This window comes from Calypte anna, chromosome Z, assembly GCF_003957555.1.
Source record: "Calypte anna isolate BGI_N300 chromosome Z, bCalAnn1_v1.p, whole genome shotgun sequence".
NCBI lineage: Eukaryota > Metazoa > Chordata > Aves > Apodiformes > Trochilidae > Calypte > Calypte anna.
The window spans coordinates 17,966,071-18,110,249 of NC_044274.1; the positions used below are offsets into that span (position 1 = coordinate 17,966,071).

Consider the following 144,179-nt stretch of genomic DNA (forward strand, 5'->3'; position numbering starts at 1 on the left):
TGGGTAACACTTGGTATTGAAGCTGACATTTCTTCCTTCAGAAACTGCACCTTGAAGTGTCTGCAGGGCTTCTGTGACATCACAAAGAGGAGATCCAGGGACTGCAGTGGGAGAAACATGAGTAATTTCTGGTAAATGGTTGACTAAGGCTTTCAGAGTTCGGAAGTGACGGTGCCTTTAGAAGTGCTCACAGTGAGCCCACACACGAGTTCATGTGGTAGAATGAGTAACACATCTGTGTGTCCTAAAGAGTAAATTCATGAAAGAAATCAGTAACAGTTATACAGGGAGAGATCCCTGTTAGACTGCATCAATTATCTTAATCTCCTGGGTGAGCTTTCTTGAACTACGTTATGTCAATGAAGAGTCAGTATCCAAATAAATAACCACTGGACAATCCCATCTGTTGACATGTCTCTTAATTTTAGACAGCAATTCAGATTCAGAATGTTAAAAAGGAATAGAAATCTAAGTGCTACTTCTATAGCACTCCTGAAAAGTGCTACTTTTATGGCAAAGAGCTTATAGCAGCCTTTCAGGACCTGGAGGGGGCCTGCAGGAAAGCTGGATATAGGTTTTTTACAAGGGCATATAGTTATAGTAAAAGGTTAGTTAAAGAATACTTATAGTAGAAGACGGGAGATTTAGACTATATATTAGGAAGAAATTCTTCACTGTGAGAGTGGTGAGACACTGGAACAGGTTGTCCAGAGAAGTTCTGGATGTTCAAGGCCAGGCTGGATGACAGGAGTGCTGGACTGAGATGATTTTTTAAGTCCCTTCCAACTCGAGCCATTCAATGATTCTGTGAAATAAAAGCTGTGGTTTGTGCCAAATACAAAGGACCATGACCTAGATGCAGAGAAAGGAGAAGGAAGGAAGCAATTCCAATTCAATTTTCCAGGCAAACTGTCTTTTTCATTATTTTTGGTAATGCCAAGAAGGCAAAAATTATTCAGCAGAAATCAGTGTTACAAAATAGAATGCATCCAATATGAAAAGGTAGCACCACACATTTAGATATTGACCAGAAGTGTGGAATGAAGGCAATTAATGTTTCTCAAATACTCTGAACTTAAAGTAGTCCAACAGTGCTGACAAGGTTAGATAGGCTGAAAGCTGCACAGCTCACAGATACTCTGGACTTTGCACTTCCTTCTTTGCAAGTGGAATTCCTCACCTCCTCATTCTTACAAGGCTTTGATTCACATTGTCCGCCTAGATATCAGCCTGGCCGCTAAGTCAATGTAGGCAGTATTTTGCACAGGTAATAACTTCCTCACCACCACTGCCAACTTCGGATCAGTTCTGTGGCAAGGCTCCTGGATCCTGTTGCAGTCCTGCATAGCTGAGGGCATATTCTGCAGGAATGTAATTTAAAGGAGAAGTTGCAGACTCGATGTCATTAAACGTCCAACTTACAGCTCAAGGAAATCAGCGGCTCTACTGAGTCACATAAACTCACGTTTTCTCACGATACTACATTTTTCTGACTCAGAAAGAGGCATCCCAAGCCCCCCAAAGCATTGTCTCAGGGTACTTGCGACGAAGGTAGTGAAAATGTGGGAGAGCTCAGAGGCAGAAAGAGGCTGCAGGGGGCCTCCGGGACCGGCCCCCCCGAGCCCCGACGGGACGGCTCGGCCGCAGCAGCTCCGAACTCTCGGCGTCCGCGGCGTGCAGGGGCGTGGAGGGGTGAAATGGGTGGGGGCAGAGAGGAGGGAGGAGGAAGAGGAGGGGTATTTTGGTGCGGCGAGGAGCAGGTGGTGCTCAGTGCTACGCTGGGAAGAAGGCGGTTTGGGAGTGGCTCCGGCCTGGCCTCCTCAACGCACCGCGCCATGGGCTCTGCCGGCGCCGTGCTCCCGCTGCTGCTCCTGGCTCTGGGTACGTCGCCCTGCTCCCTCCGGGAGAGTCTCCCCGCTCCCTCCTGGTCGGTTTTCCTGCTCTCTCTGAGTCGGTCTCCCTGCTCCCTCCGGGAAAGTTTCCCCGTGGGCGGCGGCTGCGCCCGGTGCGGAGCGGCGCGGGAGTTTCGGTGAGCAGCTCCCGGGCGCTGCCGCCGGGCAGGGAGCAGAGGCAGGCGGTGAATGCCCGGCCCGGCTTCATTTTCTGAGCTAGAAGCGTGTGTGGCTGTGGCTATGTGTGGAGTGCGAATCGGCGGCGTTTTTAAAACAGGTTAAACTCCTAAACTCCTGGACTGGCGTGGACCTCACCTTTCCATGGAGTGTGTGTGCGCTGGGGGGCTGGAGGGTTGTACGGTATAAATTTATGGTTATACGGTGATTATATATCTTTATGTTCGCTTTTATTGTGAATGCTGTTCTTAATTTGCAAAGACTCCTCTGTATCAGTTCCCACCCTGTTGGGCAGATGTGACTACTTGGAAGAGGACAGGGAAACTTGAACCATCTCCTTCTCTTGGCCGACTAAATTACCATTACATACATTTTCCTGGGAACCGTAAGCCATCATATTCACTTGCCGTCAGCAAGTTCCCAATCCCTTTCAGAGTTTGAATATTACTGTATACTCTCAGAAACCCTAATTAGCAAGTCACTGAAGAAGCAGCTTAAAATGAGTTTTCACTGATGAGCTGTTCCAACTTGTTCTTTCAGTAACTATAGCAAGCGCCTCAGTGGAATGTGCAGCTGCAGGGTATGAAATAAAATACAAAAATATTAGCCTGTGATGAGACACACAGTATGCAGGCAACATGTTAACTTTTTATAAAAAGAATAAATCAAAAGTATCAATGAGCACACTCACGCTGCACTTTAGCTTAATCCATCCATTGTTCTCCTGGTTACAGTCACTGCACTCCACGACCATTAACATCCCTCTAATTCATGGGGTCCTAGGACTTGAAAAGATTTGTAGGGCGGTGCTGGAAGCAGAAGGACTGATTGTGAGCAGAGGTTTCCTTGGTAATGAGACTGACAGAAGTGGGATAGGTCTAATTTGTTCAGGCACTGTCCATGATTTGTCTTCATTTATACAGTTGAACGGTGTCTTAATTTTGATTTCAGATGTGTTTTGACATTTAATGCTAGTGGATGTAATTGCTGAATTAATGCTCACTTAGGGCTTTTTGATCTTGTAGAAAGGAAAAGAAAGTTTCAGAGTGGGAGTATTTCTCCTGAGTGACTTGGAGTGCTGCTGTGGCAGTACACTTTGTAGCTCTCCCATAATAATTTTCAAACTAATTGAATTCTAATTATTTGTTTTACTTTTGAAGGCAGTATCCTTCAACTTAATTGAGCTAGCTTAACTGATTCAGTCAGTACTTAGGGAAAATATTACAAGTTTATTTAACCTTGATTTTAAACTTAAAAATCATCTCTACTAAATGGAACATGTAGGGATATTGCTTTGTTGTGTCTCCAAATTCAAACAAAAGTGGTGCAATGGTTAGTAAAGGTGTAGGTTATTCACTGTTGGTGTGTACTTTTGTGTCTGGAAAGTCACTAAGACTTTATAGATGCTAAAAGAAAGGAATAGGAATGTAACAGAACTACCATTGTGATAATCTGACTTTCCTACCAATCTTGTTCCCTGTTGACTGAAAAGTCCATAGCACACAGAAACAGGTTACATTAAGAGGAATAACTATAAGTGAAGGATTTAATAAGGCAGCCTGTACAAAGTAGCCTAATGCTTTCTCTTGTAATGCACTGTTCTTGAGTACTTGTAGATTTCGCATCTAGTTCTTTAAACTTATATTTGAAGCATGCAGGTTTTTCCATAGCTTGTTCTTATAAATTGGGGCCAGAATAGCCCAGCTCTTCTGAGAGCGAGGCCAGTGGAAAATACAGTAGCTTTCCTGGTCCCAATTCAGGTATCATTTCCTTTGGAAAGCTCTATTCCCCTTGTGATTCAGAGGAGATACTTAAATTTTTCCAGGAAGATACTATTTGCATTGTCTTGAAAATATACGTAAGTTTGGCCAAGTAGCAAAACTTTGGAAAATAATATTCCTCTAGACAGAAATCTGTTTTTATCAACTTGATTTTAACATAAATTCTGTCCATCCCTGGTGTGGCCTGACTTCCTCTGCTATTGCAGTGGTAGTGCAGTGTAGCTATTTCTGAATTCTATGTCTATAGACGCAAACACAGAAACTTTCTCTCTTATGTTTGCATGTTATGTGGTATTTTTACAGTCTCCATTGTAGTTTGAGGCATTCTGCTTTCCAGTTTGGGACTGGATGTTTGTCTCATCAGCTGCTTGTCTGTACTGTGTGCTGTTAGCTGATTCCTGGCCTCCGAGTGAATAAGGTTGTTCCCACTTTTGTAAGAATACTTTACTTCAGAGTCAATTCTCAAGTGATTGTGTGTCCCAAAAGCCATGTCACCCAGTGTGCAAAAAGCTAATCCACACACAGAGTCAAAATACTTGCTTTAATATTCTGTTCTGTACAAAAAAAGGAGCTAGGTGGTATTCCACAAAGCAAGCTCAGTGTCCCAAAATGCAAGTGCTGCTCTTATATGCAGAAATATGTAAAATAACTCTATCTCTGATCACTCATGTATGTGATTGGTTAACTAGTTCTTAACTTCTATTTAAAGTGACAGTGCTTGAAGATTTCACCTTGCATTCTCAAAGAGCAGGGGCTCCATTATGTTAATAGTACATTAATGTACTGATGAGGTGCTCATACTGGGCATCCAGTTAGCGTTTTCTACCTAGTGCTGAAGGCTGTGGCCAAGATAAGTGGCAGCAGCATGTGTGTGTTTACTTGTGTGTGGGTGGGAATATAGTTATCAAAGATGAGGAAAAGGCTGAGGTATTTAACACCTTCTTTACCTCAGTTTTCAACAGAAAGACAGGTTATCCTGTTGACAGCAGGCTTCTGGAGCCTATAGAAGGTGATAAAAATCTAAACAGCCCCCCTGTAATATCAAAGGACACAGTCAGTGACCTCTTGAGCTGCTTGGACCCCCACAAGTCTATGGGACCGGATGGGATCCACCCAAGAGTGATGAGGGAGCTGGCAGAAGAGCTCGCCAAGCCTCTCTCTATCATCTACCAACAGTCCTGGCTCACGGGGGACATCCCAGACGATTGGAAGTTGGCGAATGTCACGCCAATCCACAAAAAGGGCCGGAAGGAGGACCCGGGAAACTACAGGCCCGTCAGCCTGACCTCAGTGCCTGGCAGGGTTATGGAGCAGATCATCCTCAGTGCAATCACACAGCACCTGCAGGATGGGCAAGGGATCAGACCCAGCCAGCACGGGTTTAGGAAGGGCAGGTCCTGCCTGACCAACCTGATCTCCTTTTATGATCAGGTGACCCGTTTGGTGGATGAGGGGAAGGCGGTGGATGTGGTCTACCTGGATTTCAGCAAAGCCTTTGACACCGTCCCCCATAGCATTCTCCTGAAAAAGCTGTCAGCCCACAGCTTGGACAGGAGCACCCTGTGCTGGGTTAGGAACTGGCTGGAGGGCCGGGCCCAGAGAGTGGTGCTGAACGGGGCTGCATCCAGTTGGCGGCCGGTCACTAGTGGTGTCCCCCAGGGATCAGTGTTGGGCCCAGTTCTGTTTAATATCTTTATCGACGACTTAGACGAAGGGATTGAGTCCATCATCAGCAAATTCGCAGATGACACTAAGCTGGGGGGGAGTGTTGATCAACTCGAAGGCAGGAGGGCTCTGCAGAGGGACCTGGACAGACTAGAGAGCTGGGCCGATTCCAACGGGATGAGGTTCAACAAGGCCAAGTGCCGGGTCCTGCACTTTGGCCACAACAACCCCATGCAGTGCTACAGGCTGGGCACAGAGTGGCTGGAGAGCAGCCAGGCAGAAAGGGACCTGGGAGTCTGCATCGACAAGAAACTGAACATGAGCCAGCAGTGTGCCCAGGTGGCCAAGAAGGCCAATGGCATCCTGGCCTGTATCAAAAACAGCGTCACCAGCAGGTCCAGAGAGGTGATTCTGCCCCTGTACTCAGCACTGGTTAGGCCACACCTCGAGTACTGTGTCCAGTTCTGGGCCCCTCAGTTTAAGAAGGATGTAGAGGTCCTGGAACAGGTCCAAAGGAGGGCAACCAGGCTGGTGAAGGGACTCAAGCACAGGCCCTATGAGGAGAGGCTGAGAGAGCTGGGACTGTTCAGCCTGAAGAAGAGGAGGCTCAGGGGAGACCTCATTGCTGTCTACAACTACCTGAAAGGAGGCTGTAGCGAGGTGGGAACTGGACTCTTTTCACAGACGACCTTCAACAAGACAAGAGGACACAGTCTTAAGTTGTGCCAGGGGAGGTTTAGGTTAGATATTAGAAAGAATTTCTTCACGGAGAGGGTGATTAGGCTATGGAATGGACTGCCCGGTGAGGTGGTAGATTCTCCGTCCCTGGAAACATTTAAAAAAAGACTGGATGTGGCACTCAGTGCCATGGTCTAGCAACTGCTCCGGTGGGTCAAGGGTTGGACTAGATGATCTCTGAGGTCCCTTCCAACCCGGCTAATTCTATGATTCTATGATTCTATCATTCTTTCCTTCCTTTTTATCTGTCTTGCAGTCTTATGTCTAAAGGTTGGGTTGTTGACTACTTGAGATGTATTTTCTTTAATTCTTGCTGTTTCCATGACATAAGCTCTGGTTTTATTGTTTGTGTCTCTTTGTTCTCTTCAATGCAATTTTCCTCAAAAATTTTACTTACAAAATTTAATGTGACCTCACCTATACTTTCTTCGCAAGCCTTCATCTTCAAGCCCACCCTGGACATTCCAGCGGCAACCCAGGATGTAAATGATGTAACTGTATTATGATCTTAAAATCTCCACTCTGTGAAGTACACATCCCTCACACTATTTATCTCTGAAGTGAAAAATCACAGCTGGGTAAGGATTATGCCTTTTGGGCCACAGGTGTACCACATGAAGGCCTTAAGTCTCTGTGAGACCCAGGCAGCCTGGAGGACAAAGCAGCCCTATTTGAAATTAGGACTAGGGGCAGGTAGTATGTCAAATGTTGGGTAGAATCCAGAATTTCCAAGTGCCCCTTACTGATGAAAAATATATTGTAGTCCTGGAGACCTTGTTGGCAATGGGCTGTATAGCCATATAGAGAGATTTAAGAGGACCCCACTAACAGTCACTTTCTTCAGACAACTTCTGTTTAAACTGGGATGAAGGTTATGGTAAAAGAACAGAGTTTAACATGCAGAAGTTAGGAAGTGGACAGAATAAGTTAGAAATGTGGATTTGTCCTCTTCTGCACACCAACACATCACATGGTCCCTTTGGTCCACATGCACAGCCTTTCTGCTGTTGCCACCTGTGGACAAGGAAAAGTAGTGTGGTCAGAGGAGAGGCAGGGAGACCTTGCTTAGTTTTGGAATTATAAGGGGCTTTATGAATGTGGAAAAAAGGTAGAATGAAGAGAAAGGAATTCCTTCCCCTGCACCCCTTTCAAAACTCAATTCTTTCTCTCCTTTTTTGTCACAAAAGCAGAGTGCAATTTCAAGCGAGTCATTTAAATCAAATCTTTGACATGTGATTGGAGCTTTTGTGTTCCTCTCTTTCTCTTTGCTCAGCCAGGGGTTCTCAAAACTGAAGCTGCATTTTCACTTTCTGGTTAAGCTGACCTGAATGTGGGGCTAACTCTGCAAGGACACTTATTCCAGCTGAAATCTGGTCCCCCTGGCCCAGAATGCAGAGTTAGGTGCCTTGGACTCAGTAGAGACATTTAGGCATTTTTAAGTGCATGAAAAATATTTGCATGTTCCCACCATGCCACCACTGGGGCTTGTTCTGAAGAACAGGTCAGGGACCCATTTGTCTAAATAATTTTTTCCTCCTTTTGGGTCAGGTCGGTTTTGAAGATGATCTAAACTGGTGTGGGTCACTTGAGCAATTTATTTGTTAGCGAGTGCATAGGGGAGACTCAAAACTCATGGCCAGAGGAGGGAGGGAAGCTGGAAAAGTCTCTTTCACTGGTAGCCAGGACTTCCACTGGCTTGAGCTGGTTTCAGAAGCATATCTTGACATGCAAAGCTGCTGTGGATTCACAGCTGTGAATGAAGTCAGTGGAAATTGTATTTTGAATGTGGTAAAAATTCTGAAAAAATAAGGTTTTAGTGGTATCGCTAGATATCTGAGAGTGGTAAGTGTTCTTTACCTTAGTCTTGTTTTTGATTTCTTTCATGTGAACTAAGGATGCTCTCTCATGTCACTTGAGTCTTGACAAATACATTCTGTCACTTGTAAATACCCTTATGCTTATGGGCAAGCTAGGTACAGACAAATCTACAGGGAAGCTGCTAATCAGCAGGTGGAAATAATATGGATAAAAAGTACCAAGTCATGTACTGACCAGCACGTACTAAACTGCTAGCTGAACAGCAAGTAAAAATGTCACATTTCGTGCAATAAATGAAGCCAGAAGTCCAGATGAAAACCCAGTGTTAATTATAGCACAAATGGACACATACCAGCTTTAAAGCTGTACAACCCACCTTAATTTCTGCCTTTCTCAGTCTTTGTGATCATTTTTTGTTACCTTGCTCTTCTATTGGTGTATTTGTGAGTAATGTTAGTGTTAAAAATCATTCTAATATTTGGAGAGTGTTTGGAGGCAGGACTCAAATGTGAACCCTTCTTAAACTAAGACTGCATCTAGTTTTTTCTACTTAAAAGAGTTTGTCAGGTAGCAGGAGCCTTACTATGTATTATTTTTGGAATTTTGCCCTTCACAGCATTATGCATTGAAGTAAGGCTTCATTCATACTATATCACAGGACTTGTGTTTTGTACAAATGATGTTTATTTTAGAAAGCATGCAGGGTATTAGCATCACACTCCTAAAAACACTAACAGTTAATAATATTCATTTGCGCATAATTTGGGCAGAGTCAACATGAGACCATACCAACAAATTTTAACTGTGTGCTGTCTGGCTCCAGAACAAGTTTCAAGTTGTTCTGTGTTGTTTTTTTTTTTTTTTTTTTTTTTTTGATGCAGTGAGACAGAATTTTCAGCTAAGAAGTCAAAGAAGTGAAAGGACTCGTGCTCCTTCATTTTACTGGCATTAGTTAGCCACTGTATAAATGTTTTTCACTGTGGTCTTCACTGCTGTTCATTTTGAGTGAATGAAACTGGGTTCTGCATGTACTTCATGTAATGTGTTTTCATAAGGGCTAAATAACAGCTAGTGAAGTGACTTAATGTTGAAACAGCTAAATGTGAATAAAAGACTTCACTAACGGTTTAATGCAGGTAAAAAGTAATTTCTCCAACTTCAGCCCAGTATAACAAGTCGTTTTTTGCAGCAGAAATCTTGGGCAGTCTCTATCCAGTGTTGTTATTTTCGTTTAAAGGTTTTCTTTGTTAGGCTCTGAGCAGGCCGGTTCCCATTTCCATGGTGACCATGCCGAAATGCAGACGGGACACAGGCTGGATTCTCATCAGCGTAGACATGCACTTGCATACCAACATGTTATCTGCTTGGCTTAGGACATTTCCATTAGCAGTTTTAATGTTTAGCATTTCTTTTTCACACAGTGATCTCTGTCCTTGTGATACTGCACTGTATTAGGATTTCAGACCCCATTAGTTCTCTCCCAAGTAGAGTGAGGGAGAAAACAAGTTGATAAGCTTTTTTTTTTTTTTTTTTTTTTTTTTTTTTGTGTGTGTGTGTAAATAAATTGGCTGTACTGTCCCATTCAAATTCGTCAAGGACATGAGAGAACTGTCTAAGCCTTAGTTTCCATTTCTGTTAAAAAAGATAACAGAAAAGGGGTATTATTTATAAACCTTTAGGTGAAAGACTGACATGTATCTGTGCTAAGCAGTTATATTAACAAACACCCTTCTTAAGGCACAGATAAAAGGATAATAAAAATAAATTAATATGAATTACATGGCATAAATGATACCTTCTGTCTATATTAGCTGAGTGTGAGTGTGTGTCTCTGTAAAGAAATACATGATAGCATTCTTCTTGCCCATGCTGCACTCATCTTCCTGGAAGTGGAGAATACTAAAGACATCCAGTAGAGTCAACATAAGCTGTGTGGGTATTTTCATCACTTCCACGTCAGCCCGGAAGTTCTGAATTACCAGATAAACCCAATATTCTAAGTGCTAGTAATTGTTACTTTGAATTAGTCTCTGAATCTTCAGAGAATTAAGTTGGTGTTATTTTCTCCTGGAGGTGCACATTCTTTAAAAATATAGTAAGACCTGCATGTTATTCAGGACTTTAAAAAGGAGTTTTACAGGCAAAGAAGATCAGCACAGATCCTCTGAGTAGAGGATGAGCAAAGACATTTTGTATGTAACTGAATTGCATCTGCATGGTTTAATATCACACATGATCAATGTCTCAGATTCTTTCATCATTTTCAAATTACTGGTAGAAAGGGTGAAGAACTTGGAACTTAGGCACACCCCTGGCCAAACTTTCTTGCCTTAATGATGATCTATTTTGCCCTCTGAATCCTGCCTCCAAGTTCATAATTCTTCCTGTATGTCATACAGGACAGTATTTAATTACTCAGATCTTCTTGGCTAATTCAGTTTGTTGTTTCAAAAGAAGAGACAAGAAAGAAACCTTATGTAAAACTTAAACCTGTAAAACACTGAAGAATCCCTGAAGACACCTGTCTGAAGCAGAAGCCAGAGGGGATATCTTGTTCCCTGGGCAAGTAGTGTGTTCTAAGGTGGTTACAAAGTATCTTTGCAATAGAAGGTGACTCAAATGTTTCTGGGCATGTATCCTTATTTTTATTTCATTTTCTTTTTGAGGAAAATCGTAGCTAATTGAAGAAAAGCAAAACATTTTATTAAATAGTTTTTCAGAGATTTTCCTTTCTTAGCAATAAATTATAATAAGACTATAAAATTAATGCACTAATAAGGAACATGTGAACAATTAAATCCAGTATTTCTACTGTATTGTGTAAAATTTCGTCTTTATGTACAGTACTTCAGATGCACCTAGAGCTGATTTGACTTACAGATATAAGCCTCAGATTTAGCTAAAATTTGTCAAAAGATAGTTTAACTAGCCTTTCCTAAATGTAAAAAATTTAAGTGGCCTGACCTTGGTGTGTATATGCCCACCAAATGGGAACATATTTAAGTGTTCCCATTTAAATATGCCTGAAATTGGTATAGGTCAAATTTAGAATAGCAGGAATGACTGACAATGAAGTAGCTTTCCTGTTACGATGGGCAAAACAATAAACAGAGAAAAAAATCCACCAGCCATTCATGGATACTAGTCCTTTAGTACCTCTGATGATAGTTACCCATTTGATTCTAGCCAAATATAGTTTAATTTCACTGTCTATTCTCTCTTTTTGTTTTCGTTTTCTTTTCCAAACTGTCTAGAACCAGTTAATCATACTGAGCAGTAAAAAAAATACTTTTAAGAGTCTCTGGAGTTGTCTTTCTTAGAGGTTGACTGCTACAATAGACTTCACTTTCCTGAGGACAAAAAGCAACTGTTCTGCTTTTGTGTAAGCAAGTATTATCTGCAGAAAACTCTTCTTAAATGGTCATCGGCCCTTCTCTCTGATCACAAAATGTACAATGGTTGTATTTTACAAAATAGATAACTTCTTTCTGAACTCTAACTAGAGGGAGCCTGTTGTCCACCCCATGGGCATCTGGATACTCTGGAGTCTGATGTGTGGGTAGAGGCCTGGGAAAGTGCAGGCTGCAGATCCAGTTCAGCTGAAATCTGGTCCCCCTGGCCCAGAAGGCAGAGTTAGGTGCCTTGGGCTCAGTAGAGACATTTTGACATTTTTTAAGTGCATGAAAAATACTTGCTTGGCAAAGCAGGAAGGTTCCTGCACTTCAGCAGTGGGTCAGGTGGAGTGTTTGAACTCTGTCCTTCCCAGGCATCCACGTGAGGTGCCTCCTTCCCTGAGGTCATGGGTGGGGAAGAATTTTGGGAGGCAGGTGATCAGTTCAGCTTTCTTTTTCAAGAAATGTCTGCCTGAGAAATGATGGTAATAGTCACCTGGGAAATGTGAGTTTAATTCTTCCTTGAAGCTCATGGCAATGGAGACTTGCCTCTCAAACTTCCCTAGAAGCATCTTTGTTACCAGGAAATAAAGTAGTCAGAGAAGCAGAGAACTGCTCTCAACCTCTTCCTCTGAAACTGGGTTTTCAGCTCATCCCAGGATGCATATTCATGTTTCCAAGAAGACAAGTAAAGACATATCTTGCCTGTAGCCTAAAGTCTAGGGCACTTAGCTGGAGGAGAGGAGTTCTGAGCTGGTCCCTCTGGAGTGCTTGTGCAATTAACATTTGGTAAATAGTCCACAAAAAAGAAAAAAAAAAGTTATTTAGCTAAAATGATTTGGCTAGAAGTTATTTAGTTAAATTATTTAATTATTTAGAGCAGAAATTGTTTAATCAGGAAGCATTCATGACCCCTGGCCATAATACCAGAGTGGAATCTACAGCAGAGTAGGATACCTTGCTCTTTGACAGGGGTGCTAGTACACTTGCATAGTATTCTAGATTTTAATGTGACTTTCTGATATGAAACCTAGGTAACAAGTATTTTAAAATTCATTCTGGATTAGGCAGCTACTGTAGTCTGGGTTGCCTCAGTTGTTTTCCAGATTTTGATGAACGCAGATTCTGCCTAACTGGTACAGAAATTGGTGATTTCAATGTGTAATTTTGGAGTAATTTTTAGGTGAGTGATCACGACCACCTAGACATTAAGTCTGCTATAGGAAAACAAAAGTTTTGATAATTATAGCTCTTCCAACTATTGTATTATATATCCTGTGGTGGCTTGGAGGTTTGTTGTTTTTTTTTTTTTTTTTGTTGCAGGAAGCTGATGCAGCAAACTTTTACAGCTAAGTCTGTTCTTGTTTCTGGCGCTCTCTGTGAACAGTGCAGAAAGCTGAGCTTCTGGCTAGCTCTTGAGAAGCTGTGAGTGAGGGTCAGGGTCCTACATGCTGTGTCCTCAATGGTGTGATATAAGGGCTGTTCTCAAACCACTGGCATCCTTGCTCTGCAGGTTGCAAGGTGAACTTGGCAGTTCATGAATTGTTCATGCTAACAGTGGATCCCTGAGCCTTTTTCTAGTTTAGCTTTTTTTTTTAGTGATTTTCCACACTGAACAGTGATCCAGTATGATATAACACACTAGCATGTTGTAATACATTAAAATTTTCATGTAGGCTAGATTGTGGTTTGTGAAGGACACTACGAACACCTTTGGTTGTTCCTGATCTTGATGCCTGTGTGCATACATGTTTTTTAGTCTGTGTAAAACATTTTTTTAGCAACCGAGATGGGCAAATGTGGCAAATAGGATATAGATACAGCAGCTGCACTGGTGTGATGACATGAATTTCCTCTCTTACAGTCATAATGTGGTTCATGCTTCTCTGACTATATTTGGAAATATTGCTTGTTTGAAAAAAGGGTCAACAACTGATAAGGTGGATACAAGGGAATAGAATTTGCTAGAGTGAAATGTCTCTTGAAAAGTCAGTTTTTATCGTAAGGAAGCATGTGAAGGGTTGTTATTTTTTATTCATTACTTGAGAAGCCAGTGACCTAACTGCATATATAACATATATGTGTGTGCAGCATGTTAGCCTCATGTACTTTTAATCTCTTTCAGGTACCACTGAGAACAAATCATGGTACTCTAAGGACGCAGTTGTAACAACATAAAAGGAAAACTGCAGGTCATGTTAAAAAGATGCAATTTATGTAAATTTTATGGAAAACGAAAGTTTTTCCCACTGAAGTTAATGATGAAAACATACCAGGATAGTAAATTTGTGTTTGCTTGAATACTTGGTGTCTTTATTAAAAACACATAGGAAGTTGTCTGTCTTGCAGGAGCTTCTCTTACTTTGGAATCAGTCCTTGTGTGGAAAGTACACTGTTAAGATTTCTTAACTCCAGATGAAAACCAGCTTAGTCTGCTCTGGGAGCCAAGGAGGACAATGTATGGGCCACAAATAAGGAATTACAAGAAAAAGACAAGTCTGTCAGAGTAACTAATGCAGTCCTGGATAAACTTAATCAGATGTTTTCCTCTACAGCAGTGCAACTTGTTGGAGGGAGAGAGAGAAGGGGAGGAAGTGGGTGGGAAAGAGGGTTTGTTACTAAATGAGGTATTGTTTTTCCTTTCTTCTGGGTGGTTTGGTTTTGGTGTTTGGTTTTTGGTTTGGTAGGTTGTTTCATGGGTTTTTATTTTGTTCGTTGCTTGCTTGCTTGCTTTGGTTTTTTTGGTTTTTTTTTTTTTGTGACCTGTAGTTTATTTCTGCACTAAATTTTAGTACAAGAAAATCCAGTTCTTGCCAATCTCTTTGGTCCTTTTGACTCCTGTCAGAGGTTCATTGTGTTCTTATTTAGAAGGTTGTTAAATCAAACCAGTAAGAAATTGGTATAATTTAAAATAAAAACCTATTAACTGTGATGATGAAACCACTGGTTTTAGAACTTAAGATATCCCATGCCTTTGTGAGCATATACTGATGAAGTTGTGCATATTAAAGAAAAAATTATAAAAAACAGAGAATTAAATAAGATAATGAGAAAATATTTTTACTTACATTGACCATACTGTGTAAAAGTTAAGATACCTTTCCTGATTGAATTATAAGTAGTCCTCTATTTTCTCTGCCTTAAGGGGGTTGGATTCTACATAATCTGTACTTTTTATTATAAAAAAAAAAAAAGTTATTCCGTTCTTGGATAGATTTTCTCCCTGAACAAGTTAATTGCAGTGAGAATTGCTTGGTGTCTTCTGAAAGCCTCAATGAAGAATATCTGCACTGCAGTTCAAAGGCATGAAGTGCTGCTTGTTTTGTTCTTTGTGCGTTCACAGCCTTGGCAATAAAGCCTTCAAAACATAATGTATTATGAAAGATGTTAAAATTATGGGTTGTTCATTCTGTAGGCATAGTTGCCTAATTTCAGTTAGATTACTGCTCAGATAACATAGTTTCTAATTAATAAGGGAGTAGCCGGGGAGGAACTTTATTCTTACAGTGTAAGAGTAAATGTTGTTGCCTTTTAATAAAAAGTAGTAAATATGCTTAAAATTAAGCAAGTCCTACTTGACTGACTTTATTACTTTCCCTTCCTGCCTTCATTCCACCTTTTACCTAATATTTCAAGGACAGTAGGTGATTCTATTGTAAATGGTATCTGTAGGTGCCTGTATTCCCTCACTAACTTTTGAACTTGTGAGACAGTTTCAGCAAATTTTTGCAGAGGGATGAAAAAATGACCAGTTGCATAGTGGTGTAACACAAAAGTGCTTTCACAAGTTCTGTGACAACTAAGGAGATGCAGTGTGACCTCACATAATACAAAACAACAGAAAATTCACTCCAAAGAGATCCCATACAGATACTCGGTCATCAAGAAAGCTTGAACCAGTGCACACAATCTGCTGTGAGGTGAAGCCAGAGGAAAGCAGGAGTTATGAGTTCTCTTATCCCATACATTCTTTTCTCTGCCCACAGTGGGGTCTGGCAGACTTCAGAGCCCTGCCAATGTGTGTTCTTTGGAGGAAGAAATCTTTGAGATGAGGGGAAAACTTTCTTTGTGGACTTTCTTATAGTCCACAAGACTCACTTGGAGCAGAATAACATAGAGTGTAAAATAAAACCCTCTTCTGGAGAGAATAGTTAGTACAAAAAATGCTAGACTGAGCAATTAAGGTAATGTAGGCTGTACACATCTCACTGGCTTCCAATCTGTGAAACTGCTCTGGGAAGCAGACAATAATCGGTGGGATTTTCTTGATGTTTTTTTCCAAAACAAATTTATGGATTCAAACACCCATGCAAGAATGAATGCACTACTGCCTAGGTTTTACCATAATGCCAGGTTGTGGCCTTGCTCTTTGTCCACCCTAGTCCCCCACCATGGTGATGGCTTTGGAATAGTCAGGGTCTGCTGGTCAGTGCTCATCAGTGGTGGCCATGCCACTGAGCCCCAGGGAGCTGCCCACAGGAGCTCTTTTGTTGCCTCTGCTGGCATCCTTACTGGTGTGAATGCTCATGCACAAAGACAAGTGGCCACTTAGCTGGATTATATAAAACTTTTTCTCTTCTATGACCAATAGATGTTAAAAGAAGTGAACACCATACTGTTAAGGGAAAACAGTGATGAAGTTTCCTTCACTGTAAAGTTGTTTCCTATTGACAAAGTTAATACTATATAAATTTAAAAAATTTAAAACTAATGCTTAGTGTGACGTGGGTCCTAATAGGCTCAGTGGTCAAATGCCATCATAATGTCTTTTTTCTTTATACTGTGATTTCTAGACCTGTTTGATGCAAGCTATAAATAAGAGCCTCTATTTGACTGGATGTTTTAGTGAGAGATGAGACTTGACATGCCTGAGACTCTCTGATAGGGGATTCTGTCATATAATGCCAACTTAAATTGGTAAAACCGAATGTGTTAAGTGAATGAAAATAAAATTTTACTGTTTAGACTGAAAACAAACTTACATGTTTATTATGACACTTATGACACAAAATGCAGGTTAACAGTATTGTTTATATGTTCTTATAAGCATCCATAAATTTATTTCATAGCACACAAAACCCAATTTATTTTTTTCATATTCAATTAAATGATTTTAAATTATACTAATTAATCTGGATAAGAGCTTATAATCAGACAATAACCATGACAACAAATGATTGCCCAACTGACATTTTCTTCTTGTTCACTTTAAGCAGAGAGTTTTGCTTACAAAATCAAAACAATTATGAACTGGGTGTACCTCGTGTAAGCTATTACTTCAATAAAACTTGCTTCAGCTTGTACTTGAGCAGCAGCAAACAGAGGCATTATAGCTATCATAAGCCATGTCCTTTATATTTACAGAAGAATTCCCACATGTTCAGGCTTAAATTTACACAGTCAGAACTTGTATTTTTTTTGTCCTACTAGGAGTGAGAAAATGGTGGTGCAGCTGCTGCACTCTTGTACTGCAGCTCCTGTCATATACACTGCAATTATATGGTTGCTGAAATATGGGAATTCCCAGAAAAAAAAATACCATGCAGAGATATCAGAATTTATCAGAAATCTTACAGTTCCTTTTGTACCATTAAAGATCTTTTTCCTAACTTTTTTTGCTTGAAGGTTTATGTTGGGAGCTACTCTGCTTGAGGAAGCTGCTTTCTTTAAACTAAAGTGCCCAAGCCCGTACCCAGTCCCAGGAGAGAAGCTGCTGCTTTTGAAGTCTTCAGGAGAGCCTTCAGAATCTTTAGGCTTGTATCTGGCTTCCTTTGTTCCACACAGTATTTGGTTGTAAATAAAGTACCAAGTTAGGTTGGACAGAAGTTAGGAAATGGATTTTTAGGAAATGGAGAGATAATTGCCTGAATTATCTCTCATCGTGATTGTTGAGTCACAAAGTAGAAGTCTGTCACCAAAACCTACTAAAATGCAGATAGTGAGTTAGTATCCCTTATTTCAAGGCTCTTAAATTATCAAAGTTCATTGCCTGAAGGCAAATAATAGATAGTGAATCTTTTCAGCCTACAATATACGGTACTTGGAACATAGGTGCTTCAGTGATTGGCACACTTTTAATGCATAAGTTACCCTGTTATTCTGGGATAGGCTTAATATAGGTTTGAAGCAAACTTAGCATTTTCTCTTTCTTTGGCTACAATTGCTTGAATTTCTTGTTATGAATACTGTATTTGTACATCCAAAATGGATAAAAGATGTCAATATAGTGTAAGCAATCTAGAAGATGAAGGAAAATGGCAGAAAAATGTCAAGTGTATTATTCCAAGTATGTACTTGCTCGGTCCAAACTGAGCAAAATTTGTATGGAGTAGATAAAAATCTAAAAATCTAAATCAAAAACCTGCTAATGATATAAAAATATGGAATTTTAAATTACTGTAATTGAAATATGCTGAGATTATGGTTCACATGATGATGTTTGTGGTGTGCCAGCTTTTCTTCCTTGATTTTGCAGAGCAGTCACAAGTGAAAGTCAAAGCTGATCCATAAGAAGATTGCACGTGACAATGTATCTTCAGGGATGGGGTTTTCTGCTTTTTTCATTGCTCTTTTCTTTTACCTGCTCAGAAAGTGAGAATGGTGGGGGCAGTTTTGTGAATAGTTCTTTGGTCTGGCAGACAGTTTTCCCATTCCAGGTAGAAAATCTGGCCCTCAAAGAGCAGTGCTCTGATACTGCGATAATGAGAATTATTAAAATGAACAAAGTCAAGCTGCAATGGTGAATAGGAAGGATGGGCGAAATGGTTCAGTGAAAATCCTGTGGAGGAAAAAAAAGCATTGCTTCCATGATGATACCCAAGGGAACTGCAGGGAGCTGAACTGCCCCCAGGCTGGGCTGGGTATTTACTCCTTGAAACCAGCCCCCATCTTGAAGGAAAGAGGACCACAGTAACAGTCCTGGTAGGTCCAGGGTGGGATGCTGCAGGATGCCTGAGGGCAAGGAGGAAGGTGGACAGGCAGCACAGAACCAAGCGTGTATTTCATTGACCCCTGCCTGATTTGTCATAGTGCCCTAGGGAAATTTGCATCAGCACAAAGACTTCCCTTCATGCTGTGCGTTGTGACATCTGAGCTCTGTAGTTTTACTCAGTTCTGGAAATGTTTGCCCTGGCTCAGCATTTAATAAAACCCTTGCATTGGACATCATCTGAAAGGTCTTTCACGTATTTGCACCAAAGTTAGCCAGTGCACTTAGACAGAACACACATAGCGAAGTTCCCATTTGGCAAGCAGTGTGATTTGTCAACAGCCGTATAACACAGTCCAGACAAGAGTTTTTCTCTAGATGTCATTGTATTTGGGTTCACACTAGAAATGTTTATTATTCTAGTATGCTTTTGGTCTTCATTTGAAAGTCAGGGTTTATTTCCACGTACAACATGTAACTTGGAGAGTTATTCTTCCTCTGTATTTACATGTGGGATGGCATTGCAGTATAGTCTTCTGTGGCCTCCATTAACAGAATTGCTAAACTGTTCTTGACTTCTGTATGAGGATAATAGAATTGGAAAACAACAGACCCAAAAATAAACCTAGGATGTGACACGAGTAAGACATTTTTATAAAATACAAGTTTATTAGATCAGAAAAGGATTACTGTCAATAGTCAACAGCTATCTCAACTCCTCTTTTCCCTCTCCCCAAAACCCGGACTTGAACTGTGAATATATGTGATTATGCTTAATGTTAAAGGTATTGCAAAACACAGAGCGGTATGTCTATACACATTCTCTTCTCCAGTCGTAAATAACATGACTCAGGAAATATATTTATCTCTAAGGATGTTTCTCAAGGAACTATACTTCTAGCACGGGGTGATTGCTTGCTTTCCAGAGGCCAGATGTAGATAACGTTTGTTTAAAATAACTAGTATACAATTTCCTGTTTTGAGTCTATGGTAAAACAGTAGTAAACTGTGTGAGTTGTATTTAGTCTTCTGCTAGTAACATTTGTGTTCTCTATGCTGTGGTTAAAGGTACAACAGTCACTGAAGTTTTTTTACATGTCATGAACTTGCCTGCAAACCTGCGGTTGTAATTTTAATGTTCTTGCTGTGAATTTGTTACCATTACTACTATGACATCTAAGATACTGTGATGGGCTTTTTTATGCTGATAGGATCCCTGTTAACCTTGCTTCTTAAGCTGGCACTGGGACCTGTGAGGGAGTGATACCAGTAGTGAACTCTCTGCCCATCAAAGTACAGAAAAACTTAGCATTCAAGCTTGTATTTTTAACAGGCGAAAGATCAGAACATGTCTGCTTAAGGGTCTCTGTTATAAGGGATTATCATAAAGGCTGCTACTTTACTGCACAATGACTCACACTAAATAACTATGATGAGGCATAATTTATGTGTAGGGGAGATAAAACTCATTCTGTCTGAACATACAGGAAGGGAGGGAATGTTGAAGGATGTTATTTAACCCATGAGCAACTCTGTGTGCCTGCCTCACCTGGGAGCATCAGGAACTGCACAGTGGAACCCCAGGTTAAGATTTCTTCAGTCACTGACATTTGCAAGTGTCCAAGTAAAAGCAATTAATACCATGACCACAGCAAACTAGTTTCAGTCTGAAGTGTCATGATTTATTAATGCAGTTCTATCTTGCTTGTTTGTATTTCTAAGTTTTCCTGTTTGAACAACTGTTCAGACTGTTTGGACTGAAAACAAAGGGTTCTGGCATGATAATGAATGGACTTTAAAATGTAGGTTTTCTGACACAGTAAATTATCTGATTTTTGTTCCAGCGCTTCAAACATAAAGTTGCAGACAGACACTAAAATGTGAACAGTGTTAGCAGTCACAGTTGGTACATTTTCATCGTGATGTACCCCAGCAGACTGTTGATGCATTTGCTATGCTATAAGCTTAACTTATGCGTGAAAGCAAAGGTGGATAACAGACCTCTGAATCATATTTCATGCCTCCCTTCAGTTAAAACATTCCCACTAGTAAGGCTACTTCTGTTAAGGCAAACAGTGAATGAGTCACAATATTGTAACACCTGTAAATTGTTCTGTCTGGGCATTGCACTTGGGCAGATGGGTATTGCAGGGAAAAGGCTGTTTTTTTCTTGCAAATGCCTAAGTCTACAAGTTATTTGCTTCTGTTGTGGGAGCTGGCACAGATGAAGAGCCTTCTTCAGTGGGACTGAAATTCTTCTTTAATTGCTTCTGTGATAACGATAATCCTTCTGTTAACAGGCATTCTTCATAACTGCTGTGAAGCATACAATGTTGGGCTCCTAGAAGCAAAAATATTTTCTGGTCCATCAAGAGAGCAGTTTGGATATGCAGTTCAGCAGTTTGTAAATGAAGAAGGCAAATGGTGAGCAATTTTAACAGCGTGTTACATGTCCAGTTATTTCTTTTATAATTCCACTTGTCATTTAAATGTTATGTTTAAGTCCTTTTTAACTCCTTTTATTTATGAATTAAAATTTAGGCTATCAAAATAAAAGTTGAGATACTCTACATATTTATGCATGTGAAGGTTCGGGCTTTTTTACTTTACACAGTCCAATTTGAGGTCCTTCTTTCTGTTAGTCATTCACTTTCATCTTCAGCACACCATTTTTCTAAGACTCAGAGAAAATTTCACAGACTCACTCTCATTTCATCCCTCTAGCAATAGCATCCTTGTTTCACATATATATATATATATGTGGAATAATTTTACTTTAACATTGTTAAGATTAAAACAAAGTATTAGGGCTGGGAAGTTCTATTTATTAATATTAAAATTTGGTTGAATTTATATAATTTTGTGTCTGATATATTAGGTGGATGGCATATTTCAATGTATATAATAATACAATTCTAGCAAAGGCTTTGTGTTTGTGAGCATCCACTGTTGCAACCATATTGGACTTGTTGAGTAACTAATAAAGTATTTTATTTAGTAATGCAGGTTTCAAGAAGAACTTTAAAATATTAACCCAGGCTAAGTCCATTTAGTGAAAAACATAACACATGCAGTCTCAACAACCACAAAGCTTAGGGTGTCTTTCATCTCAAAGACTGTATGTCTATAAATAGTTCAGTGTTACTGAACTATTTTAATTGGCTATGGCTGTAAGTTAACAGAAAGTTACAGAAGTTTTATATATACATATATATATTTTATATATATATATAATTATTATGAGCCATGTCAATGTTTTAGATGTGTCATTCTACACGGGTTGAAGCTATCAGAACTAAAATAGCCAGAGACCACTATGCTTGCTTGTGTGATCATGGAAGGATAGTAAGTAAACGAACATTTTTTCAGTAAAAAGATGGTATGATGTCAACATCTGAAATCCATACAGTTAAAGTTTGGAAAAGCTCAGACAATAATATTGAGCTAGCTGAGATACTTATGCATAGCCCTGCACTGAAACACTATCAAGTCACAATTGGTTGCATATGCAGACAGGAGACTACCTAGATCTCACAGCATTACTGTTTTTATCATCAGTGACAAGGAGACAAAGGAGGAGAGCAGGGTTCTATCCTTCAAACTAAGAGCTCAGCATCTCTTCTTGCTCCCAATCAGCCTCCAGTCATGGCCTGATGTGGCGTCTAACTGCTTCTCTGCTGCTTTAATTATGTGTTTAGTCACCCACAGATGAGTGTTCTCTTTTTTAAAAAGCTTCTTTGTAAAGCCATTGGAGGAGAACAAGAATGTATGCTTGAAATGAATATTTTGTCTCATACGTTGAGAAATTATGCCTCATGTTTTTACCTTCTTGTAAGTTTACCTTCAAGCTTCCAACAGGAGTACTAAGTTCCAAACTCACCAAAACTACTTAGGTTTTACATGTCCTTACTCTATTTTTACTTCTAATAAGAAAACTCTTCCACTATCGCTTTCTTCGATAAAGTGTGGGAGGTTTAGGAAAGAAAGTAATTTAGAATTAACTTTTCATATCTTCTCCCAAGTATATGAGTATTAGAGATCTGGGAAACTTTCCTGTAGAAAGACACGTTTGTTCAAACACTGCACGAGGTGTAACCATACCTCTAAAAGTCAGGGCAATTTTGTCAGCTCTTGTTTAGTAACCATGACTTGCTACTCTTCAGTAAATAAAAACTCTTTTTGGTCTCCCTCTCAATAAATTCTTAAATAATTTAGGATAAAAAGTCATGTTTTACTCTCTTGTTTTCATTTCTAGTCTGTTTTCTTTTCCTTGAGACACTAGAGCTTTTTCTTGTGAGCTTTATTTAAAAACCACAAAACCAAACCAAAAAACAAAACAAAACAAAAACCAAAACAACCCCCAACAAAAAGCCAAAGCGACACTCAAGCTGTTCAGTAGAGTTATTTTGTCCTGTAAGTGATGCAGAGGCTGCAGGATGTGTGCAGAACACTTGTTGAAATGGCTGAAGTAGGAGTGAGATACAGTCTGAGCTTTGCATTAGATTGAGATGCTTCCTTCTGTCAGAGACAAAGTTTATCACCCTATGCTTATACTGTCATTGGACAATAAGAATGTAATGATGCATTTGAGAACTCTCTTTAGGCACAATGGAGCTGCTCATCACATCAAACACTTCTTGGGAGGCACCTCTCTCTGAGGGTGAGAGTGATTATCCAGAATCTGAGTTCCATCAAAAATTTCATCCCTTCCTAGACCTTTCTTCTGTTAATAAAACCACATGCTGCTATATTAAATGAAGCTTTAAAAATCCTCCTGTATTCTATCAAAGAGGCAGGAGAGAGATTCAGAAAATACAGCAGGGACTAGTTAAATTATTCAGCTGTATTTCTGGGAGGTACATCTCCTGAGGGCTATAGAAAAATATAAAGAGAGGAATTTTTGCAGAATTGGGACTCCGTGCAGCACCACGTTATGACTTCTTCTGGGATAAGAGGAAAGGCAGTCAAACATGGAGGCCAGAGCTATAGAGGGGCTAGGTATGTGTTGGGTAGCTGTGACACAAACCAGCAAGAGAGCTCTTTTTATGTAGAGTCAGATGATCCAGGATAATTGGACACTGCTCTGCTGTGCATTGATGGCATATGGTGCTTGTAAATAAGGACAAACTTACAAGTCAAGCACAGCTTTTCACAGTGGGAATTTCAAAACAGGGGCTCTTTAATGAACTCAAGGAAAATGGTGAATGCCAAAGGAACTCATTAGAAAAATTTAGGCAGTCCACCACACAAGTAATTGGCCACAACAGAGACATCATTCAAATTACGCTTTGGTTCTTCCTTGAACCTTAAATTGTGACCAAGCTCTCTGTTATTTTATAAATTTAAACTCTTAGTGAGGCATATTGTACCCTGTTAAGTTCGTTCTGAATGTGCATGGCCTGAAAAGTGGCTGATGATGTTCTGCAACGATAACAGTACTTAATCCATACTGAGATTTGATTTTATGTCTATCTCAGATGGGGAAGATTGAATATCTGTATATAGCTGTAAAAATACTTTTCCCTACGCATACCTTTATTCAGACTGTGGAAACATCCCACAACAGAGATAAAATCTCAGTCTGCTAAAATTTGTTTTACAATTTATGTTATGGGATTTTTCCTTTCTAAAATATTTTGTTTCGTTCCATCTCACTTCACTAATGACATGTTAATGTTCATTGCCCTTGTTGTTGTATAACATAATTATAGCAGTACTAAATAATTTTAGAAGTGATTGAGTGATGCTAACTAGCCCAGCAACCTTTCTTTTGAGGTGTTGTGTTGCCCCTTCAGACCAATTTTTTTTGGTGAAAAGACAAATCCCTGTAGCAACTTCTGCAGAAATCAACACTTCTTTTTTAAGCCTTCTTTTTTCCTGAGGATAATTTCTACCATAGGTTTCATTGGGTTTTTTTAAACAAATTGCTGCCATTGTTACAGCTTCATTTTTCAGTGTCAGCACCACTGCTAATGTTGGGTTCTTCACCCAGCTTTTACTTCTTCCAAGTTCATGTCCTACAGTTTGCCTTTTTCCTGCTTGGAGCAGCAGCTCTGTCTTCTGTCTTCTAGGCATTTAAAATTTGTCAGTCAAACTCTCTTGCCATAGCTCACTTTAGGTTTTGAAGTTTAGATGTTGATAAGTGGGTTCTAGAGTATCCAGAGACGCATCTATGAAAGTGAAGAGTTTTCTGGTCGTAATATCTAGTCACTGCTCCCTGGAATTGTAGGGAAAAGAGCCATGTGGTTTAAGAGGTCCATTCTACTTTTATTTTCCTATTTCCTATTAGCTACCTTTGTGTTTAAAAAAAACACACCAAAGACCAAATGCATGAACGGAAAGGAGAAACCAGGAAATATCAAACATGTTCTGACAACAGCTGGGAATTGAGCCCTTTGCCATGAATTCTGATTTTGTTTTCTGCTACATCACACTTTGCCATTTACTGGCTTTGTCATGGTCTAATTTCCCAGAAATAATTCTAGTTGCACTTTGATCTGCCACTCCTGCAGCCTGTGTGGTATGGCATTGCTGCTGAACTTTATTTGACTTCATGTAGTTTCATTGCTTTGTATACAATGTTGGCGGTTGATTAAGGAACTGAATATTAAAATCAGTGACAATATTACCTGCTAGTCAGTAGAGCATTGTGTATAGGTAGTCTACAAGGACACATAGGGAAGTTTTGTAAAATTAAACATTTAACTCATGGATAAAAAAGACCCTAAATTAATGTACTATACAAGATGCAGTTTATTTGGAAACAAGCCTTTTCAACTAGTAGTACTCATTTCTTGCATTCTTTCCTGATACATTGTTTCACTCTGTTTCATCTGCATCCTGTTTAATCACAGTAAAAAAATATTTTTGTATTTAGCAGGATGCTAGCCAGTTACTCTCTTGCTATCTTCACTTCTGATGTTTTGGAAAGATATACATGCATTTTCCCATAGCTGTATTGTGTACATCTCTACTGTAATACTTTGTGTTAATTTTGAAAGGCAGGTAAGACTTGCTGATTCTTAATACAGATTACATCTACTAGGAAGCTCAGGGTACAAAAGAAATAATAATAAAGTTATTTCCTTTAAGGTTGGCAGTGACATGTAGAGGGCTAGGCTTGGCAGGAGCTGGTTAATAACTTTTTCTTACGAGTGTGTTGATGGCAGGTTAGACTAATCAAGGAAATAAGGGAAGGAGTTTAATTACTTCATTAATTTCTGGAAATCACAGTACCAGTAGTAGTCAGTTCTAAGTGTTAAATTCTGTATATGGAGTGGCATTTTTTGGTCTACAGCACAGTTATGGAATTCAGGTTTATGGAACCAGGGAGGATAATACAGCAAAGGGGAAAGTATTATAATAGCTTCCAGCAACATATGAAGATTTCAAGCTAAATGAAAGACCAAATTAAGCTTGCTTTGGGTATAATTGGCATAGATTTAGATTTGGAATTAAAATTATAGGAGTTTGTCTTTTTTTATCTTACAGTTTTCTGTTAGTATGTGCAATAGCTCAAGGGTAGTTTCAGGGCTAGTGAAAGTAAGATACAGTTGTGAATATGAAGTTCTACAAGTGGATCGATTTGGCATGAAGGGTAATGGTCTGTCTGTCTAAACATATTTCAGAACTGGAATTAATGTTGAGGTTGGGGAAAACAGAAGTTGCAAAGCCCTTGTGACTGCCCATGACATGAGTGCAAATATACATGCTGAAAAGGAGATAACTACTTTTTCTAAACTGCGGATGGTGTTTATCTCTAGTTTATGTCTGTAGCAAAGGTGAGGATTGGAGTTTGGGGACAGCTAATAAGCAGCCTTGTTGTTCCCTTTTTCACACTCTGTGAAGCTATGTGCTTTGTGCTTTAAATAACAGATGGCTGCAGAAGCCAGCGCAATGCAGAGGTTTACAGAGAGTTTTATAACCAGATGGAGCAGTGCAGGGGGTATTTCCAAGATACGGGGCATTTTGTGAACTTGTGTCATCTTGCAAGAGCTCTGAAATGTATTTGCCTTCTGGGAATCTTAGAGAACAGCATACCAATAGTTACAAATGTACACAGTGCACTGCTCGGCTTGATAGTTCATGCTGAAAAGCTATTCCAATTTCAGATACTACACATGCAGTTCTGCTGTGCTGTTTAAAGCTATCTTATGTTTGTGCAAAAACTGTTAGCCCTTCCTCTCTCTGATAGCACAGTTACCATTTTACAACTGCAAGCAACTCTGTAGTACCTAGCCAGGGGGAAACAGTAACACTGTGTCTTACTCTTGGCAAACGCTATTGACCAGCTCCAGCCCCTCGTGTCCCTACAAACATTTGTGGGTTACACCATCTGTTGTCACCTGGCCAATGCTGTAGTTTCTTATAAGAACTATTTATTTGGTCCTGAGCTATGCAGAAGATGCTGTATTTCTCAGAAAATAAAAAGATCATCAGAGGCTTCCTCACCAGTAGCAAAGCATTCAGTCTTACTATTTAGAGAGATGGGACATGATCCTGGACTGCAGGTTTAGAGGTGGTACAAGTACACAAAATCTTCTTTCTGCTGCTTGTGTAATCACTGTCTTTCAGAAGGTAATTAAGAAGGAGCTAGGTATTTTCAAAATAATGCTAACACAAAGAAATTGCAGTCTGAAGTTACCGCCAACTGAACTGGTAAAACAGAGTAACATTATTTCTGCTCTTAAGTTTATGTTTAACTGAGATGAAACAAGCTGGGAAAAAATGCAGTTAGCAGTATTTTTTTTGCAAAAGCTAAAAAGGAATCAAAAATCTTACTTTTTTATTTTTATCAAAGCCATTTTATTCATGTTAATATGATGTATAGCAATTGCTTTGAAACATAATTTCATACAATTTGCTCTACAGTGCAACAGGTTTACATTTTTTGTGTATACATTTTTATAGGGTGACAATTTTGCTTTTAGCAACCCATTGACCAACTGAAAATGGTAGTTTCTTATGAAATGCCATAATCTGTACTGGGGTCTCATTGCCTGTCCTTTTACTGTCTCATAAATGCATTACCTACTAACATAGTCTGTTCTGCCTGAAAGGAAATACATATTGGTGATGGTGCTAAAGCCCACAATCCCTGCTTTCTAATCACCCATTTATTTTTAATTATCTGTTAAGATCATCTTCTTATGATCATGTTTTGCCTTACCCTTATTTCACAGCACATTAAACTGTATAAAGAATAGTCCTTCTCTTCCAATCCTTCACACCTATATGCAGTCTTGTGGTTTCACTCTCTCAGAGAGTTGTGCTGAAAAATAGATGTTCTTAAGCATTTTTCCTGGGGGATGAACTAATTGGTTTTGTGAATCCTTTCTGATAAAGGTATCTTCAGGAGCTGATGTTGGAGAGGAAAACTTAGAGCTGATGAAAGAATAAATCAGAGAAAGTGCATCACTTCATACTGTAGGCACTAATTATCATAAGCCTTAATTTTCTTCCTCAGGATTAAATAATTCACACAGAAGACTATTACCACCTGTGGTATTTTCCTTCTGACTCAGTGTGGTCAAGGTGTGGTAGCTTTCAAGCTCAGACATAAGCATTTGACTGTTGCTGAGCAGATCCTGTTGCAAATGCTTCTCATCAGTTAAAAGAATAATTTAAAAGGAATGAATTAACCTTTAGCTGACAAGACAACTTTTTTTTATCTCTCAGTCCCCAGTATATTTATTTCTAAATTTGGATGCCTCTCTGTATGTCTTAATATCTTTGCTGTATTACTTCTGACACTATGACATAACATCATAGAAACAACAGTTTATATCTTTGAGACACCCTAATCCCCAGAGATCTCTTCACCAAAGTTGCCCCGGGGAATCCAGTGTATTAACATGCAAGTAAAGCTGCTTAACAGCTCTGGAGAAAACTCCCAAGTGCCTTAGGTGCAATGTCTGCTGAAAGTCTCTTTGCCTTTTACTTAGTGTGCTCTGCAATAATGCTGTTAGACTTTTCCAGCATCATTAAAGTCCTAATGAATTTCCTATTGCTTTAGGTTGTTGGTTAGTTCACCATGGAGTGGCTATCCGGCTAGCAGAACCGGAGATATCTATGCATGTCCTGTCAATATATCCAAAACTAAATGTGAAAAACTGAACTTACAAGGTAAGTTGTAATAAATAACGTCTCACTGCAACTATTAAGTTTTTCTTCTGTTTTGTACCAGGCCAACTGTCTTATTAGATCTTTTCTGAGCTATCTCTGTGCACAATCTCAGCAGCTGGAATAGGCCCCTACACTCTTAACATAGGACTCATTACATTCTAATTTGAAGAAGCACTTAGTGAATATATATTACATAAGCCTTTTCTGTCTCTGTGTGGTTGCACACTGAATATGTGACCATTTTCTCGTTCTATGAAAACATGGGGCAGCCGAGTATGCTGAGATGCAACTTTACGTTTATTTGTGGTGCAGAACATTTCTGTCCTCCCCTGCTCCTTTCAGGTTTTTTGTCTAAATTATGACAGTGGATCAGAGGAGTCTGGTGTTCAGAGGAATGTAAAAGTATCTGCTCAGCTGCAGCTCCTTGGCCACACAAAAAGTACTCAATAGGTAGATGTTTTCTTCCTCTCTTTGCCTTCAGTTCTTCTCAGGACAAGTACTCTAAATGGCGATACTTAATTAATTCATGTCTATAGTTGATGGTTAGCAAATTTCTGACAAAGATTAGCTTTCATCTATTTTTGTGTCAGATTTGTATGCAGCTATTTAGAAGAGGCATCTTAGATTCTGAGAAGTCAAGCTTTTGAGAAAGAATTCCAACTTATTAAATTACTTCTACATCTCATTTACTATTCTGTCATTACTTAATGTCTTTCTTGTTTCAGCTTTAATAAATATTCCAAATGTGACTGAGATAACGGAAGACATGAACCTTGGCTTGACTCTAATACAGAACTCAAAAACAGGAGGATTTTTGGTGCGTATCAAGGACATACTCGGTACATACAGAAATTCCTGAGAAGAATGAAGAAACTAGAATTCTCCACATTTTTTTTTACAAGTCCAAGCAGAAAGCTTTTTATTAGGCAACACATAATACATATTTTGTGTATTTAAAAATAATCCATCCCACTGTCTTTGCATAGGGTCCAAAATTAGTAAAATTACAAATCCTCTCCTTTGATGTTTAAATATCCTGTGGAAGAGCATTTAATTGAAGGTTCTGTAAGTCAGACAACATAGGCAAGAATATTTCCAGCATGGACATCTTAAAGGCAGTCTTATATAGTTCTGATTGTCCTTTCAAAAGTCAGTATGGATTCTCTCCTCCAATATACACAATTGCATAATGACTGTGCTCCTGCAGTGTTAGGATTTCCAGTCCTATGCATCTGTGATACGTTTTATTTAGTTAGTGAGCTGGAAGAGGATACATTTTCTCTGACTACATTCTGCAAACCACTCTCCTTGAAACCTGTAAAACAGATTTTATAATTGAAAGGAATTTAACACCTGTTTAATGTTTTTTTTACAATCTTAACCTTAAGCATTTAAACTGATGTAGTGTAGGTGTATTCTACTTCGATTCATACATTGTAGGCATGTGCAGTAATTAAGTGAAACAATAAACTGCAGACAAAATATCTTTGAGGCTCACTTTAAACTTCATATTTTTCTCTTGCATCTTTCCAGAAATCACAAAAGGATTCAAAAGTTTATTATCTTCATTACCACATAGCCCAGTTCACTGAAGTACTTAAAAGCAGGTCTAGTTCCAGCAGCTCTCTTGAGAGAGAGAAAGTCAATTATAAAGTTAACTATAAATATGTATTATATGCTAATAGTTATTAAGTTAATTATAACTTCACAATACATCAAAGGTGCTGTTTGAGAAGACACTGATTATAAAATATTCAGGCTCTTGGATACTGTTCAGCCTTTGGTTACTGTTAATACTGTCTCATTCAGACACACTTTTAATCAGTATTAGTAATTACAGTGATATAAAATATCTTTTGAAGAAAAATTTCTGTTTTCTGATAATACTTGAACTCTCATTTAAAAATAATTTCTGATCCAATAGTATTGATTGACTCTTCTTAAATTGCTTAAAGTAACAGCAAAAAAAGGTCAAATGCTAAGGCGTGAAGAGCTGGCCACATCTGTGGTGACAGGAGTTCTTTTTGATACAAGGAGAACAGTGTATTGGAGACAGGTGCTTATTTTTTTCAACCTCGAGAATTTACAAAAGCCCCATGACTTAATTTTTGCAAAAACTGGACAGCAAGCAAAGACTGTCTACTTATAATTGCAAGCTGCTTCCAGCCCGAACTTCATTCTGAGATGCTGTCCCTCTTTGTGTTAAACTCAGGGCTTGCTTCTCCCAGCTCCCTGTGCTCCTTCCTCCTGCTGCTGCTTCCCTCCCAGCCTCCCTCTGCTTGCACCAGTCCCTGCTGCATCCCTGGGATGCTTGGCTGGAGCCTGCCCCAGCTTGGCGTGTCTGTGCTGTCACTCATGAATCTGCTGGTTCAGCTGTTTGATGGCATGTGATTGCTTCCCACAAGTACCCTAAGTACAGGGCAGTCATTTCCACATGCTCATTATGTTTTTCTGAGGCATGCTTAGTCCTGTTGGAAAGGTGCTTAAGAATTACACTGATGGTTAGCAACTTTTTTTCCAGATTTCTGATCTAAGTTTCTATCAGCTTGTTTCTGGCGAAGTACTCCCATCTCACTGCATGTGAAATTTCCCTCCTGTATCTAACACCCTACTATCATTTGCCTTTGTCCTTCCCTTAGCTAAGCTTTGCTTACCAAATATCTTGAGGATCGACCTGCTTACATGCTGTCTGCATGCTTATGGTCATCCTGCAGTCAGCCAGTGCCCAATCCATCTGCTTGTGTCTCTTCCACACAATGAGCTTCCAGTGAATGCACAATTTTCTTAGCAATGAATTAAGAGCAAGTCTTTTTGCCTTTCTAGTATTCCACTTTTCAATTCCATCAGTTCTTGATTTGTGATCTCCCAATTTTCTCCTATATTAATGATGCATCTTAAATTTCTGACTAGCAATGCTAGAACATTAGAGCTGTTTAGTTGGCTGGTTTTTGTTTTTTTTTTTTTTAAGGGAAGATCAGCAAAGGTTGTTACAACATTTCTAGTTTTTGGTCTAAGATTACCACTAATACAGAAGAAAACTAGAATATGAGCAAATGAAATGTACCTGAAAAAAAATTAAAGTTATTTTTTTTAATTTAAAGACTAGTAATTGTCCTCCAGCTTCATAGTTCACTATGTAGACTATTTTGTACCTCTCACTTCTGTAAATGTCCATGCTTTCCAGAAAAACTAATCATGTCCCATGTAGCAGCTAAAAATACCATTTATCTCAAGATTAGATAGCATAGATATACTTGGTTTTCTGCTGTCTGGAAATCTGCCATCTTCTTAAATATCTTAGGATAGTTTGATGTGGTCTGCCATTAGTAAACTGGTGTAAGATTTTTGGTTTGTCTATTTTCTATGTTCTCCTGACGGGATAGGGCAATCACAAAGTATATGTAATGGAATAATTTAGACTTAATTTATTTCAGAACTGTTGCACAGATTTTATATAAAAGTTTTGTTTTTCTCTTAAGTTCCTACATTGTAGAATTACAGAATGTCTTGGGCTGGAAGGCACCTTAAAGATCACCTAGTTCCAACACCCTTGCCTGGGCAGGGACACCTCCCACTAGACCAGGTTGCTCCAGGCCCCATCCAGCCTGGCCCTGAACACTTCCAGGGAGGGGGCAGCCACAGCTTCCCTGGACAGCTTGTGCCAGTGTCTCACCACCCTCACAGGAAAGAATTTCTTCCTAATGTCTAACCTAAATCTCCCATCTTCACATTTTAAACCATTACCCCTTGTCCTCTAGCTACACACCCACGGCCTTTGACCCCATCATAAAAGGCCACCAAATTAGTCAGGCAGGGCTTCCCCTTAGTGAAGCCATGCTGTCTGTCACCAGTCACTCCTTTGTTATCTGCTTGCCTTAGCAGAGCCCTCTGGAGGATCTGCTCCATCATCTTGCCAGGCACAGAGGTGAGACTGACTGGCCTGTAGTTCCCTGGGTCTTCTTTTTTTCCATTTTTGGAAAAGGGGGTTATGTTTCCCTCTTTCCAGTCAGCAGGAGTTTTACCAGACTGCCATAACTTTTCAAATATGATGGACAGTGGCTTTGCAACATTATCCTCCAGTTCTTCCAGGAGCTGTGGGTGAATCCCATCAAGCCCATGGACTTGTTCACCTTAAGGTTCTTTAAGTGATCTCGAACCTCCTCTTCATCTACAGCAGGAGAATCTTCCTTTTCCCAGCCCCTGCCTTTGGCTTCTGCAACATGGAGTGTGTGACCAGAATCCTTGCCAGTGAAGACAAAGGCTAAAAAAGTCATTGAGTATCTTGGCTTTCTCTACATCTTGGGTGACCAGCTCTCCCGTTTCCTTCTGGAGTGGTCCCACATTTTCCCTAGTCTTTCTCTTACCATTGACATACCTATAGAAATTTTTCCTGTGTTCCTTAACCCCCCTTTCCAGATCCAATTCTCTCTGTGCTTTTGCTTTCCTAACCTGGTCTCTTGCTTCTCTGGCTGCTTCTCTGTACTTCTCCCTGGTTATCTGTCCTTGCTTCTGTCTTCTGTAATCTTTGTTTTCAGCCCTAAGTGTGTCAAGGGGTTCCTTGCTTATGCACACTGGGCTGTCTTCCTCTTTGTTGGGTCACACTGGTCCTGAACATGCAGGAGGTGACCCTTAAGTATGGACCAGCTTTCCTGGGCTTCTTTCCATCCAGGTCTTCATCCCTTTCTACACTATTAAGCAGATCCTTGAAGAGAATAAAGTCTGCCCTTTTAAAATCAAGTGCCATCAGATTACTTTGCACTTTCCTCACTGCCCTAAAATCTTGAATTCTACAGTGTCATGGTCACTGAAACCTCATCTCCGTTAATTTTTACATCACTTACCAGCCTGTCTCTGTTGGTGAGAGCAATGTCTACCAAAGCTACTTTTCTGGTTTGTTCCTCTACCATTTGGTCATCAATGCACTCAAGGAACTTCCTAGAGTGATGGTACTTTGCTCTGTTGTCCCTCCAGCAGATGTTAGGGTGATAAAAGTCCCCCATGAGGACCATGGCTTGCGAGTGCGAAGCAGCTCCTATCTGTTTAAAGAGAGCCTTACCCACTTGGTCACCCTGGTTGGGTGCCCTGTAGCAGACCCCTACTATGATATCTGTTTCCTCTGACTTATCTTTAATCCTGTCTCAGTCAGCTCCTCATCCATCCCTAGGTGGAACTCCATGGACTCCAGCTGGTCATTGATGTAGAGAATGACACCTCCTCCTCTTTTGCCCTTCGTGTACTTCCTGAACAGTTTATACCTAAACAGTTTATAGACATCCATAAAGAATCCATCATAGGAGCCGTTCCACCATGTCTCAGTGATACCAGTAACATCATATCCCTGAAGGCAGGCGAACGTGTAACTAATCTTAATTCCCCATGTTCCGTGCATTTGCGTAGAAGCATTTGAGTTGGGCCTGTTTTGATGTAGCCATACTGGCAGGTCTTGTATTTTAATGTACACATGCCTTCCTGTTGGCCTGTGATTCTCTTCCAGGCCCATCTATTAGTGGCTCTGTCCTTAGTGAGTTTAAAATTTTTCTTGAGCTGAGTTGTTATCGGTTTTGCCCCTAGTATCACCATGCTATCCTCAGGCTCATCTCTAGTGATCACAATTTTATTCCCTCCCCTCTTCAAACCTAGTTTAAAGCCCTGTTAATGAGACCTGCCAGCTCCCATCCAAAAAGCCTTTTTCCTATCCTGGATAATTCTTCACCATCCCATGCCAGCAGGCTGGGTGCCATGTAAACATCTCCATGGCAAAGAACCCAAAATGCAACCTGTGGCACCAGCCTCTAAGCTGCCAATCGATCAGGTGTGCTTTCCTTTTCCTTTCAACATACACTGTCAGTAACAGAATCGAAGAAAACACCACCTGCACTCCGAACCCTCAGCCATTCAGCCCAGCACCCTGAAGTCCCTTTTTAATGTATTGGGGAAAAAAATAAAATCACTCCCCTCAGATGTCCTCATCACAAAATGCTGGCTTGGTATCTAGCCTTTTAATTTAGATATATATATTTTTAGGTTTATACAATTTAGGTTTGTATAAAAATCCTTGTACCATCAGAAATGTGGCTGTCATGCAACCAGATGGTTGATCCAGCTGCAGGTGCTTTTTTTTCCAGAGAACATTTTAAGCAGAGAAGCAAGATTGTCCTCCCCATTAGGCAATGAAACACATAGTTTAGGAATATGTGAGACCAGGGACAAATTCCACCTTTTAGCTTCAGCTGAGAAGGAAAGTATGCACTGTGAGGTTGCACCTGCGCTACAGACCGTGAAGACTTTTGGCTTGTAAATATTTTGTACAAGTGAATTGCCCTTTGGAACAAGGCTTCTCAAATTAATAACCATGTGTTTGTGCCTGCTCACTGATGATAAAACTCCAATAGAGCCTGGTCACTCTATTGGTGACCATGGGCCGTACTCAGAGGAGTTTTCCGCTGCCTAGTTGAGGCAATTTTCGTGCTTGTGCCTCTGGTGCCATCTCCTGGTCAGTGGGAGTACTTCGCAACCTTTTAAGAGACAAGCAGATCTCTAACAGAGTTTGCAGGGCAGGCGGCTTAAACAGGACATGTTCCATACAGACCAAGTTAAACTCCTCCGGTGTTATAGCTGCGATTATTCTGGAGGGTCCAGGTGGAAGAAGGAGGCACTAGGAAGATCATGGATAGAAAAATTCTTTTAATGAGACAGTCTGTGAAAAGGGCTTACACTATCGTGGTGATTACAAGGGATTTGGCCTGATAACCAGAGAGGGTTTCTCTGGTCCTATACACTTGTTGTCCTGTTTATTCTTTTGTGCATGAGTGTGGTAAGAAAATTACTCATTGTTTTTATAGCTTCTTTTTTTGTGTTTTTTTTTTTTAAGACTTGTGGTCCTTTGTGGGCACAACAGTGTGGAAGCCAGTACTATGCAATAGGAGTCTGCTCTGAAATCAGTCCAAGTTTCCAGATCCTAAGAAGCTTTTCTCCTGCTGTTCAAAGTAAGATAACAGATTCCAGTGAAAAAAACATATCAGAATAAATCAATGTGTGTTGTGCTGGGGACTCTTAATTTTCGATGCTTAAAAAAATGTATAAAAAGTGAAGTCCTGTGATTCATACATAAGGACTCTCAAATCATGCTTTGATGCTGATGTGAATGTGGGCTCACCCCTTTGAATTCAGAGACATTGCACCTGCTTCCATTGAGCCCTCACTCTGGCCAAATTTTCCTGTCTCCCACAGTGTTACCTGTGTGAGACCAAGATGAGCAGTTCTAAATTTTGTAAGTTTATTTAGGCTGAAAGTACATTTAATTCACTTTTTGCTTTTATTTTAGAGTGTTCCTCTGTTGTAGATATTGTGATAGTTTGTGATGAGTCAAACAGCATTTATCCCTGGGATGCAGTGCGGGCATTTTTGAAAAAGTTTGTACAAGGCTTAGACATAGGCCTTAACAAAACCCAGGTAAGTAAAGACATCTTTGAGAAAGATCTAAAATAAAAACCGACAATTTTAAATAAAACCAAGTGTGTTTTAGCAAAAATACAGTACCCCTCCCCAAAGCTATTTTTCTGTTATCTGTATTGGGTTTTTTATTTCACTGCTAGCCTATTTCAAATGGGATTAGTTATTTGATTCAAAACATAAACCAACTGAAATACAAATGTAGGTTACATTTAAAGAAGTCATATCTCTTCCATGCATTAGGTGTAAAAGTAATTAAAATGCAGTGTGTGGATGTGGTAAAAGTTGAAAAGATTTTTGGGCATTTTTCATTCTGCTTTCAACTTTCAAACTGGTGCATCTTTAAATAGGAGTTTTTTCTGCTTGGTTACTGTCTGATCTTTGAAATTTTTTTTTCCTTTTAATTTGGTGATGGTAAGAAAATTTTTTTTGCCTTTTTAAAAACATTTTCTGTCTTTACAGTTGTCCATTTTCCTTAAACAGTTCTGGGAACAAAGACTTGGGCACTGGAAATCTCTCTCCCAAAGGCTGCCTTCTTCCTTGGGCGACTTTGGAAGTGAGCTGCTTAAAAGCTAGGCTTCCTGCTCAGTCCTTTCTGAATCTCACCTTTAGTTTCATCTCCTCGTTTTTCTTTTTTTCTTTCATACTAAATGTGTATCTTAGCATGTCTTTTGCTTTACCTGTATTAAAAATCAAAAGGGCTTGCAGTCCTGTCAAGTAACTAACCTTTAGGATTTCCTTAGAAGAGATCAGATTGAGGTGCTATCAGCTTGTAGAATTTTTTCTGTTTTTTCATTTTTCTTAGAGCTCCCTCTATTATTGTTATCCATCGGCTCCTCAAGAAGTAACCAATCAAACATTTAATATGTAGTATTTCAGTTGTTTGCATAACACATTGTAGTCCATAATAAATGACATAAGGTGCAAGAGCATTTCAGCTTTCATTGCTTCCCAAACTTGTTAATATTAATTGGTTTTTATATGTGTTAAAAGAAAATAGTAACCCCATGTGCATCTGCAGATCTTTAACTACAACTTGACAAATGCATAAGCATTGTGTGATAATCTAACATATTTCCTTTATTGCTTAGGTGGGTTTAATTCAGTATGCTAATGATCCCCATGTAGTGTTCAACTTGAGTACCTATCAAACAAAGGATGAGGTTGTTAAAGCAATGGAGAGAACACAACAGAAGGGAGGAGATCTGACTAATACTTTCAAAGCCATTGACAATGCAAGGTAAAACACATCAACGATTACTGTGGTGCTATTGTAATTTAACTTATGAGGCAACAGACACATCCTGAATTTCATTCCCACAGGGAGTACATATGCTTAGAGCCTCTGGGGAGGTTTTCAGTACCAGGCATAATCCTTCAGGTACATTTACAGTGCTCCATACAGAACAGCACAGGGATATGTAAGCTAGACTTGCTGAAAAGCTTGTCTTTATCCATTTAGAGTTAAATTCTACTGTACTCTAAAGTAGTTCTGGTACCCAGCAGAGCTTTTTGGGCTGTCACAGATGTCTAAACACAACACAACATCGAGCACCATGGACAAGCTTTTAGGAAATATTAAAAAAAATATATTAAAAGAAGTAAAATTTATCTAGTGATTCAGTGGTACAAATAACATTCAGATTTGCAGGTCAACTTTGATTAATGGCAGAGAAAATAAAATCATTTGTCTGTTGTCTGTTACTGCAGCTCTAGCAGTATGAAAATAGGAAATACTGAAAACAATGTTACATGTCTCTGAATATATATACAAACCAGGTCTGTTTCTCAGCAGGAAGATGCTGTTTTGCAGTTGAATCAAGGAATGCACTCTAGGCCAAAATACTGATTAGTGTATCAAATAGTCTTGAAAATCTTGTTTAGGGAAAGACTCAGTCTTCAATGGAGTCTCTATTTGCAGTAGTATTGATTAATACTCTTCCCCTTTTGTTTAAACTTGTTGGACCCAGTTTCTTGCTATACTGGTTACAAAACATTAACAGTTCTGAACAAAAAATTAAAAACAAACACCAAAACAAAAGCCAAACACCTTTTTATATATAAACGTTTGTACAAAGAAGTATTGTTTTCTCTAGAACATGCATTTCTATCAGAAATACCATTTTATCCAACTTGGTTGTTTTTTCCTACTTCGCTGACTATATTTCTGATGGCTCTTTGAGCAGTGCTTTGAGAAAAAAACTATTAGCAGCATAAATGAAAATTCTTACTACAGATTTCCAGATGAAAAGGACTACAGATGCACCTTGATCCAAGTCAGTGATGGACATTGTCTTTACAGTATATATAACTAACTGCATCCATTTTAAATTGACGTGTGATAAATGCAATGTTTTATGACAGGCAGTATGCCTTCTCACCTGAATCGGGAGGACGCCCAACAGCCACAAAAGTAATGGTTGTTGTGACAGATGGTGAATCACATGATGGCTCCAACTTGAAAACAGTGATAGGTAAATGCAATGAAGACAATATAACCAGATTTGGCATTGCTGTAAGTAGTACTATAATTATACATATAACTGCGATTTTTAAAATATTATTTTATTGTATACAAATGAAAGTGCATGTATATAATGCATGCATTTTTACACTGGTGAGATTGAAACTAGCTGAAATTGATCTTTATGAACTAGTGAAATACTGTCTTTCTTGTTGAAAAAAAACCAAACCACAACAGCATTATCTGAGCAACTTCAGTAGTTTTCTGCTTTCCCTTGGTTTATGCATTTTTCCTGTCTGAATGTTTTTGTACAGAGAAATACAGCCCAATAAGCAATTTAGTAAAATGAATGAAAATAATAAATCTTTAATATTTAGAATAATTACTTAAATTACAGAAGAAAATAGAGTAACACCCTTATCTTCTTAACTCTTCTTCTTTTGTTCTATTTTATGCTAGGTTTTGGGATACTTAATCAGACATGAACTTGATACTAAAAACTTAATTAAAGAAATCAAAGGAATTGCTAGTCATCCGACAAACAAGTATTTCTTTAATGTGTCATCTGAGGCTGCACTACTAGAAGAAGCAGGAACACTTGGAGAGCGCATTTTTAGTATAGAAGGTAAAATACTTACTGTGTCTGAAAAAATTAGGTCAGATTCTGCTAGCTGATGAACCAGGGATTTTATTTAGCTTCACCTTAGTGTAGTAATCTAAAAATGAGGGGCAGCTGGAGCTGTGGGCTACTCCCCAGGAGGGCTCTGGTTTGTGCAGGTGTTCTCCAAGCTAACGCACACTTCATGAGCCTGAGCTTCAACTTAGTTCCTGCAGTTTGTGGAAAATATTCCTCAGTGGCTGAAAATTTCAGTCAAATCCTTTGGCTTTAGATATCCACTGGGGACTTGTCCTCAGGTGCACAAATGTACTTGGCACTATTACTACCAGAGGAGGAGAGGCATATTTATGCTTGTCAGATTCACACGTGTTTTTCTGTTAATGGTAAGCAACTGTGAATTTAAAAAGCAAATCAGAAGACTAGGTTAATGATTACAGAATTGAAAAGCTAGAGTAATGCAATCTGTGTGACATCTGCCAGGATCTGTCCCTTGTATCTCCCAGAGTTCTTTGTCTACTGTTTGTAGGAAGGTGCTGTAGAGGTCACTCGGAGGCACTTTGTCCCCCCAAAAGCCAGCTTTTTAAGGGCAGATTAAGACCATGCTTGGGAGACTGGTTACCTGCCCTGAGCACTGCCAAGGGAGCTTTTCATGGCTGCAACCTTTCTCTGCTCAAGATGGAGTCTTCTCGTATTTTTCACCTCCATCTACGGTTCACCAAGCTCATGCCATTAATCAGGCCAAGGGACTGGGTTAGCTTGCCCTCCTGGTTTTATGGTACTACCATTTAGTTCTTGTTACCTGATCCCCATCCACTTCAGGAAATATTCTTGCACTTCAAAAGTACTTTTCAAAACAATTTCAACAGTTTTGTAGGTTCTATATGATAATAAAGATTTATTTGAACGTTGTGAGCATACAGTTATTAAAGCTTTTAATTTCTGTATCTTATTAGTGCTTCCTAAGGAAAAAAAGAAAAAAAAAGGAGATTAGCCCCAGCAAAAACACTGTAGAGGCTGATTTAAGACTCAGTCATCTCTATCATCATCATCATCATCTGCATTTTTTTGTTAAAAGACTCATAGCATTGTAGCTTCATTTTACCAATCTGTTCTTAAATCCTATGATTATGATACAATTCATTAGCTCTCAGATTTCCCTTTTGGAATGCTGGAAATGTTTTAGCAGAATTGGTGGATTTTGAAAAAAATAGCATAAAGTCCCCTATAGCTACACTTAGAGGCAGAAATATTCAATCTCTTTTGTGAATCTGTAGTGCTTACTATATGTGAACATTTGCTTTACCAGGTACAGATCAAGGTGATACATTCCAAATGGAAATGTCGCAGGTGGGCTTCAGTGCATATTATTCTCAAAAAGAGGTATGTGAATTTAATTATTTAATGATAGAAGAAGATATATTAACACAAACATGAATTATGAGAAGGGCAACCAAATAAGAGTAATAAAACATAAGGACAATTTTTAAAGATTTTTTTTTTTAATAGTAGAATATCAAATTATTGCCTTTTCTCATAGAATGTAAAAAAAAATCTGTTTCTAATAGGTGCTATATACCCCTAAAATGAAAAAAAAATTTAATATGTGAAGTTGGATAATAATGATTTTTGAGATGTATAAATCCATTTATTTCAGTGATCTGAGGTCATATGTAATGAAAAATGCAATTGCTCCAAGTTAATATTTTTAATAACTCAGAAAAACTGAAACCATATTGTAAAGCTGGTATATTTCTAGGCAGTCACCAAGAGGTAAATAAATAAAGTCTGGAAAGAATTAGTGTAAGATTTATAAAGTTAATAGTGTTTGTCTAAAGTGTATTTTACTTACAAATGAGAAAAAATAATAAATCAGCTATATTTTTTTTAATAATAAATTTTAAGACTATCTTGAGCAAACAGGTCCTCTGTGATTTAAGCAGTTTTTGACTGAAAATTCAGAAAGTTTCTTTCTCATAGCCCTTGAAAATGAATTAATTTTTATTTAAAAGACCTCTCCATTTGAGGTGTTTAAAAAAAAATGTAGGTTTTAATTTACCAAGCACTTGATGCTAGGTAATGGCAAAAAAAAAGAAATATTAGGGGGTTTCTTCAGGGAAATTATACATTGCTATTCTTACTGCAGTTTTGCGTAACAGCATCTCAGTTTAGTAAAGAATTGTAATAACATGAATAAACGATGTTTTTTCTATGCATAAAAGTCTTTCTGCTTTAAATATTTTCTATAATAACCCATATTAATGTGGATTTTAGATTTAACTGTTCTCTCAGGGACATCTCCTTACAATTCACTTAAAGATTGAAATTTTGTATCCTTTTTCCATCAGCTTTTGTGTGCTGTCATTGGCAGTTTTGTTGGAAAAAAAGCAGGGGGCTTTATCTCTTTTTTTTTTTTTTTTTTTTTTAACAGTGTAGATTGTCTGATCCTCAGTATTCTCAGGATCGTGAGTGCATAAAAATATAGACTTGTCAAGTCTAACCCCAGAGTGGACAGGTTTAGAAATTATCACTGTTTAAATAAACCTATTTTATCTTGTGGTGCAGTGCCCTAGGAGCTAAAGCAGTCACTTACTCTCCTACAGTAGAGAGGTGATAATCCCTCTTAATACAACAGTAAAGTCCTGTATGTAAGTGGTAACTATAAGCAGCTCCAATCAACTGCTTGCAGTAATTAGAATCACAGATTCACAGAATTCTCATGCTTGGAAAAGATCTCTCAGGTCACTGAGTCCAACTCTACACCCAGAAAAAAACACCATGCCCACTAAAGCATATCCTAAAGCACTACAATTATGTAGTTTTTTAATGCCTCTAGGAATGGTGACTCCACTGCCTCCATGGACAGCGTTTTCCAATGCCTGACTACTCTTTCAGTAGAAATTATTCCTAAGAAATTATTCCTAATATGTAGTCTAAACCTCCCCTGGCCATTTCCACTAGTCCTGTCATTATTTACTGGAGAGAGGAGGCCAAAACCCACCTCACTACAACCTCCTTTTAGGTAATTTGGAAGAGCAATAAGGTCTCCCCTCAGCCTCCTCCAGGCTACATGTTCTCTTATCCTCTCCTTATAAGACTCCTCCATACCCTTCACCAGCCTGGTTTCCCTTCTCTAGACACACTTCAACAACTTGATGCCCTTCTTGTGGTGAGGGGCCCAGAACTGAACTCAGTACTCAAGGTGCGGCCTCACCAGTGCCCAGAGTACAGGAGCACAACCATTTCCCTGTTCCTGCTGGCCACACCATTTCTGATACAGGCCAGGATGCTGGAGGCCTTCTTGGCCACCTGGGCACATTATTGGCTCATATTCAGCTGGGTGTTGGCCATCACCCGAAACATACATCAGTGCCTTAAACACAGGGATGTAGGAAACTGCATATGATAGCTTAAGCATTGCTTACACTTTTTCTGAAATAGGTAGATCTGTAATGTTTATTTTTGGGTTTTTTTTTTAAAGGATGTTCTGCTGCTGGGTGCTGTTGGGGCCTATGACTGGAGTGGAACAGTAGTTCAGGAGTCTTCAGACAGAGTCACAACCTTTCCAAGCCATGTGTTTGAGAAAATTCTACAGGACAGAAATCATAGCTCTTATTTAGGTAAGGGACTGAAATACAAATATGACAATGCACCAAACCTTTATTAACATACTAAAGAATTTGGAAAATTCTGCTCTAGCCAGATTTCTGTTAACAACTGATTTAAAAGTATAAAAAGAATTTTGTATCTAGAAAGATTTTATGTACCGGTGAACAGTTAGTTGAATGAAATCTTTATTGTATTTTAAAAGTCATTCGCATATCAGTCTGCTAAGCTGAGAAAAAATAGGCTTTGTCACAGAGATGTAAGAAATCATGGGATTTGAAAAGGCTGCTAGTATATCATACCGATAATTCTCTATCTTCTGTCTGTATACCTGTATATACTTCCCCAATTACGGGAAGATGAGAAGCTGCTCACCTTGCTGTCATTTCATCTGTGCTTGCTCTTTTCTTGGCCTTTTCCAGTTCATTTTATCATTTTAGGAAGGTCTTATTTATAGCCCACATATATTTTCTGGCACATGTTTTTGTGACCCTTTTAAAGCCACCCAGCTTGTCTTCTCATTTCGTGTAAATATCTTCTGCAAACTTGCAACATGCCTGCTCTGGTAGTTAACAGCAGAATAATGCCATCGCATTAAGCACACATGACTTCCTTATCATTAAAGTTATTGAATGAGATAATACTTTTGTAATTAACATGCTCTTTTTTCTGTGGCTTAGTATTACTTGTATCCAGCACAGTGAATAAATCTAAACCTAAGCTAATGAGCACTAGCTCTTTAGCATGTGTGACATCTTCAGATTTTCTAATACTCTGATTTCTACAATAATTACTAAAAGGTCAGATTATTTCCCTTCAGCACTTCTCCACAAAGCACTTTCTAGGGTATTGGCTTTAGTCTATTTGGAGCAAAAATACTTTGTTGCTTTTTCTGTCCCTTCATTTCCTTTCCACCTCCTTTTGTTCACCACTAAGAGCTCTCACGCCAGCTCTGTCTCAATAGCTTCAGGGAGCTTAAGCGGACAGGCTGCTAGCAGATCACAGCTTGCTAGGTCAGCCTCTGTAGTCCACTGCACCCTATCACTTCAAATGGCTCTTATGGTGTATTGATTATGAAAGTGGGGACTTAATTTGCAGAAAAAAAATCTTCTTGTTGCTTGTTGAACTTCTATTTTCCAATAATTTTCTCTCCCTATAAAAAGAGTGATTGAAAACAAATCTAAATTAGTCTGAAATATGTAAGAACCAGGGCATAAATAAACCTTTTAGACTGGGCTCCTTATGTTGTCCTGCAGCTTGCCGAAGACTACATGTTCTGCCCAGTCACTGGGATTTTGTTATTCAGTTTAAACTACAGTCTTTATAAAGGGTGATTTTGTTTTTGTCTATTGAAATAAATTTGCTGTAATTAAACCGAAGTAAAATTAAACTAATGTAAAATATGTAATAATGCTTGCTTTGTGGTGCTCATACATGTTTAAAATACTTGCAGGTATTAAAAGACATTTCCTGAAAGCAAATAATGTTTGAATAATGGGAATGAGGATTAAAATGTTCAAAGTAGTCAGTCAACCTAAGCTCTTCAGCTGACAAGCTATTAGTGTAGCCTGTTGTAGTCAGCCAATACACTGGGTCGTGTTTTAATGAACTGTGGGAAAATACACTGTAAACTTTGCAGAAGCTAGGTGTTCCTTCACAGCTTGGAGGCTGGCTCAAATGTTCATATCATGTTTCTCTTTATTTCTTCATTCAAAAGATACTCTTTGCATCTTTTTCCTATCTTCTTCACAAGCATTGCATTTTTGTGATCTTTGTTTTACTGAATAGGCTAAACTGTTGTACCAGGGTATTCTGCAAACCTGCTTCAACTTGATCTGTGGGTCATTGTTTTCTCCAGACGACTATTGCAAATTTTACGTGTGTGTGACAGCTTAACTTCCCATCTAGAAGAATCATTCTCTGTGACTAACATACCAGATTGACTAATCCTCTGTGGCTTTATGGATAACCAACTGACAGTGTGTAGTTAATGGTCTCTCACACATGTTATTTGTTGGCTTGTCTCCCCAGGTTATTCTGTTGCTGTTCTCTCAACTCAGAGCTCCATCTATTTTGTTGCTGGTGCACCAAGATCTAACTACACTGGCAGAGTAGTGGTTTATGATGTTGACAGCAATGGTAATATTGCAATTGTGCAGTCCCAGAGAGGCGAGCAGGCAAGTATATTTTGGTCCTGAACACAGATTTTGAAGGCATCTGTTTTTAGTGAAACTGCAGTAAATTGCAATTCATTTGTTCTGAAAAATTCTTCTTTCTTACAAGGCATTTAGAATTCAATTGAAGTTTTCTCTGCTACTAGACTATTTCAGTGACATTAACTCTTAACAGTATTTTAGGAAGTCATCCAATTAGTGGTAAAAGATGATATACAAAGCTTCTTAATATATCATTCTTTCAGCACTTCTAAATGGGAGAGACTCAGTGAGCCCCACTCTGAGAGTTTGTGAAGTAGATGACATCAGGAGACATTGGAATACTAATTTTCTTGTTCTCCATTTGAAAAAGAGAAGCAAGTTTAGATACTTTAATTTTGTTTTATTATGACACAAGTCTAAGAGTAAATCAGAGATTGGGTAGTTCTGTGTGCAGAGTTGTTTACTAACAAATAGACTTCCCATAGCCTATTCTCTGTTTGCATCCCATGATGATTCAGCGCCACCCAGCAACTAAGTCTCACACAGCTACTCCCTCACTATCCCAAAGTGATAGGGCAGAGAATCAGAAAAATAAAAGTGAGAAAATTTATAGGTAATGATAAAGACAGTTTAATAGGTAAAGCAAAAGCCTCACATTCAAACAAAACAAAACAAAACAAAACAAAACAAGGAATTCATTCACTGATTCCTGTTGGCAGGCAGGCTGTCTGCAGGAAAGCAGGACTCCATCACATGGACTGGCTACTTGGGAACTCCATCACTCCAAACATTCCCCCATCCTTCCTTCATCCTCCAGTTTTACATGCTGAGCATAGTGTCGCATGCATATGATGTCACAGCATGATGTCTGGCATATCCCCCTTGTCAGCTGTCCCAGCTGTGCCCCTCTCCCAACTTCATGTTCACCCCCAGCCTGCTTGCCAGTGGGGTGGGGTAAGAAGCAGGAAACTTGACTCTGAGTAAGCATTTCTGAGCAAGAGCTAAACCTGCTCTCTGTTATCAACACCATTCCCAGCACAAACTCAAAGCATTGTCCATACCAGCTAGTATCAATAAAATTATCTCTCTCCCATTGAAAACCAGTTGTATTGCTGAGTGGTAGCCATAGGAGCCATAGGAGAAGCTACTGGGCAGAAAAAGTGAACACATGATAAGGGTATGATTCTTCAGACACTGGAGAGCATTATATAGTCATTTCATTCCAATGGGCAGTTTCATTCATTAGTATCGGAGTATTTCTGGGTGTATATTTTCTGAGTTAGGTGCTAAAACATAATTCTTTAGAAAATCCACATACAAACACAACTCATTGATGATTTCAGATTGGCTCCTACTTTGGTGGTGTGCTGTGTTCAGTGGATGTTAACAGGGATTCTGTGACAGATGTGCTGCTTGTGGGTGCACCGATGTTTATGAATGACCTGAAGAAAGAAGAAGGCAGAGTGTACATGTTTTCCATCACAAAGGTAAGAATGGCACTACGGCAAAGTGGAATCACCTTTCTGTGTCCATTCGTGCTGTGTTGGTATTTCAGATTACAGCTGGAGGGATTTACTGTTGTTCCCTGGACTACAGTTTTTCCTAGGAAAAAACAGTCCAAACTGCAATAGTATTTAGTGGCAGTCTCTGTTCTGTTAGACCAGAGAGCTCTGGCCCCACAGCCAGCTGGTGCCACAGGATAGCTTCTTTAAAGCAGACAGGCCACATGCATGCTGGAAAGCTTTTGGCCCTGGATCTTTTCAGGGCCTCTAAATCGCTATCCCGTGTATCTTTTTCAAAGTGTTAGAAATATTTTAAGTGCTATTTTTTGTAATGAGAAATGGAGCATATTCTTTTCCTGGGGTGTGGCATAAGGGCAGAGGTAAATGGTGCCAAGCCTGCCTGGTTAGAGGGCTGTGGATGGAGCCCTTCTCATTGCAATCTCACTGATTCTGCTTTTCAGGAGCAGCTGCAAACTTTCTGCTGAACTATTTGTATGTGTAATCTAGGAATAAGCCAGCTGGAACTGACCAAAGTGGAGTAAATAAGCAAGCTATTAGCTAAGAACTATTAGTGACCAGGGGTCTGCCACTCTACCTGGCTCCCCAGTCCTGCTGTTAGGCACTGTCCTAGGCATTGTGCACAAGTATAACACCATTTCTGTGAAAAGCATACCTCAAGTCTTTTGCTGATTAACTGTTTGCCATTTGATTTTGATTTGATGCCTACCTAACAGAATTCCCAAAACGGTTCTAATAAATGCTCTTCTGCCAGTTTTCTGCATTGTTCCATAGACATTCACACTGGATGCTTCCTATTACTTGTGTTGTCTGTCTTGATCAGTGAAGCTATGTTATTTGTCTGATGGTTGAATGATCATGGGGTTTTATTCAGAACTGTAGTAGGTGTCTTTAGGATATCTGTACTAACAGTCCTGAAGCCTCTGGCATTTTTTAACAGTCTATCAAACAATCATTGGTTGTCTGAATTTGCAAAGTAATACCTGCCATCCATCAGAGCAAATAGCAAATGGCCTTTAAATTCCAATCAACTAAACAGAGAGGAAGGACTGTCCTCCTCAGCTGTATGTCACAATCAGTTCTTCCTAGAGCAACAGAGAACTGCACTGTAATGCAAATACAAGGTAGATGGAGGTGCTGGAAGGAGTACTGTTGGAAGTTGACATTGGTTTATGTGACTGGAATTAAACATGAAATACAAAAGAAAACAAAAGTAAAGGAACTTTTATTCTTGTTTTGAAAACTGAATAAATTGGAATATTATCCTTATAACATTAGTCTTTGTCAAATGTTAGGTTTAAAATTATGTAAAAATTAAGAATAAGGAATTTTTTAAATTTTTATTTTCTAGAGAACCTGGCTCTGTGCAATTTGCCTGTGTTGTGCAAGTAACACTTTCCTAATAATTTTTAATAAATAACTTGGCTGGTATTTCCAAATTTCAAGCACAGCATGATAACAGGTTTAAGATGCGAGCAGTATTTGCCAGAAAGTTCAATCTAAGCTAGTGTAAATGTAATCATTTAATTCTAGAGATCTCCAATCTTTCTTCCTTCATTGGCACTGGAAAGGTCAGGAGTTTAGCATTTGGACACATGTTTTTTGCATTAGTTTAGTTAGGAAATTCCATTTCTGTTTCAAAGAATTATGTCCAGTTACATAATTTCCATTCCCTCTGCATAAAACTGGCAATCCAAAACTGGAAACTGTATTTTTCAATGTATTGTGAAACTTTCAGAACAGTCAGATGAGGACAGTGAGAACATTTAAGCTTCATACATATGGTTATATTTGCCGTTAGTTCTTTGCATAGTATGGTTTAATTTTGCTGTGTAATGCTTGCCAGGACTCTGAGACATAATGCAAACTGAATGGCCAATACAATAGAGAAAGAATTCAGGGCTGAGCAGTCCAAGGGAATGTACTGGAAAACAAAACCAAAAAACAATGCACATAGATACTGCTCCTGTGTCTAATCTGGTGCAATGATAGCTCTGGTTTTGCTTTTTGTTCCTTTTCCTTTTTTAAAGGGAATTTTGGCTCAACAAGAACTCTTGGAAGGTCCACAGGGATCAGAAAATGCTCGCTTTGGATCATCAATAGCAGTGCTTGCAGATATTGATTTGGATGGCTTTAATGATGTTGTAATAGGTGCACCACTGGAAAACCAAAACTCTGGAGCAATTTACATTTACAATGGATTTCAAAAGACTATACGTACCAAATCTTCACAGGTAATTAACATCATTGCATAATGCTGTACTCAATGCCTTTAGAACTGATAGAGTTAAACAGAAGAATGTTCTGTCTTGAAACTGGCTGCTTGTTCATCCTCTTAAAGGAGTACTCTTATTCTCATGGCTTATTTCAGGTTTTGTGTTTCTCCACACTTCAGGTGTCAGCCTGCCCTGGTTGATGTGGTGCTTGTAACAAGCATACGGAGGAAAAGAACTTGCAAGAGGCTTCATGTCAGCCTCTTACAATTTTTGGTGCTTGCATTTTTAACACCCATTATTCAGGAATTTAGGGTTGATGTACCACAATCAGCCACAGCTCTTTAAACTGTAAATATGATGTATTAAAGGAAAAGACCTTCAAGAGTCTTTGCACATCCTGTATGCCAATAGAATGGTAATTTCAGTGTCACTGTCTCTGCACTTTCTGATTGCAGAAAGTATTTGTTAGATGTCCTGTTAAGCTTCCTATTCATTGAGTTGCTCAATGTGAGATGGAAAAAGTTTCCAGTAAGTACTAGCTGGCATACAACAGTCAGTTGATCTACTCCCAAGACAGAAAAATCTAGTCCATTGTCTGCTCCAACAGGGGAGGGAAAAGTACTTAAAAGCATCTGAGAAAATGTCCACAAAAGCATTTTGTTTAAGTAATTCATCTCTTGTAGAGGGAATATCGGTGAAAATCTATTGCTCAGACTGCTGTCTACAGGCTTAAGCATGCTTGTGGCAGACTCAGTAACCAAACTCTCTTTCCCAGAAAATTTTAGGATCGGATTCTGCTTTTGGACAACAGCTCCAGTTCTTTGGAAGATCAGTAGATGGCCATCGAGACTTAGATGACAATGACATTACTGATCTATCAGTTGGTGCTGATGGAAATGTGGTTCTGCTATGGTTGGTAAACTGTTTTAGGAAGGAACACTTAATGATTTAGATGCAAGTTGAACATTTGGTTAATTAAAGAGAAAAAAACCAAACAAACCAAAAAGCTCTTTCATTCTTTGTCTTCAGAGCTAACACACTTCATCACTGCTATTATAGCTAGGTGAAAAAACAGCGTTAGGCTAAGCATGTCTCATCAAACCATCAAAAGCCAGGGCAGTGTGGGGGCAGAAGCTGGGTGGCAGGGGCTCCTGGGAGGGATCTGGCCAGGGATGGGGAGGGCCAGGAGACTTTCCTGTCTATTGCTGGTGTACAGGTGTGATGCCCAGAGAAAAGGGGTAGCAGCAGGCATCAGGGCAATTTTGGAGAATGTTTTTAACACAAGATTGTCCTTCAGTAGCCACAGTATATTTTTGATAGCTGAGCCTGAGATGAATTAATCCACTTCCCACATGACCTGCATGACCTTTACAGGCTGGTAGGCTGCGCTGGGTGAGAGAGTTGTCCTGCAGGGGAAGGACAGGGAGCAGTCAGAGAGCTGGCACCCATTTCTGGCAAGAAACACATCTTTGCTGGAAAGTGGCCTTTGCCAGAGCAATCTAAGTACTTTCTCAAAATAAAGAAGAAAGGCTTTGCAGAATCCAAATTTTCTGCCTCCCTAAGAACTGTATATTTCCCAGTAGATCCTTGAGGAGCTACATTAAAATGCAGCTTGCTTTCCTATCTGTCGCCTTGTCTTCTTGCCTTAGGGTCCCCATTGTATGAAGAAAAACATCACTGAATTGCTGCTCTTCCCATAATGAAAAAAGATTATTAAAACTGAAGGGTCAGTTTGAATGTTTGGCCCACAACAGAACTGCTGCTGGTACTGGTGGGACTTGCATTAAGAAAAATTATGCTCCTTCTAGTACCATCATTTATTTAGATTTGATTAATGAGAATGCTCATTTTTCTTTCACTCTGGCATTTGGTCTGATTAATGAGTTTCACTTTTGATTAAAGTGTTTGGTTTTACATGCAGGGTTCCTTTGAAACTGTTCTTCAAAATCTTAATTAATTACAGGAAAGTTGTTTTTCTGAAAAATATGAATTAAAATGAAAAATTATCCTTCTTTGCCTTTCCATAGGAGCTCAGTGCCTTCTCTAAAAGAGCAGAAGAATGTTAGTTATTGGGAAAACAGGACAAGGGCTTTGTTCTCTGTTATCTTAAGGGAAGGTTTACAGCATTAGGGTTAAGACATTGATTATCCATTAATTTTGACACTAAACTAATAATTTATTGTCATTACTGAAAGCTACTGTATCAACAAATTGACTTTTATGCAAGGAAAAATAATTTTGCTACTGCCATTAAAAATTGGGACCCAAGAAAATCTATGTTACATTTATAGATAGTAATAGACAACAGCTTCTGTATTACCCAGTGCTGTTAAAAAATTACTTGTAACCTTTTAAAAATATTTTTCAGGTCACAAAGCATTGCAAATGTGTCCATAATTGCCTCATTTAAACCTGATAAAATCAGTCTGCTGAACAAGAACACAGAAATAACTGTAAAAATATGTTTTCAGGCTACATTTAGACCTGCTAAGAGAAATAATCAAGTGGGTAAGAGTATTTCAATGACTTGTCTTAACTTAATTTCTTCAGAAGTCCATTATTCAAATGTGAAGTTGAAATTCTAAAGATACATTTGACTGAGTGCCAAGAAAGGCAAAATCAGTATTAAAATTAAGTGCTTGAGAAAGATTTTTTTCAGACCTTCTTTCATCACTGGTTCCATAATCTTTGAAAAATGGGAGGGAGAGTTATATTCTTACTGTTCAACAAACTCCATAAAGTGTGATTACTGAGAAGCTGATTTGTTTCAACGACAGTCTGTAGACTTTTCTTCTCTCTTCAGAAAAAAGACCTAAAAAATGTCCATTGGCTCAATTCAGTCCTAAGTGGGGAATAGCTTTTCCTTTCAGAGGACAGGAGAGCACCAAATATTTCTGAGACCAGCACTGGCCTCTCATAAAGCTATTTTGTTGAACATCATAGATAACACCAATTGGACAGTTTCAGTGTCTTTAAGTACTCTGTGACTGTGACCCATAAAGTAACAGCAAACTTCCACCACTTCTTTGTCATAATTTGGAGAGAAGTCATAAATTAATATTTGATTGATGAGAAGATGCATATTCTTCACAATCTCAAGAGTTCAGGAATATTGTTGCAAGGCCCTTTTATCTAGTGTAATCCTGGCCCTGCTGACTGGCTTCTTGCCTGAGCTGCAGGCTTACACATTTGCCATGGAGACTGGATAGATTGTCATTTAATGTGCTTTCTGTGGATGAGAATTTACATCAGGATTTAAAGCTGTTTAACTGCTTTGGAAAACAAAAGAGGAAATTTTTTTCAGTTGCAGACTGCTCTGTGTTTAACAAAGAAAAAAAGTGAAATATTTATTGGGGTTTGGAAAGTCTGGTTACTCTGTAAAGTTGAGCATAGTAACAAGATCATAGGCAAAAAATGTACTGTTATTCTTCTTGTAGCTATAAAGTACAATGCAACATTGGATGCAGATCTCCAAGCCTCTAGAGTGACTTCTAGAGGACTGTTCAAAGAAAATAACGAAAGGTACATGCAGAGGGACCTTGTGGTACGTCATAACAACTGTGTTCATGATGTCTTCAGTGTACAGGTAAGCAAAATTGGAATCAGCCTTATGTGAAAAAGCTTACCAGAGGAAGATGTTGATGAATATTATGTCTTTAAGATCATTTTCATGCATGACATACTCAATGATACACATTTCTCAAATCCCCATTTCTCCAATGCAAAAATACTTGGTAAGAGTCTAATTTCAAGGAAAATAATAACTGTCAAATTAAGCACAGATTTTTAGGCAAGAAGAGGCAATTTACTAATTAGGTAATTCAGTCTGACATAACACAGAGGCCATAGTCCATAGTTTCAATAGATTTTCATTTCTCTCTGTAGATTCTGATGTAAGAACTAAATACATTCATGCAAATGGTTTCTCTCAAACTAACATTACTGGTGCATTCTAGGTAAACACCTAGGAAATCAGTAAAAAGCAAGCCTTCTTTCTCTAGAAACAAAGACTAAATACAGCCCTGAGAATTCCCTTAGGCCCCCTGCATGATGCTAAGTAAGGTGGAGGACTTTAATTCCTTCTTTTCTTTGCAGTGCAAGTATCTTTGACTTGTTGGTGACATTTAGTCATGTGGTGGAGTCATGAGCCATAGGGCTTGAAGAGTATTCATCCAGTAATAAGAAAAAGGGGAGCCATCAGGTTCATTGTGTTTTGGTGTGACACAGGCCCAGCCGCTCTCTGTAATGGTAAAGCAGAGTGGATTAGGAATTCCAACCTCTGCAGCCAGTTGGAATCAAGGCCACCTGGTGGTGGGTTTTGAGGATCAGCTTCTGCAGCTGCAGAGAATCTGTATGTTCCTTAGCCCTAAAAGTGAGTGTGATTAATGAAGTCTCCAGGACTACTAGGAAAAGTAGTTTTATCATGAAATTGGCACTAGAAGCTCTTTAGGAAGACAAGCCCACACTAGTCAATCTCAAAAAGCTATTTCAGTCAAGAAATTAAGCTTTAAACTGTTTTTCTTTAGAGCAAGTATGATTTTACTTACTGCACGTTCTCAATGTACAGCAGAATTATCAACCTTACCTGTGCTGTGTTGACAACTATTATCTGAACCATATGTTTTACAGGAACCTTCTGATTCAGTGAATTCACTTAGTTTGCGCATTGACATTGGCCTTAAAAATCCTGGCTCCAGCCCTGTCCTTGATATATATTCTCCTACGTCTGTGGCCTATAGTGTAAGTATACAGACTTAGCAAAAAACATATGGCTATACACGTGTCCATAATGTGTGGCCCCCACAAGTCCAAAAGAGGTACATGCCAATGAAAACTGGTGTAAAGTCACAGAGCTGAAAGCAAGCACCTGGGGGGTGTCCCGTGATTCCTTTAATACCTGTCTATTGCATGAGCTTGCTCATACACACACATCAACCACCATGGCACAAGAAGTGTGTTGGTTGAGCCATTTCACTGATGATGTGAACTTCTAGTTGGTAGCAAAGATGAGCTGGTTTAGGTTAGTTTATCCTACAATAAAAGAGTCCATGAAGGAGAGATGGAACCCCTTTGATTTTATCACATTTGTTGTGGCTTAACAAGAACCTGTATGCAGCATTCTTACAGATCAATTCAGACGTAGTAAAATGTTACTTAGTTTTAACTTGTTCATGTGCCAGAGTTTTTAATGCTCTTCAGGGGGATTTTTCTTATCAGCAAATCAAGAATGTGCTTCACCTCAATGGTGTTTGCACTCTGCTGTCTGTAGACAATTTTAAAGTTGAGCCCTGTCATTCAGGAAATGTTTTGGGGTTTTTTTATAGATTCCATTTATTAAAGACTGTGGTGAAGATGAACTTTGTATCTGTGATCTTGTTCTGAGTGTTCAGCGGAAGGCAGATGATGGGTAAGGATGGAATCAGTGGAATTGTTGGGATCGGTTGTTAAGTTTTCAGCAGCTGGTTTGTCTGTAGGCTTTGGAAGAATTTCTAGATGACAATGCATTTTTCATTCAACATCTATTTAGAAACAGCAGGGACAAAAAAGCAGTAAAATATCTGTCTAAATAATTTACCAAAGAAAAAGAAGCATGATAAGAACACAGATATAGATGTAGGGCTCTCATTAGCTTAGACAAACCCAAATTTTAATACCTTAGGGCTGAGGACATGGTGAGTATTCAGAATAGTGTCTGGCTGATTGCTGTAGGGAAAAGGAGCACACTGGAGAGCAGAAGCAGCTGCAGCAGCTGTCTTGGTCCCTCCTATGGAGAGCAGTGAGGATCCTGCATCACACTGTGCCACCAGGGAGCCAAAGTCAGCCATGCAGGCAGCACATATTCCAAGTCCATACACAGATATATGCATATACATACAGCATGTGGAGAGATGGAGCTGCCTCATCCTGCAACTGCCATCTGGATCTGCCACCCACTGTCCACCCATCTTCCCACTAGGATAAAGCCCTTGAAAATCCAACAAAGTGATTTTGAACAGATGTAATCGAGGTCTTGAACTTTGAGAAGACACTAATTCCATTTGTTTCTTAAAAAACGCCATCACAGAGTTTCTTATGTCAAAGGGTTTAGAAAACACAGCTTTTTAGCCTGTAGAGTGTAGGAAATGTCTTGCTGTGCTTGTTATTTGTTGTTGGCTACAGGCAATACATTTTCATGATCCACAGCTGCTCTAGTACCTCTGTTTACAGCAATGGACTTTATTTTCCAACAGCAAACAGCAGTTCATTGTCAGCAGCAAAACCAGAAGACTAACATTCAACGTGAAACTGAGAAATAAAAAGGAAAATGCATATAACACCAGAATCCAGGCTACATTTTCAGACAACTTGTTTTTTGCTTCATCATCTTTACCGGTATGTGATACTCAACCTCACTGTTTCTGTTGCTGCCACTGATTTTTGAGGTTCTTAGAGAATTATTTTTTTTTTAATTCATAGCAGTGCCTGTCCCAGGAAAGACTGTGTGTATGAATTTCTCCCTGTTTATTTTCTTGCATATCAGAATTATTCCCTTTGGCATATCCGTTTATTTAGGTCAAGGAGAGACACTGTCAACTCAGCATAAAAGTTGGCAACCTGTTGAGTTTGACCTCAGCGTAAGTCAGTAATCTTTTCTTCACCTCAGGCCTTGGCTCCCACATCTTCTGCTTGACTCCCAGTAACATACCTGAATGTCGTTGCTGTGCCATAGTGAATTTGTATTTGATAAATCAAGCATGCAGCATTGATGATGCAGTCTTAAAGTACAAACCTTGGATCTAGAAATAATGTTACTGCCAAGGTTATGTGTTCCAGCTAGACAGTTAATCAGATTGAAATGATTGCTATACCAGCAGCAATCTGTTTCTTAGAAAAGGGAAAATTATACATACTGTTTTGGGGAATGCAGTCTATCTATAATCTCAACTCTTGTTCCCGAACAATTCATGAAGGATGAAATCCAGACTTCAGAGCTTGGCTTATGTGGTCAGGCTGCTACTGGAGAGGTGCGTGATAATCCTAGGGGTGAAACCCAGAGCAATCCATATACTGAAGAGAGAGGAGGGATAGGAGCATTCATCACTGCCCAAGAGGAGCATTTTCCTGAACAATGAATTGGCAGAAGCACTCTACACAGCGCTTAGGGTGCTCCTCTACCTCCCCATCCTGTTGTGCAGCAAAATTACTCATTCCAGTCATGCCAAAAGACCACACTGGAGCTAGGACATTATTTTGCTTTAAAAGCCCATTTGCTTAGAAATATTTAAGCCTGGAAGTGAAGTTTTTGACCAAAAATGCGCCTTCTTCAAAGCAGGAAAAAAAGCATAAGTTGAGAATGTATGGGAGTTTTGGGTTGTTTGGTTGGGGTTTTTTTGTAGCATAATTCATGAATGGTAAATGTCTGCTAGGGATGCTTGTAACACAAGACAATACATTTTAATGAATTCTTTTCTAAGTGATGATAACTAGGCATGTTCTACGAGTTTGTCCTTGATGTAGGGCAATGCCATGCTAAATATTCAGCAAAGTAGTAAATACTCTTATGCATTGTAGATTTTCCTACAAAAAAATACTATGATTTTCCTTCTGCATTCAGTGAGAGTACTTAACTAGGTCCCAGGTCACATAAATATGTCTTTAAAAGTTCTGAAAAATACTGAAAAAAAAAAAGTTCTGAAAAAAAACCAAAAAAGCACCACAGGAGTTAATGCTGGTGGTGACCTGTACTCTTTAGTCTGTATTTCTTCTTCCAAGGCCAGCATACAATTCTGACAAGATCATTACACATCACAGGAAACTGAATGGGACTGGTGCTTGTCCCACCTTTCTCCAGCCCCTCTCCTCACTATACCTGTGCATCACCCATCTGCTGCATCTCTAGGTATTAATGCACAACACCTCTTTGTACTACTTAGTGTAATACACGTTGTGTTGAAGACAGAGATGGAAATTTGTCTCTGCTTTTTCAAAACCTGATGTTAACGTAGCTTTTCTCACTGTTTTCTCTGCAGAGTGATGGGACTGAAGTCTCGTGTCAGACAGGAACAGCACAAAGTACAGTCATTTGCCAAATAAGCTATCCTGTTTTCAGAACAGGGCAACAGGTAAAACTTTTAATGATACCCAAAAGCTTTGTTGTTGTTATTTCACTCTAAGTCTGCATTTAGTCCTGGTGAGGAATTTTTATATGTGGCAACAGTTAACTTCTTTTTGAGTTTGAGTATCATTAAAAGCAGAAAAAAGGACTAAACTTTTGTGACTACCTGTCAGAATAAAAGTAAAAAGGTTCTCAAAACACATTTGTCCTTGCCCATAGCTTTGGAGGTTGAAGGCTGAGGGCAGATGCAGGGGCCATTTCCAGTTAAACCCCTCCTGCTGCTTGAACCTGGGGCAGCTCCCTCTCCTACTCTCTGAAGCTCATCTCTCTTAAGAAAGCAGTATTGCTCTGAGAGGAGATGGGTGGCCCACACAGCTCTAGGACAGATTGTATATCCTTATTTCTAATACATTCTGTAAATCTCAGGATATCCATGGTTTTATGGAACTTGATTTTTTATTCCTCAAGGGCAAACAGAAATAGGCTTCTAGCCTCCAACACAAACAAGTGGAGCAGAAAGAAATTTGATAAAAAAGAATAGAAACATGACATTTTGGGGTGATGGGGGGAAAATTAATATTCTAAAATTATGTATAAAAAGTATGTCTGAATTTTTAAGGGCACTGGTCAAAGCATACTTGTTGAAACAAATGGAAGAAAGGGGTGAATAATAAGCTTGTGCTAATGCAGTGTTCAATCCTGAACACCTTTTGTTGCAGCTTATAGCTAGTTATACACAATATAAAAATGCAAATAACTCATGCTTATGTAACAATGCTAATTTTTAGGGGAAAGCAAGAACAAAGCAATTCTGGATATTAGAAATTACTGAAATATTACATAGAAATCAGTGGAGAATACAGAGGGAAATTCTAGATTCTCACACATATGAATAATTATGTTGCTACTGGGAAGTCCTTTGGATTTTGTGTGTCATTTACTGTGTGTTTCATGTATCTTCCATAGGTGTCCTTTGATATTAGTTTTGATTTTAACCTGAAAAATCTTCAGAATGAGGCAGCTCTAAGTTTTCATGCATTAAGGTAAAGGACATAATCATATGAAAACAAGTTAGGAATTAGTACCTTGGTTATATAAAATAATATTGTAACACCTCACTTAAATCTGTTTTAATGAACAGTGAAAGTAAGGAGGAGCAAGAACAGGACAACCAGGTCAGCTTGTCATTTCCCTTGCGATATGATGCTGAAATTCACTTCACAAGGTATGCTGAATAATATGAAGAATCACTGTCTCTTTGCCAAGGTTTTTGAATATATGAACCATCTTGAAGGGCCACTGAAAATATAGTAAAATGTTCTTTTCATTTTGGAAGTAATAAGAAATTCCCACTTCAACAACATAAACAGAAATTTCTGTTCTTCCAATAATACCACGTGTAAAAGGTTTTAGAATGTGTAATAAGAAGTCATGGGCCCAAGTTTAGCTTGGCATAAATGTTACAGATGCTCACATGAACTTCACATGAAGTGGAGTTTTGTATAAACCAAACAGTGATTGTGGTTTTGATAATGTAAGTAATATATACTGTAAAATAAGGCTGGGCCTCTGGGCTCAAATGTAGTGATATTGGATCAAATCTGGAGTTAAACTCATCAAAACTAACTAAAAGAACAACAACAAAAAAAAAAATTGCCCCAAAGCAAACTTTCGGTAAAGAGAGGAAAAAAAAGAAAAAAAAATAATTATGGGTATATCTGCTGATTTGACACTTGGATCAAGGTATAGTTTACTTCTCATCAAAGAAAAGGATTTCTTATCTTCCTAGTTACTCCATTTCCAGGATAAACTGCATGTAGTTACATTTGATGCAATTGGTCACCGAGTCTTGGTAAAAAAATGTTTTTGTATCCCAAGAAATTCCAAAATTTGTAGATATAATTTGACAGAAAATAGTCATTATTCAAGGAATGATACAGAGATTTCAGAAAGAGGAAACTGCTTAAAAATGCACAGCAACAATAAATTTAGAAACTGAATATTAAAGATCACCCTAACTACAGCAGCTGTTGGTTGCAAAGAGTGACCTGAGCTGGGATAGAGGTACTGTTTATAGGTATGCCAGTTCTGGAGTCATGTGCAATTTTTTAGAGTACTTTAATTGCAGAGAAGCATTTGAGTCAGTGATAAAAGTTCTTTAAGCTCCCTGAGGAAGCTACTTGAGACTTCAGAAGCAAGGTGTTACTAAAGGCCATAGGAGCACAGAGATTATGGGAACATCTGAGTAGGAGGCTAAAAGAGCAACTTAGGCAGCCTCTTAGGAAACTAAGATAGTACAAACTTGAACCAGCAAATACAACTGGCTGAGAAATATGAACAGAAACTCAGTGCTTCAGAAAAGGCCAGACATGGAGTCTGTAAAGTGAGTTACCCAGGGAAAAAGAGGGGTTTGAATTCAGGTGCATCTCCAAAGTATGAGAAAATGCAATTTCATATGCAAGTCAAGGTGTGAAGGAACTTCTACTGACAGAAAAGGATTAGTTCTAGGACATGAATCACCTTAAAAAGAACTAAAGGAAATACACATCAGCCCAAGGTGCAGTATTAAATGCGTCCCATGGAGTTAGCTCATTTTTACACTCTTCCACTAGGGAAGATATTTCCTTCTTGTGGCAAGTAATGTAGCCAAGAAGCAACCTTTTAAAATGCAAGGGTGGAGAAAAAAGTGTTGTTTTGATGAAGGGAAGCCTTTCTAGGGAAAATTTTGTAATCTGAGTTTCTAGAAGAGATGGGAATTAGTTTTAGCAGTGAGTCCTGCAAAAAGAAGGGCTTAAACAATAAGAGAGCAGGAAATGCATCACACCAGTGTTTCTAGGAGTCTTTGTGAGGGAGGCCTTCAAAGAAAGGGCCCATGGAAGGAAGTACGAAGGATTAAAAAAGATCCACAATGCAGTGTGGAGGACCACAACTGATCAGGAAGCACCTCCGTGAGGCTGCACATTCATTAAATTGAGAGTCTACAAGCATTAACTTGGCACTCTATGAGCAGATGTTACCCAGATTAAACAGGGAGAGTGGCACAGAAAATGAGGGTGGATTTGCATGTTATGCTACAGAAAGATCTGATGTAGGAATCATGACAGTCCCTGCTTCTTTTTAACTCATTCCCCAGCTTGCTTTTTGACAGCTGAAATTAGCCTCCTAGTGAAAGTTAATCACAGAATGTGTTGGGTTGGAAGGCACACCTTCCACTAGACCAAGGTGGTTAAAATCCCATCCAGTCTCTCCTTGAACACTTCCAGTGAGCGGGCATTCACTGCTTCAGTAACCAATCTCTTTTAGTATCTCACCATTCTCACAGGAAAGAATTTCTTCCAAATATCTAATCTAAATCTTCCCCCTTTCAGTTTGAAACCATTACCCCTCCTGCTTCCACTGACATGCCTTTATAAAACGTCCCTCCCCAGCTCTCCTACAGTTACTGGAAGGGCACTACTCCCTGGAGCCTTCTCTTTTTCTGGCTGAACAACCCTAATTCTCTCAGCCTGTCTCCATAGAAGAGGTGCTCCAGCCTTCTTATTATCTTTGTGGCCCTTCATTGCATTCACTCCAACAGCTTCATGTCCCTTTGTGTGTTTTGTTGGTTTTTGTATTTGTGGGCTCCAGAACTGGACACAGTACTCCAGCTGGGCTCTCGTGAGGGCAGAGTGGAGAGAGAGGATCACCTCCCTCAACCTGCTGGCTACACTTCTTCATGCAGCCGAGGATGTGGTTGGTTTTCAGAGCTACTCACACATTGCCAGCTCATTTTGAGCTTCTTATCAACCAACATGCTGAAGTCCTTTTCCTCAGAGCCACTCTCAGTGCATTCTCTGTCCAGCCTGTAAATTGTGCTTAGGACTGCCCCAACCCACACACACTTGGCACAGGCCCACCTCTCAATCCTGGCAAGGTCCTTCTGGGTGGTATCCCTTCCCTCCAGCATGCTGACCACACCACACAGCTTGGTGTCATCAGCAAATTTGCTGAAGGCGATTGAAGAGCACAGTGTTGGGATGGTTCAGGAGAGGAGCAGCTCACGGGTAGAACACAGATGCAATACACTAGACAGGTATGTCTTTGTCTTTGAGCACAGTCCCTAAAGGCTGAGCCTCTCGGCACTGGCTCTCATACCATATCCTTCCATCACACACCTGTGCTGGGCTTTAACCACCCTCATTATGCTTTTGAGATTTTGAATTTTGATACTAAAGAAGGTGACCCAGAGGTGACTGAAGACTACATACCATGCACACAAGCAGGGTGCTGTGTGTTTCTACATCCAGGCAGTGTGAAAACAAGCCTGCCTGTGGTCCATAATGTGGGGGCCCAGGATCTCCCTCAGGGTGTGTTGGTATTTGCTATTATACATGTACCAAGGAGAACTGTTGTGGATGGGTTTCTGTGGAGGGAAACCACTGGAAGGCTGAAAGTTGTCGTTTGTGCATGGCAGAGGTTGGGTGCAGGAGGCTGAGATAAGCCTGTGTCTCTCACAGCCCTCCTGTCTTACCTTCATACACTCCAGCACCCAGCTTCAGTACACCATGTATTTTCTTAACCAACTTTGTAAAATCAAACAGCAGTACAAGTGCCTAAGTTTTCCTCTGACTGTACTTCTGGCCTGTTACACAAAGATTCATCCAGTAATGTATGTTTTCAAAGCAGCTGCCAAGCTGAAACGTATTGTTTTATGGTTATTAACTAGGTTTGTCAACATCAACTTTTATGAAGTATATTCTGGTCATAATGTTCCTTCCGCTGTGAATAATTTTGAAGATATTGGCCCCACGTTCAACTTCTCAGTTAAGGTTTGTAAATTTTTCTGGTTCAAGAAGCTGCCTTACCTCATCCTATAGCCTAGTATCAAAACATAGTGAAAAAACATCTCTCATTTCACTGTCTGATCTTGATGCTTTTGAATCATTCAAGTAAAAAAAAAATATAAATTGCAAATATCTGGGGAATAAATGCTTACAGTCTTTTTGAGGTTAAGTACGAAATTTGTACTTCTACAAAATTCGAGTGGAGGGGGATTGGTCCTGCATTGTTTATAGATCTAGAAGATGGTTAATTCTTAACTTTAGGCAAACTTAGCCTGTTTTTTCACAGAGCATATTTGTCTTGTATTGACATTACAAAGGAAAACAAGTCTGCAAGCTTGGACTTTGAAGCTTTGAGTTATTCAAGGGTTAAGCACTCAAGCCAGATGCAATAAATAGCCAGATCACAAAATTTATTACATAACTCATAAAAAATTAGATCCAAATATGCAATGTGGAAGAAACATATATGATGTTCCATTTACATTCCGCTAGCTGCTACTCTAAAGAAGTAAGTAACAGGCCTACTGGCTGTAGCAAAATATTTGCTTTTCAAAACATATTTCATACAGTTAATATGACCTTTGCTAAGGAAACAGACAGGGACCTGAAGCTGTACAGGAGTAGACTTTCTGCTTTAACGTTCGCAGAATGTAATTATTACCCTAGTAAGTGTTTTACTACAAAAACATTGACGCAGAAGTTGTCCAGTTCTTCCATATTCAACAGTGATTTCTGATTTTCTTGCTGTATCAAATAATTTATGCATGTGTAAGTATAGCTACCTGAATTAAACCTGAGTTACTTCCTTTGCAGGTAACAACTGGGAGTATTCCAGTAAAGATGGTATCTGTAAAAATTTATCTTCCTGAACTGACTAGCAAAGACAACCTGCTGATGTATATAACTGCAGTAACCGCAGACCAGGTGAAGAACTGAATTATGTAAACTGCTGTATTTTTGGGTTTAATCAGTACCATAAACACCAACTCTTTACTTCACAACGTGAGGCCCTTTCTCTTTTTCCCTTCCATATAAAGGAGGAGGACCACAATGTCAGCAGTATGGTAGTCTGGTAGTTTGGCAGGTGTGGATTATCTTGATGGTCCATTGCTAATATTTCATATGGCTCTGGAACTCTTTATCTAGGTCCTTCTCCAAGTTCATGGGAAGGCTATAGTACAAATGAAACTTTTAGATCAGGACAAATGCTTCAGGTCAATCTAGGGGGAAAAAAATACTGTAAAAGCCTTTTAATTCTTATCAAAACTACAGTCTCATAGTTCCCTGAAATATCCCATGTTACATAACTCACAATCTAGGCTTTCACAGTCACCATCTCATCCCAGAAATATAGAGTATTATGATGACTATAAACTCCCAGGTATGATATATTCCAATTTCACTCCTGTTATCTTCTCTAGGCCAGAGGTGTTACTTGTCAGGCTCAGATAAATCCCCTGCAAATAGGAGAAAGACCCTATTCTGCGTCCTTTGCAAAAGAGAACTTCAGTAATTCCAAAGAGCTGGTGAGTAAGACTCAGGGCAGCAGTCCCACTGCACAGGGGCACAGAGCTGATCTTTATGAGCTCCGTGAGGACAGCTGTGGTGAGGGTGGAATTCCTTGGTTATAGTGCAGAAGTGCAGCCTACAGATGTTCTCACATATACTCCCTCTGCCAAAGAAAAAATGCACATTCTTCATAGCCTGCAGATACTCAGTGTGTATGCACACAATGGCAGCAGTTAAAAGAACAGTTGTTAAAGTATATTTTTAATACATTGTATTGCCTCTCCTTGCTCTTTCCCCTGGAAGAACTGTAAGAATGTGAAGTGCAGTAGCATCTCATGCAAACTGGAAGATGTTATGCTGAAGGGAGAGTACTTGGTGAACGTCTCCACCCGAATCTGGAATGGAACCTTTGCTGCTGTGAGTATCAGCTGCATCTTCATGAAAGAACTCAAATATTTCCTAACTCCCTATATTTTTCAAGGGTCAGTAAAGAGAACTTCCAACCTAGAAATACCTACCTTTCCTTTACATTGTTATGTGTGTTCTTCCAGCTTGAAAACTTGAATCTAAAATTAAAGAAAGCAGTGAGTTTGCACAGTGGATCTGACAATCTTCAGTCGATCACAAAACCTAAGAAAATGCTGTGGTAATGCAATCTTCATAGCTGAAAAAACCCAAACACTTTTCAGCATCTGTTAAATTCATTTAATATGAACTACAGTTTCCACAACACTACATAGGACAGCTGAGTACAATATCATCATAGCCTGGAAAATAATATTGCTTTTTAGCCTCTAAACATCACAGCCTACATAGTGTTTTTAAGTCACATTAAAATATAATAAGCCCGTTAGTGCTGCCAGTTATATTTCTTAGAAAAGTTGTGAAAATTTTAGAGCTGATGTCAGTGAAACAGCCCTGCTTAAAGACCTAGAGATTACTCAGAAATATCCATCAATAATACCTTGGCTTTCCTATTTTAAATCACCATGAGTCCTCCAGCATATAATTATTTTGAATTATCAGACTTTTGAAATGGGACCATGTTTGCTTCTTAGCTAGGCAACCAACAAAATTCTTGGAGTCCCAGGTTTGCCTGTAGTGTCACAAATATGATGTCTTCTTAGTTTATCTGGCAAGTCTTATGGCAGGTATTGATTTTTAACATCAGGGTTGTCGTCAGCTTTAGCATTCAGGACTTTAAAAGAAAAGGTCAGGTTGATAATGTAATATACTTATGCAAGTGTGTGAAAGCAAGCATCTGACTCTTGGAAACTGTCTTTGACTGACCTGGCCTTGCCACAGAGAAATGGCTGAGGAGGCAAAATAAGAGACCAAAATGACAGTGCAGGCATTGCTTTTGGCATGGCCAGCGGGTGTCCCTGTGCTCCCAGAGGTGCCGTGGGAAATGAGTCTCTCTGTGCCCCCATCAGAGGGAGAGGAGCAGCAGTGAGGGGGAGGTGTCAGCACTGCCATGCTCCTCACCTTTTGACACATCCAGTGAAGGAAGTGGAATCCAGCACAAGGTCCCTTTTCACATGGGAAATGTGACTTTTGTCATCTTCTTTGTTTAAGATGAGGGAGCAATATCAGAATTTGAGCCATGGAGAGGAACAGTGATAGAAAAAAATAAATGGGAAAAAACAGAAGCACTGGATAGAGGTGAAGGGGGTAAAAGGGAGAGAACATCCAGTTTCCATTTCTTTCAAAGGCCAGAGATAAATCCCTGCCTGTCTTTTTCTGCAGCTCTGTTTCTCCGTTTCTCACTGCTATTTCCCCCCCAACAATTCCTTCCTAAAAACAGTAGCATCTTTGACATAACTATAAAAATGGATATATAATCAACTACTCCTATTTTGCTTGAGCTATATATTATAGAAAAAAGGCAAGTTCTCCAGCTTCATTCACTACAAATAAGTTAAACAGCAAAAATCAGATGGGGTCAGTGATTCATTATAACTTTAATAGAAACATTATTTTGAGAGAAATAAAAAGATCAATTTTGGCTTTTTAATTTTGTGATTTTTTTTTTTCTGGTTCTGAAGGATTTGTCTGAAAGTGAGAATTTTTAGTATGTCTGCATTCTGATCAACTTGTCCTGTAATACAGACTTTAATTTTTTTTTTAATCTCTTTCAGTCAACTTTCCAGACATTACAACTCTCTGCAGAAGCAAAAATCGATACACATAACCCTGAGTTATTTATAATTGGAGAGAATACCCTAACTGTAAGTGACAGATAAGTATTGTTATGGTCTGGACTAACATTAAAATTTCTTTTTGTTTTGGATCCATGAGAAATAGGGTCCTACTGTAGAAGAGGGGTGTGCAAGCATGAACTTTTATTTAACAATGGACAAAGCAAAGCAAATAAAACAAGCAAATAAAACAAGCAAATAAAAGAACCAAGCAAAAGAGGGAGAGAGGAAAGTGAGATGAAAGAGAGAGAGAGAAGTAGGAGACTAAAAAAAGAGTAAGAAAGTAAGAAGAAAGAATGAGAAAGTCAGAGTGAGAGAGTCACTCCCAGGGCCCAGCTGCCCAGCGAGTTTCCTCAAGATGGTGCTGATCCTGGGCAGGGCCCAATGCGAGATGGCGGTGGGTCAAGATATGACCACACAGCCACAGCATGGACAGCCATATATACCCCTGGGTTCCTTTTGGTTCAGCTGCCAGTCAGCTGCTGCAGAAGCCAGGTTCATTAGCACCTGAACAACCAAGGTGTCTCCCCACTCAAGCCAGAGCCATTGCAGACAGGTTCTTCTGGAGGGAACTGGCTGTCATCTTCACACAGCCATCAGCTCTTATCTCTTCCCAGGCGCCACTCCCCGCTCCATTCCAGCCCCCTCAGCCAGGTACATCAGCATCAGTACAATCAAGGTGGCTTCTCCCACCCTGGCCAGGGTACTTGTGCCTGAAGGGAGGTCCCAGCATTGCAGGCCCTCAGAAAAGGGGTGTCCCCCCAGCTGGGAGTTCTGACCTCTTTCAGAGCAACAGCCCCTGCTCAGCTCTGGCCAGGCTGGGTACATTAGCATCTCCCTCCACCCTGCCCAGAGCTATTCACTTTAAAATTGTCCTTTTGAGGCAAAATCTCTTGCAGTGAGATGAGTGGACTCTCAAAGTATATTTTTTCAACTTCTCCAACTTCTACTCCATAAAGTGGTAATACTTAATTTTCAGTGTCCTTGAGGAGTGCATAGCAAATTACAAACTCCGATTATGCTGAACTAATGTATTGTTTCGTCTATATACAATCTCTTTTGTTACTGTATTTTTTTTTAATTTCACCACATATACTGCTATATAAACCACACTTAGTTAAAATCTCTTAGTTGAAATAGGCAATACCATTGGAGACCAAAATGCAAATTAGTAAGGGAGTCAAATGTCTGTGAGAATGTGTATCATAGCCCATTCACAGACAATGGACAATTCAGTTAAATATGTACAAATGCAGTTACTGATTTATCTCAGTGTGAAAATAAACCCAAAATTCAGTACTGATTTTTGTCATTGTTTTCTCATGGATCACTCCATTTCCTGTGAAGAATCTCTAAGCCTTTTATATTCAGGGAAACCTCCAGTACCAAAGGAGGCAAAAGGGAATGTATGTGTAGTTTTGGAAATAATGCCATGTTTTTGCAGAAAAAGTACATGGCTATGTTTGAAGTGTCTGACTTCCTCAGCTTTGTGGCACAGTATTATTTCTGCTAGGAGAAGCAACTAATTTATAAACACTGCAAATATTTGAATTAATTGCACAGGCTTTTTAGCTAGTTAGTAATCCATGTATTACTTTGGTATTTTTCCATAGTTGGAGCATGATACTTCCAAATTTACATTACCAGCAGTTCTGCTGTTGAATTCAGGAGAACCAAAATGTAATTATTCAAAAGACCACATATTAAATCAGTTAACAAATAAAAGGCAAATCTTCATCTAGTCATTGAAACACCTGCAACTGAGACATTTACAGTTCTGAGGTAGTGAACCCAGAGAGTTATCCACTGAGTTGCTAAGAAACACAGTGACTTCTGGTGAGGCTTACAGCCTGATCATTACTCAGTAGTCTCTTGCACTGTGAGAAGTCTTGGAAAATGCACTCACTGGTGGTGTGCTCTCCCTAAGGCAGACAGTTTGCTTTGACACTTCAGTGATGGAGTCAGTACTCAGCGCTCCAGGTACTTCTTGGCAGGCCAGCAGTGATACCCAGTTTTTGCCCTTACATGTCTTGGGAGCAAGACAGTGCAGAAGCAATGAGAGTTAATTTGCCTACTTACCCTGTTACTTTGGATGAGGGTGGTAGGATTCATCCAATTTAGTCATCCATGTCAGAATTAGCCCTTCTGTAAAGCCTAATTCATAGAAAGAACAGGTATTTTGAAGGTGCAATTCATCTCATCTTAAAGATGATACTGAATTAAGGGTGATTTAAACATTGAAAGATCTTACACTCCTTCAGTGGAAGCCAAGGAACTATAGATGTAACACTAGATGAGGTGAACCCCAGCCATAGAATCTGACCACAGTTTGACTTCTGGAAAGATATTGATTTTAGTACCTCTCTAACAGTGCCACTTCACTGTTAATCTAGTGGCAAAAGCATTTCTAGATAAACTACATTCTAGACAAACTTACATATGACATTGACTCATTTGTTTGGATGAGCTGGTTTGCTTTGTAGCCAGATGAATTAATATTGCCTTGTGGTGCTATGCAAAGAAGCTGATTAGGTATCTTTGCATAAAAGCTTTCAGATTTTTTCCAAGTTGGAAAGGACTGCCAGCTGGAGAATGGAATGCTAACCTGCTGTAATCATCATTATGGCCATTTTGTTAGAAAATATACAAAGCCATCCTGCCTCAATGGAATGAATTCACATAGCCACACCTAGCACAACACTGGAGCCTTCCAGCAGAAAATGCTTAAATCACTGAGATGTCAGTCCAGTGCAGGTTTCCGTGAAAGTTTAAGATTGAATTACACCAGACAAATGCACTGAGCAAACCACCCTGAGAAAGTAAACCAACAAGACTTCTTTTATCAAGTTTCAGGAAGGAAAACACCTTCATGCTAAGGGTATGTCATTCCAGTATAAAGTCCCAAGATTTGACAGTTAATAAATATTGCAGCAATGTCTCCCTGACCAACTATGTTAGACATAACTATATAGTTGGTCATACTCAATCTGACTCAATAGGGTATCACCTGAAATGTAATTTCAAGACACTGTATACTGTTCTGGGAGTTCTATGGTATTGCTTCTGGTTCAGGGGGAACAGGTGTGCTGGAAACACTCCTGTTTGACCCATACATCTTAGAGCAAATTCATATAGTTTACTCAGGAGAAAACAGATTAACATGAGAAGATTTAACAAGGTGTTAGTGGTTTCCCAACGTAGGAACAGCAGGCTAACAAAACAGAAATACTTGCTCAGCAGGAGGGGAGCGGAGAAATTTCAGCAGACACAGTGAGTGTATGATGGTCTCTGACCTCTGTGCCTAGTACTGCCTCCTACAGCTGCCAGACATGGGTAACAGGCTCTGCCAGCACTCAACTGAAAGTAGTGCTTCAGCTGATGAGCAAATTTATTATGAGCAGATGAGATTCTACACCAGGGTGTTCCCTGCCTATGTGTAAGCATCTCTGGTTTACCTAGTGATGGTAATGCACTATGAGAACAACTCAAAGAGTTGTTACTTGAAAGGCAAAAAACTGGCAGGAACAGATTGCTTCTCTGCCTGTGGTGTATGGCCAAGACCAATGATGGCCCTTAATCTTTGAACTGGAATTGCTGTGTGGTGTGGTGGTGCAACCAGGTACCTGCAGGCAACAGTGAAAGGGCTGCAAGTGCTTGGTCTGCTCTAGCAGAATGTGTGCAGTCCAGCCATCCTTGATAAGTGAGTTAGTTGATTTACAAATCTTAGTTTATATGCAATGAACATGAACCTTTAATGTACAATCTCTGTTTGCAGATCCCAGTTACCATAACGAAGTCAGATGAGAAAGCTGAGATACCAGTTGGTGTTGTGATTGGCAGTATATTGGCTGGACTCCTCTTGCTGTTAGTATTGGTTGCTGTTTTGTGGAAAGTAAGTAGGTGTTTATTTTCTTAAAAAGAAAAGCAGAAAGGAATACATTTGGACTATTTTATTTGGAATCTCTTCTCTGGTGCTGAGCAAAACCACACATGCAGTTGGATGGTATGAATAGTACTGCATTGGCTTTGTGCCCCTTACGAAGCCTTTAGAAGGGCTTTAAAAATCAAAATTTTGAAACTGTTTCCTGTAGAGACTGGCAACATGAAGATGATAAATGAGTTTCCAATGGTTCAAAACAGGGGATGTGACATTTACTTTTTTCTTTTCAATGGTGCCTACCTCCTTCCATAACTTGCCAGCTGGGCTCTGAGCTTCTATGATATTCCCAGCGGGCAAGACTGGGAATTAAAAGCAAGGAAGGTGAGGATATACACTGAACAGACAAAAAGAGATCCAAGAAGGGCAAGGGCAGAAAGTAATTTACAAAGGATACCTAGATTACAGGGAGAGAAAAGTTTTTCCATGTGCCAGGGTGTTGGTGCCTGAAGGGCTCCTAGTCACAGCAAGGAAGCGGGGAGATGCCTGTACCTTGGCAGGAGGCCAGCTGCCTACTCAGCACTGCTCTTTTAGCATTTGGGTACCCCAGACAGCAGCTTTAGGTCCCAGCTCCTTTCATTTTAGAGATAGGAACTGTCTACAAATCAAACATGGTATTTGTGTGCATGTGCCCATGTTCATTTCTTACCATCACACTGTATTAGCTTAGTTGAGAAATGCAACTATTGATGATAGTGATGTGGTGTTACTCTAATCCTTCTCACAGTTTGGCTTCTTCAAGAGACAATATGAGAAAATGACACAGGATATAGAAGATGTTGATGAAATTACAGAACTCACAAAGGACAAAGACTGAAGAAGATGAGTTATGTGGATAACTGAGCCACCAACAGTAATTGTGATCCAGTTGGTTCTTCAGCTGGAGTGCCTTAAAGCTTAGTAACATGTAAACATTTTTAATGGAAGAGTCTTTGTATAGATGAAAAAAAATTACAGATCCTACTCTATTATAAGAGTAACTGCAGGACAGTTTGGTTTGTTCAAAAATGATTTACAGTGCTTTTCCTTAAAAATTTTTGCCTTCCAAAAAACATAGCTCTTAGAACTGGCAGGTCCAGAGTTTACAGTTACATTGTGCCAGGAACCCTTCCCCTGTTCCAATGCATAGTGAAGCAGAGCAATTTATTTCTGATTATTGTGGAACAGCATCAGTTTATAATTCATCTGACAAGTACCGTATGTGTAAAGGACATTTTCTATTAAGTTCATGATGAATGTGTGGTGAATACTGCTTCCACACTGAGAGAAGAAAACTCATTTTTTCATTGACTAGTTCCATCCTTATTGTTTTAGAAAAACAATTTGCATCAGCAAACCTTTGTCTTAACAAATCTATAAAGTAGTAACTGTATATGAAGATAACTGTCTAATGCTACACGACAACTGGATGGACAAACTGTTCCAAAAGTTCATCATATTCCTTGCACTAAGGTCACAATTATATTACTGAAATACATTGTTTTGGGAAGATATTGCCAAATGATGTATATAACTGCCTTCTGCATACTCTCTCTCCGAGAAGAAAATGAGTTTCATAATCACAGCACATTCTCTGCAATGTTAAGACTGGTTTTCAAATTTCATCTTGAGAAGCACTGCCATTACTGTTACACTGGGCTTTATGCTCACACCCCCTCTGACATCTGTTTGGCTTTTGACATAAATAGGGAAAACAATCAAAATCTTGCATTTAATTCTGTACTGAAAGATTCTGGAAGACCAGGAGCATGAAGTGAACTAAAGGGGATGATGTCTTGAGGATGTATGTATGTTAGGACAGAGGATAGTGATGTTCTAAGCTCTGTAAATTGTTTACTGCACTTGTTTTTTTAGCATCTCGGTGCCCTCCAGGAGACCAAAGTTCCGTATGACCCCCCTACCTGTCACATTTTATTTGGTCCCACATGTTCATGTCTTGATGCAGTTAACTTATGTTTTAAACAGAAAGGTACTGTAGTGGTCTGGAAGATGCTCTGAGCACAACACTTGGGTGAATGTGTTGGTTACACACCTCAAGTTTGTCATGTGCCATTATGCTGCCTGGTTCTAGTGAAAGCTCAGTTTTAAAAAGACCTATGATGTGAGAGACTGGTATATAGTCAGGGGAACTGACCTGGTTGCCTTTCTCTCTCATGGCTGGCAGTTATGCTTGTAATGAATTATGAGAAAAGATACATCTGGTATCCTTACATACACTGCCATGGAAGTGAGATCATGTCCAACTTGATGTGCTTTACTTGATAAATAAAACATTTGAATGTGCCTAATTCGGAACTCAAAGACATGTTTCCTTTACCCCAAAGACAGATTATATTTAGGGCACCTTTCAGATTATTTTCTGAGGAACTCTTCAAAAATTAGGCTTAAGCACAATTGAAAGTTCTAGTAGTCAATCTTTTTAAATCTACAGCAATGTCAGGAGCCAAGCACCTCTTTGGCAAATAAGAGCTTCTTTCTAAGTGACACCTGTATTGTGCTCCATGTAGTTTTAGATGTGTTTTGGATTTACTTGGTATCTATGAAATGTTAGGTTTTGAGTGTTTTGGGTTTTTTTAACATTCTGAAAAACAATCCAGATTCAATCTCAATTGTCAAACAAGATTGTTGCCATTAACTGAGTTTAAAAAAAAAAAAAAAAAAGAAAAAAAAAAGTAGCTAGAGCATAAGATCCTGACTTGTAATTATAAAAGCCTGAGAGCAAATGCTTTTAAAGTAAGGATAAAAATTTGTCTGCCTGAATTCTTACTTAAGCTTGGGAGGAAGCAAAGAAAACTGTACACCCATATGCATGCGAAGCTCCTACATAACCAGGGTCATGCACTCCAGGCCAGAGGGGGAATTTCACAATGCAGCAGATGGCACCGCCTTTCATTTCTGGTGCTGCTTGCAAAAGAAATTCAAGCAATTAGCCAGATTTCCTTCTTCCACCTGAAGTGGGAGGTACAGGTCAATATCTGACATCCAGCATCTTCCGGGATTTAGCTGTTTATCAGTTGGGTAGCAATTCACTTGTCTTCACTGGGGTGTATTTTGTCCCATACACCAGGACTTCCCCCCTAGGCTGGACATAACATTTTTTCCCAAAATAAAGGGAAGGCATAAAAATGGTATGGCTATTGCATCTTAACCACTTCAAGTTACTATTTTATTTTTCTCTTACAAGTAATACTTAAATGGCTAATTCAGTTGTAATGGGTGAGTTCATTGCACTTTTTAAGTTGGCACAGCTGCAAATAATGCTGGAAATATTATGTATATTTTGTATTATGCGCAAGGGGATAGCTGTTGTGTTTGATTTTTTTTTCCTAGGTTTAATTTTTTAATACAGCACATTGCAGATTAAATACTATTCTGAAATACTGAGCTTCAGCATGTGCTTTTGTTTGTGCTTGCAGCAAGAGAAGTCAGAAATACCTTCAGCAGAATCAAGCTCTATCCAGTTCTGGGCTTGGTATCTAGCTGCTGAATTCCTGAAGTACTAGAATCAAGTCCAAAATCAAGAGCTTTTTTTATATGATCCTCTGTATAGATTTGGGATGTACAAGAGAGTTTATAATCATACTGACTTCTGAACACCAGCTTGTAAGCTCTATGAAGAGCAGGGACTGCATCACTGTGGTGCCTACCTGAAGGCCTAACAGTGTTACTACAATAAAAACAAGAATACTGCTGAACACAGACTCACTTATTTTTAAACAGCTCTCTAAAGAGAAGAAATGCTATGAAAATGCATGGCATAAAATGAGGCCAAATATGTCTTTATTCCAGTAGCACACAGTGAAAAGCCTAAGGGAATGACTCTGCTCGGTATACAAAGAAGCTGCACTTGAAGTCTTGAATAGGTATAGGTTAGTACAGTATAGTATAATAGTACTGGCAAGCTATACTATAGTGTAAATCAATTCATATTAGTGCAAGATACCTACATTTAGATAGCTCTTACCATGGTCAGGCCTTCCTATAGCCATTGGGTTATCATCAGTGGCATCCAAAATTACACTGTATTCTACCACACTCATACCCTGTACATACTATGTACAGAACTGGTCAGCAGAAGCATGTCCTAACACTACATCTGGCAACTCCCCACCAGTTGCCAGTTTCCATACATTGGAAACACTGCAGTATTTCAGCAGAAGAGCAGTGGGAAAGGAAGAAAGAGAGGAATTTGGCTGTGAATAGAAAGACATTAGGCAGACACGACAGAAACCACTTGAAAACTAGCCCCTTCCAAGGAGCTTCCTTTTTTTTTTTTTTAAACACTTTTAACTCCTCCATACTTTTAACAGTGGTACATAAACAAACAGGCTAACAACTTCAACACTTCTATAATAAAAAATCAGATGGCCCTAATCTTCTTTTACTGTAAGCCAGATTCATTATATACTAACTTGACTGTATTATGCTTTATATCCAAAACTGAACTACAACAAAAGCTTGCAAATTAAACACTAAAGAAGATCAAAGTATGAAAATGTGTCTCAAAATTTATCCTCTAATTGCCTCAGCTTTTTATTGCCTTTAAGAGCAATAAAATGTACATCATTTTCAGAGGCTCATAAATGTTAAGTCCTCTCCTTTAATTCAACCTTTCTGCCTCATTTATGATCAATTATTCATAGGCAATCAGAGGCTTTGTTGTGCTTGCATTTCTCTTAGAATAGTCAAAAACGGAACTTCTAAAGCAACTGCTATAAAGATGCATCAAGATGCTAATTTTTTTTAACGCTTGAGAAGATCAAATTGTATGGTTGTTTTGTTTAGTTAAAAACTGTCCTCAAGGCATTCTAAGAAATTGCTGATTTATAGTCATCAGACTGTTCTTAATTCTCTTTCTTCAAGTACCTCCACAGGACACTCAATGAACGAGTTCAAGACTGAGCTTTTAAGAGTTTTTGGGAGAGAGGGGCAACACTGTTTTTACAGACAATTTCACTTTGTTAATAATTAGTTTCAACGGTTTTGGGGGGGTTTTTTTAATGCTTTTGATGGAGCAAATGGATCCATTAGTGTATAAAACTACAAAATTCTAGAACAGCTAGGGGAAAAGGAAGCTGTAAGCCAAAAACCTAGTTTGAAGTCGAGCAATCTAAAGGCTTCTTTCTTTCCTAAGCATGACAGCGGCAGTTCCATGCCCCACAACCGAGGCGACCGCTTGTACTCCCCAGCGGAGCCAGCACCTGGGCCGCCTGTGATAAGCTCCTCAAGCACAGCCGTCTCTCGGCTGCCATCTCCTGGGTAGCCTACTTATAACACAGTCAGTCCCCCCCAACCCTGTCCCCTTCACTTCATGTCAATCCATCAGTTGCTGTTTTCCTGGTATGCATGAGGCGGAGAACTTCTCTTGAAAGCAGAGCAGAATGAAAGCTCAGAGTCAGGACAGGAGACTCTTAATGCTGGTACGTGGGCACGCTGCAAGACAGCAGGATGGATCAGTGTATTCAAACGCTGGCAACCAAGGCCAAGACATCTTTTCACAAAGACTACCTCTTGCTCTGAGTTCACTTCCACAAACATCCCTCACCGGGCAGCTATAGGTCTCAACATGGTGACCCTCTGGTTTGCAGCACCTGAGCACAGAAACATTTGTCTGCACTAGGAGCCACCACCACTGCAGAAGGCTGTGACAGAGCTGAAAGAGCCACAGAAGGGTGGCATTACACTTCCCTATAGCCAAGGAAGGTAAACAACTGGGCTTGTCCCAGAAAGCCAGGACTGCATCGTATACTGATCTGCAGCTGCCTATCATCCCACTCACAGACCACACCAGAACACGAGGCAACCCCCAGTCAGCACCCTACTCCAGATGTGTAGAAACCAGGACATCTTTCCTGGACACACAGAGACAGCTGGGATCCATCTCCTGGCCTTGAAATTTGGAAGCCCTTCTGGGTCCCTCCAGACACAGCCTCAGGCAGCTAAACAGTCATTTGCCCTCTTGTGATAGTGGCTCCCTTGCAAAGAGGACAGCCCTACAGAGGGAGCTGGGACACCAAGTTCAGAATGTGGACTTAAATTTTAGTGAGATACATTTTACCTCTAATTATGCACATCATCCCTCCTAGGGGCATTTCCATTTCGATTTTAGACGCCAGCTGAGGAACCCAAAGTTACACAAGACTGATACATCATTGTTCCAGAACAAAGCAGTACTTGCCTCATGCACAGCTAGAGACACAAAATGACATTTCATTGTTTTGACCATGGCAGCGCACACACATTGTAACACTCAGCTGTGACTCAGTACAACATCTCTTCCATTCATTGTTCCTAGTCACTGTGGGGAAGTACACAATTATTCTTTCCCTTCTTTTCTGCACCCTCCTTCCCAGCTGCATCGCTAATGGGGAAGGTGCACTTAAGGTCACCCTGGAGAAATCTTCCAGGACACTGCAGCACTAGAGAGGCACTTGTGCAACACAGGAACTGCCCCTGACCATAGGGGCAAGTACAATTTAACTGCTCTAAAACCCACTCTTTTTCTGCATCAGAGCATAGCACCAGTATTGAACACTGTGAAGATTTTTACTTCATCCATAAATCACCCACTGTAAGGCAAGCTAGCCATTTATTTTTGTGAAATTAATGCAATGATCAGTTGCATAGTAACAGCAAACATGAACATTAAAAAATTAACACCAAAATGGGAAAGTTTGTGCATTTCTTTATTGTCCAAAGCCAAAAAGAATTATTGGACAGAGCAAGTGATCTGTACTCAGGATTCTGTACAATTCCTGTTAAAAACTCCATTCAAATAGCAGAAGGCTTCTCTCCAGTCTCCAAACCAAAGGAAAATTCAACCTTGAACTTGCTCAGCTCTGCCTGGATAATAGGGCACACATGGTTTGGAGACAGTGTATGCTTAAGCACGCAAGGAGCAGCTGCTGTCCTGCAGAGGAAGGACTCATTCACTTCCACTGAGGAAAGTACATCACTATATTAACAAGTACAGTATAAGCATGCTTCTGCCTCAAGTTTTATGTTTCATTGGAGCTCACTTAACCCAGATACAATAACCCTCACTATTAAAACTGAGATTACTGAGATTGCGTATTTTTCTCTTTTTATTTTGTGCAGCTAGCAGCTGTTTGTAGATTTTTGCTGCAGACACAATGAAATGGATTATACAGCTCAAGCCTGTGTTGTGTGATGTAATGATACATAAATGAGCAAATACCATACACAATGGGACTTTGAACTCTTGGCATCTAAACACTACCATGGCACAGTACAATAATGTAAATAAAATCATATTGGTCAGATGAGCAACTTCCAGCTAGTGGAAGCATAGGCATATTATATAATTCTCTTTTAACTAGGTTTCAAAACAGTAAGTGAAAAACTGCATTAAAACACTAAGTGTGAATATAAACGTATATACAAGCTGCAAAAAGTTCAGTAGTCTTTCCTTTAAAAGACTAATCCATTTCAATGATATTGAACCCTAAAGAATCTGAAGTCAAACTACTAAAACTAAACAAACTTACAGTTGTCTAATTGTAATAATAAACGAATGCATTTTTTCTGCAGCACCATACAGTTACACAGCCAACAAATCTCCTTCAAAATTAATCATGTCTAGACATCATTAAGTAGTTAGAAGTTTGCATGTTACAGCTAATGCAAATTTGTTAATGGCTAACTTTGAATCAAGGTCTATCCATAGTTTTTAATGCAATAGACTAATAATATCATCCTCACATTTCTGAGGGAGCTACTGCAATGTAGCTGCTAATAAAAAATCAGTAACTCTGGGTTATAGTTTATATTACATTCTCCTCAAAATGTTTAATCTATTTCAAGTAGCTTTCATGTTACAAGTACAAACTTATTCTACAGTCATATAAAACTAAATTACTCAGGACTTCTAAGATTAAAAAAAATCCGGTTGTCCTAAGGTGACCTCCCCATGCAGAGAGGGAGCACAGACTACCAGTGTAAAGGCATTGAAACAGTATACATTAAAGAGAATTTAACACCTTGTAACTAAGAATCTTAGTGAAGACTGTTTTAAAACCCGACCCCATGTCAAACTGTACAAAGAGTTTACTTCAACAGAAAGTCAAGAACACTTAACCTAATTATTACTCACTCATTTTATTGAGTCTTAAATTCTTGAGATCGAAACATCTATTACAACTGCTTAAAAACATAGATTCTCGATAGAAAAAACTCAAAGCTAAACCAGTATGCTCATGAGGAAAAGTAACACTTTATTTTTAAAAGAGTACAGTTATTTTTCTGAATTTGCCCAAAAGCATTCCTTGTTTTCTTTCCAAGAATATTCATCCTCATAAATCTCCTGCAAATATAAACAAACAGGAAATATGGTGGGATTCTGCTACATGTAGCCACAAGCCAGGCCAAACAACACGACAGCTATCCTGCTATTCTTAACTGATCACAACAGGACTTCACAGCACTTGGCTGGCAAAGAAAAAAGAGGGCAGCACCCTGGGAACATACTGACTTACATATGGGCAAATGCTGTACCTCGGGGCTGACTCCCATTAAACTTAGAAGGACCCATCTGTACTGAAGTCAATTTTAAGAAACAGATCTAGAAGATATTACATAAAAGCTGAAGGGCACTCATGTCTGAAACAACCCTTTTTACACGTTGTCATGTTGACCTACTGTACCATCGTTTTTAGGACACTTTTTAAGGGTACACAAAATGTCAATATTAAAAAAATAAAATTTATAATACACAAAATACACTAAGTATTAGACCTTCAGGACAGCAAATTCAAGCAGGACTTGAATTTCCCAAGCAGCAAATTCAGCAGGAATCTAAGTCCTTGATTGTTCTTTTTGAGACCACAGAACTCCAGTCTCCTGAAAGAGGTGTCAGGAAAGTAGAGTAATGTGGGGAACATTACTGTCACCACATGCCAAGTTCTGCCTATGAGAGAAGGCAGAGGTAACGCTCATCACTTGCATGCAAGTGGTTATGCAATGAGGGCTCTTTCTAGACCCAGGCTGGTCTCTCCTCACATTGTTGTGTGCTCGTACTAGTTTTGGGACCTCTACTTATCCCTTATTGTGTGCTGTTGCTTAATGCCTTGTGCTTTCTCAACGCCATGGGGATGAGGGGCAAACAGAAAAACACAAAATGGCACTTTTACTTGCAAAATGCAATGCTGTCCAAAGCAAAGTTCTCCACAAGCCTTTGCAGAATCAAGTTTTTTCACTCAAAAGAGGAGAGCAAAGCATTCCTTCAGTTTGACCCCACGATGGCATCAAAGGAGAGGAGCTGGACAGTACCAGAAAGGTAGGGTCCTCCCAGGTGCTTTACCTGCCAAAGATGGGCCCGGCTGAACGAGAGGAAACTCACAGGTGCTAGATACTGGCATCCTATCAGGACCAACTGCTGTCTCTAATGCTTCAGCTGCAGCCTTTAGCCCAGCTATCTAAGACTGGCAGAGGCCTAAAAGCAAAATTGTCCCCAAACATACCTTTTTCCATATTGGGACAGATGCTTTTAAGGTATTGATGCAGTACATTACAGCTTCAAGTGATTCTGCTCTGTGTGGAGAGGAGACTGCAATAATTACACTTGCTTCAGTTATTGGAACCACACTAGGAAGAGAGGAGGAACAGCAGCTTTAGCTAATGCTTAACATCAAGAGTACCCAAAAGCTGTGGCCATGTCACGTCAATATTCTGGCCACACATTTTCCTGACTCACTCATACTGAGTAAGTGTCAAGCCATGTCCAGAAGATTATACACTTTTTAAAAGAAACAAAACCACAACCAATATCAGTACCAGATGTGAGAATTCCACACTTCAGAATAAATAAACCCACCAAACATAGGGTTTTTTCTTCCATTCTTTTTTTTTCTTTTTTCTTTCTTTTTTTTTTTTTTTAAATGAAGTCTGTGGAATTAAGAATAGGAAACTGCCTACTTGCAACAATGCACAGGAAACTCACTGGAAGCTGTCTTAATAGTGAACAATAACAAGTCAGGAACAGCCAGTTCTTATCTGAAAACCTAAGAAATCATGTGTTTGCAGAAGAATTTGTGAAAAAAGAAATTAAGTACCTCAAGCTACACAGATTTTGCAATGAAACCTAATTTTTAATAATTCTGATTTCAAATTTTGAAGTCTTTCCTGTCTGGTGTGCTGTTTCCCAGACTTAACAGGAATAGCACAAGGGTTTCTTTATTCCAACAAGAATAGTAGTCCCAAAAGCTGCCTCCCAGCCTTCCCTCTTTAGTAAAACTCCTCAGGCAAGCAGTTAATAGCAAGAGAATTCTGTGGTACTTCAATGGCAGAGAGAAGAAAACAGAAAGTGCTGCCAATTTCACATTTTTAAAAAAAAGATAAAACAAACCTACAGTATCCTCCTCTGTATAATGAAATCCCAGTCCCTTTTACCCACTTTCAAACCATCACACACCATCAAGAACCCTGCAGGCTAAACATGGAACCCAGCACACACTACAACCACACACATTTTTGAAAAAAAATTTCTGTAACTCGTCTCTGTACGGAGAGCCTGATCCTGCTGCCAGATTTGATTCATTACAGTTTATAAGGATTCCTGCATGTCTTGCACAGCCATGCACCAGACAAGGGTCAATAGTTCCATTTGCAGAAGAGTGAGGTTGAGCCATACATACCCAAGTCTATGGTGCACTGCAATATGTTTGACTGATGGCCATTTCTGTCTAACTTCTCTGCAGATTTTCTTTATTTCATTCTCTGCCATTGCAGTATATGCTTCATATTCTAAGTGAATCACTTTTTTACCTTCAAAATTATTTCTCGTAGTACCTAAATACAAATAATACATCAAAAGCACTGAGTAAATACATATCAATAACATATGTGTTATTCTATGTATTTATTATAACATACGATACATAAATACAGAGTAAACCCCAGGTTCTCATGTTGTGGACAAGGTCAGCACTGTGCAAATATAAATTAACTCCCATAACCATGTCTGTGTAGAGATTCTTTGAACTGGGAAATCTTTACTATACTAGGAAGAACTTAGTTTAAACATTATACAACCCTGCAGTCTCTAATGCCCAAGGCTGGAACAGACTAAGGTGCTATTATTGCACTTCCCCATGCACTATTTAAAAGTCCAGCAGTGCCATGATTTAAGCACAAGGCAGTTTCAAGGTCTGTACCATGTACATTAAGTATCAGGACATCGTTACCAGACTTGACCTTTACCAGTGCAAGGGTAAAATATTACTTTAGTTTCAAGCAAGATTTGAGTTGCAGGAGCTTTCATGTAGGTGTGGACCTGTGGTTTGCATAGCCACAACATGTCACTTCCCACCTTGAACAAACTGTGTCCAAGGAGATGGGAGAACAGCTGCTAAGCAGTCCTGTATCCCAGGGCTGCTGTCATGTTCAGCCGTAGGACAGCCACACCAGCAGGAAAGCTTCTCACCACTCTGTCCCAGTCCAGCTGTTTAACAGCTGCAATGGTCTTGTTCTAAATAATTCAGAATGTGTTTTCTAAACATCCTGGGCCCAGTCCCGGGATTTATTTATTTGAGAAGCACGAGCTTGGAGTGTGGACAATCTAGTTTCCATTTATTAGACTATTACCACACCCAGAGATCCAGCTCAGAAATATTAAACTCACCAATGAAGAGAGACACTGCCCCACAGTATGGTGAAATGACCAGCTCCGACACTTCATCTACAGAGAGCTTTTCAGACTTCAGCTTGATAAAATCTTTTGACATGTCTTCGCTTTCATCCATAACTCCCTAGAAAATGCTTAAACCAAACAGACTCTGTTGTTGGTTTCGACAATACTACCATTGGCCAACTGCTTTTAATACAGTTTTTTTGTTCTTATCCTATTTAGGCAAGCTGGGTATCTGTTGGCAGACAGAAACAGCTACTAAATTGTAGCAAGACCTAAAACTAAAATTCAAAACAATGCCTGACGTCTCTGGCAATTTTCTTCTATTTACTGCACGTGTGTTAATCATTTACTGGTGCACCAGCTTACAGTTTCTGATCCACACAATGGCTCCCTCCAGCAGGAAACACAAGTTAATCTCTCTCAAAAGAATATTGGGATAGAAGTCATCTCGACCTAAACAAAAAAAGATTGTTGGAACATTACAGAGAATCCATGAGATACTCCTGCACTAGATGATACTCCATAGAAAACTAAGGGAAAAGCCATACCTACCAAAGAGCTTGGGCAGACTCAGCCTCCACTAATTGGTGGGATGATAGCAACCTCGTCTCCGGGCTGCAGGACCAGGAGCTGATCTCCAAGAAGAACGTACTCCTGCCGAACAGCAAAAACCACTTGATCCCGAATGACAGCAAGCCTGAGGGGAATTGGCAGAAGCACAAACAAGTTTCTTAATAAAGCATTTGTATTTAACCATGAGATTCCATTAAACAACAAATTGGTGCATAGTCTAGGCCAGCTGAAGTAAATACCACCAAGACCTGCACAACTCTCCTTCCAATACACTTTCAAAAATACCACAAAAACCCATCTCCTATGCTCAGATTTTCTTGTAGAAACCAAAGTAGAAACCAACTCTCCACTGTACTCAGAAGGAACTCAATTTGTCACAGGTCTACATCAGAATGAACCAAAGTATACCAGACCCACTTCAGCAGCTTCTGACAAACAAGTAGTTAATTCAAGAGGTAGCAACCATCCCATGTGGAATTAGAAGGAAATGTTCCCCTGGCAGTCTGGCAGGACTGGAGCCAGGTCTGGGATTTCCTGTTGACAGGGAGTGGCAACAAAACCAAGAGGGCAAAGATGGTATGTTTTCTGGTAGAACTTCTATATACTCTTTTATTTCACACCTGTGAGATCTTGCTGTGAGAGTTACGAGCTCTGTATACCATAAGGCAGGAAATCATTTTCATGACTAAGTGCAATCAAACAGTGAGTAGAGGACAACAGCAGCAAGACATCAGAAAAAAGAATGTCAACATTTTACTTTAGAAGGTGCAGGCATGATAATTGTTAATCTTTAAGACTATAAAATCTGGTACAGACAGCAGAGGGTTGTATTGCCTAGAAACACAGAGGCATGCCAGAAGAATACAATTAAAAATCATCTTATTTCCTACCAGCCAGATAGACAAAAGTAGGCAAGGCACAGGCTGAGCAAAAACCCAGTAGCACTGACTCAGAGGACAGACTGAAGGGAAAGACTGTAGGAAAATAAAGCAAGTCACTGAGGAACTAACTGAGCATAACTATGGAAGTGCCCATTAAGGATGGGCTTAATTAATGTCTCTTGCAAGTTAATTCATTGGAGAAAATGGGTGGAACTGGAAAGCACTGTCAAGTACACTCATGCTGAAGTCTGAATATCCATTAGCAATGTGAATAGAAGCTGTGGTCAGTGCCTTACAATTATGCTGAGTTTTTCCAGAAAAGCTAGGAGCAGAAGCATTTTTCAACAAGGCCTCTGTGAAGTAACTGCACATGCAAGATGTACTGCCCCAAGACATTAATAAAAGGACAAAGTTGAAAAATTGTGGTAAACCAACCAAAGGTGTTTCTGCTGCTCCTGAAACTGAGTTATAGGCTGCAAAGTAAAATGCACTTATTCCCTATTGCCTCCTCCCTCAAAATAGTTTTCCTCAGCTCACTGAGAGGAAAAGGCCCTGGTCTGTCATTTGATGAGACCTTCTCATTTGGAAACAGGGACCATTCCTAAATGGTCTCTGAGAGTAGATGGGTGGGACTTGGGTGGGACTTTGGCACCCAAGTCGAAAGTTATGGAAATTCCATTTAATTCAGCACTAAATCCCAAGGACCTCAACTTTTGTTGAAACTTCTGGAAAACTTCAGGTCTTTTCCCTTTTTTTTTTTTTAATCCCACCTCCAAAATGGGTTGCAACTTTTGTCTATCAGACTCATTCTTGACAGGAATTAACCTGAGGGGGATTTCTGCTCACAGCTCCAAACAAGCACCAGCACCACAGGGGTCCTTACAGAACACTCCTAGCATTCTCAGGACCAGACTCCCCATGAAATGCAACAAACAGTGTGGTGTTTCTTTCAAAACAGAGGAGATTAAAAGTTATCTCATCCTTTTCCTTATGTAAGGGTTGAGTGGCTAGAAGCCTGCGGCAGGACTTAAATTCCCTTCCTGACCTGCCTTCCAGAGTGTCATAAGCTCAGACTGATGGCTAGCAGTGCAGTTAAAGGTAAATGATCAAAACCACCTGCACATTATAATTCATTTCATTTTTTTAATGCCTTGACTGTGCTTAATCCCTCCTTAAGACATCTCACCATTTCCACACACTGTGGCTCTGTTAGACATCAGGCCACATGTCTCAATGTACCACTCAGGCTCAGCTTCTAGGGACACTTACTGGAACCCATCTTTCCTAGAGTACATAAGGATACAGCATTCCCAGGTGGCCAGAAAACTAAACACTCTCTGTAAGTTACCCAAACACAGTAATGTTAACTGGTTTTATATTATCCAAGTAATGATTCATGTTCCAGCTCAACACTTAAGCACTAAATTAGTATTTACCAAAAACAACAAAAACCCCGACCGTGTTAAGCTGTGCACCTCAGCAGTAACCAAGCAGAATACCTTGGGTGAACCTTGACGATCTCCTCCCAGAGCTGCAGAGAGGTGATCTGCCGTGGCACCGACAGGGTCTCGCAGCGCAACCCCGCTAACTCCGCGCTCCTGGCGAAATAGAGCACCGAGACCTGCCCGGGGTACAAACGCCCATCAGGTGAGCGGGGCCGACTAGGAACAAACCACACCTTACTGCACACTGAATTCTCCGAAAAAAAAGCCAAAACAAACGACCGAAACTAAACCAGGGTGAGGAAATGCTCCCCCTGCCCTTCCTGACTGCCGGTGGGCTCTATCGCTCCTGCCCCGGCTGTCAGGAAGGACGGGAAAGGGGAGCGGGCGAGGAAGAGTCAGCGCCGGTCCGCATCCAGGCCTCGCCCGCCCGCGCCTCTCCTCGCTGAGAAGAGCGGCTGCGGAAGCCCCGCCGCTCGGCCCGACACCCGCCGCGCCTCCAGCCGGGGCTGCTGCCGAAGGGGAGCCGGTAGCCTACACCTACCTGGCAGCGCATGGAGCCGCCGTCCCGGGGCGGAAAGCCCTCCACCTTGGGATCACGGCGGCGCCTGCGCCCGGACGGGAGCACCGGGCCCGGACCGCCCCCTGCGGCCTGTACCGGGAGCGCGGTGCCGTCTCGCTGCGGCGGTCTTAGGCCTGGCTAGGCCGGGCCGAGCCGGGCCTGGTGCTGTTGCGCGGCGCAAGCCCGCTGCGGGGCCCTTTGCCCGCAGGGTAAATAATGACGGTGGGTAGATGGTCCTCGGGGGAAGGAAGAGGGGTGGGCGTGAGAGGCCGTGAAAGGTAGAGGAGATTGAAAGTGCTCCGCAGAAGGCATCCTTTCACTTCGGAGACGGCACCGTAAAAGTGGGATTTCCACACGGTACGAGTCCCCGGGGTGCGTGGGGATTACAAATAATTGTAAGCATTCCACGTCCACTGCCTTGCATGTAATTATAACAGCACATGTCCACAATAGGTTTACATAAATGCATATAACACCAAAGTGCTAATACAGGGGTAGGCGCCATTTCAGAGCCGAGCTTGCCACAGCATTTGTCTCCCCTTGGGCAACTGCTCACTTCAGCAATTGCCTGCGTAGGGAAAAAAATAGCAAAGAACGGGGGCTACCCTCCCGCTGCTTGCCACTGGGGAGGAGCAGAACGCAGCCTGGGACACTTGGCAGGTGCTGCAGAGGCCGCTGGCAGAACCACGTCCCCTGGGGTAGTCAGGGTTATTTCTCTGTTCTTTCTCTGGTAACACTTGGAACCTCAGACCAGTAAAGCTCCTCCGGAGCGAGTCGGAGCTCTGCAGTTGTACCAGCAACAGGGAGTTTGGGGTTGGTAATGGCGAGTCAGGCTGCAGGTGGAAAGTATGCAGCCTACGTGGTGTAGCACTGTCAGGGGAAAAAAACAAAACAAACAAAAAACAAACAAACAAAAAAAACCCACACCAAAAAACAAACACACAAACAAACAAAAACCCAAACCAAACACAAAAAGATGTCTGAGGAAGAAAGCAAACCTCTCCGTGTAACAATCCTTGGCTCTGAGGCACAAAGACAATGAAAATTGAAGTGATAATTTTTTTTTTTTAAATTTGGAAATAGATTTCCATGGAGCATGTACTTTGTACCAGTTACTCAGCACATAATGTCTTAAACCACTGCTGTAATAAATACGCTGCGGCTTTTTTAAACTATTTGTGAATGGTATCCTGAAGACAGCGTGTATCAAGTGAATAAAATTATTGCATCCTTTTTTTTCTCTGGGCTGTGAAATATTGCATGTATGCAAATTAAATAAATCACATTGACAAGGTATGACCCGGCAAGTAGCTGGCACGTTTGTCTGTGCTCAAGGAGTGCCACAGGTGTCAGCCCTTGGAGTGAAGGGGCTGAGTTGCTGGGTTCAGGTGGAGAAAATTACTGTGTCAGACCAGAAAAGAGTGAGCTTTGAAAGATTTATACAGCTGATAAAATAAATATGTTTATTTAGTGTTGAATTTGGAGTTCAGTCCACTATGTAACAAGGAGAGAGAAGTTACTGGCAGTGGATTTCTAGATCTTCTTTACTTGAACTCCAGCTAACAATATCTACATTATTTTTTAAAGAATGGGCCAGTCCTCTGCTTTATGTTGCATGTCTTAGCTAGATAGACTATTTGTGCTTAGAAACCATAAGAATAAAGTAGGATTTGTGATTCAGACAACCTATTAACTGTGTATTAAAAAGAAGTTGAATTATTTTAAAGAAAGGAAAAGTAGGAATTAAGCTAAGGGAACTATGCATGTCAAAAGCAAAACTATTTCCAAATATCTCTTCATTCTGGAGATCTGAAGCATCAGCTGTAGGAAGAGATCTGACTACTACACTGCTTGTTTGCAAGAATGAGTTTTATTCAGATACTGTTTTTTGTTTTGCTTGTTTTGCTTTTAAGAATCAAGATACCTACTAAGATAAAGTGAGAGATGTAGCTCTGGCAGAGATACATTAGTTCTGTAGAAACTGGGATTTCAAAACCGTCTTTACCATTTCTACATGCTTGCTCCTCATGATTTTTCTTTCTTTAGTAAATCCTTATTTTCTTTATGCAGTCTTTGGTTTGCAATGTAATTGTGAGTCTCTGCAATATATAGCGTCTAGTTCTAAGTGCTACTTATTTTTAAATTTAAAATTTTTAAATAAATCTTGTCCTAATTCATGGAGTCTATGCTTTAGTTCACCTTAGTTGCTACGTATGGATCCACCCACCCCTGTATTAAGGGGGTGAGGTCACACCTGGAGTACTGTGTGCAATTTTGGGCAACACAGAATGGGAAGGACATTGAGGTGCTGGAGAGGGTGCAGAGAAGAGCAAATGGGACGATTAGGGGTCTGGATGAAAAGTCTTAAGAGTAGAGACTGAGGGATCTGGTGCCTTGAGAAGAGGAGGCTGAGGGGAGACCTTATTGCTCCCCAAAGCTACCTGAAAGGAGGTGCTAGTGAGGCAGCTGTTGTCCTCTTCTCCCTAGTCACTAATGATAGAACAAGAGGAAGTGGCTTCAGCTTTCACCAGGGGAGATTCAGATAGGATATTAGGAAAAAATCCTTCACCAAAAGAGTTGTGAGCATTGGAACAGGCTGCCCAGGGAGGTGGGGAGTGTCCATCCCTGAGGGTGTTCAGAAAACAGGTAGACATGGCACTTTGAGACGTGGTTTAGTGGTTACAGTGGTGTTGGGACTTGATGATCTTAAAGGTCCTTGCCAACCACAATGATTCTACGATTCTACCAATATTTATATTAGCCTCTCAGAATGCATTTCTTTTGAATATCTTTAATTTTAAAAGCTCTGTCAGCCCTCCAAAGCTGACATTTCATATCATACTTTTAAACCCATCTTTGTTTCAATAATGAAAATATTGAAAAAGTGCAAATCGTAATAAGCAAAATTCCCTTGCACCACCCAAACATACTATGTGTGAGAAATTAAATTCTAGTAGAACTAAGAGGAGGCAGGTGGTGAGGATCTGTTATTCCTCTTAATTTACTTCTTACTTACTAGCAGCAAACTTTGAACTTCACTATCTAGCTGGTGTGTATAATCCGACACTAAGTTTACAGTCTAAGGTACTGATTCTGCAATATACTGTTGAATGGACAGGACCACAGCAAAGTCAACAAAACTATAAGCAGGTACACTAGTCTGCTGTACTGATCAGGTTTTTGTCATAACGTAGTACAAGAATTGGTATCAAACATGATTCAATGCATTGGAAAAACCAAAGAGGAATGTACTGGAGACATGCTTCTGTTTCTTTTTACCAGTGATTAACTTAGTGTCACTGCAGAAAAAATGACTCTCTGGGACTACACACAACTGTGATTCTCTAACTTCTAGTAGATTTTCTGTTTCCTTTTGTTTTCCCTTTAGACTTTTTCTCAGGACTATTTGGTATAAATCAGAAGTTAGTGCTCTAAATTTCATATTTATACTTAGGAAGTCTTCAGGGCACCTCTTGAATTCCAGTTTTACTATTGTGAAAAAATTTAAATTTTGTTGGTTCTACACCTGATTGCATTTCTGTTATACACCTAGGATGTAGATAATGATACATGACACTATTTAGAAGAACAGACACAATTCCTTTACTTCAAGCTTCCTGAAATAACCAGGAAAAATAAAAATTACCATAACCATGAGTAATCTTTCATTTCCTGTTGCACCCTTCATTTATCCTGGGCAGCCAGCCAGATCTGAGCTCAGTTTAGCGTTATCCTACTGCTACTGAGTTATTTTTTAAAAACATAAACATGTTTGGAATGATCTGGAAGAATGCAGAAGTGAAGGTATAAGAAGTATGAATTCCATAAATTCCAGTCATTCCACTGAATTCAGGTGTGAATTTAACCTCATACATGTCAGCACTGGTAATAATCTGGAAAACATCTTCTTCCTATTTTGGATGGAAGGAGAGCTTCCTTGCGTTTCCATGATGGAAGAATGGGGGGAAAAAAGGTGAAAATATGACTCTGTCTGAGGCATTATGACCTCAAATATTCCTGTGTTGAGGTGTATATGACCATTTGACCAGTGCCTTTAACAGTCCCCCTTGGCAGTCTTTGAAACTGTCTATTGCAAAACAGACGGTGCAGTAGTTACTTTTTGCAGGGCTAGAAGAGCATGACTGCATCTGGAATTAATCTGTAGCTCCCTAAACCAATAGATCACCCAGTTTTAAGAGAGCCTTCCAATGTAAATGCATTGCACAAGTACAGGGAAAGAATATACAGCTTTAAGGCAGGAATATAATTCATAGACACACAGCTCTTTATGTTCAACTGTCTCATTTACAGGCAAGTCTTTTCTGCAAGAATTTATTTTCAATGAGGAACAACAGTAAGTGAAACATATTACTTCTTAAATGACTTTTTGAAAAAATCCATAAATTTCCCAGTTTTGTATAAAGTGTTTTCCTTTTCTGCTGATCATTAGATTATTCCTAAAGAGTGACCAATCGCTTTCATTTTTTCTGGTGTCCTTTGCCCCAGAGCACACCTAAATGTTGTATAAAAGTAGCATACACATCAGCATGATTCAAATAAAGCTAACTGAGCTAACTGTGGAGTTTTGGATGATCATAACACATTTTCTGAAGAATGATGGAAAGGAGCATTAGGGCAGAACATGGCAATACTAACATAGATACTGCCCAACATTCTACAGAATCATATACATAATCTTTACATCTTAAGCATAAACAAAAGATTAAAGGCAAACCAACTAGAATATGTAAGATGCCTGAAGAACTAGACACTACAACCTGAATTTACACCTAAGTTAGACTACCTTTTGCAGAATATCCCAGTTGTGGTGTCCACGCCTCCAGAGGTAGGTAATAATACTGGTCTGAAATACTGTAAAAACTTCATCAAAACTTCCATTTTCAAGATGAGCAAAGCAGCTGCAATAATTATAAAGGAAAGACAGATAAGGTACCTGCAATCTGCTATCACAAGTGTCTACCTCCAAACCCAAATTCTGAACTGGTGGGTAAAGAGGCTGTTTTTATTTCTATCAGTCACCCACAGATCAGAGTAACTCCTGCAGAATTCCATTCTCTTCAGCAGTCCCGTTTTGTGAAGTGTTTCAAATTCTTACACATTATAATTAGCAAACAGTTCAATCTGGCAATAGTTGTTATTTGCAGGCTTTTCATGTCTTCCTGTGTTAGATGTTTTAAAAATTATAGAAAAACATAATGCCAAGTGAAATACTACAGACAAAACACATCCTGAATAATTCTACACGTAACATTTATTTTTTTTTTAAGTAATAGTAAAAAAACCAAACACTTAAAAACTTTTCAAAGAAGGGTACCAGAGACAGTAGGAGTAGATCTGCAGTGACCCTAGCCAGGAGGCTGGCTGAAGCTTGCATCATGCCCTGTCACCATACCTACCCTCCTCACCATCCATGTAACACCCTTGCTAACAGTCTGCAGATATTTATCATAACACAGTTAATGCATAAAACTGATTCAGTGTTCTTGCTGGAAGTGCTGCATGTTTCACATTTCCAGAAAAACCTGGCTAGATTATTACTGATAATGTCTTCCATTGAGGTTGATCCAACAGGAATTAATTCCATCAGCCTACCTGTCCTGTGCATGTTCAGTTCTTCTCTGTGCTGAATGCTTTTTCTGTATATTAGAAAGGCCTTTATTTCAAGAAATATCTCACTGAGTTGTTCTAAACTCAGCCACTTGATAACTTCTACTTTTTAATATAAATCAGTATGTTCTGTGAGGAAGATAGATTGTGGCTGTGCAGTTAAGAATGAACTGTGCTATGTCCTGACGTCCAATTAGGAAATTCTGCTTGCAACTGGATAATATGAGGTTACCCACACTGCAAACAAATATTGAGAGCCTGTCTTAAACAAACTGTCCAAATTCTGTGTGCAAAACTGTGTGAGATGTTAAAGTTTCTATGGCTTTGTTTTGGCTAAAGGTTTCATTTTCTATTATATATAACAGCACACATATCCACATGAGGGCACCAGCTGACGTTTTATTCTCAGGCCAATGTGCAATCTGTTTCTGGAATGAACATGTCAATCAGTGGTCACTCAACTTTATACATACATAGCTGAAGTAGACTGAACTCTTAAATGTTGCATTTCCCAAATTTTGTTTTATTTGTTTTTGATTCTTAGGGCAGCAGTATTTTTTTACTTTCCCTAAATTCCACATTCAACAGGAATCTTGAAATAAATTTTAATCACTTAGAGATGTGGGGAAGTTACATTTTAACAAGAAATAAAATTAAAATTCTTTTTTAACCTGGCTTCATACCGGAATGTAAGCAAACTTTTATTAAAATTTGTAAAGGTTATTATTTCCTAGCTTTGAAAGGAGAACAAAAAGCCCAAGGTTTAACTTCATTTTTATTAAATCCACAGAAATATGCAGTGAACACCCATTTCATTTGCAGAAGTTATACAATCATTTTAAAAAAGGATAGAGCAATTAGAGCTCTGCTCTGGGTTACGCTGAGGGTTCAGAACTAAGATTGTCCAGTTGCTCTCCATGCTGAACTCCAAGAATGCTGACCAAAGTAAATACAGTACAGGAACAGTCACATTTCCTCCACCAGCTCCCAGAACATCAGGCAATCAAAACTGCAGAGGCTTGAGGGTTTCTTCAGGTGCTAGCAGACTGCCTGCTTTAAGGAGAGTGTAAAACTGTATCAACTAAATAGAATCATAGAATCATAGAATCATAGAATCATAGAATTGGCTGGGTTGGAAGGGACCTCAGAGATCATCGAGTCCAACCCTTGAACCACCGTTGCGGTTGCTAGACCATGGCACTGAGTGCCACATCCAGTCTTTTTTTAAATATCTCCAGGGACGGAGAATCCACCACTTCAGTGGGCAGCCCATTCCAATGACGGATCACTCTTTCCGTAAAGAAATTCTTTCTAATATCTAACCTAAACTTCCCCTGGCACAACTTAAGTCCATGCCCTCTTGTCTTGTTGAAAGTCGTTTGGTAAAAGAGCCCAACCCCCACCTGGCTACACCCTCCTTTCAGGTAGTTGTAGAGAGCGATGAGGTCTCCCCTGAGCCACCTCTTCTTTAGGCTGAACAACCCCAGTTCTCTCAGCCTCTCCTCATAGGGTCTATGCTCGAGTCCCTTCACCAGCCTGGTTGCCCTCCTTTGGACCTGCTCCAGGACCTCGGTTTCCGAAGCAGAGCGCTAGGTTATTTGACAGAGGTGACTGTACACAACATGAAGTGATATAAAGAGTATTTTTCTTTGAAATCAACTGGACAGCATTTTGAAGGAAGGAGAAACTTGTCAGAAACTTCCGAAACAGTTCAGAGGATATTCACAAAAGCTGTCTTAGCCTACTTAGGCTAATCTTCCTAGACTCTAAACAGTGGAAACCCATAGGATTTTTCAAAGAGTGATTCAGAAGAACCAAATTAACTTCTCTTGCTTGCCCCTGGCCAAAGCCTGTTTCTCCACTGAATGTTGGGGTGGTCTGGAGAAATTGGCCTCTTGGGGCTAATCATGGTGTTAGTGAATACTGTCTCCTGGTGACAGAAAAACAAAATACCATTATTTAAAGATTAGAGATTTTATGGTATAGTATACTCCTCTGGAGTGGGGAGGGCCCAGGAATTTTTTTTTTTTCTCAGCAGAAAGCCACAGGGTTAGAAAAGTCAGAAAAGGTGTTGAGCTGAGGACTACCCTAAGCTGTTATTGCAACACAAATACACAGAAGCGTGTTTCATACCATGAGTACAAACTTGACCATTGGAGCAGACATAAAAAAGTTGTGAAGATGTGAATCTACTGGAAATCCTGGTGGAAGATACTGACTTTAAAGTATCTGTAGGTTTGGGGTTTTTTCTAAGCAAAAAATGATAGTTTGGAAGGACAATATACTCCCTTTATCACAATAATTCAGTCTTACCAAATTTACAGAAGTATTCTGTGTCCAAAAGTGACTGTTTTTGTGAAAGAAGTGAATATCCATGGGTTGCCTCTATGCATCACTACACAATGAAAAAGAAAAATTCTCCATACAAGTGTCTGATAATTACAAAATAGATGCATGCCAGAAAGCTAAGGTGTTTTTGTACAAGTACCTGTATTTTGGGATATTGTCTTGGCAGTAGAGCTATGTTAAGTGATTATTTCCTTTATTCAGATATTGCCAATAGAGATGATTAATGGATGTTTCTTTGTTATAGGTCCCAGCAAGTGTCTCTGGTATCTCAGTGACAGCTGCATCTACAGGGAAGAGAAGAGGGGAGGGAGAGTTGCTCGGTTGTCTTCTTGCATTGCTTTTTTTCCAAAGCACCTTTAACAGAAAGTAATCGGCAGACCCAGGAAGCCTTATAAGTGTTAAAAAAAGGGTTCTGGTTGATCTATAAAGGACTTATTCAGCTATTTAGAAGGCCAGATAAGGTAAAATATATTAATTGACTGAAAAGCCTCATGTCTAGGAGACACCAGAAGATTTCTAAAGATTCTGGATAATTGATTTTAACATACGTCAGACCTCAGGTAAGCTTAGAGTAGCTCAGGAGAAAATAAAATTTCTAAGTCCTGAAAGAAGATGACAAAGCTAGGGATGCGTAAAAGGGTATCCTGAGACTTCAGCATGCATACTAAGACAACAAAAACAAAGCAGAAAATTTACCTGTGTTGCTAAGTAAAACTCTGAGAAGGTTAGTACCCTTAGTGTTACGGGAGTGTCCATACCTGAGGGGAAGAATTGTGAAACTGGTAACACTCTGTGTTCCACAATCTATTTGGTGCATGTAATTAATGGCCTCTTGAGTTTAAATGGTACTGACAACTCTAGAGAAAATTTGAAGGCATTGCAGGAACTACAAGAACTAAGTTAAAAATGGAAAATAAAAGACTACAAAGTAAAGCAGTAGAGAAGAGAGGAGGCAATGCTGGCTAAAGTAGCAGTGATATCTGTGGGAAGCTTCTCAACTGAGGTATATCAGAAAGGATGGGAGTATTTTGACCTAATTTTAGCTGTCCACATGTTATTTAATAGGCATTCATTTGTTGCCTATTCTCCATTCTTCTACAGTTAATGAAGATGTAGAGACATCTTTAGAAAGCAGTTAATGTCTTCCACACTGGCCTAACTTTGATATTTAACCTGAGTATCTGTTGTCTAGAAGCTGCTGCAGAGCTTCACTGACTATAGAGGGATCATCTGGAACTAGATTAGACACTAGAGTAGACCTAACTTCTAGGTAGCTAAAGTGAAATACTTGTAGGTGGTACTGGGCATTTGCTGCTCGTATCTGAATAATGATCACTTCTATGTGGTTTATAACTCTAAATAAGAAAGTTGTAATAGATGTACTCTTCCTCATATTTAGGACATGGAGTACATTTCAGCTATTGAAAATGAGACCAAAATGACACCGGTATAGCACAGGAGAGAGCAGTGATTCCAGATGCATGTTCATGTATGTCTAAACAGAGTGCAGGCTTTGAACACACAAGTCCTACTGAGAAGCAGCCGCTGTAGAAAAAATGTAGAAGTAACCACATGTGTAGTATTTTCCCTGCCAGTCCTCTCTTGTTAATATATACTCAGTGAGAGCATGGATTTTTCTGGGTTTCTCTTCCTTAGAAATTCAATTGAGAATTAGAGTAACTTGGTTCAAATGAACTGTTTCACAAACAGAATCCAAATTTGTTAACAACATGAAGGTGGTCCAGTACAGACCCTAAAGACTCATAAAAGTCTCTTGCTTTTCCAGTGCTGTGTTTGGAATGTTAATTTTAATAATTAAAATTAAAATAAGCAGAAACAAAACAAAACAAAATAATAATCTGTTTACTAAAAGGATAATCTTTCCATGAGGAGGAACATTAACTTGTTTTCCATGGCTTAACTCAGATGACTTACCAGATATCCCTACCATGGAAATGAAGTAGTGGTATGATTGGTAAAGATATTAAGGCAAACTGCAGTTAAGGCAATTATTTTCAAGGTGCCAGGACAAATATTTTCTAGTACAACTGATATTTGAGTAGAATTATAGTGTTACTTTTTTGTTTGGTGTTTTGGGTTTATTTCTTTGGTTGGTGTGTTTTGATGGGGGTTTTGTTTTTTTGTTTTGATGGGGTTTTTGGTTTTTTTAGTTTTTGTTTTGTCTTGTTTTGTTTTACTTCAGGGCCATCCCCGTTGTATTTCTGCAGGATATTTCAGCCTCAAGGCCTTTGGTCTCCCCTTCCTTAGTTGGACTTCTCCAGGCCTCCTCAAATTTTTTATTTTTAATAATTATGGACGCAGTTTTATTTAATAACTATATATATATCTACATCCAGGGAACTGTCATGTGTTTTTTCCAGGAGCAGGAAACCAGGAGCTTGCTCCTGGTTGGTCTTTGTTCTGAAAGACAGATAGCAGCAGCCCTTTTCACCCCACCTTTGTCTAGATACACTGCAGAATGGTTCAGGAGTATCATAGGAGATAGCAGCTTTAAAGAAGCCTACTCTGTACTGATGTACAGCAACTTTATAGGGCTCTTGAAATTGTCTAACTGGGCCTTTTTTAGAGATATGATGTTCCTCAATCAAATTCTGCAGGGCTGTTACAAATAGAAATATTGATTAAATAAAGGAATATGTCTTTGCCCTTCCATTTTAGAGCGAGAGGTAGGCCCACTGCTGAAATTCAGGTTTTCCTACCTGGACAGAATTTATAACTAATCCTAAGAATATTCTTGTCAGTTCCTCTTAAGGCTATATATCTGAAGAGTGAGAAGTTAAAATATCTGTAAATTCTGAAGCACACCATGTCCACTTGATAAATGCAGCGTGGTATCTGCAGGCTTGAGTTTCACACAGCTTTCTGCAATAAGGGCATTTATAGCCTCTTTTGAAGAATTCAGAAAGTGTTTTCAAAATTCATAACATCCTTAAAGTATTGCAGATAGTCAGTTAGTGATTACCCCTTTTTTAATAATTAACAGATAAACTGGAATCAACCTGATGCTAATGATTAATGGCCTTACATTAAAGGGCAAACAAAGATATTTTATTACTGTAGTATTTGTACACATGTAGCATTTCTAATTCAATAAGTACTTTCACCTAGTGTAGCCTTGCCATCAAAAAAAAAAAAAAAAAAAAAAAGTGGTCTATCTCCAGCCAAAAAAAAAACTGCAGAGAAAGTGCACTGGTTCACCATGCAGCTGCAGAGACATTAACACCAGCTCATGAGAGAAGGTACAGGTGGGAACAAGCAATAGGAAGGTGTGATCATTTATTTCAGGAACAGTGTAGGGTTTATGCCAAAATAAACTACTAAGTAACTTTGCCAATGTAACAATGATATTTAGTAGAAACTCAGACTGATAAAATCTTTTGTTAATAATTCATAGATTTAAGAACAGAAAAATGAACTCAGATTTCAGAACTTCAGGTGTCTGACACCAGAATGTAATTATTCGTTTAATATTAAATTAAATAGAAACAGTTAACAATTTGTACATAAAGATGGTCATCCTGCTACCAGAGATATGAAGGTGCAAATTAATGAAGCTGATTGCGTTTCATCTGCTGTACATACACATGATCAGCTGTCCTATACAGCTGGGGTCAAGGTGCTGGTACAACCACACATGGCCCATAATTGTGGACAGAGGTAGAGATAGTTCTGTGATTGGTTTATCCAGTTGAAAATCGACAAGTGTTTAGTTGAACCAAAGGACTAGTATTTGAAGTTAAAAATATAAGAGTCTAGAATATTAAGTCACCTTCTTCCAGTAAATGAGGGCCTCTGGATTATTCAACTAATCTGGAATAAAAATTTCCCTGTAAAAGTTAACTCTCTGAAGCAGAAAATTATATGGAATTTCCTTTGGTCTCAGTACTCAGATCTCAGACCTGTGAAATTAATGTGATCTATAGAAAACCTAATGGGGGCTTAAAAGCTACACAGCTCCCTCCAGTCACCCTAAGATAATCATTCTTTCTTCAGTGCTTCTGTTGCTAGTTTTCCCGTGGTAAAAATACCTTGGGAATGCTTCTCAGGACTGACAGAAAATACTTCTTTTTAGACCTCTCCTCCTGAACTCCCATCTCAGTTTCACACAGTTCAGGCATCAGTCCAATTTAAAACTGGTCATGTCCAGTTTTAGCCTCTTTATTACTAAGATTGAATGATGCACACACTCATCCACACATAAATTATTATGACTGTTGTGGTTAGTGGGAGCCTGTAGCTTGCAAGACTATCATAGATCTGAGCTTTTGTTTTGGGTCTTTCCCTTGGATTTGAACAAAGAGAGAACGAAGCTCTATGATTTCTTTTTCAAAAAGTTGTACCTCAGTGTACTGGTGCTTTTCCTCTGCAGCAAAATGAGCAGAAGTTGTTAGTTAAAAGAGTTAGTTTTACAATCCAGTGTATGTGGTAGGGCATATAGTGTACATGAGGAACTGTGGTTTAGAGATCACTTCTACAGTCGTGCCCATTTTTTGGGTATGTGACAGTCCTGGTTTGTCAACTCTCTTAGGATCCCAGAGATTGTGAGAACTGCACAGAGACATACCTAACTGCAAGTAATTACTGACCAGTCTCAGTGTCCTTTGTACCACATGTGTACCTGTTTTAGCTTTTCACAATTCTCATTGACCCAGCACGAATAAAGAAAATGTAACACTTGATGCAAATTACAGCACCACTTCAGCTATGCATGCAAGCTAGGAAGACTTTTCACCTCAGCCTTTTTATATTGCTAAACAGAGATTTGTCTTTTTGCCTCTTCCAGCTGTGGAACCTTCTTTTCTTTGGTCTCTTCAGGAGGCTAGACTAAATTATAGCACATTGCTTTTGGGAGCTCTGAGAAAAAAAATTAATGTCCTTACATTCAAAGACCAGTATTTTAAATAACTGTATATAGATATGCCTGGTACTTCAAAGCACTGGTACTTCAAGAGGAAACTTCAAATTTTATTAAAATACATAGACTGATTCTAGTAACTATCCTTTTTAAGATCAGTTTATATAATTTCATTGCCATACAGACCAAAGCGGACTTGATCACTTAATCTTTAAGTCTGAAAGAGGGCATGAAAACACAAACAAGCAACAGAGCCTGTTAGCATACATGGAAGGTGGGGTACTGAGAGGTGTTCTAAGGAAAAGCAGATTATTCAGATGCCTTTGGACACATCAGTAAGTAAAGCATATATAATTCTGCAGAAAAAAGTAAGTATAACACCACTCTGTAGGTGAGAAATCTGGATGGGTAGTCACAGATGTGTGCTTGTCACTAACATGTTCTGCAAAACTCTCCCAGAACTTGTAAGCCTTGGTCATTGATGTGCTGGGAATTCACTAGCCCTCACTGAAGCAAGGGGAGCTCAGTAGCTCTATTTCACTGAACTGTCCCAAGGGTCTAGAACTCTTGTGGTGGAACGGACAAAATTGAAGAGTATGTGACAGGGAAATGGTAGGTACTGATAATATACAATTATACATATTGGTAAAACGTGCAACTGGGTAATTCTAGTATCACTTGCCTTTAACTGTTGGCATGTAACAACAGTATTGGCCATTACATCAGTGCTACACTCTAGTTGTGGGCAAAGAACAGGGTAGTTGCTGTAAACAGTCTCGGGAAACGTGGATCAGTGGCAGAATTGATTTAAACTGACCCTGACAATGAAGTGGTCTCATCATCAGGGCTCTGCAGCCAGGGCCCATTAAAATAATAATTTATTTTCATTGCTGTTTGTGAGACACCAAAAGTTTGTCAGCCTTGAAACAGAATGAACTGCCAGGAGTGTAGCTGTTTTGAGTAAATATTTCCAGAATTTCGACACACCATGGATGTCAATGACGTCTCTTTTGATGTTTGTTGTCCAAATTCCAGTACACAATGCTGAGCATAAAACACAAAACTGTAGGTCACTCTGCAACAGATTTATGCAAAGAAAACAAAAATCCTAGTAGCTCCCTTATGTGTCATTTATTTTAATTTTGCTGTGGCATCTCTACAGTTTCCAGATATACCAGTTTCTGAAGAGGGTGTTCTTCCAAGAACAGTTTGTTCAAGGGGTAAAAGGATAAAGGATAATTCTGTATCATGTATTTTTAGTTTCCAGGGGAAGCCAAAAAAAAAAAAAAAAAAAAAAAAAAAAAAAAAAGAAAAAAGGAAAAAAACCCCTATTTTTTTCATCTCTTCCAGGAAAGGCTTAGGCAAGACTTATTTTACTTGATTTTTAAATTTTTTTTATTTACTTAGGGAGCAAGCACTGGACCTCTGAATCAGTTCAAGAAAACTGGACACCTGTTATTATTCTGGGAACTACACCCGAGGATGGTAAGGAAAATATTTTCAGAATGGTAGCTGGCAAGCACTGGAACAGGTTGCCCAGAAGGGAGATGGAATCTCTGTTCAAAATTGAAGTAATCAACACACTGAATGACATCTGACCTGATATTGGAAGTAGTTCTTCCCTGAGCAGGTGCGCAGACTAAGTGGTGTCCCAAGCTCTCTTCCAGTGTCAGTCTTATGAATCTTTATTTTGAGGACTTCCACAATAACTTAATTTTTTTTACTCTTGCACTTCAGTTCTCAATGGATTCCTGTGCTCAGGAACCACACATTTATTGCCTGCTTGAACTTATCAGCCTGTAAATCAGCTTTGATTAATCAGTAAAATAATATAACTAACTGTGAAGAAGAAAATGAGAGAGACAGAGGAGTTTTGAAAATCAAACAGGTATTTTAAAAGTGGGGCACTTTTCTTAGGAACTTGCATACAAAATGAATAATCTTAGTCACTAACAATAGAAGATTATTGTTATTGTTTTTTTTCCACAAAACCCCCTAAATTTATAGCAGCCTAACATAATTTTCCTGAGTGGGGTTAACAGTGATCTATATATAATATTCAGATCAGAAATACATCATTGTTTCTTAGTAGTCTGCATGCCAAAATATTTCTGCATGCTTGCTGTTCTGATGCAGTTTCACATGGTCAGCAGTATTAAATTTTTGCAATCGGTGCTGAGACAGAAGAAAGCCCATCAGGTTCATGTTTTTCTGTAGATAAGGCACAGTCTAGATTTTTGCTTTCTATTCAGGTGTAGGGTTTGGACCGTAAAATGCTGATCCACAACTGGAACCAGACCAGTGTTCAGGACTCTTTCTACACAGATTTTTCCTCAACCCATTAGGTTGCAAACTGTTCAGTTGCAGAAAATGTCATCAGTTGTGTACCTCCCTCAGAGAATAGGAGACCTGGTTCCACTATTTACCTCATTTTGTGGGTTTCTTTCAGGCTTCTCAATATGTGCTTCTTGCTGACTGAGTCTCTGGGGATGTAAGAAACAAAGACCAGCACGTTTTTTTTGTCTGTAGCTCTGGGCAAGCACTGTGGCTTCTCTGGTTACCATATGTTGCAACATGCAAGTTCATGGTGCCAGCTCATGCAATAACATGCACTATGCTACTGGCTGAATAAAAGTACCACATAGGACTTATCTGCCTCACTTTCTTGCCTAGAGGTGTACACTTTTTCCTCTCACTCCTCCTCATTTTTGTGCATGTAGAGTTAAGGTTTGTGGGACATAATCTGAATAAATCTAATTCACCCAGTTTAACTGAGGGACTTAAATTAGGAGCCCTAGGCTATTTTAACTGACTATTGTCTATTAAAAGAGTGGCATATTGCAGGGGGAGATGGGAGTAAACTGAGTAACTCCCTGGAATGATTTTCCCTTCTGTTTCAAGAGGTAGCTAACGATGAATACATTCCTGATTAAAGTACCCTGGTCTGCTACCTGGAATGAAGTGAGATTAAACAAGCCTAAGTACACATGCTTACAAGGCCAGCACTTATCCTCTCTACTCTCCTCTTGTGAGACGCCCCTCTAGAGTACTATGTCCAGTTCTGAAGTCCCCAGCATAAGAAGAACATGAGGTTGTTGGAGCAAATGCAGAGGAGGGCCATGAAGTTGATCAGAGGGCTGGAGCACCTGTCCTATGAAGACAGTCTTGGAGAGTTGGATTTATTCAGCCCGGAGAAGAGAGAGACCTTACTGCAGCCACTGAGTACCTGAAGAGAAAGCTGGGGAAGGACTTTTTATGAGGACATGTAGTGGTAGGATGAGGGGGAATGGTTTCAAAGTCAAAGATGGTAGATTTAGGTTAGATATTAGGGAGAAATTCTGTACTGTGAGGGAAATGAGTTACTGGATCAGACTGCCCAGAGAAGTTGTGGATGTCCCTTGCTTAGAAGTGTTCAAGGACAGGCTGAATAGATAGAATAGTAACCTGGTCTGGTGGAAGATGTACCTGCCCATGGCAGGGAGGTTGGAACTAGATGATCTTTAGGGCCTGTCCCTTCCAACCTGAACTTTTCTATCATTCTTTTATTCTATGAATCCCATACAGTCCAAGAAATAATCTTACTTTCTTAGCAGTCCCTCAGACCTTCCCTGTTTAACCATTCTCCTGTTCTTCAGTTACCAAATACCAAATTATCAAATACTTTATTACAATGTGTCAATCCCCAGCCCACAAAAATTCATTTTTTTTTTAGAGCTGTTGCCATCTACAAACCACCTAGCATGTCCCAAGGTCCAAGCCTTCCTGCCAGCAAGTGCCATAGACCAAAGAGATGGAAGCAGAGGCATGCAGTGGGCTTGGGAGGCAGAACAGCAGCAGACAGAGGGGAGATAAAATGAGGTTATGAGCTGGGGAGTTGGAAGACAGGAAGATGAAGAGTGAAAGATAAGAGGATGGTAGAAAGCTTTGGGCTAAGAGAATATATATTTTGGTTTTCAGGAGGAATGTAGAACCCCTAAATCCTGGTGGGATTTAGGCTTGGTGAGGTCTGCCTTGGTGGACAAAAATGCTCTCCATATCACATTTTGCTCCAGCCCTTCCACTCTGTTACAGGGTGGACCTCAGCAGTAATTCAAATATGATCCATGAGACTCATATCCTGGTTTGAATTTGATCCTGTCAGCTGCAAACACTGGGTGATAAAATAGTTTAGAAGTACTGAAAAGGTGAAACATGAAGCTAAAATAAAAAATAAAAATTAAAAAAAAAAAGGAAGAAATGCAAAGCTGATTAAAGAGGAAAGAGTAATTACAGCTGATGTTCCCCAGATTCTGTAGGAATCTCTTATTCCTCTCTTGGTTAAGTATTTCCAGATCATACATACCTAGCTCTCATTTTGTCAATATTTAATAATTGTCCCCTAGTCACTACCAGGTGAGTCTGACTGTCCTCCCACACTTTTGTGGTCAAAAGGAGCTTGCTCTATCTCTTGTCATCTTTGTTAGGTGCTGCACACATTTCTTTCTAGGAAATTACTTCAGTCTGCTGCAAAGGTAAGTCCTGCAATTGTTTGGAACTCTTTCTGTCCCACTGAAGCTTGTATGCATGAATAAGTGCAGTGGACCTGGTACAGCCCTTTATACTGCTGAGCACAGATTCAGGATCATTTTTGTGTCTCATTAGAGACACACAGCATCTTTCACCATTTTAAATTTCAGTGTTTTCTAAAAGACATTTTGCTTCATCCATAAAATTCTATGAAAGTAATGTCTGGCTTCATGTGCCAGACTGTCTAACAGAAGAGGGAATAGGATCTAGCAATAGTGCTTAGATTTTTGTCTCAGAGTTTTCCTAGTTCTGATTTTCTAACCATCTTTTTTTTTCTATGATTATTCCACTATTAATCTTGCTCTGATACCAGATTAATTTTACAAATATGCATGTAGAGGTGGTCCCAATCCCACCTGAACATTTGTGTGTACATTTTTGTGTTTATATCTGTGTGTGAGGCTCATTTCCAAGGAATGCAAACGTGGATCCAAATCTAAAAAGTCCTCAGATGGTCCCTGTCACAGCAAAAGACTAAAACAATACTGCTGAGAACAACCTTAAAGACATTTATATTCTAAATCCTGGTCCAAATTACTTGAATTCCTCTCTTTCTCTCATCCCTGTAATCTAGATTAAAGATCTTGGGATCTCAGGCAGCAGAATACAGAATATCAACAGTTGATATTAATTACCATCTATCAATCCCTGAAGAGTTCTCAAAATATTTAGACAATCTGATGTGAGTAACATTAGTAAGTTAAATGTGTGAAAGTTAAAAAGCCAGTAACTGCAGAAGACTTTAAACATCACATCAGTAAGCAATAATGACTTCTAAATATACGAGATAAAGAAGATAAAACAGAAAGCATAGTAAAGAAAAAAAATAAAAGCATTGTCCTCAGTTCCATAGAGGTCAAATGAATTAAATAACTCTAATGTCTTTCCAGAAAGAAAACATTGTTAAAAGCCTGGAAGAGCTAAACTCTGAATTAATTCCTCATCAACATTCAAAGCATTTCTCCCCCCCTTCTATCCCAGCATTTTTCCTAGGGCCACTTCCTTGACCCATAAAAATCATGTAATCATAAAGAAAAAATAAACTTCTGACCACTAATGGAAGATTAAAACTTCGCAAGAAGTACTGTGGAGTAATCAAGCCTTAAGCCAAGAGTGCATTCAAAGTCTGAACTGCTCTCTATAAATACGAATATATGGAATTTATTTATTTTTATTACTACCATTATACACCATGTATGCTAGTCAATTATATTTAATAAGTGTTAATTACTAGCAGATTAATTTCATGTAAAGATAAAATAATTATTAGTTCTTTACAGCAGTTTTGCAAAGTAGTAGTGCCAGAAAGATTATAGTTGATGCAATCTTTGAAAGCTTATGGTGGATTCATTAGTTTAAACGAACTTTTTGGAAAATAGTGTGTGATACATGGCTCTTCTTTTACTGGTCTTGAATGCAAAGATCTCTCAATCACCTTGTTTCTCTCCATACAAGGCACTGGGCATGGATTTGTTCAGCATCCTTTCTCCTTCCTTTTGAAACAGCCTCACCTTCGTCCTTTTTGCTTTATACCTGCTGATCTTCCCCTTCCTCAGTCATTTCTAACAAAGTGAAGTAGTGAAGTTTAATATACTTCACTCTTGAGTAGGTGTTTATTTTTTCTGGTCTAGCTTACATTTGCTTATAGGAAACTACATTTCAGTGCAGCCCTACAACATTTTCATTAAGATGAAGCACTAGGGGCATTTCCATTGAGATGAAGGATATGTCTCAGTTTTAAGACTGTTTCTCATGTGGTTCTTCAGTGACATACATTTTTTTTTTCCTCAAAAAAAACCCACTAAACACAACAAAGGGAATTTGCCTGGGGAAAATGCCACTGAGATACTGTTAAGAAGTCTGACTTAAAGCCAAGCAGCATATGCAGAGCGAATGCTCAGTCCACCCATTGTGCTCACAGCCACAGGGGGCTGAGAATAATACCCTATGAGATTTTAACCAAAGTGTGGTAAAAATATTCTGGTATAACTGCCTCTGTTTCTCAATTCAGAAATCTTAGTTTTTAGTTTAACTTATACTATGTTACTTTAACATAGGTTTTTACTTCTGTGTTAACACTGCACTATTATGCATTCAAATAAGAGATGTGAAGAGAGTGCAGCCTGCCCTTAACATATGACAAAATTAAGAACTTTAACCCAAGTAGCAAACCCATTCCAATGCATGTGCTGAGCTGCTGATGAGTCCCCAGCTGCAGGGAATCCCAGCCAGGTTATGGCTATGGTGTGTTTAGTAGCTAGTTTGTTTCCTCAAAAAGCAGCCTATGAAAAGCTATTTCAGCCTAGTCTAGTTTTGAGCAGTTTTTGGATGGTTTTAAGTAGGACTAAGGAAAAACTGCTTTCAGGACCAGGCTGAAATTAAGAAAGTAAAGAAAAGAGCCACCTTTGTCAGCTCTCATGTGCTTCCCCACATCATCAAGGTGGCCAGAGCAGAAAGTGGTTCCCAAAACTGCAAGCCCAGCCCTTGTATTTGCTGGTGACAGTACAGCAGTGTGCTGCCTCTTGCTTAGACCTTGGAACAAATCCACTATTCAGCCTTAAGGAGAGGAAGGTTTGTTAGCTGGAATATTAGCTACAACCTTCAAAACGAAACGTATTTTATTGTCACAGAATGACTGTATATTTATGAGGCCTTGGGAATACAATAAATTAATCAGAGTAGTACTTGTTTGTTTGTGTAAAGACTTGCAAAACAAGTTATAAAGTGTTGATTTGATTTTTACTTTTTTTTTTTTTACTTGGAAATCCATTAACCTTGTTCTGGGTCTAGTTTCCTTCTTCAAAATAAGCTGTTCTGGAATATATCTAGACAATCAGAATTTGATGAAAGTGAGAAAAATGTGATTTCAGGAGTCACAGTCATAAGTTGTATCAAAAACAATTCAGATCCTAAGTTTGATCTTCATTGCATTCATTCTGTAGCATTAACAGTCTTCCATAAGTTTTACAAAAACTCCATGTCCATGATACAATGTATAGCATTGCAAAGAACTAAGGGAAAAAAAAAAAAAAAAAAAAAAAAGAAGAAAAGAAATGGCAGTAGGCACTGACTTTGAAAATAAAGGGAAATAACAAATGCTTTTATTTTATCTCTTAAAGTAATGAGTAATTGAATAGAAGATTTCCATTTAAGAAGGCTCAGATGTTTTGTATTAAGACTGCTAAAAAGCTTAACATTCTGTTTCAGAATTTGCCAAACTACATCCATCTGCATAAACTAATAAAATATTGATTATAGTTTCCTGTAGTTCTGAAGAGGTACTAATTCAAAAGTTGATATATTAAGCATTCTTCACAATCTAATTCTGGTCTTATCTTTCCTCTCACTGTACAGTACAAAATTCAGTCTTTTATACCTAATGCACACTGAAGACACGGATGTCACTACACTCTGTAGCGATGCCAGCCTGAACTCCTGGGAACTTCCATGCTATCTCCATGCTACATGGCTTCTTGAGGGAGTCTGTTTTCTCAATTGATTATATTGCACAGGCTTTTATTTTTGGCAATGATTTTTCAATGGAGTGACATGAAGCAGAATGGAATAACCTGCTGAAATACAGTAAGGTAATAACAGTATTGTACACGGAGCACCTTTCATCATGGCAGATCCCAAACAGTTTTACAGACTGTACATATAAAAGTCATTCTCACCCACCACTGAAAGGCAGTTACTGCTGGAAAAGAAAAGAGTAACCATACCATGCCAGCAATAGCAGCTTTTTTTGAGTAAGTTAAGAAAAGTGTCTTCATATGAAACAATAATGGGAATGTTTAGAGAGGCCGGATCTAATTACTAGCATTTTCATTTGGTCAATATGTTTAAAAGATTTCTTGCAAATACATGAATTGGTAATGGTATAGGTACCCATAAATATTTTATTTGCCACAAGTTCTTATGGCTTCACCTTTTCTCAGAAACAGGACTATAAGCAGCAAAAAAATAAAATAAAATACCTACTTAAGGGCTATTTCAACATGTACTCAAAGAAGAAAATGCTATTTAGTCATTAAAAGCTGTCTTCAAAATGGTCACTTTTTATCCCAAAGTACTGGACCATTTTGTGTTTTTAATCTGGTGTAATTAATACAAAAAGGCATTTTGAGTGTGGCCAGTATATCCTGTCATATCAGAATTTAAGTCAAGGTATCATTCAGTGCAATACAATTCTGGCAGTGGCAAGACTTGTATTTGCTCTCAGTGGTTTGTGATACATAATCATGCATCAGTACTAGTAGACTTGAAGCCAGTGAAACTGTGATTACTCTTGATTTCAAAAATACAGTTAAGTTGCCATAGGTCATCCAAGCTGTGATAATTTACTATGTATGTTCTCTCCGCACTTACTGGTTGCAAAGTCACTGATAAGAACTTGAAGTTTTTCCTTTGCAGACTGTGTCTATTTGCGGCAGGTTAACAACACTCCCCATCAGTGGGCTCATCTGTTTTGCATCAAACTTTGAAGGCTGATCATGAAATCCTGATGAATATTATTGAAAAATTAAAATCATCATATCAGGGCATTCAGGGAAAGATAGGGGTATCAGAGTATCCTCTGTTTATTGATACTTGTAGCTGTACGTAATCAACATCAGTGATTCGTATGATACTGTATCTGGAGTAAATCCAGACAGATATGAGAGAGGTATTTGTTTAGTGCTTCTTGAAAACGTGGAAAATTGACTGGGAAGTGAAGAAGGATATGATCGGTGCATTCATTACTTGAAGGTTTATAAATTAAAAGCAACAGTTAATATCAGTAGGCTAAGATGTCTGTGAAATACCCATCAAAAGGAATAATCTCATTACATGTCAATATTCATTCACTGGAAAAGGATAGTAAAACTACAGTAATTAGGTCTGGGAGGTAAAGTAAACATGAAGGAGGTCAGGAGTCTGTAAAGTTCATACTGAGAGGTAAGGCGTACTGGAGGGAAACATGCAGTATTTAAGGTTTTATTATTTGACCAGAAAAGCTTTCATTCATACCCTAATCAAACCCGGATCACCTCTTTGATCCCAGCATTGTTCTGTCTCTCATTCCTCATCATTAAGATGGATTTAATAGTCCCTTTCTACGTCACAGAGGTCTTATGAGAATAAATATGCTACAGATGGTAAAGTACTCAGACATTAGAGTCCTCAGGGCCAGAAGAAATCAAAAGTTATATCCATTTATCTGTCTTTGGAATTTGTCATTTGAATTTTGTCATTGAAATTGAATGGACAAAGTACCAGAGAACATGCTAGAGACAATTGCCTAACTTACAGCACATATTTTATTCACTGAATTTTATTTCCATTATGCTTATGAATTGTCCGTGAGTGGTTTAGGAACACAAGAATTCCCACCCCACCAGGAGGAGAGTTTAATAGAAGGCAGGCATTGTGGCACTGCTGTGAGGAGAGCAGCGCAGTGTGCAGCCTCCCTCAGGAATAGGCTCCCTCCTCTCCCCTGCATGCACAAGACTGACTTCCACAGTTAGTGGGTTCTGTACATTTATATTGTTCAATCTATTGTATAAAAAGTTCCACCCCAAATGTGTTTTCCTGGAATATTCCCCCCCCTCCTTTTATTTATTTTATTTTATTTTTAGATTTCTCTAGGTATGCATTGAGATTTTCTAGAGACTGAAGATCCCAGTATGAAGGACAGTATGTTTTGCTCAGAAGAGAAACCAAAGTGAGCCCATTACCATCAAGCTATTGTGAAAATGGATGGAATTTCATGAGTTTGTCATACTGAAATACGAAGCATTTCTGTATCAGCCAGCCCACCTAATGCATTTTAGCAGTGATGCTCTGTGTGTGGTACTGCTTAACAGTGCATTTACAAACTTGGTATATTTTCTGAGACTAGATTGGATCTGCGTTTGAAGAGATTTTGGGTTTGGTGCAAATATTTACAAATATTTATAAACAGAGCCTTGCTTTTTAACAGCAAATACTATGTCTGCATTTCTAATCTGGGGCCCCTTTTTTTTTTTCAGTAATTGACATCCTATCTTTCAACACTCTGGTTTGACCAAAAGGCATTTTTTTCTTGATTAAATCTGTTTTCTTTAGCTTTTCATCAGGAAAAGAGTCATTCATGCTCAAGATCACTTCCCTGTCATACAAAACTGCAAGCTGACCTTATCAACACGCTTATTGTTATTAACTAGTTCTTACAACAAGCTTTGAGATCATTATCTTCTTACTGAGCAGCTAGGATGTGAAAGCAAGGGCAGACAGGGTATGTGGGCATGCAATACATCTCCAGGCCATAAAGAAATCATCAGCAGAAGGCATATTATAATTCCAATTCTTTGTCCAGTGTTGAGATGATGCATTTTCCTTGCTAGTTTACCAGTTTATCAGGTAGTTATTCAATGTGTTAATGCAATACAGTGTCTTACAGCACTAGAGTTTCAGTGTTTCAGAGGAAGCTAACAACTACAATAGCAATGGCTGAACCCTCTTTATTTTTGTGCAGAGGCCAAGATCTGAAAGTAAGATAAAGCTCAGCCCTGGGAGTAGGGCATGGTTTTGATCCTAGGGTGAAGTTGCCCAAATAGATCTCTAAGCAGTAGCTAACTAAGCTTTTCTGGTTTTCTGGGGAAAAAAAGAATTTGATTCAGAACTACAGTAAATCTGTCTTCTTTTACAGAAATAATACTAAATTGCCCCCTCTAATTTGAATGCTGTTGTTTTCTAGGAGGGAGAGTGACTTCTTCGGCAGAGAGATATCTGCAGAATTCTACAGTGTGGTATATAATAGTTTTTTCATTTAAAAAAATATATATATTTTTTAATTAATGAAAAAAAACCCAAAACTTGTAGGTCTTGGGTACTTTTTCCTATTAAATACGTCTTGGCACTTGCCTAGATTGTGGAGTAATTGTTTGCACAACATCATCCTTTAAATAGGTCAGCCAAAACTCTAATCCAAATACACTCTCAGCATCAGATCTCACTTGGAGTTTTACAGTTGGGTTCTGTCTCTCTAATGGTCTGAATCAAAACTGTGGATACATCCAAATACCCTGAAGGAAGGGTATTGCAAATGCAGATCCAGTCTGTCTAGCACAAGTCTTTCATTTTCAACTAAGGCTACTTTTTTTCTTGTCCTTTTTTCCCCCTCTTAATTAAAGCAAAAGCATGATGTTATTTAGTGAAATCTAGGAGAGATTTTTTTCTAGGATATTTTAAAGTGAAAAATGACAAAGCTATTAACTTGTGATGTATCTTGAGTGAAACTGATAGAAAAGAGCAAAAACATGGAAATTCAGCACATATGTTTTGTAAAGAAAACCTATTGTCCTCTCTGGGAGGCTTTGTTTCCCCAGCTTTTTAGGCAATGCTTCTTTGGTCCATAAATCAATATGGATGAAAGTCCTGGTGTTCAAGACTATGTTATTAGTTATGGTTGCAGAAGGGTTTTTAAATTTGTAGTAGGATGGGCACCAAAGGTCTGGAAGGGACTTCTCATGACATTACAGTAGTTGTGACTGGTTGAAGTGATCACATTCTATGCAATGCTTAATGTTTTATAGTAACTGATATTTGGCATTCTAGCTTAAAAGCAAAGTTAGAATTCTAGTTAATCCTGAACCATTACAGTGATAAATTTTCTCAAAGATATGCATTGCAAGACTAGTTTTTCCACAGTTTGGTGAAGTCTCACCTTAACTTGGTTTCCTTTTTAATTCTCTGTTGTTGCTATAGAGAGGGTAGGATAAGATCTCAGTATTTCTTATGTCTTGCCCTTCAGGATGTTATTTTTCATAACTATCTTTAATTGAATGGAATTAACTTTACTTTATAAGTCTACAAAATATAACTCATGCTCAGATGTGTATGAATCAAAGTTTGTGTTAACCTAGGCCTAGGTTTGTGACAGCCATCTGGAACAGCTTACCAGAGCTTGGTTTTGGCATACTGGAACCTGTCTTCTGACCACGCAGGTATTTATATTTTTGTGTTTCTTTTCATTAAAAATTACCTTCATATTTACAAATTATTTTTTGTATAATGACAAAAGGCATTTGTATGCTTTCTTCATCTATTGTTGCCAGTTTTATTGTCTGCTGAGCACTTAAATTTGCTCTTTCTGCATAGCTGTCTCCCTGTATACGTCCTGCAATGACAGCTGTGGTGCCCTTTTCTTCTCACAAATACAGTTTTTCACATTATCTCAGATCTCAGATGCACCTTGCTCCATCCTCACCATTGCATCCCCCAGTTTGACAGACATAGACTAGAGCAAGACCTTTACTTCTTTCAAGAATACTACCAGAAAGAAAATTTAAATAAACATTATCCCAAGCTTGTCACCTGCCTTCTCTAACTAGAAATCTTAGTACTTTACACTCGTTTCACATTCTCTTCATTCAGCACTTCTGTTTTCTTATTTTTTTCATTCTGCTCTATCTCTAGCACACCTGTGGGTGTTGATAAATAAATCCTGTCCAGGCAAATGGGGGGGCAGAGTAATGCCCAGAGGACTTGACTGTTGGAAGGTTTTAACTGTTTTGCTGTCTGTGACAGTCTGGCAGAGTGCTGCTTTTCCACACAGCTCAGCACCCAGAGGAGTGTCTCAGGCACTTTCCATCTTGTTGCATGGATGTCAGAGCCAGTGGTAGCATGATGCAGTGCCTGCATGTCCCTCCAGGTCCTGTGTTCTATGTGCTGCACTTAGATATTTTACAAGAGTAGCCCTCACCCCAAATATGCCAGTCTTTGTTACCCTGTGCTTTTTAATTTAGTTCAAGTACCAAGATCAGGACAGTCTGTGTATGAGGCCATGAAAAAGGAAATGCACTTTTAAAAGTCCCATGTTGCAAATGCCAACATCTGACCATAAGTTTTGCTGTTTTTTTTGAAGTGCTAGTTATTATTGTCATGATTAATTTTTTTGTTTTGTAACAGTGCGCAGATGCCCCAGTGAGGGTCCTTCCTGCTGTACTTAATATTATACAAGAATGCAAGATGATACAGGCTTTGCCCTGTAAAACTTAACTTTTAGTTCAGGAAGAAAATGTGGGATGAAAACCAAGGTGAGATGGGCTTCAGTGTGACTGGTTGTTGGAGGCTGGCATTGCTTGCCAAAGAACAGCACTAAATCATGCCAGGATTTCTGTGGTGGAGAGCGCTGATCAGTGGCTCACTGTGGCTCTGCCATCAGCTAGTAGCTGGTGTCAGCTTCTTGCAAGCTTTGTTCCAGGAGCAAGGCCTGAACCAGAACCTGAAGTTAATAATATCATAGAATCATAGAATTATAGAATGTCTAGGGTTGGATGGGACCTTAGAGATCATCTAGGTCCAACCCCCTGCATGGGCAGGGACACCTCCCACTAGATCATGTTGCTCAAGTACACATCCAGCCTGACCTTGAACATTTCCAGGGAGTGGGCAGCCACAATTTCCCTGGGTAACCTGTGGTGTCTCACCACTCTCACAGGAAAGAATTTTTTTCCTAATGCCACTTCCCCTTGTCCTCTTACTACACACCCATGAAAAAAGCCCTACCCCAGCTTTCTTGTATGCCCCTTCCAGATATTGGAAAGCAACTATAAGGTCACCTTGGAGTGTCCTTTTCTCCAGACTGAACAACCCCAACTTCCTCAGCCTATCTCCATAGGGGAGGTGCTCCAACGTTATGGTAATTTTTGTGTCTCTCTTCTGGATATGCTTAAGGATCTCTATGTCCTTATGTTGAGGACTCCAGAACTGGAGACAATACTTCAGGTGGGATCTCACAACAGCAAAACAGATACAGCAGAGGGGGAGAATCACATCTCTTGATTGGCTATGTATGCTTTTTTTGATGCAACCCAGGACTCAGTTGGTTTTGTGGGCTGCAAGCACACATTGACAGCTCATATTGAGCTTCTGGTCCAGCACCACTCCTAAGTTCCTCTCCTCAGGCTTGTCCTTAATCCTTTCCCCTCCCAACCTGTATTCATGCATGGGATTGCCTCTACCCAGGTGAAGAACTGTGCATTTAGCCTCGTTGAACTCCATGCTGTTTGCATGAATCCACTTCTCAAGCCTGTCAAGGTCCCTCTGGATGGCATTCCTTTCCTCTCGTGTGTTGATTTCACCACACAGTTTGGTGTCATCAGCGAACTTGCTGAGGGTGCATTCGATTCCACTGTCCTTGTCACCAACAAAGATGTTAAAAAGCACTGGTCTCAGCACTGACCCTTGAGGAACAGCACTCATCACACATCTCCATTGGACACTGAGTCACTCATCACAACCCTTTGGGTGTGGACCAGCCAGCCAGCTCCTTATCCATCAAGTGGTCCATCCATCAAATCCATGCTGTTTCAGTTCCTGTACCATTTGGAGGAGGAAGTGCACACAAGGAACTTCCTGGAATGCTGATGCTTTGCTGTATTGTCCCTCCAGCAGATATCAGGATGATTAAAGTCCTCTATGAGAACCATGGCTTGTGAGTACAAAGCAGCACATCTGTCTAAAGAGAGTCTCATTCACTTGGTCATCCTGGTTGAGTGCCCTGTAGCAGGCCCCCATTATGACATGTCTTTGCTCTGAATTCCCTTTAATCCTGACCCATAGTGTCTCTGTCAGCTCCTCATCCATCCCCAGGCAGAGCCCCATGGACTCCAGCTGGTCACTGATGCAGAGGGTGACACCTCCTCCTGTTTTGCTGTTCCTGTCCTCCTGAACAGTTTATACCCAGCCATTCGAATGCTTCAGTCACAGCAGCTATCCCACCTGGGTGATACCAGTAGTGTCATAGCCCTTCATGAACACACACATCTGCAACTCCTCTTGTTCATTCCCCATGCTTCTTGCATTCACTTAGAGGCATTTGATATGTGCCTCCTTCAGAGCAGTCTTAACTGGTGGGGCTTGTATCTATCAGCACACAGGTGATAGCCTATGACTCCCTTACAGGCCCAGGGGATCTCTTAGTGGCTCTGTCTTCAATGAGGTGGGTGTGGAATGAACCCCTCCCTCAGCATCCCACGTCTAAAGCCATCCAAACTAAATAGGACAGCCTCTGGCCAAAGGCTCTTTCCCCCTTCTCTGACAGGTGGACCCCATCAACCCTGAGCAGACCAGATTTATCAAAACCAGCCTTATTATCTAGGTAGCCAAAGCCCTGATTATGTCACTACTCCTTGAACAATTCACCGACGTTTCCAATTTTGTTGGTCCTTTCCTCCCCTTTTCCTTTGATTGGGAGGATTGATGAGAACACTACCTGTGCTCCCAAGTCCTTCACTGCTGCTCTCAGAGTTCTGTAATCCTTACCTAAAGTTTTCAGGTTACTCCTATCCGTATTGTTGTTGCCCACATGAAATAGTAGGAGAGGATAGTAGTAAGTGAAATGTATGATTTTAGGCAATCTTTCAGTGATGCTCTTAATTTGAGCCCACACTGAGCTGCAGACCTCTCTAGAAAATAAGTCATTGCTGATTCTTTTGGGCACTGGTTGTCACACAGTGAATTGAGTGAGATTCCTTCCTCTGCTCTGGCAGCTTTCCTTGGTGAATTTAATAGACAAAGTCATGAAGACTGAGGAGGAGGCATTAAGCTTGGTTAGTTTCTTTAGTTCCATAATGAATGGGACGGGAATCCCTGACCATGTACCGTTGATAGTCTTAGGGAACAAAAGGTGAAGAAAATTATTAAAAGAGAAAAAAAGTCTTCCTCATTCAGAAATGAAGGGGGGAATCCCTTCGTCCAATGTTCATCTTTCAGTGAGGGAGTGTAATAAACTCTAGCAGGGAAAGAATGAAGAAGAAAGGGATTTCAAAAGGTTAGGCATTTTCATTTAATCCAATAATAACTTCCCTTTGAATCTGAAGCAACTAGCTTTCTATTTTATTTTAATAAAATAATAATTAATGTATCAAATTTATTATTTTATTAAGAAAATCATGTTTTTCTAACATGCCACACAATTTCTGGGAATACTGGTCATTTTGCCTACTATACCCTGGCATAGGGGGAAAGCCGTGCTTTTCATTTAATCGGCCATTTGGTGGCAGTACACGTCAGCAGCAATTTCTCATTTTTGGTATGTGATCATGTTATTCATTACAGTTTTATCTCAACTTTCTTCGTTTTGAATGAATCAAGTACAGGAGCTAAACCTTGATATAAAGTTTTCAGTGCTAAGGGATTAATACCTGCTCATTGAGAGCACTAAAAGAAACACATAAATGGGACATTCATATGAAGATGTGTGATGAGCTTTTAATTAACATTTCATAGTGCTTCTTTCAGCTATGCTGAAAATAGTTCTTCTTTTTTGCTTCTATCTTGCTCTTTCTAACGGACTGTGACATATTTTAATTGGAATTTGCTTTCTGTGAAGTATCACTGGTATGCCTGCATTTACTTTTTTTATTTAGATGCAAAAATGAAATGAAGGCAAACCAAATCAACAGTACGCACACAAAGAAGAAATTTCAGCTATATGGAAATATCCATGGCCACGATTTCTTCAGGGAGTCTGCGCTGTCCTTGGTAAGAGGTATGTTACCCAGAGTGAATGTTTTTATCTGGTACAGTTTACAGAGACGTACAATATCCTGTTTTTAATGCAGCACAGGCGCTGGCAGATTGAGTTACCAAGTCCCATTAAATAATATATAGTTGTGAAATCATTTTTCTGTTTCTTATACTTGGGTACTAGAGTGAATTGTTAAAACTAAGAAGAGGAAGGTTGAAAAGGGATCAGTTATGGTGTTTATAGGCGTTGGCATTTGCTAAGCTCTGCTTTAATCCAAGCAACATTTCATTTGATTGTTTATTTTTGCTAGGATGCTTTTGAACTTATTTGTTGAGCTATGGTACTTCTTGGGAAGTGTATCTGGCTGTGAAAACATGCCATCTGTATTAAAGTAAACTTGAGTATGAAAAAGGCTCAAGTAGAAACAGAAACCAGGAAAGGATCCTAGAAATGGCCTAAGGAGAGAACCTGTAAGAGTAATGGCAGGATGAAGAGCAGAAGCATGTTAAGCTTCAGAACTTCTACGACAGTCCATCTTCAAACTAAACATTTTGTCAGCTTGTATTAACATTACTGTGTGCTTGGAGCATGGTGCAGCCACCTGCAAATCATTCCAGGAAGCAAGAGAATTTCTGGGATACAGACATGGAGGATCAGAATGAACAAATTTTGTTGTATACACATCTGAATGTGTATATGCACAGATATGCATGGTAACATTTATCTATGAAAAAAAAAAAACAGAATAAAAACTCTGCATTTGCAAGTCTCTATGAATTTTTAAAATATATTTCAATGTATGGGTGCTCAAGGTAGCAGTCTCAGATTTGGAAGTCCTTGACTTTTCACCAAGAGCTACAGGTGCAGGCTAGTTTTGGGATCAGATGTTGTAGATAAATTTTTTGATAGAAAACTCTTTTTTTCATTTCACCTTCTCCAACTTGACAGTCTGGCTTCCTGTATTTCACACTGTTTACATTTCTTCAGTACAAAACATTTATAAAATCTCACAAAATCTCTCTGCAGTAGACAAGAACTGAAGACTACTTTGGGGTTTGGGTTCTGGAAGTGAAAGAACCAAACCATTAAAAATATTGCAATGCCATGCAATGGACATATATAGAAACAGCCTCAATTTGTGGGTGGGACTCCACAGTAGTGTTCATGTGATCAATAGCCTTGATTTTGCATCCGTTAATAAAATATATTGAGAACACCATCATATTCAGTTCAGAGTTTAGGTATTAAATTAAAGGATAGCTCTTTTAGTAACAACCAAATTTGAACTGAAACTATCCTAGAAAGTTGATCAGCATTTTCTGAAGAGATTTGAACATACTGAACTTTATTAGCAGTAGTTTCATACTGAGTACTACCCTCAGATACTTATTCCTGCTGTTGGGAATAACCAAGTTACTCTAAGTCAGAGAAGGCTTGTGAGTTTTCACTGAAGACCTCAACAACAGAAGAGCTGAAGCTACCATATTCTCCCCACCCTCAGTGGCTGTAAAGGAGCTCTCCTTTTTCACCTCAAAAAAGAGAAGATTTCACTAGCTAAGGAGAGTTTCTAAATGATTAGAGTTTCAACAGCTAAAAAGAAAATAAGCAATATAGAAGGTGATGATTTACCAACCTATTGTTTTTAATAGATGGTGTCTTATTTCTTAATGAGTACATACTTCCATACTTCAGCCAAAAGAGTGAATTGCAGTGTAAATAGGGAGATCACCCTGGAAGATAGATAGAGCCATTTATGTCTTCATAAGAAAAGAGACGAGTTCCCTGAGCTCGCCTACACCAGGGCTTTGTCTCATGAACTTGTTACCATGGAGCTGTGTGTTTGCTTGACCACTCTGTACTTGTTCCTCACACACCATACTCTCCCCTAAGCATGTCCTGGCTTAATTTTGCTGCTGCCATTAAGGAATAATTTTTCTGAAGAGCAGTTATGAGTATAGTTATCAGAAATATCCCTGTACCCGTATTGTGCTCGCAGTCACTTGCTCAAGTGCCAAGAACCAGAATATAAACATAGGGTAAAATTCTGTTGAAGACAATCCTGCTTCTGTTTCCTATGTGAGGTGACTTACCCATAGCCTTAGATTTTCCTGCTGTCTTCACAACCTATCAAAATGTGTGAAAACTGTAAGCTGCCATGTCTTCACTAAGATTTTGTATTGTGCTTGTCACAATTTTTTGGTTAAGAACAAATCAATGTTCCTAATAAGGAAACACCCTATATATGTTTTTCACCTTTGCAATGGTATAAATCGAAGCTTTTTCACAAAGATTTTTGTCATTTCCATACTGCTGAAATACTGGAAATTAACATAGTATCCTACTAATTTTTTTTAATTAATGAATCTGTCAATAGGAACAGTCATTCCACTATCTCCAGTATACTGTTTACTGTGATGGCGCACAGGTATCTTTAAGTAACAATTCTTGGTCAAGGGATAGAGACATATTAAACTTTTACCTTGAAGGAATACTGGTGAGCAAAAAATACTTGTATTCTTAGGAAATCCATGTCTTCTCACCTGCAGTGGAGCCATCTGGGCTCACACTTCTTGTGCTTTCTCTTGCTCATGCTCTTGCAACACTGTAAAGATCAATTCCTTCCACTGCCCCAGCAGTAAAACCATACATTGGCTACTGATATTTCTGATTTAAATCATCCACATCACATTGCTTTGATGTGTGGCTACATTTCTGCAACTAAAAACAGGTTCTAATAAAAAAAAAAATTAGTTATTACCCCTAATCAACAGTTATTGCTTCCTGGCAGTACAGTGTCACCAGTATATTTAAGGAGTACCTGGATAGAAGTAATGAGAAAATAAAAATTACTGTCTTCTGATAGTCAGATATGACCTGTCTGCATGTAATTTTAGACAGCATTCAAAGAGATCCAACTTAGCCTGCAGCCACCATCCTGAGCTTTATCCTGTGCAGGGCTGGCTGTCAGAAATGGAGAAAGAAACTGTCAGGCTAAGTTGCAGGTCACTTAGCTGTAATAGTTTTCCTATGAGTCCTGGTGGGGTGTATCTAATTTTTGGTACCACAGGAGTGGTGCTCTAGATAGGAATACCAAATGAGAGGGAAACACAATTGCTGTGATGGTGGCCAGCCTCCTTGTACAGAAGAGTAAACCACATAGAAGAAACCTAAAACTTCTGTACCTGAAACTGTTCATCTTTTGACTATGGAGCTCTGTGTCTCACTTTCTAAAAGGAGTGTTAAGACTGTAATCAATGATCAATGACAGGGTCAATGTAGATCAGACATCCACAAATAGTGGTGCAGTCCAGTAAGCTGTCCATAATGGTACCTATCAGAACTGGTGGATGAGATAACTCCAGTCTTGGTATTATATTTTTGGGTTTTATTTCAGGAAAACCAAATCTGTGAAAAAAATTTTCTCTAAGTATTGAAAATATGTTACATCTTTCTGGATCAGGAAAAGACCTGAAGTGATGATAAGCATGCATGCAAAGGCATGGGATTAAGTTCCCAGTACTCACGGAATCACAGGATCATTCTGTTTGGAAAGAACCTTTAAGATCATTAAGTCCAAGCATTTCCTAAGCACCACATCTACACATCTTTTAAACACCTCCAGGAATGGTGATTCAGCCAACTCCCTGGGGAACCTATGCCAGTGCTTAATAACCCTCTCAGTGAAGAGGTTTCTTCTGAGTGTCTTCTTGCTTGTTATGAGGGAGAAGAAACCAACATCCACCTGAATAAAACCTCAGGTAGTTGTAGGGAGCAATAAAGTCTCTCCCAAGCCTGATTTTCTCCAGACTAAACAAACCCAGTTCCCCCAAGCACTCCTCATACCACTTGTTCTCCAGATTCTTCAAGGGCTTTGTTGCCCTTCTCTGGATAGGTTCCACCACCTTGATGTCCTTTGTGCAGTGAAGAGCCTAAAACACTGAACACAGTATTTAAGGTGCAGCCTAACTGATGCCATTTGCAGGGAGACAATCAGTTCCCTTGTCCTGCTAGCCACACTATTTGTGATACAAGCCAGGATGCTGTTGGAATTCTTGGCCACCTGGAGATGTCCCCCTCTTTGGAGAGGGATCAGTTGACCCATTGCCTTTGCATACAGCAGAAGGGAAAATGACCACTGTATTTCCACCCTGAGCAAGCAGTTACATCCAGCCACTAGTGGCAGTGCTGTAATGTCACCCCCTTCATGTCTATATGAGAGAAGAAAAACTTGTACCAGGGGTTTTTTATCTGCAAAGGGGGATGCAGGCCATCATATCATGAATTATACCAATTAGTGAAGTCAGAAAATGCTCTGAATAACCCAATTTTATAGTCATTAATTAGACAGTTAAAGCACACATATTGGGCCTTTGCTTGGCTAATATTGGGTTGATACTAAATAGATAAGGAGGTTGTAATCCAGTATCTCCATGTGTATGTTGTAACTGGTTTCATTTCCATAAAGGACATTGAGTCCTTCTGTCTAGCTACTCCTCCACTACACAGCTAGCCAGGACTGAAAGGCTTTTCTGGTCTGTTTTGGCCACGAGAACTCACCTGATAGCATTGTTGCTGTCTGTAAGGGAGGACACAGCAAATTCATCTTCATGAGAATCTTTAGTGTAAAAAAGTCTCTCACTATGCCCTGGCCACTTCAAGTACCTGGTGAGGCTAGGACACACCTCCTCAGGAGACATCATACTGGAACAATTGTGCTTTAACCAATGGGAAGGATAAATACAAATGAGGAAAGGAGAAAGAGGGTTGCTTCTGATGACACAAACTAAACTATCCTTGGGCGGAAGGGAGAAGAAAGATAAATATGAAAATGAAGAAAAATATAGCAGAATGAAGACCAAGGGACTTACCTTGGAGCCATGATCATGCCTATTTTATCCCTCTTGCTGGCACGTGGCAGGACAGGGGCAGGAGAGGGCTAGAAAGGGCTGGAGAGCCCAACAAAAGAGACATTTTAGTAGTACCATACTGTAGGCTTGATGCACTTTAAATACTGAGCCTGGGTTTTCAAAAGCTTTCAGACTTCTGGTTCTCAAGCATGAAAAGCATAACCCTGAATAAGTTGTCTAGAAATCGGCCATACAATTTAGGCATTTTAGAATAACAACGAGTATCTAAGAGCAAGTTAAGCCAGGAGCTACCTTCTGTCCATCAGCAAGCCACCAGAGCCAGCCAAAAAAAGATACCCCAAGCAGATCGTGTGTCTTAGATCTTGCCCTTTACTAAGGGATGCAAGAAATGGTTTTATGCACTTGATCTGCACAACTAGGACCTTCTCTGGAAAGTATATGTCTCTAAAGAATTAAGCAGAACTCACTTGTTTCTTTTAAAATCTAGCCAGAACTTGGGCTGTGCCCTTCAGGAGTAGTGAGAGCACTCAGGGGAAAACAGGAGGGTAACAGACTCAATTCTTTTGTCATCTCAAAATCCTTTAATCCCTCTTCCCCACTTTCCAGAAGATGGGGATCATCAGGAAGTTACCTGATCCTGATAGGCTGATGAGGGAGGTAGAAAAGGACTTTTCTCACCCCTTTGGGAAAATCAGGTTGCTGTGCCAAAAATATGAAAGACTAACAGAGAGAAGCAGAGTATGACTGTGTGGTGTAGAGGTTAGATTTACAGCTAGGGAGCATAGTTCTGGTGCTTATTTCACTGATAATTCCTGTATTTTATCTATTTTCTTTGAAATACAAACACAGTATTGGGACCCAAAACTAGAACTCAGAATTTTTTCCTCTGAGTTAAGCCACTTAACCACTAAAATTCTGAATTGTGTGTGGCCCTGTAAACCTTGATGTCTTGTTGGTGCAGTGGCATATGAGTGGACCTTACATCTGCCCAGATAGGTTTACAGTCTGGTGCCATGACATTTCCCTCTAAGGGAGGAGGTATAACTTTGAACTGTCTCAAAAGACAGAACTGGGCCTCACTGTCCATGCCAAGACTGGTAAACATAGATACACAAACACTGGAGCAATATTTAAATTTTTAAAAGTTAACTCCCTATTAACCCACAGTGTTTCCAGGGATAGGCAGGTATTTTCAGTGTCATGTTTTGGACTTAAGCTCCTAGATCCCAAAGTATGTATTTAAATCCTCTTTTGGAACTAGCCCAAAGGCATGGTTAGATCTGAACGTAGCAGTTACAATAAAAGTCACTGCTTTCAAACCCTTAGTTTTGGGTGCAAAGTTCAATGAGTTCACAAAAATAAGCCAATGATTATGAAAGACAAGCTAAGGTGGCTCAGAGAGCAGGGGATCTGGCAGACCTACAATGCTCAGTTTCTACAGCTCATACATCCTCAAAACAAGAGAGATTATATTTAACCCCCTCAAGCACCAGCCTGAGTCAAGCTCCATGCAGAAAGCTGGGATGAAAGTAAAGGACCAGAGAGTCAGACCTGCTAACAGAGTGCCTGTAAGTGCTGTGACATTGAAGATCACCCTGCTAGCACTGCCTAAAACAATGTGTGTGCAGGGAACTACACTTCAGGAGACCTGTGACATTTTTGTAAGTATAGCATGTCATATCCTGCATTAGTGGCTTACAGGGAATAGTGGGCACTCTAACATCCATGTCAAAAACACCTTTGCATGATACTAACCACTGCAGCACACAGTACACACAGGTGACAAAAATGCACCTGCAGTTCTTACTTATGTGTCTCTGTGCATTTATGAGGAAGCTGCTAGGGAGAATGATAGAAACAGTGGTTGGAAGGGCTCCCTAGACATCACCCAGTTGTGCCTCCTGCTGGAAGCTTGAGACTGTGGGGTTCTTTCCAGGGCTACAGCCTTATTATGTTCTCGGCCCCCTTGCATGCTGACAGATTCAAAGATGTGGTGTCCCATTTGGGCTCTCTGGTGCAAAAGCCAAATAAATGCCTAAGTGAGAACATAAAAGAGAAAGAGGATTCAGAAAAAAATGTCTAGTTTTAAACTACATGTCAAGGTCCTCAGGTAATCTCATTGCAACCTAAGTATGTGGAGTTTTTTTGCTATTAACCTCAAGATTAATGGCTTGTTTTAAAGACAGTAAAAATTCTATGTTGTGCAGGTGCCTGTACGTGTGGTTAGATTTCTCCAGAGGACATCAGGGACTCTAGCCACAGCAGTGGCACTCCCCAGTGCAGTGCTGTGTGATGTCTGTGAGGGTGTGAGGGGAAAGCAGCTGCAGTCCTGCACAGCCCTTTCCCCAGGTCCTCCTCCTCATCACCACCCTGTTTGCTTCCAGACCTGTATACCCAAAACTGCAGACAAATCACCAGATGAATAGAGCAGAAACTAGTAAGTGAGCAATAGCAGAATTTGAACACCAAAGGGCAGTTAGAAAAGGAGATTAAATTGAAATAATTAGATAATTTAATTCTAAATGGATGGTGAATCGTAGTTAATCCTATTCACTGCTTATGATAAATAGAACAAATGGCTTGTCAAAGTCCTGTTAGTTTTTCTATGGTTTGATAGATCAAGGTTACTGTTAGAACCATGACATTATGCTTTGTTTCCAACTGATGAAGGAATAAGATTGATTTGAAACATATGGTGAAAAATACTGCAGCTCTTTGTTTGCATCTGTTATACTTTTACTCGTCAGCAATTGGTTCATAAGTTGCTTTTCTATTTTTTGCTGTATTTTTGTAATATATTAAGTGAAAACAGAGATTTCTTAGCAGATGCACAAATGAGAGGATAAACATCTCAGAAAGCTTTGAAGCTGTGTTATGTTTTTTCTCCATTTTTTTTTTAATCTCTTGGACTACATGCAGGATTTTCTGTTAGTGACCACAGGCATAAAGCCTTTTCGTGGGGTCACCTGGACCTAGTGAGAAAAAGGTCTGTGCCTTACATTCTGTGATAGCATTTTTCAGAGATATAGTATTTTCATAGAATCCCAGATAGTAAGATCAGGGTGGTGTGTTTATATTTTAAAAAGGTTCACATGTATTCTATCAGAAGGGTTTTGAAGTCCTAATGTTTATTTATCTCAAGCCAAGGCACTGTCATATGATTACTTCTTTTAAAGTGCTTTCAGAAAGTGAACAGCTCAATATTTAAAGTTAATTCTTAAGGATCCAATGCAGTGTAGTAACAACTTTTCCACATCTTTTTTTCTCCTCTTATCGGACCATGAGGAACAGCTAATCATAACCCCCTGATCTGTGAATCTATACCACATCAAGCCTAAGAGCCAGTGGAAATTACAATGTGTGTGCTTCAGTACAGTCAATTTTGTTTGTTATTTTAGTGGCTTGATTCCTGTTTACAGCAATCAAGCCATCATGTCACACAGAGTAAATCAATAGGGTGATAATGTAGCTGTTTACTGTACTTACAGACTTGACCAGGACCGTGTCTAGGACACACCATACCTTAACATGCAATACTCTTAATTTTTATTTCCCTTTGGATCAAAGTTGACATAACTCACAGGTACTAGCAACCACCATGCTTCAAAATGTAACATTTATAGGAGATACATCTGGTACATATTTATAGTGAGCAGAATAAAGACTTGTTTCAATTATGCATGTGGATTACCTCTTTGAAGAAAAAAAATAGGTGTTACCTCATGCCCATATAAATTTAGTGGTAAAATGTGCCTAAACCAAAACCCCCTTTACGTTCCATTACTTGTACATGTACATTAACATGTTTCAGGCACAGCTCTGAACAAGATATACAGGCTTATGTTGCTATGAATCCTGGAGAACTCACTGTGCTTATGTTTCCCAAGCTATGCAATGATTCCTGCAATAGATTTGTGTGTGTCAGAGAGGGACAATATATGGAGATCTCGTGGGCATAGAACATCATATTTTCACTATGCATCAAACACAGATTGGCAGATGACCAAGTTACTATTGGGTAAATTAGGAGTAAGAAAACTTGCAGTGTTCCAGCTGTTTGTGGCAGAATCCTGCACATACACTGTTACCTGCTGTATCTCACAGTCCACCCAGGGCATCCTGCCAGTCCTTCACTGAGATGTTAACAACATCACCTCTGGCAGAGTACACTGCAAAATCACAGTCCACTGTAACAGAGTGAATACTATGCCACAGATTTACTCTTCAGTAGCTGGTTCAGAGAAAAATTAATGACAGTAAAATTGAGTAAGCTAGTTACTATTGAGTTTGTCTGTGTCCATTTCATAGGATGGAAATTGCAGACTGTGGACCCACATCCCTTTTGCTAAGAGCTGAAGGAGAATCCAGGAGCAGAAGAAACTCCATACGGAAGAGAGCTTCTTGATTCAGCATGCAGTATAGTAGATACTGGCATTGCTACAGACTCTGTCATTATTTTTCAGAGGGATATGTGTAGACACTTTCCATATTGTGTTTAAAAGGGGCACGGGGGAACAAGTAAAACCAGCATCAATTTCCAGCAATATAAGGGAAAAATGGAGATTAATTATGACAAACTTTCTACTTCCCCTGCCTGTAACTAAGTTACATTTGCTTTGTGTATTCTCTGGAAATTAATTCATAAGGAGTGAGATTGTGAAGACTCCTCTGTTAGTTGCAGCATGAGGTTTTTTGGAAGTTAGCAGCCCTGAGTCTGTTCCTGAATCTCTTCTATGTCAATTAATTCTAGAGCACAGAACCACCGCCTCCACGTTATGCCCGTGGAAAGAAACTGCAGCATGTCATGATCTGAAAACTTTACATTCCCCAGAGTGTGCTAGGTTCAGCCCTTCTCCCTCTGTCTTCCCCAGACTTCCAAATTTTCCCTTGAGGGGATCATTCTTTGGCAATTCCCTAAGTAAACCTTGCTTTGTTTCCTGTTGTTTCTGCCTCCTTTCCTTAGGTTTTGCTCAATGTGAATAAATTATAGTCCTGAGAGTCTTGGCAGATGATTGCCCATTCCTACAGATTTCTGTAGGGTCTCTTTCTGGGTCTAGGTCATACCAGGTAGAAACATTTCTTTTTTTGTGACAGCTTTTGCATAATAACTTTGCATAATAAGTATTTGTAAAATCAGATTTATGTGTTTAATAAAATGAATATAATTTTTTTCAGAAAATCTGACATTTTATGGAATTCCATTTATTTGTGTTTCAATTAGCTTTGTTAACGATGGCAAAGCTAGTAATGATGTTTGGCAATGAAAACACATTATGAAGTATCTGAACAATACAAGGTTAGTTAAGTTAAAGGAGATGTTGTGCAGAGCATTTTAAATTGAATTTGGATAGTGGCAAGCATCTGTGTGTTTGGAAATCTCTAAGTTTCTGCCTGAAGGGTAAATTGAAGCTTATATAAACAAGAACTTGTGATCTAATGCTTGGGCTTTTACTGACACAGACACAAAGACACAGACAGATGCACACACATAAACCTCTATGGGAGGTTACAAAAGATAGGAGAAAAAAGGAAGAAGAGCTAGAGGCAGAGATGAGACATATTAGCTGCCTATTTAATGTTTTTCAGTCATGTAATAAAGTCTGGCAAGCTTTTTTCCACAGTTCCACTAAGCCAGACCTGTAAAAGCAATTATCTGTCATCATACCATGAATCAAGCTTGCAACTGCTGTGGTTCTGAAAAGCGTGACAAAGTTAATTGAAATTTAGGCAGCAAATAGTTTTCACTTCCTGAGATAAGGTGTGTTTTCAGGGGAAGTTTGTTGCTATGTTGGCTTTAGTTAACTATTCTTAAGTCTCTTGTTAAAGGATTTGTGTTATTTCTGTGGGTGGATCATAGTCTCATCCAATTATGACTTCAGTAGAGCCAAACTTTGTGTCATATGCTTTACTAGCCCATACTGGTTTGAACATTCCTTTCACTTCACAGGAAGATTTAAAAAAAAAAAAAAAAAAAAAAAAAAGAAAATTCTCTCTCAAGCAGCTACAAACAGTGCTTTGGAAGTATCAAATTTTCCTCAAAGCTCATTGCACTCCAAAAATATAATTTTGGTGGCTTAGTGATGTATTGTTTTAGTAGCTACAATAATATTGTTTGAAATCTGGCAAAAAATATTCTTAGCCCAGAAGCCAGATATGAAATAGTCCTAGGTTTCCTTGGCTCACTATATTCTAATCTCCTGACTGGAGAGCAGCATGCCTTTGCTTTCACCTGGCTTTACACCCCTTTTAAAGTGATCTCTGTATTAAAATGGCTTACTGTTAACTCTTGAAATTCTGCAAGCATTCATTGCATTGGTACTAACTAGTGCAAGTAATGTAAGATTATGGAAAGGAAACTTATTTTCTGAGTCCCTGGAGTATATTTCATGCTTGATTTTTTTTTTTAGCCCAGTTTTGCTCTAAAATCACTTGAAGTTGTGCCAGAGCATGAATTTGTGAGATGCTTGACATCCTCAACCCTGACCAAAAGACTACACAAGAAATTAATTCTTCTTTCCATTGGGGATGGGGAGGTGATGGCTGGGTAGGGAGAAACAGGGTAGAGGGGAAAGGTGTTTTGGAAGTTACTGGTGCCAAATCAGGAGAAATATTAAAACTAACATTTCATTTTTGGAGAGACTTTTTTTAGAACTGGTTATTTTAATACATTTTAAAATACTGTTCTGATGTTGGCCTTAGTTCCTGATCTTGAGTTTCTCATATACAGAAATATCTTAGTCACTTTAAAGGAAGAAAAATATCTTCTGATTAATTGTTTCAAAGTTACCAAAAGATCTGTTTTGTGAGAGTAAAATTATTATTCTAGTGAATGTTTCCAGGCAAGATGTATCAGTAACAAAGGTAGGACCTTTGTCCCTAAAGACAGTTGAAAAGGTAAGCCCTATATAAGAGGAGAAAGGAGCCTCAGTCCTCCTGTTGAATCCTGTATCATAAAAGACCAAAGAGCATTAAATAAAAGTTGCAGGAATATTTGCTCTCAAAAAGACTCACCCTCTTTATGGTAGCCTCCTGCACCTCCCATTTCATTTTCTCTTTGGTCTCCAGCATTGCCCAAATATCTCTGGAGAAAGAGAGAAACAAAGAGTGAGGATGGAAGAGAGGGTCACACCAGACTCTAATATAACAATTTTGAGTAATTATCAGGGTCCCAGGAATACTGCAAAACCTGACATCACTAGTGAGGCTTACATTTAATCTCACCGAAGTCATCAGAGTCCAGGCTGATTCCATGGAAGTCAAACCAGCTTTTAGGGAAAGCAAAAGAATTTAGATTGTACAGAACATGCTTCCACAACCTAATAATATAACCTGAACATGTTTAGGGTTTTTTTTTCCAAATGGGTTGATAGGAGATCTGCATGCTACTTGGATTTTTTGGGTATTTGGGGCTAATGATCAGAAGTGAGCATCACATAAGTTGATTCTGAGCCTGGGAAAGCATTGGAATTGCACCCAAGGAAAGGCAAAGCCCAACAACTGAGCAGGTACCATTGGACAGAATGAGCAAAAGACAAGCATGCAGCTATCCCTGCAATGGTAGTATTCTTCTTGACCACTGTTCTGCCAAATGATTATAACATTACTGTAATTATTCTAATTAAGCCCAGCAGAATGTAATGGAAATTTCCCAGGACAGACTTCATTGCTGGAAATAGACTAAATGAACATTACTGGAAGTGATCTTTCCCTATAAACTAGTTACATCGTCCCCTTCCTTGCAACTGGTGCAGGCTCTGATTTTGAACATGCAAACATCTTTCCAGTTTTCCCCTACTTTCTTTACCCTCCCCAAAGTGCTGAATTTTTGAGCACTGAAACACAGGCATTACTTAAGTATTACATTTCTCCTATCTGGCCTGCAGCCATGCCCTCTTAGGCAGCAAACTGACTGGATCTCATAAGCTGCTGCAGGGTTAGGCCAGGTCATCAAGCAAGAGAGATCTCCAAGGAGAAGCCAGGTGCTGAAGGAATCACAGGTGATGGTTCAGTAGGTGGCACCCTTTCCTTTGGAGCTCACCCCAAAATGCCAGGTGCCAGGCCTACCCAACCATGCAACCCCAGTTCAAGTTGCCCCTGGGTCCAAAAGGATTGTGAGCAGAGGAGAGCAGAGTGTCCTCTCCTTTCCCCAGGTTGACATTGTGACTGCTGAGCTCTGTGTGTGCTCCACATATGGCACCATGCAGCCCTTCTCTGGGAGATACATCATATGAGCTTGGAGATGACCAGATCCATATATTCCATCACATACTACCCACCACCTGACAAACAAAACCTCTCAAAAAGCAGAGAAGAAGAAACCCAGAGAAGCTCTCTCATGGGGACACTGGGACCTCACAGGAGTTGGGAGGCTTTTGGCCAAGATTAAATCTGGCCTAACTAATGAGATCCAACTGCTTAAAATCTCTCCAAAGTGTCAGGCAGATAAAATTTGCATGGCTTCTATCCCCTTCTGCAACTCTTTGGTTGTGTTGCTCTACAACATGTGTGGCTCTGTTTTGTCTTCACTTGCAAAAGCATAAAGTTTTCTGACTGCTATAGACACTGAGAATGTAAACCAATGTCCAAAACCCAACTGTTAGTATTTTCTCTCCCACAAAACTTAAAGGGTTCTCAACCCAATGGCTTCCCAAGGTTTTTTTGCTCTGGTGACCATTTGCACAAGTAAAAAAATCACCTTCTGGAGCACTTGGTTCATTTCCCTGAGATCTGTCAGGTATAGTGTAGCTCCCAAAACATTTAATTACCCAGACCACCTGGGAGAGCCCCACAAACCACTGGTGGTCCATAGACCGCAGTCTGAATGCCGCTATGTTAGGCTACTGGCTAAAGAAAAGGAAATTAAACACAGAAAGCTGTTAAAATGACATTGTATGTGAGTCATTTCTCGACATTAAGTAATGCTCTTAAAGAACACTAGTCTTGTTCCCCTGGAAATCTCCCCACTTTTTGTCTCTGGTCTATACCTCTTGGTAATAAATATCATGTTTTATTATTATTGAAATGGAAGAAATGCTAATGCATTGTCTGAGAAACAATGAAGTGTGAAAAAATAGAAATATAATGAGAGGTGTACAACCGAATGCAGCATTCTGATTTCTGCTACCAACATGCAATGAATTCTTTAAATTTCTATTGAAGTCCATTTAAGTGAAATATGCCAAAGAATACTTATTCTCTCTTTCCAAAGTGCACCCTAGTGCAACCAGGCTCTGTCTCTTTGTTTAATATTGGGCTGTAACAAGCTTGTTTCAGACCTGGTGAAGTCAGGTCTAGCAGTCACAGGTTTGTGCAGTCTGATTTTTCAGCCATTTTTAATGAACTAATTTTTATGATTGCAGACTCACTTAGGCTTTAAAAAAAACAATTATTCAGACCTAGGTAAGGGCTGCCATGCAACTGAGGTCCATTACAATTGCACTCTGTTATTAATATTGTAATCTTTCATCATTACATTACAATTGTTGTCACCTCAAGCCCCAGATCAGGAGGTGCACAACTGAGACTACAGGTCCCAGCTGTTGGAGCCAGCATGCATTGGTAGTTTGCAGGGCTGTTTGCAACACTGTCTCATCAGTGTCTGAATGTCATCAGTAAACACAGCTTGTTGATGTGTATGGAGCAAGCAGAGCTCTGAATTTGGCTGATTGCTTCTGAGAAGCAATGGGGCCAAGGTCTGGACCCATCATGCTTGGGACCTGTTCCCTGTGCTGGGTGGGGTGATCTTGTACAACTCATTGCAAAGAGGAAGAGTCAAAAAGATAACTGCCTGCCAGCAGGTACATACAAAAAGGAAGCATCAAAAATATGGTGTAATGATGCACTCCAGATTATTGTTAGCCCTTTGAAGTGGTAAAGCCCCAACCTTATATTTTCTGCTCAGTTCCTCATCCCTAAGGCTATTGGTTACCCCCTCTCAATATTGAACTCGAGGTGTGGATAGACACGGCAGGTCTGTCAAATGCCTCCATTGCATAAGGTGTGCAGAGCTTGGCAGGTTGGCAAGCAGGCTGGCAAGAAGCTGGCTGTGCCATTACAGCAGTGGGACAGTGATCTCTGTCCTTCTTGCTGCAGAGATAGGATTTTAGCACCTGCCTGCCAACAGAGAGGCAAGATTTCCAGCTTCTGTGCTTCTAGATACCTTCATGGGAGCTGCTTTTGTATTATCATTTTGTTAGAGCATGACTTTATCACCTTTATTATCTGTAAAAGAAAAATTGTTTTTAAAGCATTTTCCTGGAAATCAACTAAAATTATGGTATTTCAGCAAGAACCAGCAGCATAAAGCTGGAAAGAAAGGGAGGAATTATGTAGCCAGTGCTCTCCAGAAAAATTCCTGTTAGGAATAACTGACACCTGGATTCAGATAATATTCGTTGCCAATCTCTCCAGCAAAGGCTACACAGAATCCCACTGATATCAGTCAGAAGGCCACCAACACAGTTTCTCTGTGCTGTGTGTACAAAAGACTGAGTCTGGGAGATTTGAGGCAATTTCCAGGAATGTGTTGTCCATTTCTAAGTTATGGTATTAATGTCCTGAGCTTGGATGGTAGACCATTATATTGACCATCAATGATTATATCATAACAGCAATAATGTAAGGGTAATAATACTAAGGAACAGTATTTTTTTCAGCAGGATTCTCAGAGTTATTGTTCAGTATGCAAATACGGAAAGTTTCATTATGCCTTCAGCAAAGTGAATCAGAGACATCCAACATTTCAGCATGCATGCTAGAACATTTTTGATAGTAGCACATTTTCCTTCTTTACTTTTAGCAGAATTTCATATCAATGTAATGCAAATGAAATGTAAAGCTGCTGTTCACTTACAGACACGTTACCATTAACACTCGGAGAAAAGGTTCAGAAAGCAATTAATCTTGCATTTCTAATTCCCACTTTGATTAGGCATTTGAAACATCTTAGAAATGGTAGAATTAACAAACAGCAAATTACAAGAAAGTACTGGACAAGCAATTCCAGAACTTCTGGCATACCAAGTGGAGTTTGTATCCCTGTCACATAGGGCAAACTTAGCACAGAGACCAATGGAACACTTTTTTTCCCAGAAGACTGGCTTCTAAATTTGTTGGCCTTCCACTTGGGACATCATCTGAGTAGAGAGGTACCAGAGGGAAGTCATATGTGAAAGGACTAAGAACTAGCCAGAGATGCAGAGAATCCACAAACATGCACAGAGCAAGAGCAGGAGATTCTCCTGGCTGGAATTTCAAGTCTGGAAACATTTACACCAACGTGGATGTCCAGGAATGTCAGAATTTGGGTGATGGACAGAACCTGGGCCAAATATCCCAAAATACCAGGGGTCAAGCTACAGAATAAGAATTTTAAGCTAATTGTAGACATTGTAGAATAAACAGAAATGCTTCTAAACAATTCTAGACTTTGAAAACAAGTTGCAAAGTTCATGTGGACATAGCCCACAGCAAAACTATTTGATGAATATTTATCACTTTCTAAGTTAGTTTCATCATCTGCCCCATCTTAGTACGTGATACTCTTTGGCCTAGGGATGGTCTGGATTACTGGGAAGGCTAAATGAACCTTTATCCATAATAAGTATGGAATAGCCCAGTATCCTCTTGCTTATTTTATAGAAAACAGGGCATGATAGTACTTAAGGCTTTCTTGCTTTTTTATATGGCTCTGTTCGCTCCATGCACCTGGTGCCTTTTGATGATTCATTTTAATGTGTTCAACACATGCTCATACACAGACTGAAATCATGATAAAGAAGTGATTCAGTGCGAGTATCCAGGAATCTATGCCAAATCAGTTGTTGACAGTGACAGAGTGACAAATGCTGTCAATATTTTATAATGTGGGAAAAACCTACAGGAAAACTCAGTACGGGAAAATTCTGAAAAAAACCCCATTTTTTCCAAAAGGTTTGGTGATATAAGCAAATAGTCTCCCCAAGCACATATTTCCCTTGAAGAATGTAGATGGTTTCAGCACATAAAGTCGAGCACATGCATATGTTCTGTGGTGATCCAAAGCTGTTACTGCTGAACGTCTTCCTGTTCTATTATGATAATTTGTCAGATTCATGATTTACTGTACATCTATGACATGCACCAGATTGTCATTCTTCATAACTAGATAGTTTAAGTAATCCCCAAAATATTTAGCATCATACCTAGAACATGTTGGTACTCAGTAAATTTTGCTGAAATTTGTGTAATTCCATATAAGGGTATGTAGTACCCAGTCGTGAAGAGGGAACTAAGAATGGAAAATAATATTTCCCATTATTCCAAAGTAGTAAAGGCTAGCATTGGAGTGAATTTTCAGTTTTGTTTCTTTACCCTTAAGAGCACAGATTACTTTTATTAGATAGGCAGACAGACAGACAGACAGATAGTTATGGCTAAAAGTACCACAACACAAAAACAATGTTTTTCATTTAAATTGTTTTGCTTTTCAGTCAGCTTGTCTTACTCAAAAGCAACAGAAGACCCTTGACTTCATTTATATTTCAAAGCATAGTCACTCTTTGACATCTGTTTTGCTGGAAGTTTAAACTACTTTGCTGACTTTGTTACTTTATATAAATGTTTAAAGACAATTCAATAAAGTGCAATTTCTTTGAGACAGGTACTATCATGTCAGTTTGAGGTAATCATGGCCATGCCTGCTTACATGTTTCTAATGCCATTTGATAGGTGTCATTGACTTTTATAAAAATCTTTGAGGCACTTCCTTATAGACTGTGTTTGGAATTACTGTACATATCTCTTTCCTGGCCTCTGGCTGAATCTTACAATGTAAATAGGTTCATATGGCTGGCACAGAGAGGGATAAGGTGTGTATTACTAGAGCAAATACTTCAAAGGGGTATGCCTGGTTTCAACCAAAATTAAGAACAGGAGAGTGCTGTGTTGATACTTTTCTTTTTTTCTGATGTTTTTTTTTCCTTGTTCTCTCTTTAAATGAAGACTGTTTGGGCTGAACCTTTCAAAAAATTATTTAAATAATTTAAATAATGTTATTTTTATTCTACTTGGCTTTTTTTTCTTTTAAAATTGCTGATATTGAGATATAACATCAGGGATGTTAGAACTTCTCAATACATCTATTACTGCATTATCAGCAATATTAAGCCAAGAAAAAGACAAATGCCAGTGGTTACTATTAATGATGAAATCGAATACTTTAAAAATATGACTACCAGAAAAAAAATTCAATTGTGCAAATATTTTTAAAAACACTGAGAAGCTGTACATGGTAAAATACTGAAACTGTAATATGTAATTTTGCTTGTTGCTGGAGCAACATATATTCATTAATAACTTATTCCCATTTAGAGGTAAGAACTGTAATAGAACTTATGATGTGAAGAAGTCCATGTAGCATATAATATGAATTTCTACCCTCTTAATGTCATTAGAAAGGGTGAAAATGGGTATTCTTTTATTGCATTTCATGATGAAAATGAAAGCTGTGCAACACCCAATATTTTTCAGAATGCCTTTGCTGCAGCTAAGGAGGCACAACTGTTTGAAATTAATTGCAATTGATCATATAAACAGTGATTTTGGTCTGTAAAGAGCAGTATAATGGATGTGCCCTGAATAATAATATTTTTAATTGCAATCATAAATAGCATCTTTCGCTAGAACAAGGCTAGAAAAAATTATTTCAAATTAGAGGGAACAGTCCTCAAGCCCAGACTAGAGGAGAGTACCATACTGTCCCACAGAAATGACAAGAATTACAAAACATTTAAAACTTTCATCTGTAGTTCACAGTCAATTATTTCATGCCAGGTGTGTATGCATCTGGGGTTTGGCCAAAGCTGTCCATTTAATAGCTGTTTCCTTCTTCCAGCATTTATCTTGGGTGCCACTCCTGGAGTTACTGGCAAAACACCAACTCACATTTTAAAGGGAAAAAAAAGATTTTAGGTCTGAAGCCTGAGTGGTGTGGAAAAAGCCCAGATATAACCATATTGTGTTAGCTAAAAATTAAGAGCCGTACAACAGCTTTTGTCCCGTATGCAGACAGGATGTGGGCTATCCTTAGCCCCTGCATGCATGCATACAGCATTTTACAACCAAGCTGTTCCAGGACCACTCAATTTCAGCTACACCACCACAGCAGATGAAGGATACAAACTACCATCAAGACAGTAACACCTCTTGACTTAAAGTAATTTGTTGGACACAAATATTGCAACACTATTTTTATCTCATCAATAATAATACATCCTCTCATTCCAGCTACATATAAACAAAGCAGAAAAGCACCAAACTGTTTTTCCTTAATAGAATTATGTGTGAGACATGTAACCAAGTCAATAAAGATTTTAAAGTGACAAGAAAAATAATGATGTTATGCTTATATTTATAGACGAAAGTCCTAAAATACCATCTGCAAATTGTGGCTCATACAACTTTGATAGCTTTGAGTTTTTCTCTGATTATGAAGAAAATATGGTTACACCAGCTGAAAGCAACTTCTGCTTTAATCTTCCTTATGCTGTGAAAAATAAATCAACATTGGTTACATTCTGTATGTATCATCTATAGCCTCCTGATGTCTACAAAAATCTTCATATTATTAAATAAAGAGCTGGATCAGGACCGGTAGTAGGTACTTCAGAACAGAAATAAAGACAGGATTTGGTATATTTAAGTCAACAAGTCACAAGGGCCTGACTAACAGCATACAAAGAAATGTAAGTCTTATTAACGGTAGGAATAAATAAGGTAAGGGATATCTGTCATGACAGATTGGAATAATATACTGATGTAAACACTGGGTATCATTATACACCTAAAGAAGTAGTGTGAGGGACCACTGACGCTGAAACCAGGTGTAAGCCTGAGTTTCTTTGAATCACTAGAAATTCTTTTTTAAAAAATATACAAATCATATTACTTGAAAAAGTTAAAAAAAATGCTTTTTATTTAAAAAGTTTATCTAAAATACTGTAAATCACTGCACTGCCATCAAAGAAAACATTAGTGATCCTCAAAACTGTCTCCACTAACTTCTGTTCCAGACAGTTATATGAAAATCTTGTTTGCAATGCTGACAATTCCAAAATGAAGATGGCCCAGAATGAGTAACATTACTGTGTTTTCTATCTCCTAAAGTTCTAATTATGCCACAGATTTTTTTTTTTAATTAAATTTTGACCTTTTAACAGTGTATGTTAGGGTGTTTCCGTTAGCTCTCAGCACTCCTGACATTGTTTCTTTGATAGTCAATAAGGAAGTTTACTCCTATTTTGAATTATACAGTGAGCGGTATGTTGTGCCTCCTGAGTGGACTTTTATTCTTGATAATGCTATATATTTTTCTTCGCTATAACCCCTTTTTCCTTCATGCTGCTCTAGAAGATTAATGATGTTCTTCCTTCCAACAGCCTAATTAGTTCTTTATGTAATTTGTGTCCTGCTACCTGCATATGTATAGGATTGTATGCAAGGTGGCTCAAATATGAAAATATGAAATAGTGTCTTGGTGGGCTCAGAGTGCCGGATTTTGCAGTTTCAAAATCCAGAATTAAATAGTTGGTGAGCCATCGTCTTCACTTCAAAGAGATCACTTCCAAAAGGAGTATGCATCCTGCTAAACTTAAATTTAACATGCCAGCACATGATCAGAAAGACTTGCCGGATGTTTAATGCTTTCTGCTACTTTATGTAGTTACGTTAATTTACTGTGCTCCTAAGAACATCACTATCCACTTGTACTCAAACCACTGCAAAACCTTGATGCAAATTCACTGTTGCCATCCATGCCCAACCTACTCTTCTGAGCTGCCATCTGGAAAGTTACCTACCTCAGGCACCCTCTTTGTGCATGGGTCTTTCTGCTACTGGTTGCTGCCCTGAGCTCTGTGACTCTGTAAGGAAGTCAGAGCTCCAGATAGATTTTTGTCAATTTTCTATAGCACGTGGAGCTCCCTCATTGCCACAAACACTGCAGTCCCAAACCCCTCTCAGTTGTATGCAGCACCTCTGATCTCAGTGAAAGTGTTCTACATTAAAATATAAATCCTGTCAGGACTCACCTTGGAAGGATTATTCAATATTTATCTTCCTTACTGTTAAAACACCACTGGACTATTTAATCCAGACAGGTTGACTATAGAGAGATGCTTCACAATTTTTGTTATTGAAAATAACAGCTAAGAAGTGGAAAAGGCCTAATGCAGACTGGAGGGAAAATTCCCAACTTGTTCGATTTTCTGCAATATAACAAATAGAAAGGAAATATAATCTAATGGGCTGATACTCAAATTTACTTCTGATTCTTGGCTCTCAGGGACACATAACTTATTTTTCTGTCCCACAGTTTTGTTTTCCAGCACATAGCATTCAAGAAAAATGACCTGTTAAGTGATTATGTAGCTAGAACTCCCATTTTCGTATCCATTAATTAAGATGATAGTGCAGTCCTGTAGCCAGCTCTCTTTATAAGGTTTCTACAAATGTGAAGCACAATATTTTATTAGACTGTATTAGTTTCTTTTTTCCTCATACTTTAAGAAGTGTGTAATAAGAACTATATATAGGAGTATGTAATTGTATGTAACTAGCTATAAGTAGCAGAATTCCTACCCTAGTCAGAGCAAGCCAATTATTGCATCATTAGCTTTGGCAGAATAAAGAAAGATTTAAGAGCTTTTCTGAAAAGTCATTATTTGACAAGCCTTTCTCGTGGTCACTTTGAGAGTTGTTTCCATCATGCTTCTGAGCAATAGATAAAATATCCCTGGACTTTGTTCCTAGACCCAGGCCTTTTAACCTATGCATTCAGGAATGCAGAGATTTTTCTTATATTTCGAGTAACTGGGTATCTTATGTCACAATTATAGAGGTGCACATTGACATATGTATTTCAGCTCGTTGCCCATAGGGTATTGTTGATGTCAAGAGGAAAAGGCAGGTGTTTTGCACTATTTTACCAACACTGCTCTTAGATTGGTCCAATTACAAATGTTCTTCAATGCCTATTTTGTGACTACTGAGAGTTCAATACAGAGCCTAATTAAAGGTCTTCACATATGAAAGAAATCCCAGGCAACAGAAGTTTTCTCTGATTAGTTTCTTGGCTTATACTTCTTTACAAAAATAAGTAAACTAACAGCAGTTTGCCTTCCAATTCTCTGTTTTGCACACATATTCACCTCTCTAATTGACATATCAGGGTGCAACTTGCATTATTGTGAGGGCTAGAAAAATATGTGTAAGTAATAATTCTGACCCTCATCCTGTGTGAACTGGAATGAGATACATGAAGTCTGTATCACAGAGCTGTCCATCTTAGATATCACTATGAAATGATGTCTTATAGCACTCATATAATCGCGTGCTGGAGGCACCATATCTCATCTAGCCAAGATGGTCTGATCTACTTTGAAGTCTTTGAAAGAGAATCAAATGCTGGGCACTAAGCCTAGTGTCTCAGTTAACTCATAACTAAGATACTTCCAGAGGCACACACATACACACTTTAAAAGCTCACATTAAAATGCTTCTTTAAAAACACACAGAACACTTTAGTGCATGGTTACCATGACAAATAATTTTTTTTTAATTCTTCCAAATAAGAAGTTTATAGAGAACTGTAAAATTTTCCAGGTTTTTTTCTGTTGTAGTTCTTGGGGGACAAAGGGGACAATTAGATAATCAAGATTCATCTCCTATATGTCATAAGCCATTAAATTTCCCTCAGTTACCACTATATTAAACCAAATAACTCAGACCTGAGGAAATCACAACTTGTGTATGTCTTGAACCAGGCATTTCCAGCTGGCAGGCATTTCCAGCTGGCTGGCGTGACAAGCCCCCTCATCTCTCCCGCATGACCCCTCATTTCCTACAGAAGTCTTGTAGGCTGCAAGTTTCTCTCCACAGTCATTTTGTAGAACAGAAATATTGTCGCTTAGACAAACCCCAGAACTGATACTAGTTGCCTACTCCATTATTTGTGTTTGAGTTTGTGTCTTTTACACTTTCTGGTCTATTTCCAAGTCTTTAACCTCTGCTTGTGGAAAATATACACATTTGCCTTTAAACTTTGTATCACAGTGTGCTTCAAGATAATTTTACAATAACCTCCTTTTCTTTGGCCTCTTTTTCTGGCTTATTCATTTTATATTTGTCTTTGTGGCTTTGAGATATGTAGGGCAGCATAGGCAGTCATGTGCTTCATGTCTGTGAAGACAAACCCTTGGTAATTAGTGGTTTGGTATTGAGCTGGTAATCTAGTGAAATCCATATTGCAGCATTTGTTAGGAATCTGCCAACAGTGTCTGGGTTACTGAACCAATGGACTTGCTGCCCACTGCAAGGTGTGGAGAGAGGATGGGTGCCCCTTCTGTTGCATCATGCTCACTTCTGTCCTCCATTTCCTGTTGCGTAAACTCCTACTTGCAGTGTCTAGCCATTACTTTATTATCTCAGAAGGGACAGCATAATTAAAAGCTTCCTCTCCTGAAATCATTTAAAGATATCCCCTACAAACAAGCCTATGATTGATGACCTGACTGGATCTGCTGTCCTAGATGGTTGCAGCAGCTTGTGTTCATGTATCTGTCAAAGAGCCTATGCAAAAACAATGCTTCCCTCTCTTTCTATATCAGTCAGCTAGTTATTGGGATCTACATGTGAAAGAACCCTGAAGCCACACTGCAAAATCAATATAAAGCAAACACAATTTAGAAAGCTAGACTAAATACCTGGGGACTGATTTTAGTATTTAAGGGAACTATAGGTCAGATTCAATTATCTGATTTCTAGATGGTAATTTCCATTTTACTAAATAGGTCTCTATAAGGCTGAAAAAAGCTGCTCTGTCAGTGATTCAGGGAGGGGAGGGAAGAGAAGAAATCAAGAGTAGCAGGGAGGTATATGACCTTATTTTACCTTTTCTGGCAAAAACAAATGACATTGCTAGATTGGAGAGAGGGTCCAGCATGCCACAAAAGGCTTTCTTGAGATGAGAGCTGCCTTTCTCTTTCTGAACAACCCTCACTTTTCAATTTATTCTCCTAATGAAGCCCTCAGCACTAATAGTTAATTCAGAAATGGAGAAACTTCACATTCAGTGTGGCACAAAGAGTTAGCATGAGGTCACCTCCTTATTCTAACTATGCTGAAAGCAGCTGTAAGCAGCATGACTGAAAAGATGTTCTGTATCACCGGTGCTGTGTTTGTGTTTAAGGGGGTCAATCCCATCAGCACAGCGTAGCCTAGCAGAGGAAGATCTTTGCCTGCATAAAGTGACAGGCCATGCTAAAACCGTCACCCTGAAGCCTTGGCTCAAGCTCAGGCTAAATTTCTGTCCCTGCCATTTGTGTGCTTCCCAAGTGCATATATAGTGCTCATAAATGCTCATATAGTGCTGACACAATAACTACATCAGATGTAGGTTTTAAGTAGTTAGCATGTGGATACTACTTGTATAAAGACAACAGCTTTGTGAAATGGTGGTGGTGCTATATGACAACTGTTATCTACACAGTAGTTGTTAGCAATGCTTCATCTCCTTTTCTTCTTTTGAAGTCACAGGGATGATCATGAGTTCTCACCACTTACCAACTTTTCATGTCAAAGAGAAGACAAAGGGATCAAATATCAGGTGCCAAATGTCAAAATGTTAGCTTGATGACTATATTAAAATGGTCACCTATGAAATCACAACCCCCCAGTCTCTTAATTTGGTGCAGATTGCCACAGATCTATATGCTTGATGGTTATTTAAGATTTTGCCCCTAGTAGAGAGAGGCAATTTATTGTTTTAAACAAATCCACAGACAGTAAGTTCAGAGAGCTGTGACAATTTAAAAAACTCTGTAATTACATTACAATTTATATAACCATGCAATTACTGGAAATATAATTATACCACCTGTTTCAGTATAAACACACACATTTCTTAATTCCCAACAGCACTATTAATTAGTTCCTCGTACATATTAACTGATCAGAATACTCAGGGTATGTTTGCTGAACAACGTAATAGAAGAGATTGATCACTGGAATTTAAAAGTGAATTTATTGTGTTGCTTTTCTTCAATTATTGCTAAGAGTCCTTTATATTAAAAAAAAAAAAAAAAAGTGCAAGATTTGCTCCATTCATTTTGGCACTTATATTTCTGATTGCCCACCAGTATCAGTATCTGGCAGGGTGCTCTTGAAACAATCTCCAAAATAAAGATAGCAAATGCCAGGTGTTTTTCTAGCCACAGCTAATCACTTGCCAAGAAATACTCTTTTTTTAGGCATATATTCTATATTTCTGACATTGTATCTGAGCTCCCTGTATTCTGGCCAAGCCCAGACAATCCTTACCCTCTCATGTTGAAGCACTGAGCTTTCTAAACCCCATTTAAGTAATTAAGCTCCAGTATTTGCCATATCAAACCCTTTATTCTCCAAAAGCATTTGTTTACCTCACTCTTCCTGGCACCACTGTCCTTACCCTTGCAGAGTCCAGTGGGGTTGGATGTTGTCAGCCCATGGGGTTACCCATCCACCACTCAGAACACCTGTAGAGGAGCAGCCTCTTCCCTGTGTTTTGCAGTGAGCAACCTCCAGTGAAGGTGAGTGGAGTGTTCTCTCACAAAGGTCTCTTTGGATACTATTCAAAACAGTGTGTTAATCTGCCCATGTTGCTGCTTGCTTACAGTGATTAAAAGGTTAATTCAGACATGCAAAGGCACCAGAGATGAAAATAGGAGATCCTAAAGAATTATACTTATGAACTGCTTTATGTGATTCAAGCATATGCCGAATGGATCTTTTTCCTGCTACTGTGGAGATATCACTGCATATTTTTTGCTATGAGTAGGCTTGATCACTGCAGTTCAACTTGCTGCGATCACAAGCTTCTCACTGTGCAAATGTAGCTGATTCAGCACTACACAGCCGACCTCCCCCATTTTTAACAGATGTGTGATGATAAGCTTTCCCAGACATTGCATACTTTGCATACTTTCTTATCTTTACATGCTGCACTGGGTACCAACAATTATATGCTAATTTTCCACATCCTTCATATACAGATATGAAACAGGCATCGTTGTTCAAGCAGGTTACACAACTTTCAGTGTTATGTTCTTCAGTTCCTCAATATACTTTTTTTTTTTTTTTTTTTTTGCTGCTTCTTTTGCACTGGAGAGGATATCCTCTCCCTAGCACGTTCTACCCCCTTTATTAGCCAGGGCTGTATGATCCTGGGATACACACACAGTCCTCAGGAACATTTCAGACAGGATTGCCTTACATGCTCCATGAAAGTCACCTCACAATCCACAGAATCTCCATCTACACTCATGCCTGGGAGCCTTCCAGACACTAAGGCCAACCGGCACCAAGTGGCTTGAGAGCATGCCTTTGCCTCCAAAGCAGTTTGGTTGCATGAAGGCAGACACTTGGAAACCGTCCCTGGATCACCAATTTACAAAAATATGTCCAGGAACTCACACAGGAGAGCATAAGGTGAATGGGTGAGTTTCATGCCCAGGGCTGCTGTGTCCATGTCTTTGTGTCTTAGAATGTTTTGAAGCTTGCACATATTTACCAGTCTAGGTGCAGCCACTGAGTCTGGCTGCAGACTGGTCCTGAAGCAACTTGCCATTGAGGTCACCTGCAGTTTGTTCTAATGCCTGTAAAAGTCAATGGCTGGAGCTCATTGACTTCGATGAACTTTGGCCCAAACACACATATCTCTGGGATTTCAGATTTGCAGGGGCATGTGGGCTGACAAATGTGAAAAATCGACATTTGCTCCCGACAGAAATCATTGGAAGGGAAAGCAGCTGGAACCTATGCTGTTTACTCATCTGTGTATTTGATATACCAGCACAGTGTGGCATTCAAATTCAAAAACATTCAAAAGAAACATGTTTGTGACATAACATATTTTAGTATTCTTTTGTTTTTAATACAGTGACTTGGTTCTGTGATTTACAGGTACAAGTCAAAAGGATGAGTTTACAAAGTGCAGCCCTAGATTTTTATATTTTATTTTTACTATATTTTAAATGCCAAATCAAAATTATCATGCTTAATTCACTTTATTCTCAATGGCTTTGCTTAGATTTATGAATTAGCTTGGATTAATTGCTATATAACATTCTGGTTTTATAGTGTAATTGGGTGTGTCTAAGTGCATTCCATTTTATGACTTGCTTTAGGGTATGTTTTGGATGAACTGTATAATATAAAATACATTTTGTGTATAATATAAAATACATTAGCCCTGCATTGCTAATGTCCCTGCATGCTGAATGACCCTGGTGTCCCCACAAGCACAGGCAGACTGTCAGGTAGCAAAGGGAATGGCAAATATCTAAACATGCATGTACAGCTCAATGGGATTTAGTATCTAACAGGAGTTAGACTTTAAACTGGCTTTAGAGCTTTTGAAAATTTAATTAGATGTTGCTTTTGTGTCCAAAAGACTTTGAAAATTCTATTTTAATCAATTTGAACATACACATCAGCAAATTTGGAATAGGATCTGGACATGTATAAACAACAGAAATAGCATCTCAAAGGCATATGGAGACCTGCAGCTTCAACTATTTCATTTGGAAAAAATCCATAAAATGCAGTATTAGTTTAAATAAAGTATCTCTGAGATTCCAGAGTACTGGAATATAAAAAAACAAGTATCTGCCTTCTGTTGACCCTGTGGTCCCAGTGATCTTTGCAAGTCTAGGACATTTCTATTTAACATTTGCGAGATGTTGATCGTTTTCAAAATGTAGTCTTCATTACGCAATTTCTACACAGACATTTGGTCTTAAATGCTGCATGTACATTGGTCGTATATCCGTGCAATACGTAAGAATGAACATCTGTATAAAGGCTGTGAGGCAATGAAGATTAAATGTTAACTTTATCTGTATCTGTGGGCTTTTTGCAACTCCTACCAAATCAGCTGCCCACAAACCACAGGAGTTTACCACATAAGCAGATAGAAATGTTGTTTGGAAAGGACAGGATGATGATTTCCAGTTCATAAGATATTTATCCCAAGACACATTCATTCATCTGTTGCACATTTGAATGTCTGCTTTTAGCCACTTGCTGGAACAATACTGATTCAAAGGAGAATCTCTTTCTAATAACAGTTTCATTCCACACTGAATTACAAGCAGTCACTGTGTAATCTAAAGCAGTAGAAACAAAGCGTGAGTTCAGGAGGTCCAAGCCACAAGGACGGAGATTCTGCACCAAAGATGCAACTACCCAAAGCTGATTAATGGGGTAGTAGAGCCCAGATCCTGGAGGAGGAAATTAATATAGAAGGCTAAGTGAGGTACTCCTCTTTGCAAGGTCTGTCTGCAAATCTGCCTGGTGGCTGTTGAGAACTGAGGGTTCATGTGTTTCCTTAGCACATTACCAGATAGGATGCAAAGCTAGAGGTGTACTCCTGGACTGGTCCAATGAGAAATGAGTTTTGGCTGTTTTTAAGAGGGAAATTAATGGAAAGACTATGAAGTACATTGTGAGATTTGTGGACTGATTTAGCTAATGAAGTATGAAAAATCTGTAATTATAAAAATTACAAAAATAATTAAATTTAACTGCAATTTAAAAAAAAACATGCAGACATTTAAATCAAAGATTACTTGGAAGTAATTTATCTCAGTTTGAATGCTATCAAACTGCTTTCAGGCATTTATTAGCTACCAATATCCTTCATTTTTAAGTAATACATTGAGTCACGCATGAACAATTACATTCTGCAGTATCTAATTGGATGGAATTTATTCACAGACACCCTTCCTAAGATGGAGCATGTTCCTGGAACAGGTTACAGTTTGATATAAATACTGTCAGTTTGATTACAAATTGATTACCTCCAGTAAGGAGTTCAGTAACAAGTTCATGAAACAAGAATGCTTCACCCTCTGAAACCACTATTCAAATTTGATGCTTTGCACTGCAGATTCTGAGAAGGATGTGACTGTTTAATTGTCTTGTGGTAGGTAATGAAGGTTCTGAGAGTGCAAGACTAATTTATTAGAAGCTTTTCAGACTAGACCATGACTAAATGTTTTGGTTTGACCTGAATATTCATATGTTTCTTAAGCGATTTTTGTGTTGACCACAGAACTTACTCCTGAGCAATGCTCTTGATGTCAGTATTTCTTCTCAGTAGTGTCATTAAGCTCTGAACTGGCCCATGATTTGCCCTTTGCTAAGATAAAAGTGAGATAAGAACTCCTTTATCTAGCAGTAACAGGATGACAAAGTTTTACTTACCCCTGAGAAGCTTATTTTATTAATTTCTTACACAGAGTTTCCTACCTGTTGGTTGGTTTTTTTAGATGTATCTGATCTTACCTATGAAACTAAAGCAGTGGAAAAATTTAAAAATTATTCTGACAATATTTGCTGTCTAGTGATTTGTGGCACTGACCTTTAAACAGAAGAAACTTTGCAGTATTTTAAGGACTTTACCTGTATTTCTGCCTATGCCTTCTATGTGAGTTTTGCTAATGTTTGGTCCTAAGTGATAAGCTAATCCAGCAGCAGCCTTTAGGTAAAATCTTATAACTAGTCTCAAATGATTGTCACAGTCCTATATGATTTCTTTATGAAAAAAAAATTCTATTGTCTTTGTTGCTAAAATCATTATCATATGTACCACTTTGCTCATCTGGAATAAGCATTACCTGCAGATAGGCATACTGCTAATCCTCCACCCCGCCCCCCTTGTCTCCCCAAAGTAATGTAAGATCTTTGACAGGACATCCGAAAAAGCAGGTTTTGACATATTTCACCATTACCAGCAAGTTCTGATTGCCTAATTAGAATATTCTGGCCACCAGAAGATCATTTTGGCAAGTGTCCCTCCCTGTCATGTGTGTAGGTACGTTGGTATGTCATCTACCCTTACATCACAACCTATATGTTGCAGGCGCAGTGCTACCAAGCAATTGAAACAGAACGCTCTAATCTTTGGTGTGCTAAAATTCCTGTATTCTTCTAATTTCCTGTGTCTCTTTTTAATTGACTAAGAAAAGTGGCTGGAGCCCCCATCCATGATCAAATCTAGACAGCACTTGAAATCTAATCTTCTGAGTCCGTGTTCAAGGCCTGAAATTCAGTATTTTTCTTCTTTCTTGTCTGTAAACTGGGCTTCTTTCCTTCACCTGGCATG

General features: G+C 39.3%; 3 protein-coding genes across 8 annotated transcripts; 1 reads left to right on the forward strand and 2 right to left on the reverse strand.

Annotated features, from left to right (window-relative positions):
* Positions 1–1,808: 1,808 nt before the first annotated feature.
* ITGA2 (integrin subunit alpha 2) lies at positions 1,809–69,938 on the forward strand. Its single transcript, XM_030467085.1, has 30 exons — positions 1,809–1,881; positions 20,692–20,815; positions 28,407–28,516; positions 29,242–29,333; positions 35,388–35,502; positions 35,841–35,968; positions 37,060–37,208; positions 38,333–38,483; positions 38,892–39,057; positions 40,358–40,431; positions 42,530–42,668; positions 44,686–44,831; positions 46,154–46,297; positions 48,361–48,564; positions 49,322–49,458; positions 50,915–51,054; positions 51,984–52,132; positions 53,176–53,286; positions 53,871–53,953; positions 54,777–54,918; positions 56,556–56,648; positions 57,608–57,684; positions 57,783–57,866; positions 61,347–61,449; positions 62,278–62,388; positions 62,886–62,990; positions 63,277–63,390; positions 65,112–65,201; positions 68,947–69,063; positions 69,836–69,938. Exons 1-30 carry the CDS (start codon positions 1,836–1,838, stop codon positions 69,923–69,925), a joined length of 3,534 nt encoding a protein of 1,177 aa, XP_030322945.1. The 5' UTR covers positions 1,809–1,835; the 3' UTR covers positions 69,926–69,938.
* A 7,414-nt stretch (positions 69,939–77,352) lies between these two features.
* LOC103534204 (molybdopterin synthase catalytic subunit) lies at positions 77,353–84,295 on the reverse strand. Of its 2 annotated transcripts, XM_030467086.1 has the most exons (7): positions 84,196–84,242; positions 83,709–83,830; positions 81,304–81,452; positions 80,747–80,883; positions 79,761–79,914; positions 78,588–78,711; positions 77,353–77,431 (listed from the first exon to the last, which is right to left on the reverse strand). In XM_030467086.1, exons 4-7 carry the CDS (start codon positions 80,865–80,867, stop codon positions 77,363–77,365), a joined length of 468 nt encoding a protein of 155 aa, XP_030322946.1. In that variant the 5' UTR covers positions 80,868–80,883; positions 81,304–81,452; positions 83,709–83,830; positions 84,196–84,242; the 3' UTR covers positions 77,353–77,362. The 2 variants fall into 2 exon arrangements, with proteins under 2 accessions (XP_030322946.1, XP_030322947.1); XM_030467087.1 differs by lacking the exon at positions 83,709–83,830 and having other exon boundaries at positions 84,196–84,295.
* Positions 77,353–84,303, reverse strand: LOC103534229 (molybdopterin synthase sulfur carrier subunit-like). Of its 5 annotated transcripts, XM_030467089.1 has the most exons (7): positions 84,196–84,303; positions 83,709–83,830; positions 81,304–81,452; positions 80,747–80,883; positions 79,761–79,914; positions 78,588–78,711; positions 77,353–77,431 (listed from the first exon to the last, which is right to left on the reverse strand). In XM_030467089.1, the coding sequence occupies exons 1-3, from the start codon at positions 84,205–84,207 to the stop codon at positions 81,326–81,328; spliced, it is 261 nt and encodes an 86-aa protein (XP_030322949.1). In that variant the 5' UTR covers positions 84,208–84,303; the 3' UTR covers positions 77,353–77,431; positions 78,588–78,711; positions 79,761–79,914; positions 80,747–80,883; positions 81,304–81,325. The 5 variants fall into 5 exon arrangements, with proteins under 5 accessions (XP_030322949.1, XP_030322953.1, XP_030322952.1 ...); XM_030467093.1 differs by lacking the exons at positions 77,353–77,431; positions 79,761–79,914 and having other exon boundaries at positions 78,622–78,711; positions 81,308–81,452; XM_030467092.1 differs by lacking the exons at positions 77,353–77,431; positions 79,761–79,914; positions 80,747–80,883 and adding an exon at positions 81,122–81,208 and having other exon boundaries at positions 78,693–78,711; positions 81,308–81,452; positions 84,196–84,302.
* Between the last annotated feature and the right edge of the window lie 59,876 nt (positions 84,304–144,179).

What these genes read in the sequence shown, in the direction of transcription:
- ITGA2 (XM_030467085.1), top strand. Translation starts at nt 1,836, where the DNA reads ATGGGCTCTGCCGGCGCCGTGCTCCCGCTGCTGCTCCTGGCTCTGG. An exon ending in GCGCATTTTTAGTATAGAAG is followed by an intron (nt 39,058 to 40,357) that starts GTAAAATACTTA and finishes TTGCTTTACCAG; the next exon opens with GTACAGATCAAGGTGATACA. An exon ending in AGTCCCAGAGAGGCGAGCAG is followed by an intron (nt 44,832 to 46,153) that starts GCAAGTATATTT and finishes TGATGATTTCAG; the next exon opens with ATTGGCTCCTACTTTGGTGG.
- LOC103534204 (XM_030467087.1), bottom strand. Translation starts at nt 80,867, where the DNA reads ATGGATGAAAGCGAAGACATGTCAAAAGATTTTATCAAGCTGAAGTCT. An exon ending in GGCAGTGTCTCTCTTCATTG is followed by an intron (nt 79,915 to 80,746) that starts GTGAGTTTAATA and finishes ATTTGTATTTAG; the next exon opens with GTACTACGAGAAATAATTTT. An exon ending in CTGTCCCAATATGGAAAAAG is followed by an intron (nt 77,432 to 78,587) that starts GTATGTTTGGGG and finishes TTATATTTGCAG; the next exon opens with GAGATTTATGAGGATGAATA.
- LOC103534229 (XM_030467089.1), bottom strand. An exon ending in ATCGTCAAGGTTCACCCAAG is followed by an intron (nt 81,453 to 83,708) that starts GTATTCTGCTTG and finishes AATTCCCCTCAG; the next exon opens with GCTTGCTGTCATTCGGGATC.